General features: G+C 32.3%; 8 protein-coding genes across 12 annotated transcripts; 6 read left to right on the top strand and 2 right to left on the bottom strand.

Annotated features, from left to right (window-relative positions):
- The first annotated feature begins 23,051 nt into the window (after positions 1-23,051).
- LOC134722151 (carbohydrate sulfotransferase 1-like) lies at positions 23,052-28,525 on the top strand. Of its 2 annotated transcripts, none has more exons than XM_063585715.1 (4): positions 23,052-23,202; positions 23,955-24,014; positions 25,416-25,599; positions 26,843-28,525. In XM_063585715.1, exons 1-4 carry the CDS (start codon positions 23,127-23,129, stop codon positions 27,663-27,665), a joined length of 1,143 nt encoding a protein of 380 aa, XP_063441785.1. In that variant the 5' UTR covers positions 23,052-23,126; the 3' UTR covers positions 27,666-28,525. The 2 variants fall into 2 exon arrangements, with proteins under 2 accessions (XP_063441785.1, XP_063441784.1); XM_063585714.1 differs by having other exon boundaries at positions 23,952-24,014.
- Positions 28,526-30,407: 1,882 nt separating this feature from the next.
- LOC134722150 (mesenchyme-specific cell surface glycoprotein-like) lies at positions 30,408-47,842 on the bottom strand. The gene is made up of 11 exons (XM_063585713.1): positions 47,545-47,842; positions 39,997-40,215; positions 39,485-39,668; positions 38,291-38,420; positions 37,799-37,910; positions 37,188-37,361; positions 36,578-36,649; positions 35,487-35,725; positions 34,222-34,442; positions 31,810-31,910; positions 30,408-30,909 (listed from the first exon to the last, which is right to left on the bottom strand). The coding sequence occupies exons 1-11, from the start codon at positions 47,753-47,755 to the stop codon at positions 30,902-30,904; spliced, it is 1,671 nt and encodes a 556-aa protein (XP_063441783.1). The 5' UTR covers positions 47,756-47,842; the 3' UTR covers positions 30,408-30,901.
- A 4,822-nt stretch (positions 47,843-52,664) lies between these two features.
- On the bottom strand, positions 52,665-69,421 carry LOC134722149 (mesenchyme-specific cell surface glycoprotein-like). Of its 2 annotated transcripts, none has more exons than XM_063585711.1 (12): positions 69,111-69,421; positions 66,705-66,923; positions 65,903-66,086; positions 65,437-65,566; positions 59,985-60,096; positions 59,061-59,237; positions 58,477-58,548; positions 57,902-58,140; positions 56,631-56,851; positions 55,993-56,093; positions 55,510-55,560; positions 52,665-53,034 (listed from the first exon to the last, which is right to left on the bottom strand). In XM_063585711.1, the coding sequence occupies exons 1-12, from the start codon at positions 69,319-69,321 to the stop codon at positions 52,970-52,972; spliced, it is 1,782 nt and encodes a 593-aa protein (XP_063441781.1). In that variant the 5' UTR covers positions 69,322-69,421; the 3' UTR covers positions 52,665-52,969. The 2 variants fall into 2 exon arrangements, with proteins under 2 accessions (XP_063441781.1, XP_063441782.1); XM_063585712.1 differs by having other exon boundaries at positions 59,061-59,234.
- An 8,274-nt stretch (positions 69,422-77,695) lies between these two features.
- LOC134723102 (ectin-like) lies at positions 77,696-81,717 on the top strand. Its single transcript, XM_063586742.1, has 3 exons — positions 77,696-77,853; positions 80,749-80,960; positions 81,383-81,717. The coding sequence occupies exons 1-3, from the start codon at positions 77,696-77,698 to the stop codon at positions 81,550-81,552; spliced, it is 540 nt and encodes a 179-aa protein (XP_063442812.1). The 3' UTR covers positions 81,553-81,717.
- On the top strand, positions 81,668-83,044 carry LOC134723101 (perlucin-like). The gene is made up of 3 exons (XM_063586741.1): positions 81,668-81,689; positions 82,019-82,198; positions 82,818-83,044. The coding sequence occupies exons 1-3, from the start codon at positions 81,668-81,670 to the stop codon at positions 83,042-83,044; spliced, it is 429 nt and encodes a 142-aa protein (XP_063442811.1).
- A 5,569-nt stretch (positions 83,045-88,613) lies between these two features.
- Positions 88,614-99,159, top strand: LOC134723100 (adhesion G-protein coupled receptor D1-like). The gene is made up of 11 exons (XM_063586740.1): positions 88,614-88,665; positions 89,217-89,263; positions 89,741-89,844; positions 90,668-90,767; positions 91,143-91,235; positions 92,342-92,466; positions 92,821-92,887; positions 93,953-94,038; positions 95,449-95,575; positions 95,925-96,112; positions 98,952-99,159. The coding sequence occupies exons 2-11, from the start codon at positions 89,222-89,224 to the stop codon at positions 99,097-99,099; spliced, it is 1,080 nt and encodes a 359-aa protein (XP_063442810.1). The 5' UTR covers positions 88,614-88,665; positions 89,217-89,221; the 3' UTR covers positions 99,100-99,159.
- Positions 99,160-106,650: 7,491 nt separating this feature from the next.
- On the top strand, positions 106,651-120,538 carry LOC134722147 (dehydrogenase/reductase SDR family member 1-like). The gene is made up of 10 exons (XM_063585709.1): positions 106,651-106,725; positions 108,573-108,690; positions 111,533-111,597; positions 113,001-113,144; positions 114,966-115,045; positions 116,805-116,937; positions 117,800-117,949; positions 118,523-118,607; positions 118,937-119,017; positions 120,139-120,538. The coding sequence occupies exons 2-10, from the start codon at positions 108,579-108,581 to the stop codon at positions 120,273-120,275; spliced, it is 987 nt and encodes a 328-aa protein (XP_063441779.1). The 5' UTR covers positions 106,651-106,725; positions 108,573-108,578; the 3' UTR covers positions 120,276-120,538.
- Positions 120,539-128,523: 7,985 nt separating this feature from the next.
- On the top strand, positions 128,524-138,042 carry LOC134723853 (dehydrogenase/reductase SDR family member 1-like). 3 transcript variants are annotated; one of them, XM_063587394.1, is made up of 10 exons: positions 128,524-128,604; positions 129,864-129,984; positions 131,702-131,766; positions 132,469-132,612; positions 133,155-133,234; positions 133,612-133,744; positions 135,513-135,668; positions 136,163-136,247; positions 136,889-136,969; positions 137,660-138,041. In XM_063587394.1, exons 2-10 carry the CDS (start codon positions 129,873-129,875, stop codon positions 137,794-137,796), a joined length of 993 nt encoding a protein of 330 aa, XP_063443464.1. In that variant the 5' UTR covers positions 128,524-128,604; positions 129,864-129,872; the 3' UTR covers positions 137,797-138,041. The 3 variants fall into 3 exon arrangements, with proteins under 3 accessions (XP_063443464.1, XP_063443466.1, XP_063443463.1); XM_063587396.1 differs by lacking the exon at positions 128,524-128,604 and adding an exon at positions 128,627-128,711 and having other exon boundaries at positions 137,660-138,042; XM_063587393.1 differs by lacking the exon at positions 128,524-128,604 and adding an exon at positions 128,860-129,065 and having other exon boundaries at positions 137,660-138,042.
- The last annotated feature ends 1,998 nt before the right edge of the window (positions 138,043-140,040 follow it).

Raw genomic sequence — 140,040 nt, 5'->3', positions numbered from 1 at the left:
TCACTCCTAGCTGTAGTTCTTTCTCAATGGTCTCACTCCTAGCTGTTCTTCTTCTCGATGGTCTCATTCCTAGCTGTTCTTTCTCAATGGTCTAACTCCTAGCTAGTGTTCTTTCTCAATGGTCGAACTCCTAGCTGTTGTTCTTTCTCAATGGTCTCACTCCTAGCTGTTGATCTTTCTCAATGGTCTCACTCCTAGCTGTTGATTTTTTTAAATGGTCGAACTCCTAGCTGTTGTTCTTTCTCAATGGTCTCACTCCTAGCTGTTGATCTTTCTCAATGGTCTCACTCCTAGCTGTTGATTTTTTTAAATGGTCTCACTCCTAGCTGTTGTTCTTTCTCAATGGTCTCACTCCTAGCTGTTGTTCTTTCTCAATGGTCTCACTCCTAGCTGTTGATCTTTCTCAATGGTCTCACTCCTAGCTGTAGTTCTTTCTCAATGGTCTCACTCCTAGCTAATGTTCTTTCTCAATGGTCTCACTCCTAGCTGTAGTTCTTTCTCAATGGTCTCACTCCTAGCTGTTGTTCATTCTCAATGGTCTCACTCCTAGATGTTGATCATTCTCAATGGTCTCACTCCTAGCTGTTGATCTTTCTCAATGGTCGCACTCCTAGCTGTTGATCTTTCTCAATGGTCTCACTCCTAGCTGTTGATCTTTCTCAATGGTCTCACTCCTAGATGTTGTTCTTTCTCAATGGTCTCACTCCTAGCTGTTGTTCTTTCTCAATGGTCTCACTCCTAGCTGTTGATCATTCTCAATGGTCTCACTCCTAACTGTTGTTCTTTCTCAATGGTCTCACTCCTAGCTGTTGATCTTTCTCAATGGTCTCACTCCTAGATGTTGTTCTTTCTCAATGGTCTCACTCCTAGCTGTTGATCTTTCTCAATGGTCTCACTCCTAGCTGTTGATCTTTCTCAATGGTCTCACTCCTAACTGTTGTTCTTTCTCAATGGTCTCACTCCTAGATGTTGTTCTTTCTCAATGGTCTCACTCCTAGCTGTTGATCTTTCTTATCGACCGTACTCCTAGCTGTTGATCTTTCTTATCGACCGTACTCCTAGATGTTGTTATTTTTTATCGACCGTACTCCTAGATGTTGTTATTTATTAATGAACGTACTCCTAGATGTTCTTTCTCATCGATCGAACTCCTATCTGTTGTTCTTTCTCAATGATCGCACTCTTAGTCGTTTTTTCCCAATCTCGTACTCCTAGCTGTTGTTCTCCTAGCTGTTATTCTTTCTCAATGATTGCACTCCTAGCTGTTGTTCTTTCTCTCAATGAGCGTACTCCTAGCTGTTGTTATTTCTCAATTGGTCATACTTCTAGTCTTGGTTCTAGGTTGTCTATTCATTCAGATTTAGCTCACTTGGCGCCCGTCCTCTGTCGTCGTGACCCCGCCAATCAACCAATATGGCTGCCATGGCTTAACATAGACCATCGGGGGTAAAATATAGATTTTGACTTAAACCAAAGCATTTAGAGAAAATATGACAAGGATACAATTGTTTATCACACAAAGATCTACTAGTATCTTTCCAGATGAATCGGACAATCCGTTGTTAGGTTATGGTAGTTTTAAGGAAATTTTGCCGTTTTTGGTTATCTTGAATATTATTGTCGAGCCTTCGACTTTAGTCGAAAAAGCGAGACTAAGCGATCCTACATTCCGTCGTCGGCGTCGCCGTCGGCGGCGTCCACAAATATTCACTTTGTGGTTAAAGTTTTTGAAATTTTAATAGCTTTCTTAAACTATGCTGTATTTCTACCAAACTTGGACAGAAGCTTGTTTATGATCATGAGATAGTATCCAGAAGGAAATTTTGTAAAAATAAAATTCCATTTTTTCCGTATTTTACTTATAAATGGACTTAGTTTTTTCTGCGGGGAAACATAACATTCACTCTGTGGTTAAAGTTTTTAGAATTTTAATAACTTTCTTAGACTATCCTGGGTTTGTACCATAATTGGACAGAAGCTTGTTTATGATCCTAAGATAGTATCCAGAAGTAAATTTTGTAAAAAAATAAATCCTTTTTTTCCGTATTTTACTTTTAAATGGACTTAGTTTTTTCTGCGGAATGACATTACATTCACTCTGTGGTTAAAGTTTTTAAAATTTTAATAACTTTCTTAAACTATCCTGGGTTTGAACCAAACTTGGACAGAACCTTGTTTATGATTATAAGATAGTATCCAGAAGTAAATTTTGTAAAAATATATATCCATTTTTTCCGTATTTTACTTTTAAATGGACTTAGTTTTTCTGCGGGGTAACATTACATTCACTCTGTGGTTAAAGTTTTTTAAATTTTAATAACTTTCTTAAACTATCCTGGGTTTGTACCAATCTTTGACAGAAGCTTATTTATAATCATTAGATAGTATCCAGAAGTAAATTTTGTAAAAACATAACTCCATTTTTTCTGTATTTTACTTTTAAATGGACTTCTATTTTCTTCCATTTAACATTACATACAGTCTGCAGTTAAAGTTTTCAAAACATTTATTATATTCATTTAAATATCATAGATTTTTACCAAACTTGGACAGAAGCTTCTTACAATCATAAGATAGTATCAAGAGGAATATTTTAATTGATTTTTTCCTCATTTTTGTTAAGCCTGCGATTTACAGCAAAAGTAGGCGAAACACTGGGTTCCGCGGAACCCTTACAAATTTTTATAGATATAGACAAACTGTAAACATTATAATGGTAAGAAAAGTTAGATCTACAAACAAGTCAACATGATCAAAATGGTCAGTTGACCACTTAAGGAATTATTGCCCTTTATAGTCATTTTTTCGTAAATTTTTGTTATCTTTTACAAAAATCTTCTCCTGAAACTACTAAGACAAATTTAACCAAACTTGTCAACATTTATCATTAGGGTATCTTTTTTAAAATTGTGTCTGATGACCCCGTTTGCGAAACAAGATGGCCGACGTGTCTAAAAATAGTACATAAGGTTAAATGCAGGTTTTGGCTCATATCTCTTATAACCAAAGCATTTAGGGCAAATATTACAGATATTTTGTTTAGTTAGGTCAATATCGATTTTACTAATAATTTTCAGACCATTCAGGCAACCTGTTGTTGGATTGCTGCCCTTGAATTGGTAATTTTAAGAAAATTTTGCAGATTTTAGTTATCTTGAATAATATTACAGATACATATAGACTGCTATAAACAACAATAATGTACAGCAAATTAAGACCTAAAAATAAGTCAACATAACCAAAATGATCAATTGACACCTTAAGGAACCCTTTATAGTAAATTTTTAACAATTGTCATAAAGTTTTTAGATTTTTACAAAATATTTTCCACTGTACTACTGGACCGAGTTCATTATAGAATGAGATAATTGTAAGCAGCAAGAATGTTCAGTAAAGTAAGATCTATAATTACATCACCATCACCAAAACAGCATTATTTTGTTTAAATGGTTATTGTATTTCGATAATATAATAATAATAATTTTTATTTTATCATATAATTGTGTCGCATACTTATCTTGTACATATTATATTCTTTAAAACAATCAATACTTTGCGAATTAAACAAATGAATGAATAGACAACCTGTAACAAAGAGACGGTATTACTCATGTGAGTCCCAGATGCGACTAATTGTCATTAAATAAATTAACTGTAAACTTGCTTTCCGACTACTGAAAAGTATTATAAAGATAATTTATTTTGAGTGCAACCTGGTATACTATAACATTTTTACATACATTAATACAAAGTCAATCAGCCAGCCTTCAAAGGCTTACGAAGCACTGTCAACTAATATCAATAATTAGCGCTAATATTAAAATATGAAATTTATACTTTAAGAACATTTTTAAACAAGATTATTTAGAAGTTTGAAATATTGAATACAAGTATATAGTTTGACACTAGTGTGCAGTCAGTAGTTAGCAATTTAATGAGTATTTCGTCATCAGAAAGAACGGAAAGGTCTATTTTGTTATGTTGCTGAAAGTTAGCAAAGACACTGTTTCTTTCACACAACTATAAAGGACATTGAAATAGAAAATGTCTTTCGTCCTTAACGGATACATTGTCATTACAAACTTTACAAAAAGCGTCTGTTTGACGGGATACTTCGATAACGCCCGAGTTCCAGTTCCAATAGAAAAGTTCCACAACGCATTCCGGCTAGAGTCGATCTCTGTTGTCGTGTCATATTTGTGGTTATGTACTGCTGTGTTTCAAAGTTTGTTTCTAGAAATTTAAAAGTTCGTAATTTTGGCATGTTCACAATATCCAGTTTTAATTTTTCGTTTAGCTTTTGATGGAGCAAACGTTCTGAGTAGTTGGCGATAAATTCTACGCTTCGTCCATTTGTTGTACCATGTTTTCTTATATTTTTCTGATAGCTTGAATCTCATTGGAAAATACGATTTAGAATTCGACCTACGTGCATACTTGTTATTCTATACCAAAATCTCATCATGTTACACTGGCGACGGATATATGCAGGGGTTCAACCCATATCACCACAAATAGCTGGAATCGGACTACATTTCCCAACTCCCATAAATGTCCAGATTGCTCTGTATTGGAGTCTTTCTATATTATCGTAAGGCTTGTAACCCCAGACACCTGATGCAGTCCATGAGTGGAATAACTGACTTACAAATAATTTTGTGTATGTTTCGTAATCAAAACCATCCACCAGAAAATATTTTGATGATAAGGCACCAAGTGCTCTACTACTAGCTGTGATGAGTTCGTTCACGCACTCGTTGTATTCTTGAGTTTCAGATATTGTAAGTCCTAGGTATCGATATCTTGGTGTGTATTCGATAGTTTTGTTCCCCAAAAATACTCTGTCTGACCACGGAGATGACTTTGTGTAATGTGCGTAACTTTCGTTTTATCACAGTATTATAGATTTGAAGAACATGTTTTCGGAAAAAGAACAGCCATATATATTCGACCATCAATTAAGTTAAGATATTAACTAAATTGGAAATTAACTCCTAAAACGATGCATATCCTTAATAAGACCTTAAATAATGATTTTTCTCTCTTTGTACGCTTTTATGCCCCACCTAGGAGTATATGTTTTTCATGTTCATCCGTACTTTTCCGCTTCATGTAAAAGTTTTAAGTTGAGGTAGTTTTGATGTAAAAGTTTTAAGTTGAAGTAGTTTTGATGAAGTTAAAGTCCAATGAACTTGAAACTTAGTACACCAGTTACCTTTGATATGATCGTTCTAATTTTAATGCCGAATTAGAGTTTTGATCCCCAAATTTCACGGTTTTCCGAACATAAAAAATGATAGTGCGAGTTATGCATCCGAGTACTATGGACACATCCATGTTCGTTTTATAATATTTTACGAGCTATGCAAGTGTGGACTCATATCAATATTGTTGGTATATTTGACAGTGTTTTCTGAAAAGAGTTCTGTTTTTCCCATGGGATTCTATGTTAAGCTGTGTTGCATAGTGACGTGTTTAAGACTGCCATGGAGTGGACACTTATTCATTGCATGGATAACCAATTATTCTGATTAAATATGTTCCACAACTTTAATTTAGAATAGCAGCAAAATTCAAATTTAGGATTTCGATTGAACGATACAAATATTTTGGCAGGTTCATCCGATACCGCATTAAACTCAATCAGTCAATGGTTAAGTCTACAGATGGCAGATGAGTGGTCAAAGAGGATAGGACCACAGGAAAAGAAAACTTTCCCATTAACCGAATACAACAAAACGGCATCACGTAAAGTAAAACAACAACAGCGAATACTTGTATCACGTGACTTGTATATTGCGAATATATTATGTAAGCACACTGAATTATTCAAGAAATTGATGCGAGGCCATATAAACTGCATACAAGATGCATTTATATCAGCACATATCAGTTTGATGGTTATTTCAAGAGACTATCAATCATTTATCATTTTTTGTATTGCTTTTCCGGCGATAAAGTCGTCGTAGGCGTCAGAATTTTTTTAAAGTTTTCTGCTTGAGTTAGTTTGATAAGAAGAACTTGTAAAGATCAATGATATATTGTACGAAGTTGTATTACTGTCAATTCATATTAGTTGAAGACACTGTCGCCTAGGTCATAGTCGCAACTATTATTCTCCAGCCGAACGTCCTTATTTACGCGACTTGTGAAAAAAAAAAAGAAAAAAAAATCTCGAAATTCATGTCCTTTTTAAACTTGAAAAGCCCAAGTTAAACTAATAATTCCTCATCATGGATTAAATGGGCTGTAAATACTATTCTAATATATATATACTATAAAATGTCCCGTTTTATTGATTAAACCATAAATTAAATAATAATTTCAAAAGTGACATTTCATGAAGCCTTGGCATACGAAATATAACACATACCTATATTTATATTACAGTATTTATGAAGCAGTAAATTAGACATAATTATGTATTCACCATATTGTTATATATATTCAGTCTTCAGTCTATAAGCTGCATCCCTGTTAAGAAACCAGTATTTGTGTTTAGTTGTTTATATATTAACTGGCTTAAACACATCTGTTGCTACAAAGCGCAATAATGTTAAATACTGTATAAAGTCAAATCAATCTGTCAATATATAGTTGACTACAGGATGAAAATGATGGAAATTTGATTTATGTAACTATATAGGAACAATTCACTTACTAGAAATGGTAGGTTATTTTACGCTATCTTGTTAAGGCTGTTGGTAATTTCAGTATGTGTCCGCTGACTATAAGGTTTGTACGTTATTCTTAATAAACGGTATATTGCCGTTTTTTGTACTTTAGTTAGTCTAGATTAGACGTTTTTATTGTGTGTAGATCCATTTTCAGTTTATATAAAGTGCGAATCCAGTTTGTTCATTTTCACTGTTGAATGCGAGTATGTCTATTGTAGAATAAAGGATGATGGGGAAAACTTAGTTTACCTATAATTGATTTCGATGTATTTTTTAACACAATTTCATTAAACTATAACTTTCTAATGTATACTTACAGGATTATATATATAATCATATATACAATAATGGCATGTCATAGGAAAGGATACATTAAATCCAACTTGTAGATCTGGGTCAGAACAAATTATCAGAGAAAATAGAATTGACAATATTAACAATAAATGCCATTTTTACGGAATTAATTGATACATTACCTCCGACTTTCACTCTCTTAGTATGCATATACAATCAATCCTTCTGACTTCATAATTTTTGTCGAGCCTTCGACTTTAGTCGAAAAAGCGGGACATAGCGATCCTACATTCCGTCGGCGTCGGCGTCGTCGGCGGCGTCCACAAATATTCACTCTGTGGTTAAAGTTTTTGAAATTTTAATAACTTTCTTGAACTATCCTGGATTTCTGCCAAACTTGGACAGAAGCTTGTTTATGTTCATAAGATAGTATCCAGAAGTTAATTTTGTAAAAAATAAAATTCCTTTTTCCATATTTTACTTATAAATGGACTTAGTTTTTCTGCCAAACCACATTACATTCACTTTGTGGTTAAAGTTTTTAAAATTTTGATAACTTTCTTAAACTATCCTGGATTTGTACCAAACTTGGACAGAAGCATGTTCTAATCATAAGATAGTATCCAGAAGTAAATTTTGTATAAAAAATTCCCATTTTTCCTGTATTTTACTTACAAATGGACTTAGTTTTTCTTTCAGATAACATTACATAAAATCTGCAGTTAAAGTTTTTAAAACATTTTTAAGATCCTTAAACTATCCTGAATTTTTACCAAACTTGGACAGATGCTTCTGACAATCATAAGAAAGTATCGAGAGAAACATTTTTATTGATTTCTTTCATCATTTTTTTTGAGTGTGTGATTAACAGCAAAAGCAGGCGAGACACTGGGTTCCGCGGAACCCTTACAAAGTTTTGTTAAAGAGTCGGATAAATAACGACTTTATATGATGAAAATTAATTAATATCCTTTTTTAATCAATCATGTTAAAATGTACATTTTTCTGCAAATGAAACTTTAATAATAACTGCTCCTTTTAAATCTCTTGCACGTTTTGTTCGTGAACTAAGCTTAATATTTATCTATTGTATCAATTTTAAATCTGGATGGCTGTAGGCGCGATTAGAACCCGTCCGCATCTAATACCTTTATCATGAATTTATAAAAACAGTACATATTGTATATTGTTTCTTATTTTATTAAAAAAAATCATGAATTTGTCGTCTGTTTATTTATCATTCTACATAAGAAATTCATCACGGAAACAGTGAAAATGACATTTCAGGATTCGCACATAACATACACTGCATTTTTGTTAAGCCTGCGATAAAAGTCGCAAACGCGGATATAGCGATCCCGGGTCCTACATTCCGTCGTTGGGATGAAGGACCCGGGATCGCGTCGTCGTCGGCAGCGTCGGCATTCACAAATATTAAAGTTTGAAGTTTTGAAATATCTTTCTTAAAAAAAACCTGGAAATATTAAATAAAAAATATAGTTTATCATAAAACGATCTAGTCAAAATTAGTATTAAAATACAAATTAATATCCTACACTGAAATACAATAGTATTCAGATGAATGAAGAAGTCCTCTTTCGGGCTAGCATAAATGGTATTGATTGCCATTACAAACCGGAGTCTTTATGGACATATACTAAAGGGACACAACATGGAATAGGAAAAAAATTACTTAAAACTAAGCACAAATTTACAGAGAGACAATCTCTTAAAACTGAGTACAAGTTTACAGAAATACAAATTTTAAACTGAGTACAAGTTTACAGAGAGACAGACTCTTAAGACTACATACAAATGAACAGGGTAACAGACTCTTAAAAACTGAGAACAAGTTTACCATGTTTACAGAGAGACAGATTCTATAAACTGAGTACACATTTACAGAAAGACAGACTCTTAAAACTGAGTACAAGTTTAATAAAACATAGAATATCAACAAAAATATAATAAAGTTGAAGTTTTGAAATAAACGCATTGTGCAAATTTTAAATGTAGTATTAATTTATTGTGTTATACATGTATAATGAATATTTAAATTTAAATTCTCCCTCGTCCTACTCGTCCGAATTTAAAGCATTTAATCTCTAAATTCAAAAGGCTATATAAACAAGACAAACACAGATATAGGATTAGTTGCTCGCAGGGACATCTTATTTTCTCTTGAGGTACAATATTTTATTTTACTTCATTGTACATATTTCTTCGATTGAAACAATATATAAATCAGGAATCTGATGTACAGTAGTTGTCGTTTGTTTATGTTTTTTATATATGTTTTTTATATAGATAGACCGTTGGTTTTCCCGTTTGAATGGTTTTACACTAGTAAGTTTGGGGTCCTTTATAAAGCTTTATGTTTGGTGTGAGCCAAGGCTCCGTGTTGAAGGCCGTACATGGACCTATAATGTTTACTTTTTTAAATTGTTATTTAGATGGAGAGTTGTCTCATTGGCACTCACACCAAATCTTCCTATATTTATGACATATATACACATTGTTCCTCTTTCGCATCGTTTCTTTTTCCTCGGTCTATACCTCCAACGCCTGTTCGTACAATAAACATAGGAGCAACTACATATATACCTATGTGACCAACTTCAATTCGACGTAACTGCGAGCACCTTCGATACTAATACATTTAAATGCCAAACTTTATATAGTACCTTTAAACCCCACCCGTAAAAACTGCAAAAACTTTCCTCGTGCCTTATGCGCTTAACATCAAATTTATAGATAATACATGATACTGTTACAAAACCAATATCCGAACTAGTTATACTAGTTCCCATCTATAAATCATTACTACAAATAGCAAACGGGTAAAAAACTGTTTCAAACGAAATAAAATACACATACACACATGAAAGAGAGACGAAAGATACCAAAGGGACATCCAAACTCGTAAATCGAAAATAAACTGACAACGCCTTGGCTAAACAGACCAACAGAAAAGCAACAAAACACAACATTGAAACTAAAGCCAGAGCTTCACGAACCCCATCAAAAACTGGGGGGGGGGGGGGGGGGGGGGGGGTCTTGGGAGCCTAGATTTCGATACCGACGCACATATACAATATGAACATATGATTGAAAGTCCAAATGAAAATGAACAAGTATACCATCTCTTCCGATTTTTTTCACATTTTTTTATGTTGATGCAATTATTCTTTGGTCACTGGTAGATACTTGTATCATGGCAATCATATCCATATCTTCTTATGTTTATAGGCATCAAGATGCAAGAGTCAAAAAGGACATGTGTGTGTTAATTTGTTTCCATTTACTGATATATTTGTATGGAACTTGACAAAAGCAAGGGTACTGTTGCAGCCTTCGGTGCAACATAAAGATGCGGTCCATAATCATGAAAAATAGGGGTACTGGTTCAGCCATTAGTACAACATAAAGATGCTTGTATATTAAGTCCTTTTAAAAGGCCCAATAGGAGTTCCGTTGCAGCCTTCTGTAGTACAACATATAGATAAATATATTTTTAGTCCATATGCAGGGCCTTTGATAATTAAAAAAATAGGCTTACTGTTGCAGCCTCCAGTACTAAAGATATCTTTAGTCCAATCATTTAAAGGGCTCATAATGAGGAGTAATATTTGTCTTCCTAATAGAGAAATAATTTTGACAATCATATATAATTATGGATACATTAAATCATATTATTTTATGATCTTAAGCCACAACCAGATCACAGCCATTATCATACAGTCGGAAACCCGGTTGAAATAGAACAAAAAAACCGAAGCTCTTTGTTAGAGAAGGCGATAAATGCGTACTGTAATGTTTACTATATAGAACCAAAATTTTAAAAAGTTAATAGAAACAAACAAAATTACAATTTCCTTCTCAATTACGAAGTGTTTCATCTAAAAAACACCATTTGCATAAGTTTTCAATTTATCTAGTACATAGTTAAAAAGAACGTTTAGATATCAAGTCGGCGACATGGGTATCTTTCAAGTTGGATGTAGAAAATGCATAACCTCCATTTTTTTTTAAATACCACGGACGGAAAACATATTAGTTCCGTAATTTTCGTGTCTGACCTTCCATTATGTGACTGAAGAAAATAATAAAAAAAAATGGGTAACAATAGTATCGAAAAGAGAAAATCGAGTGCACCTTTTTATGTTAGGGCGTGTTTGAGTTGAATATGGTGTCTTGATATCGTACAAAGCAATACTATTTCATACATCTTCTCGCTTCAGAATCTATATTTTTTATATATCAAAGCTACAGGTTGACTTTATAACATAAAAAAAAATCACAATAGTAAAAGATGAAATATATGGGTCAAGTGAAATACCTATCAAATGAATCACAAAAACAGAGTAGGTTTGTTCGAAAAGCTATTTTTTTACTGAAAGAACTTGACGACAGTCTTTCAAGTTGGATGATGAAAATGCATCTCTTGGAAAATTTATAACTTTTTGTGTGTGAAAACTAGGGTTTATAGTCTCCAATCACTAAACAAATCTAGTCTGCCCTTCCACGAAATATTTAATTATAATTTTTTTTAATGTTTATGAATTTTCGAAAATTCCACCTGACAACCGATCAGACAAAAGTTTTAAGTTGAATCAATGCAGACAATCTCATTAACTGATGCTCATTCGCTAGTTGATACATTTGTCTTTTTAAATACAACTGACATATAAGGATCGTAATGGTGCAATGTGGATAAATTTATCGGTTTCTAAGACCAAACTGGTAGCGCGTCATCCCTACAACGGCTTCCATTTCTACGATTGTGAAAATGAACTGGCGCAATGGGGAGATAATTTTGACGAAGTAGAATCCTGACTGCATATGTGTAAAAAGGCATTATTGTATGAAAATGATGATTATCTCCCCCCCCCCTTTTTTTTTTTAAATGAAACAGTTTTGAGAAAATTTGGTAAATGTAGATAATATTTTTAGAAATAATTATATCTTGTAAATACTGTTCTACAGAACAACACAGGATAGTGTAAAAAAAATCAATTTCGTGTATAATAAAAGTGTGACTCGTGTCATAACCATGAAAACGGAATCGCAGGGAAAAAATGATTTACCTAAAACTGTCAGCGAACATAAAACTGATCAACCGATATTTTGTGGGGAGGGGGACCTGCATTGCATCAACTTACAATAAAAAAAAATCTACAAAGCAGTTTTGCAACGAAGATATGTCACGGAAAGAAACATATGTGAATTGAATAGTCATGCAACATGATTTAAAAAAATAATAAGTTTTCTTTGATGATCTGATTTGTAACAAGTTTTTTTTATTTTATGTCATGACAATCTGTTGCACACTCCTTCATTTTTATAATGTCATTAATGAATAGACTAAAAGATAATAAAAAAAATAAGAACCATCATTTTCATCATGTGTTCATAAAACAAATAGACCATTTTATCATAATTGCTTTGAATTTTAACGTCTTTCATGTGTTTATAAAAAGAATGAAAACCCTACTTAACTTGAACAGAAGTTTGGGTCGTTAATAATAATATATATATATAAACCAATCCATAACATCAGTCTGTTGACAATTATGATAAAATGGTCATTTCACGAGCAGGTCGTGCAGGTGCTTTATAACTAACAGGTAAGATGTTGTTGCAGTTAAAACTATTCATTTTAATACAATTAATAAAGTTGTATAACGTAGAATATGTTTTGTCATTCAGTTTCTTCATATTTAACTAAATTCTACTATGATGATTTCGTAATGCTAGTCATGTTTACTGTCGAATACATTATGATACTATTCTTTCATTTTCACTGTGGAGCGAATCATTAGTATTGTATATGCGGTGCATTTTCACTGTATAATTATTTTTTTTTATCTATTACAGCTCATTTCTTTAAGCATGTAGAGCAAGACTATAGTTGACTTGCTTGCTTTTCTTTTATTGGATAATCATTATGATAACACCCAATTTAATTCAAATATTAAACATACAGGTTAAACTTTGCCTATTCATATTGTTTAAAAATATCAATCTTATTTACAAAGATTGTATAAACAATTAAACAAACAAAGCAAGCAAGCCAACCAAAGTTTTGCTTTACATGCATTAGGAAATTAGCTGTAAAGCCTTAATTTAGCCGACTTGCTCAAACAATAGATAAAGTAAGAGAAAGATTTGATAAAATTTAACTTACGGAGGAAAGTTTGGTTTTAAAACACTCTAATAAATTCAATAGAAATAACATTTATTTCAAATGTATTCCATTTAGTTTCTTATAAAGCGTATATGAATCTTTATCCTTATTTTTTTTTTATCCATTTCCATGACACTTCACCACTTATTACGTACATCTTGATATAGATTGAACCTCTGTTTTCCTGTTTAAAAGGTTTTACACTGAAGCCGTTTGTAACTTGCTGTTCGGTGTGAGCCAAGATCCATGTTAAAGACCGTATTTTGACGTATAGTGGTCTACTTTTATTAATTGTGACTCGGATGGAGAGTTGTCTCATTGTCAAATACATGTACGACATCTATATATGTCTCAAAAACGAAACGAGCCGGGATAAAGACGGGATAAAAAATCCACGCTACTTTTTAAATATATTTATAATAGGCTTAATATGAGTCAGAATAGAGTAAAATAGTGGATCGCATTTGGGTATAAGCGTGACGCCGGATTGCCGATTTTTTGCAAGCGTGACAGGTGAAAGTCAAATGATTGTGTCGTGAAAAACGAGAAATGAAGTCTAGCGGGACACGGATAATTACAAAAAATGAGAACAGCATAGTATAAGCGGGATACGGGAATCTGACAAAACAATAAGCGGAATACGGGAATCTGCCAAAACAGTAAGCTGGATCCAGGATCAGAACCCCCCAATGATACCCCAGAATAAGATATTTTTGTATATTCATCCTATTGTTACAGTCATGCCTTCAATAACAAATGTATCCGATGCATGCATTTTTTTTATATTTTTAGTCCCTTTTTCAATTTTGTGGGGTCCAAATTTATAGACAAAAGTCCTTTAATATAGATATTTGGGATTCGTTGACATGCTGAATCTAACCGTGTATCTAGTTTGGGGATTTTTTGCCTAGTTTCTTAAATAGCCCACATAGAGTTCCAAAGGGTCTAAAATCAACAAAAATGAATTGTAGCATGCATTTCGTGTACAATAACTCAAATGTGTATGGTTTTACCTCGGTAGTATTCATTCGCGGATCTACAATTTTTCATTTTGAGAATCGCTTTTGTTACAAGTTTGAAAAGCTATATATTTGATGAAGAATGAATGAGGAGTTTGTATTTCAATTTGAAAATACATGTATCATAAATCCTAAAGTCATCAACTAAGTTTTTTCATTTGTTGCAAGTGCATTTATCACATAATTCTACAAGAAAAATTCCTCGCATCTTTGAAAATTCTACATTAATAATGACTGCACTAACAGTGATAATTCATCGCATCTATAGTTTAAATGGATCGCCCTTCAATAATCGATATGCTATATTATGATGCTTTTATAAAACTTATTTGAACTTTAATGCTATGTTTGTATATTGTAAAGACATATCACAATGAAAATATGTTAAAACTTTCCTTCAAATCACTTAACTTGATATTTTCAAAACGTAAACAAATACAGTTTTCCCATGATCCTTTATTCTACAATAGACATACCCGCATATAACAGTAAAAATGAACTTAGTAGCTGGATTCGCACTTTATATACACTGGGAGAGAGGTTACAAAAGTCAGGAGGACAAACACAAGTATTGATATATTTAATAAATGAACAAAGGTTCTTTGGGCCTACTTTTCGTGGACTCGACGTGACGTTTTATAAAATACCTATAATGGAACTATAAAGCTTTATGTAAATCCTTTTATACCAGCCACGATCATCCCAAATGTTTCTCAAAATTTACGTTTTTATGAACAATCTGTTTTGCCATCTATACATTTTTTTTTAATTTCAATTGTTGTCAAAATTTCCCTAAAACCAAAAGTTATCTTACTTTGATAAGTCTTAAAACTGTACAAAAAGTAAACCGATGATAATAGCTACATCTCGTATGGTGACTTTAACACATGAAGTAAACGGCATAATCCTGGTTTAGCCCCACGTGGGACGAAACTTTTTTAAAGATTCAACAAGTACATAAAAAGTGAATAATTTATTTTTAAATATTTTATAAGTAAACAATAGGTTTATATTTCAATTGAAGGTAAAATGTACAGGTCCGTAAAATATTTGTTCTACGTGTCAGGTATAACGAATCTGACATTCTCTAGAATACTTCAGTCACAAACATGTCATACAGAATAAATCCCTGTAAAATATTTATTCAGGATAGAAATTGATGTCATAATTGTTATCTCTAATTATTCCCTTGTTATCTCGAATTCTTATTCCCTTGTTATTTCGAATTCTTATTCCCTTGTTATCCCCAATCCCTATGCCCGTGTTATCACTTATCCGTATGCACTTGTTATCTTCTAATCGCGAATCCCTGTATCCCTTTTCTGGATTTTCACAGAAAATGCCAAAATTAACTAAGTTTGGGGAAATGTTTGAGATGTTCCCTATGTAGATAATTGAAGTGAGTTGTATTGATTAACTGGAGAATAAACAGACAAACGACATCTGCACGACAATGTGTGAATTTAACTGTGTAAATGAGTGGACCATATTAAATGAAAATCAGGTTTTATTTTTATATCATCTTCTCCGGGCAAAAAAAAAACGAATATAAAACAGTAAAATTCCAGGTAAGTGATTATTTTTTTGAAACATAAAAGCATTTAAGTTTTATTTACCTATTTCATGTCACGCCTTAAAAACCCTTTCTATGTGCTCGTGTTTGTCTGTACTCGAAGTAAATTTTGTGGTGTAAACATTACATGGTCATATTTTTTATACCATTTTAATGCATTTATTGGTAATTTCTGTTAACTTTACAATGTCTATTGCTTTTGATTAAATAACGTTAACGGCACCAATATTAAACCAATTTGGCCTCAATCATTATCAGGATATCTGTTAGTATTGTAATCTATTTATGCATAATTTTTAAAACGGAAGTATTAAGATCAGGTGAGCGAGGCTCTAGCCTCTAGTCCTTTTTTCTTTAATTTTTGTTTGTAAAGATTTGTCTAAGTGTACATAGAACACAAGTTCTCGGAAGTTTTACACTCCTATCTAGTATTCTACTCCCGTATTAGGAAGAAAATATCCCACTTGCTTGTCCATGTTGTGTTACTGTTAGCATAATCCAAAAACTCGTCGTATCGAGTCATTAAAATCGAACACACCTATTGAAGATGTGCTTGATTATGTCGATATTTTTATTTGTTTCATCTTAAGTCTTTATTTGAAAACTTGCTTAAGGAAAATCATTGATAGCACGGCATGCAGTTATCCCCAAGTACTCAAATGTCAAATATATCAGTACAAGGGAAGGCTGTGGAGTTTCTATAAAACTGCCATATGTTTTGTACCAAACCGATGAAAAGGGGACACCAGTGACCTGATAGAGTCCTTGTAAAAACAGCCCTAACACTGAACAGATAAAGTTTTTATACTTAGAATGGTGGTAGTATTTGGACACTAGATTATCTTTGAGACCAAGACTGAGGTATATTTATATAACTTCAATATAAGACATTACTAAAAAAAAATCTTAACAGTTCAATAGATCATCCAACTACCCTCTCAGAGTCTCTTGGATAGATGTACCAACAACAATAAACAACAACTACCAATAAAAGGTCAATATGCACGTCTGAATTAATAAGCCCAACCATTTGGTGGCGTTGAACATTTTTATGCACCATTTATGGGCATTATGTTTTCTGGTATGTGTGTCCATCCGTTCGTTTGTCTGTCCCGCTTTAGGTTAAAGTTTTGGTTAAAGTTTTTGGTCGAGATAGCTTTTGTTGAAGTTGGAAGTCCGATCAACTTGAAACTTAGTAAAAATGTTCCCTATGCTATGATCTTTCTAACTGTAATGCCAAATTAGAGATCCCCTTCCCCCCATTTCCACCGTCCACTGAACATAGAAAATGATTGTGCGGATGGGGCATCCGTGTACTTGGGACACATTCTTGTTATGTATTTATCACAAGTTGAAAGTATTTGACTAGCATGACATTATTAAAGATAAAATAAACAATCTCACTTTCAAAAGTATAATTACACTCAATTATATATAATAATTAGATTTTTTTTGTATTGCTATTTGACCTTTAAACATAGTACATATTAACACATATACATGTGTATGCAAATTTAGAAAACTGTTTGGGAATTACCAACATACCACATGTAGATGAATGCGTGCGTGTCTGACAGGGTAAGACGACCAAACACGATATATTCTATAATCATTGATTTTAAGGCATCAAAGAGTAAAGGAACAGCAATTTTGTCATTTCAGATGCAAATATTCATTTTTTTTTTGTAATAAGCAAATTTCCATTTGAGACACTTCAAGTACAAATATTTTACATGTACATGTATTTGAATAATCGCCATTTTTAACATCAAACTTTATCCATCACAATTTATAGAGCAAGCAGACATTTTTTTGTCAATACTATCATGTTTCAAGTCATTTGCTTAAAGAAATATAACAAATTTCTCTTCCTAGAGCACGTTGGTACAGCCCGTAACAGAGAAGTGATCGAATTGGTGTTTCTTTACCGTCAAAATTAGCTACGTTATCGACAAACTTAATTGAGTAGTGACCGAACTATTGGTACTATAACGTTAAAAAGATTGACAATGCTGACAAACTTTCATGTGTCGATAATCAAGTTTAATACTGATAATATTGAAAATAATTCTTATAATATGAAACAAAATATGTCCATGCACCATTTCGATTGGGCGAAAAGAAGTCATTTCTTCAAAGTCAGAACAGAAAAAAAAGTTTATGGAAGGACGTCTTGATAGTATTATTTCCTTTACAATTTTACCCAAAACTAAAAGAAATATACTGGTAAACAATTAAAAGATGTTTGATAGGAATGAAGTCCCTTATTTTTTCGGACCACAATGTAAACCGTATGTGTGATGGATTTGAATTCAATCAATAACTTTATAATGTTTTCTCATATGTATACACACAAGGGAGGTCTGGTATTTATACTTCTGTTAGAATATGTCTTCGTCCGTTTCACATGCTAAACTTTTTTCTAGTACAGTTTAAACGGTTTTAGCAGTGTACAAATAAAAATCGTCCGGAAAACTGTGCTTGCTGTCATTTTGATGGATCATGCAACATTTCACCTCTTACCCATAAACAACATAGTTCTCAATTACTAATAAAATTTCTAAAAGATAGTTTCAATTATCAAAGGTACCAGGATTATAATTTAGTACGCCAGACGCAAATCAGAGTAAACATATTATTTATGTAAACCAATACCAGTTATTTATAAGACATGTATTACCAAAATAAGACTTAGTAGTCATGATTTAGCTATAGAATGTGGTCGCTATTCTGCAATTCCAAGAAGTAATAGAATATGTAGTTTTTGTAAAAACGACATTGAAGATGAGATGCATTTTATTTTAAAATGTCCTACTTATCAAGGTCTTAGATCTTATTTTATAAAACCATATTATTGGAGAAAACCTTCTATGTATAAATATATACAATTAATGAGTTCTAATAATCTTAAAGAATTATGTAATTTGGGTAAATTTATATTTCGTGCACAAAAATTAAGATCTAACATGATGTAATATGTTAAACACATTACCTTCTGCTATCTATGTATACTTGTGTAGTTTATATGTTGTATGCCTATAGTTGTTATGACTTTGGTAAATAAAGATATATAATATTAATGTCTAATAATCCGTATTTCTGATATTTTGTTCGATAACGTAAATTAAACGACTTTTTTTTATGACTACGTGAATTTGTGACATTTATTTTTTCTGGTCTTTAGGAAGACAATTTACAATTGTGCAGTGAACGGAGGCACTTATACATAACCTTATAATTCTGTTTGGAAACAAAAATAAATTCCCAATATATAAATATACATGTATTATATGTCGTGTACATGGTTGGATTTTGTAGATATAACTACCGCACAGAAAAAGTATCATGGATTTCGAGGCTTTCATATTCAAGGTTTTGAATTTTACCCTTGTTGAAAACCTGATGAGTTCTCTACAGTTCCTTAAAACATCAAATATTTTTTTTTGGTAAATTAAGTGCCGTCTCCCTGAACATGCTAACACTTAAGTCATATCTTTTCATTTTCCTATTTTTCCCCCTGTTTGTCTCTGTTGTCTTGATTGTTGGAACGATTAGTGGTATCTAACAATATTTAGGAAAACTTTCTGAGAATTATGAATATTTCTTCTCTGTCAGATATGGAGCATTTACCAATGATAAAATGAAATGCCGTACATCGCATCTTATAGCGCTTAAAATTTCAAATATTCGTCAATAACTTAAGATAAAGAGCAATTTTGTCTTTAACATTTCAAATGTTAAAGGGTACATTTGTATTTTTTGCTTCGATTTGAAAGAAATTTATTTCAGTTTTTTTCTGTGACAAAGTACAAGCATAACCATACGGTAACCTATAGTTACCTGTTTGTGTCATTTTAGGTCTTTTTGTGGATAGTCGTCTCATTGGCAACAATACCACATCTTCTTTTTTATATGTCGGTATTGCAACAATGTATGATTGACATAATCCCGGGGACATAATAAACAGATAGGTATGGAAAAGAAAAGATATGGGGTATTCTGTATCAGACGAAAGAAAAACTTTAATACAGTGTTGAATCCCATAAATATTCACAGTACAAGCAGTGTATAATAAATAATCGGTGATTTCTAAAATTAAATATATTTGCCTTTTCATGGAAACGAAAGTATAGAGATTATATACGATATAAAGAATATACTGTGTTAAAAAAACTTCGGCTTAAACAATGAAAACTTACACATCGGACATGAAATATTTTGTCGATGAAGAAAATTAAATTATGTCACTTCTGAAATAAGTTTGTCGATAACGTAACTTATTCTGACGGTAAAGAAACGCGAATTCGATCACTACTCTGTTACGGGCTGTAAGTTGACCAGTAAAAGTTTTTGTTCTTGTGGTTTGGTCCTGACCGGTGCTGGTGATCGTTGAAAATATGTACACAACGATTATTTTTGACGTTTTCTCTATTAAAACAGAAAAGATATGATGTAAATGTTTAACTTTGATTCTAAATGGTTCAAAAGCAAGCAATTAATAACGACTTGCATACACTATCCTGTTTCAATAAGCGTATTAAAGACAAACGTACTCATTTTAAAATTACCTAGGACAGAAAACTGAATAAAAAGGTGTTATTCGAGTCCGCTTTTTTTACACAAAACTCTGCATGATATATTTTGGTGTGAAAAAAACGAAACTATTCATCAAAATGTGCATTTGCATACTTTAGACATGTCCTGATTTTTTGTTGGTGAGTCCTGATTCTGTGATGGTGGGTCTTGATACGGTGTTGGTGAGTCCTGATACGATGCACGTGGGTCCTGATACGGGGCTGGTGGGTCCTGATACGGTGCTGGTAGGTCCTGATTCTGTGCTGGTAGAACCTGCTTACGGTGCTGGTAGGTCCTGATACGGTGCTGATGATTTATGACAAGACGTTAGAAATATTTGAACCAAACGTTTGAACATCAATTAAAACTGTGGAAACAGTTGTAATCAATCTGTATTTTTGAGTTGTCAAGTAATCATACTATGTATTTAAAATGTTAATGTCCTCAGTGAGGGTGAAAATATTGCAAAGTCTAGTCACATGACCTATTGATATTATATGTCATCTGCTGTTATGGTCGTCGTCCTAATCTTTTTTTTAAAACTCGTTCATTAAAACTACAGGATCAAATGCTACCAAACGATTTTTTTTAATGGAAATTAAATAAAGATGAATATAAAGAATAAAATGTTCAGAGAACAGTTGAACCTCGCGTTTTAAATTGATAATTATCCTATTATAATGTCTTTTAATCATGCGAAAAAGGCGGCTCCAATAGGTGATTCGTATTTTGAAAAAGGCAAACCGTAACAAAAAAAATCAAGCGGTACACACACAAAATAAATCTACAAAAAAGCAAACGATAAATTTATATACTACCTCGGAAATCTGAAGTGTAATAAAAGCAAAGTAACAACTTTTTTGTTTCATTTCTTCAAATGAAATAGAAACGATACATGTTTCTAATATTTATCAATTTTAACGAGGATTACAATCAGCGCTATAAGGTCATGCGCAAGATATGGAGTCGAGAAGGAAAAAAACAAACAAATATCAACATCTTCATAATAACAACTTGAAAAACAAAAAGAAGGAAAATACACATATATTTCGTTTGTCTTAAACAAATCGAGGAGAAAAAATCATTAATATACGATTGATTTACTTTCCGTATTGATAGAACACTGAAGTCTAGGGATATTTCTTGGTGATGCACTGTTAAGGATTGCTAAGGCAGAATAAAAACTGACGAACATTCAACAGTCATTCGTAATGGTAACTGTGAACATAAACACGAGTCCTATGCTAGAAATTCATGAGGCAGATTATCCGCGTAGTGGTAAAGAAAAAAGCAACAGAAGACATAACTGCCGGACCCGTTGCTCGAAATCCAACTTCAACCTCCTCGTTGGTGAGCAGGGGACTTAGACTAACGGAAGGGGTTCCTATACTTGTAAATAATTGAACGAATTGATAAATAAATAAGTGTTATTGTCTGTATTTTACCTGAGTTTACCTGTCAAAAAAATGCGCGCAAATGTAATCAAAAGCTGCGCGCAATCGTAATGATTTTTGCGAGCAAATGTAATGGTAATGCGCGCAAACGTAATGCACCGATAGCCGCATATATTAGGCACTGAACGTCTTATTCCTTGTTTAAATCAATATTGAATGTGGCTATTCCTGGTTTGGGACATAATTGAATGATGCTAATTGTAGTTTTGGACACAATTGGATAATTCGTATCGTGGTTTTGGACATAATTGATGTGGCTATTCGTGTTTTTAGACATAAATGAATGTGGCTATTCATGGTTCCAGACATAAATTAATGTGGCCGTTTCTGGTTTTTGGCATAGTTGAACTTGGCCATTCGTGGTTTCGAACATAATTGAATGTTGTTCGTGGTTTCGAACATAATGGAATGCTATCCGTGCCTGTTTTCGGACATAATTGAAGGTGTCAGGGTCGATACTTTTTTCTACTGATATTCAATTCTTGTTAGGGGCTTATGAAAAATCAATACAATAAACCTTAAATGACACTAGTCCAATTTAAACATAAGAAGATTTATAAGATTTCTAGAAGACACTTGTAAAATTGCAGGCATGTGAATCGGATTACAGTTCATGTTCAAAAACCGCATTGTTAACCGATGAAGTATTTTATTTTTCAGCGGAATTCATGCTTTTGTACACATTTTCACATACCATTACCTATTATTTTGTGATAATTTGTTAAAAGTGTATATATATAGCTCGAAACTCCATATTTAAGTATAAAGACGTATAGAAGACAAAATTATGAACCTGCATTAAGCTTTTAAAGTCCATAGAAATATTTCAAATTGAAATTGACCATTTTTACCTTTCATATCTTTAGTTTAATTTCAACTAGATAACAGCCTGATCTGATAACTAGCAACTCTCTAGATATTATTTAAGCTAAATATATAGCAAATTGGAAAATAAAAAGTAAATGTCCACATTTACTGATCACATGATAAGTATAACTTAGAAAACAATATACCTGTCTTTAATCAAATGTATTTCTTCCAGTGATCAAAATTATTATTACCGATTTTGCACCATTTTTTAATTTCGCCTCAGTTCCCTCAGAAGTCAACACTAATAATGAACCAAATCTGATATTTTATATGCATTTTTCTTACAAATATAAATCGGATTTAAATTAGTATCGTACATCTGCTGTTTACTAAACTCATAAGCTGAACGTATTATTATCCTTAAAATGACATTATATATAATCCCTCTTTTATTTTGTTTCAGTGTCATCCGGGTTCTTAAATATAACTAGAAATGAGAGTAAAGAAAAATGAATGAATATCTACTAGAGCGCAATAATGAGAAGGACAAAGAGTGTTATAGTCCTTGGAATGATAGCTTGTCTACTGGTGTTTAAATCTTATTTTAATAACGGTAAGATTCTTCAACTGTTACTTTACTCAGGCAAGACTGATAGCTTTTCTTCTGGTGTTTAAATCTCACTTTGATACCGTTAAGGTCGCCAAACTGCCACTTAAAGCAGGCACACTGTTACTGTTTTTCTCTACATAGCAGTTGAAACTGGAAGTATTTCGTACTCAGAATGGATGGCACATTCTTAGCTTTATGAGCGTGCAAAAAACGTATGAAGCGATCTGAGTAAAATCTTGAATCTTTTTCAAATGATTTTAAAGCAGGAATCGAAAAGATTTTAAGCAATACTATTGCACTTATACTTTAATGTGTTTTTGTATTTTATTTCAAATGCTTGTTAAGGAGAGGCGAAAATATACCAGATGGACATCATAACTGAATAATAAATTGACAACGCCATGGCAAAAAATTAGGAAAAAACAATGAGACCAATTTTTAAGACAAAAAACAGTGTACGAAAACAACATAGAAAACGTAAACTGAGCAACACGGACCCCATCAAAACTCTGGGGTGATCATAGTTAAACTACACTCAACAGCAAATAATATTAATCTGATACAAAACTACTTTTAACATCAAATAACATTTATCGGAAAAAAAATATTTCGCAAAATCGTTGTTTGTTTGAATTACATATACATGTATTACTGCACTATATATTTTATGATTCTGATTCTTTGTGTTTATGAAAACAAAAAGATATGTTTACATTAGCGTTATAAGTTTTGATTGCCATTGTATTTTATAGCAGTTTTGTTTATGACTGACCAATCTAGTAAGAAGGAGAGTATACGGGTAAAAGAACTAACAGGTAAAGAGCATAGATTAACGTTAAAAATGGTATAAAATCAGTGACGTAGGTACCAGGAGACAAAAGGTGGGCCGGCTAATTTATGTTTGACCACTTTTTTTTAAACACAAACAAACCCAGTTGAAGGCCGTACTTTAACCTATAATGGTTTAATTTTTAAATTGTTATTTGGATGGAGAGTTGTCTCATTGGCACTCACACCACATCTTCCTATATCTACGCATATATTATTGAAAATATAAAACAATGAAAACGGGAAAGGACACTGACTTAGTAAATTTTCCTGTTTCTGAATCCTAAATGTCTATTTCAATTGTATCATATCGTTATTTGATGATTTATCTGAATAAATATTGTGTAAAACAAGAACCGTTAATCTTAACAAGTTTCGCAAAAGCATAACACAGAGCAACTATGCATTCACCCTTATATCTGCATTTGAGGTACGTCTTGCAGTTGCGAAAAGTGTTGGTGTGCATGTATTCGTGAATTTTTCCTTCAGGACTTCATAGCCGCATTCTATGCATATAATACATGTGTTTGTGAGTTAGTGATGGAGTTTAAGGTAAAGTGATAGTATATTGACATCTTGGATTGTACTATCGTAGTACACAATCAGTCAAGTCATTTGCCCAAATACGCAAATTTATAGACAAATGTGCAATTTTATTGGTAAGATCGTTTTTTTATATGAGGTAAGCTTGCTGATTTATTTCATTATCCAAAATATGCAAACAAATACCAACATTTCCCCCAGCTAAGTCATTTAAGGGGAGATAACAGTTACTCTTTAATACAAAAATTAGACTGGACTAATAGGGAAATTTTTAATTCTTTTAGCAAGAAAACAAGTTCGGTGACACCATTTTTTATTTTTGTTTTCTTAAAACATATTATAAACCCTAACTTCTCATAGATATGTTTTTTATGCTCATAAAAAGCATCCACTTCAACAAAATTCCTGTATTTGTTAAACAATTCGAGCTGATAAAACGAACAAACAATTTTCATCATTTAGATAAAAATTATTATAAATGAATTGCTTTCCTGTCTATTAACTTTTATGTTTCATTTAAGATATTTACCGAATGTTGCCATACTATAATACAATACAAGATGACGGAAGACACCAAATCTATCTTTATTTAATCAAACAATTAAAAGGAATACTAAATATGTTTTTGAGAAACATTTACTAAAGAACAATGTATTCTGGTGCAACATACTGAAGGTAGCATTTTATTTTTTGTTATTGTGCTTATGATAAAACCGTTATACTTTAAAACATTGTTTTGTGAATTTTTTGTGTTATATGTAATATATCTATTATATAGAAATGTGGAATAATTGAATAAAGATAAAAAAAAAAAATTAAAAAAAAATCCTATCCATATATTTCAGACACTGACAATCATGTCCATCCAACACCTATTGTGATATTAACCTATATGAGAAGTGGTTCCTCTCTTGTCGGAGATATATTACAGCAGAGTAAAGATGTATTTTATTTGTTTGAACCACTCAGACTTCCACAGTTTCGACTAAGGAAGAAACAGCCCTACTATAGCCTTGATGGGAATGAAAGGTAAGAACATGCGACAAACAGAAACAAAAAGTAAATAAAAAAACATTAAAGGAAGAAATAGTCCTACTAAAGCCTTTATGGAAACGAAAGGTAAGACCGTGCTATAACCAGATATAATACATAAAAAAAATACACACTACCAACTCACCCTAGATCAGAAAAATCAGTCATCATAATAGACACCCTTTTTCTCAATAAAATGTTTATAAATAATAACAATGACATAAGCTCACTCTTTTGGCTTATGGCGTTTCCCAACCGAAAATTGTTCAAAAATATATATGGAGGTGTTTTAAAAATGCACAAAAAAAGTTAAATCTGGTCAAATGATAAACGTATCTGTTTCAAGTAAGAACAATCGTATATGATTGTTGTTGTGTATATCTTTGTATAAGTGAACATTGAAATTTCCCTTTTTAAGTATTTAAAAATACATAAGTAATAATGACAAAGTTTGGAAGAGCTGATGAAGTTCAGAAGTTATGACGCACATGGCTATTTAGATATTTAGATTTAGATCAAATAATATTAAAACTTGACAATTCAATTTATAGACTAGAGAAGAATGGACAATACTGGAGAAAATAGGCTTGAAGAAAACCCCAAAAATAGGAGAAAAAAAACCTACAGACTAAAGAATCCAATTTCTCCTGTATATAAAAAAGAAGATGCGGTATGATTCCCAATGAGAAAACTATCCACGAAATACCAAAATGACACAAACATGTACCGATTATCAGGTTATCTACATGTTGATATCGTAAAATATCAGCTGCGAGACATAATATGAAGCTTTTTGTCGAGTGAGCGTAGCGAACGAGATCAAAAAGCCTTCATATAATGTCAAGCAGCTGATATTTTACAATATCAATATGCAGATAATCTGATAATCGATTTATCGGGCTGTATTTGCGTGTTTCAGAAGCGTTTTCTTTGTTTCACCAGCACACAAAAGATGACTTGATAAGTTCGGGTCAAAGTTATTAACGTCGGTTCAAACATTATGACGTCGCTGATATGTCCGGGTCAAAGTTATTAAGGCCGGGTCAACGTATTTGACGTCACAAAGACATGATACGGAATAATATTAAGAGCTGAACAGAGTGATATAGACAGTGGGACGACCGATAATAACAATTATAGGTCACTGTACGGCCTTTAATAATGAGCAAAGCCCATACCGCATATAGTCAGCATGTATGTTTTCTTATTCTTTTTCTGATATATTTTCTTTTTCTATCAGGTTATATAGCAGTTTCCTTGACGCTGGCAGAGATATAATAAGAAACTGGACAACATGTAATTTATTTGGACTCCCGAACATTACCTGGAGCGATGGGTTTCTTTCTAAAAGCAAAAAAGCAAAACTATATAATGCTTGCAAACTGTTTGAATCCAACATGCTACCTGAAAACGAAACGATATATAGTTGTGTCAACATGCTAAAACAAGTATGCTTACAGGCTAATTATGTCGTACTTAAAATAATCCGACTTCCCGTCGATCAGTTGGAACCACTAATGCTGGAATTCCCGCGTATGAAAATTGTTCATCTTATTAGGGACCCGCGGGCAACAGTTTTATCACAAATGAAATTTGGAGTGATAACAGTAAAATCGTTCGTGACAAATGTCATAGATTTTTGTTCTAGAATATACAGGGATCTCGTAACTATTGATATATTATCAAAAAAGTATCCGCAACGAGTTTTAACATTTTTCTATGAAGATCTTGCCAAAGATCCTATAGAAATGTCAAAACAATTGTACAAATTTACAGGCTTAAGTTACACGCCGGAAGTGGAAAAGTATGTTTTCAATATTACCATGGCGGGAAAATCCGTCAAATGTGGGAATTTATGTACAGTAAAATCGAATTCATCAAAAGCAGCAGAGGCTTGGCGGTCAAAGTTAAATATGCAAAAAGCTCGAATAATTGATAGGTCATGTAGACCTGTGTATCAACGGTTAGGATTCAAGGAAATAAAGAGTGAGGAAATGTTAAAAGATGACGAAATCCCTTTGAGAGTAGAACGTGAAAATCTAAATGACTATCGTTATGCATGACCAAGCGAACTTGGGTAACACAGTTTATTGTTCGTGATTAGTATATTTTTAAACATGTTGCTGCGGAAAGGATTTTGTTTTACTAAATGTAAATTTGTTTGTGTCATGTCGTGTCATGTCGTGTATTGATTTTGTCTACAAGAAGTATTTGCGCCTTTCCTTAAGGATGTACTTAGGTGAAATTTGATTCTATAAGTCAAGAGAGCATGAGTTACAAAACAAATACACTAAATATATTAATAGGATCAGATTTCCTTTTAAGTTTAATAAAAATGGCGAGAAAGGCTGACTCGGACTATTACCTTTTATTTGCATTTTTATTATCGGGGTTTCAAATCGATAGAAAAGAAATCTGCTTAAATTTTGGAAAACAACATTTTATGAGCTATTGAAGCTTTATTTGAAAAAAGGGTAATATGGGGCACACTATTTAACTCTGTATCATAGGGGGGAATGAGTCTGAAAATCAGACAAAAATTCCCAAACCTACTAAGGACATCCTAAAGTTATTCTAATATATCATTAAAAATCAAAATGCAATTCCCCAAATTTCTCAAAATTGATACAATATTATCAAACTAAATGTCCTTAAGAATATATCTGTTTACCATCTGTAACTAGGATTCGATATTCCTAACAATATGTTGAAACAAGAAATCCTTATTTTAAAGATATAAATGAGACTTTTAATCAGAATCACAAGTAACAAAAAAATCAATTTATTTGAATTAGAGAAAAAATAATGGTTTAAAAGTTTATTTGTTTTTCACCTTTTCTAAGGATAGAGCATTTATCATAAGTATGTTATTGAATTTCCGGCAAGTGAGTGGGAAAAATAAAATAGTTTTGTAAGTGATTTAGCCAGTGTTATTTATTTATGTATTGTCATACAAATGAGAGGTTTAGCGCTATAAACCAGTTTCAATCCACCATTGTCTACATTGGAAAATGCGTGTATCAAGACAGGAATATGACAGTTGTTATTTAATGTTTTCTATCATTTAAATTTGCCATTTGATTAGGGACTCTCCGGTTTTGAATTTTCCTTTGAATTTTCCTCGAAGTTTAGTATTTTTGTGATTTTCGTTTTTTTTGTATTTATTGTATCATTGAACGATGGTTGTATTTTAAGTTTTATTTCCCCTTCTCCGAAAGACAGAAATATTTGTTTACCACCGTCCTTGTATCAGTCCGTTATATGTTTGAATCAACTTCATTTGAACTTTGGTGGATAGTTGTCTCGTTGGCAATCATAACACATCACCTTTAAATTTCAATTGGTTGCATTTAATTCAGGTATTACAAATGAAAGCCCCCTGAGTTTGGAATAAAGATTAACATGAGCGTGCTATACCGTGTAAACTGTAATACCCTCTCATTTACTTCCTGTTAACCGATTAAATATCCATTCTTATACATAATGGACATGGAATTTTAATCACACTTTTTCTACAGATCAGGAGTGTCCTAAAATTTGGTATTAAGTGTCTTCCTATTGACACCCGTCTTGTAAAATACCTATCAAAGGTACTAGTTTTATAAATTAAGACGCGCATTTCGTCCACATAAGACTCATCAGTGAAGCTCATATCAATGAACTCACCAAAACAGTTAAAAAGCCATCAGTACGAAGTTGACCTAAAATTTCAAAAGGTTGTGCCAAATACGGCTTAGGTAATCTAACTCATGGTAAGTATACACACTCAGTGATAGGAGTCATTAGATGATCGGGGTTATGATTACAGCAATCAGCGAATTAACATTGGTTATCTATGACAGATATATTCCACTGCGGTTAACAAACATGACAAACATGATGGCGTCCATAACACTGTCGAATGAACGAGTTTCAAATAAATGGTTGGAATCATTCGTTTAATAGCTTGCTTGTTAGTAGGTAACGTTAGTAAAGAATATATCATGACACGTAAGCTCCTGAATATCGTATGATATGAAAGTGCAAAAAGAGGAGACCAAGTGGAAAATAGAATTCCGGATTTGCTGTCTAATGATATAAGAAGATGTAGTCCGTATTAATAAACAATTATAGGTCAAAGTACGGTTTTCATCACGGAGCATTGGCTCACACCGAACAACAAGATATAAAGGGTCCCAACATTACTAGTGTAAATTCATTCCAACGGGAAAACTAACTGTCTGATCTATATAAAAAGCGAGAGACACTTATGAACTACATCAACAAAAGACAACTACTGAAAATCAGATTCATAACTTAGGACAGGTTAAAAAAGGCAGCGGGGTTAAATATTTTAATAGATACAAGCCTTCACCCTTATCTGAAACAATAATGTAACATTACAACATAGAAAGACGCACTATAAAATATCAATTGAAATAGCTTAACTCAATCATAAGACATATCAACACTAGTGAACATACACCAAACGAATAAATTCAATGAATTAAAGTAAATACAAAATCAATAGTACAAGGGTAAATAAATAAAGGCAACAGTTGTATACCATTTTGAGATATTAAACAATTAAAATAACCAATAACTTGAACAAAAAGCCGCAATATACAATGATATACATCTTATTAGCATTTATAATGGTAATATTTAAATAAAAGTTTAAACAGAACAATTACTCATCAGTTTATGCTGCAAGTTGTTATTGATATATTCGTTTTCTTTGTTTTTTAATGCTTTTCCTGATGTTCTGGAAATATAGTGTGGTGGGTGTAAAATCAGGTACATAATAAAATAAGTCTATTGTGTGCTTACACATTCAATTCTTTATTAACCTGTGTTTAACAAAATAAAGTTATGATTAGTAAATTTGTTATATTAAAATTTTGCCTTTGACAAAATTTAATATTACAAACACTTATTTCAGATATTAAAGATATCGACAACACAGACATAATTTGCAAATATGATCCCAAATAGCAAAAAAAATGAAATACACTCCAACGGGTTATCTAATCAAAAACAGCCGTTTATAAGCTTCATTGACTTGAAATTAAATCTTCCGACCAACGCCTTAAATATTAGTTTTTCTGAATAATTATAAACGTTTATAAGCAGATGATTGACGACAATAGAATGGTTTATCAACCATTCACACTGATTTGAATATAATTGAAATAATGAAATAAACTTCATTTCTCCATCACGTCATCAATATACAATGTACAAGTTACAGACTTTCTAGTAATATTTGAGTTCCTGTTCCATTGATGTGTCGTTATTTTCTTCCCTGTTTAATCTTCTTCTACGACCCTTTTAAGACATAAAATAAGAAAGGTGAGCAAGTTGATTTTGTTATAATTTGCAAATATTTATGTAATTTGTATTCAGATTACCAAGGCTACCTGTTAAAAGGTCGTACTTTGACCTATCATTGTTAATTTTTCATACATTGTTATTTTGATAAAGAGTTGTCTCACTGGTACTCATACCCGAGCTCATACCACATCTTTATATAGTTTACAAAATTAATTAAAAGTTGTTCTAAAATTTTGTCATATAAAATATGACATGACATACGCTATACGTTAAGCACTGTTGCTACCAAATTATGTCGACAAATTGAAAGGATTGTGATAAAAGCCAATGCAACACCAATCCAACGTCAAAATATGTCTTAAACAATAGACGGATGTAAAGCTCTTAATCGATCCTACTCTAGTAACGATTTGAATTTTGAATACACACTGACAAAGTTCATAATTTTTGTATAAAACACGACTATTTTATGTGGTGGTGGATGACTATCTTTTTAAATCCAAACCTTTTTATCACGATAATCAAATACTATGGGTTCTACTATTATCATTGAAAATTACACTATATAAACATTGTTTTTAGAGTTTGACTTTATGTACACACACCTGTAATTTAGGGTTTGACATAATCTACACTCACTTGTAGTTTAGGGTTGGACATGATGTACACATATTTGTAATTTAGGGTTAGACATAATGTTCACATATTCGTTTCCAGGGTTAGACATAATGTACACATATTCGTTTTAAGGGTTTGATATAATGTACACATATTTGTTTTTATGGTTTGACATACCGCACACTTACTTGTCTATCGTTAAATTCTTTGAAGTTTTGTGTCACTGGATTCGTAGTATTTCCTATATATCAATTGAATATCCACAATGTTACTAACCTTTAATGCCATTAATTTTAAACATGGAAAAGGTTCCACTAACAGATCCGGCAACTGCTAATATGTGTTCTTTATTTGGACTTTTATCTGCGGGAATGTATCTGAAAAAACAAAAAAACGCACATACATATACGATGGAAGCAACAGAGCACGGAGTTTCTGCTATTTCCGGTATTTTTTAAAAGTGCTATTTCTCTGATATAACTCTCTTTATAGGTTTAGCTCTCTTTAAAACCAAGTTTAGTCCATCATTTTCTACATAAGAAAATGTCTGTACCAAGTCAGGAATATGACAGTTGTTATCTATTCGTTTGATGTGTTTGAGCTTTTGATTTTGCCATTTGATTAGGGACTTTCATTTTGAATTTTGCTCAGAGTTCAGTATTTTTGTGATTTAACCTTTTGGCCAGCGGTATGTAGCACTGACTTTCTTTCATTCAGTTATTGACACATAATTTACTGACTATACATGTGAGTTAAACAAATTGTATGTCCCTTAAATCCATGTAGCAATGAGAACCTAACTTATAATGTTGTAGCTGTATAAGGGAAAAAGGATCGATCTAAAACAAATAAGGAAACAATCATTAGAATCGAATGTACTTAAGGTGGTAGACCTTGGTTAAGGGAAATAACTCTTAAAATCATCAGTACGTTTGTGTCAGCCATTTTCATAAATACGTTCTAAGCTTCTAGGATACATAGATTATTTTCAATCTGTTTCAGGTAAATGCTTAAAATACATTAATAAAACTTGACTTTTACAAACGCATCACTGAATTAAAGAGTTATCTCCCTTGACCAAGGTCTAACCCCTTAAGTAGTCGATTTTTTTTTTATCTCAATGAGCAATCCAGAGAGATAGATACACCAGGGGGAGTTACAAATCATTTTCAGTCTAAATTAAGACTAGCGAAATTCACAAAATGTCATGTTTTGCAAAACCATAACCAAAGTAGTAGTTCATTATAATGAACATTTTACTTCCTGTATCTGATTTCTGACTGATATGACTGGGTTACTGTGAGCAAGATTACCTCTAATTAAAAAAAATCTAAATGGGTTTCAGGAAAGTTGAAATTAAATATATACAATTTGCAATATCAATTCTCTATAAAGAAGAAATCTAGAATTTGTTTCTGCATTTGATCTGCGAAATCACATTGTTTGTAAAACGACACAATTAGTTGATAGTAGACATAAACTCTGGGTAAACAGTTAAGGTAAAACAAAAAGAATTAGTTGCGTGTTATTTGTAACTTTAAATGAAACATTTACCTCAATTAAATTGATTTTTTTCATACAAACCTTATACCTTTAGCGTCTATTTCACTTAACATCTCTCCATACAAACCTTATACCTTCATAGTCTATTTCACTTAACACCTCTCTATATAAACCTTATATTATAAGGGTCTATTTCATTAAATATCTCTCTATACAAACCTTACATCATCAGGGTCTATTTCACTTAACATCTCTCCATACAAACCTTATATCATCAGGGTACATTTCACTTAACACCTCTCTATACAAACCTTATATCATCAGTGTCTATTTCACTTAACATCTCTCCATACAAACCTTATACATTCAGGGTCTATTTCATTTAACACCTCTCTATACAAACCTTATATCATCAGGGTCTATTTCACTTAACACCTCTCTATACAAACCTTATATCATCAGGGTCTATTTCACTTAACACCTCTCTATGCAAACCTTATATCATTAGTGTCTATTTCATTTAATATCTCTCTATACAAACCTTATATCTTCAGGGTATATTTCACTTAACACCTCTCTATGCAAACCTTATATCATCAGTGTCTATTTCATTTAATATCTCTCTATACAAACCTTATATCTTCAGGTTCTATTTCACTTAACACCTCTCTATACAAAACTTATATCATCAGGGTCTATTTCACTTAACACCTCTCTATACAAAACTTATATCATCAGGGTCTATTTCACTTAACACCTCTCTATACAAACCTTATATCTTCAGGGTCTATTTCACTTAACACCTCTCTATACAAAACTTATATCATCAGGGTCTATTTCATTTAATATCTCTCTATACAAACCTTATATCTTCAGAGTCTATTTCACTTAACACCTCTCTATACAAACCTTATATCATCAGGGTATATTTCACTTAACACCTCTCTATACAAACCTTATATCATCAGGGTCTATTTCATTTAATATCTCTCTATACAAACCTTATATCTTCAGGGTCTATTTCACTTAACACCTCTCTATACAAACCTTATATCATCAGGGTCTATTTCACCTTACATCTCTCCATACAAACCTTATACCTTCAGGGTCTATTTCACATAACACTTCTCTATACAAACATTATATCTTCAAGGTCTATTTCACTTAACATCTCTCTATACAAACCTTATATCTTCAGGGTCTATTTCACTTAACATCTCTCGGTCATAAAGTTCTTCCCATGTCCCATCCGTTTCTTCAACTCCGTTCCATATACTTTGAAATTCTGGTTTAGAAGCATCGTCGGTTATCTTATAAATAAATATAGTTCCAGGACGTTCGTTTCCCACGAAGATCAGAAGTTCACTACCAATATGAGCAACTGCTAGACTTTCACTCTCAGGACCCTTCAAAATTGAGTTAAAAATGTATCACAACTAAAAAAAGCATACCACAGTCAATTTTATAGAAACATACGTTGGATTTAAATATTTAGAATCGAATGAATTCCAAACGAACAAGTTCAGACTTAGTAAATTATGTCCTCCGTCACAAGCTACTCACGTCGAAATTTCTTCTAAACATTAATCAATTCATTATTTCGGATAATTTTGATGTTCTAGTTTCTTAAAAAATGTATTGTCAGAATTCAAATGAAGTCTTTAAAATAGCTCTAACAAAGACCGATACAATTTCTAAAGATCTGGACATGTCAGAATCTAAAGAACTGGACATGTCAGAATCTAAAGAACTGGACATGTCAGAATCTAAAGAACTGGACATGTCAGAATCTAAAGAACTGGACATGTCAGAATCTAAAGAACTGGACATGTCAGAATCTAAAGAAATATGACAATTTCATAGTTCGTATCCCAAAATAAAAATAACGTCTCGTCATTTGTCTAATTTCCATTGTAAAAGACGTTTATAAACCAAGAGTTCCAAATGGTGAATTTGAAATCATCCCTTCGTAAATTTTACGGACGCCATCACGAGTTGGTTGACCGTTATGGAATAACCGTTTCACAAATGATATCGGATATGTTCCTTACGTCGTAACTACAATCCCCTTCCCTTTCATGAATTTGACCTACCGAATTAGACTATTTACCGGATTTGTTATCACATAAGCAACACGACGGGTGCCGCATGTGGAGCAGGATCTGCTTACCCTTCCGGAGCACCTGAGATCACCCCTAGTTTTTGGTGGGGTTCGTGTTGTTTATTCTTTAGTTTTCTATGTTGTGTCATGTGTACTATTGTTTTTCTGTTTGTCTTTTTCATTTTTAGCCATGGCGTTGTCAGTTTGTTTTTAGATTTACGAGTTTGACTGTCCCTTTGGTATCTTTCGTCCCTCTTTTTATAACCAATCATGACGTTTTGGTGTTCACTAATGAAAACTATTATATAAAATGCATTGTATTTGAAACGAAGATTTATGTATACGATACCTTGTCATCTGACCTAGCATCTATTGTCTGGTTGACAGTTTTGTCCCTCTTCCGGCAGTTATTGTTAAATAATTGAGGAATGTATTGTTGCTGAAGCTTTTCAAACTGGTCTCCACTATCGAACACGAGCTCCATTGTTTCTAATTTTCTAATGGAGAAACCTCTTCCTCCATACGCATATAGTTCGTCATATGTACCATTTTCATTTTTACCATTCAAATTGGTTATTTTTAACCGACCTAAAAATTATGATTATGGTTGAGTAATACGTAACAAAATATGTAAAAAAGGGAAGGCCCAAATCTTTAAAATAAAAAGGTAAAAACACACTAATAGTGAGCAAAAACCCAGAGAACACAGGGAGCTTGTGTCTTGAATCAAGTATATGGAATGTAGTTCGTTTATAGTTATTCACCTTAAGACAACCAATATGTAAAAACAAGTTACGTCATGGCTTTAACCGAACTTCGATCATTCGTTAAACCCCAGTCATGGTATCTGCAGAACATATGCAAAGGATGTTAACATTTCAAATATAAACTTCATACGGTAACATATAGTCGCCAATTTCTGTATCATTTTTTCCATTGTGAAGAATTGTCTCATTTGCAATTATACAATTATTTCTGTATTCATGCAAAATGGTCTTGATCCCCGGAATCATCCGTCAAGCGATTCGATATCAAATACATATCTAGTTGTCAGCACCAAGTCCCTGACAAATCTGTTAATTCTATCAGATATAATATAGGAGACAAGTTGGATATATGATGAGGCCAATTTATCTAGCAGTAGAGAAGATGTTACGATCAACCAATACAAATATTCACCCATATTAAAAGAAATCAATCTGCAATTTTTCAGATAATAAGAGAGATAAATGTATCATTTTTTTCGATTTTCAGTTGTAGTTCAACGAGCCAAGGTTGTATGCAAATTTTTAGCAAAATCTGCGACATAACCCATTTACTGTTCCTTGACCTTGAGATGTTCTTCTAAATAAACTTGGTGTTTGAATTTGAATTGACAGTATACTTCTGTTAGAGTTTAAAGTACTTTGGTCTTGGATTATAGCATTAAACATATCTTACCTAACATGTTATCGTCTTGGATTGTCGACGAAATGTTTTGACCAGCAGCCCATTTCATAATTGGAGAATCTTCTGTAAAATTCAACACCAAAAGCTTATTTATTATTCCTTATAAAATATGAAAAATCCTTTTTTAGTATGTGCGCAAAATATAAAATAGCTTGTTTTTCACTACATTGTAGTTCATCTAATTGATCTTTAACTAACGATTACATTTACATAAAAAGTACCTAATGAACCATGAACGTCGTTTGAATATTTTCCTTAACCTTTGATACCAATATCTAAAAATCCCAAAGGCGACTGTGTTACAGAACTATGGTCACTTTAGTCTTCTTCCGATCGGTAATTAATCCTTTACAAAAAGGAGCGTCTAAATGACTCTGCAGGATGCATGAATTTCGCAATTAAATCCGGTTAGAATCGGGACTTTAAATCCAAAGCCTCCTTTTGTCGAAGAGCCACGCTATGTACATGTAAAAGAAATTTGAACGATACGTAGGTGGGATGTTGCAAAGCTAAATTTCTCATTCCTTATTCAAAATACACTCAAGACAGTTTTTACTAATTACGTTGTATATACGATATTATTTACAACAAAATTTTATACCTGATAAAACGATATCTCGAACACGTTCTTCTTCGTTAAATCCTCCCCAGTCTGAGTAATCCTTAGAGTCACCTTCATTAGATGTCACTAGGTAACCTTTTCCCGCTACATATATCACATGGATTGCATCAGGCTGATACATGCTATAAATTGGCCACGATCTCATATTTATACCTTCAAAGTAGAGAAACACATTTAGTGTATATTTCATGTTGTAAGCAAAATTATTATCAGTCGCTAGAATGATCAGTCATATCTAAATCATCAAGGTAAAGTCAACGCTCAATAATAAGCCTGCTTTTTTTAAGATTTGTCCGCCTTTAAATTTGTCTATTTTCCAAAATCTCAAAATTCTGGAGGTTTCCATGACGACTTCTGTTCAGAAACAGCTTTTACGATTGAGGTAAGAGTTGAAACGTGAAGAAAGTGAAAATTATCTAAATACTGGTTTGAGAACAATTAACAAATGATATTTTACATATTATAAAAAGCCATCTTGATTAAATCAGCCTCATTGACTTATAATGTTTTACTTTTTTTTAAATTGTTATTTGGATGTAGAGATGTCTCATTGGCACTCACACCACATCTTCCTATATCTATAAACATACCATCTTTGTCACTTGGGTCTATCATAAGTTTTTCCCATGACTTGTAACCTAATGGTAATATATCTTCTATGGTTTCTGTAGCAATGTCCACGACAGCTATTGCATTATTCTCCTGCATAAAACAAATGGAACAATTACGTATCTAAACAAGATATATAATGACAAAATATCAATGTAACAACTGAAATTATGCCAGTTTTCATTTATTTATGAACATAACTTAACACCTTATGAAATATGTATCTGAAGGAACTCTGACTCATATGGAAATAAGAAAAGTTCGATATAGAGATACGCACAGTTGGTAAGAATCGAAATCTTTAAAATTCCAATTTCATAAAAAAAGATATTATCATAATATCCTCTGATAGCTCATGTTTGTTATGTTAAAATTCATTTGACTAAAACCCTTCAAATAAAGCTGACTTTATGGAACTAAAATTAGATATGAAGTTATATATCTATTAAAACTCAATCAATTAAAATAAATACCTGCAGACAAATGTAAGCTTTGGAATAGTCTTTGTTATATGCTATATATTCAGGTTCTACATCGTTGGAAAAGTTGTTGTTGTTTGCTCTATGTATAAAACGTAATCCCTTGGATTCCAAATCTGACCATCTGTCAAAAATTAAAAAAAATCGTCATTATTAAAGATGAAACCACTTTTCTGGATTTACCTTCAGCACGATTGCTCAGAACAGAATATTTGAATTTCTAGCATGTATGAAATCCGGAACTGTTTTAGAGCTATATTACCAAAGAGAACAAAAACTGATAGTCAAGTCCATCTGAGTAAACTTTTTCGGATTGAGTCCAACCCTTATTGTTTTTAATAAAATACACTGTTTGTCAGTGCCAACAGGTAAGCCGTCCCTTGCTATGCATAGAACTGTGCCGTAAACTTCATTCACAATATCTAATTTATTTATGTAATTTATACGTGTTTCTCGATTCTGTTTTTTTTTTATATAAATAAGAATGTTGGTTTTAACGTTTGAATGGTTTTACACTAGTAATTTTGGGGCCCTTTATAGCTTGTTGTTCGGTGTGAGTCATGGCTCCGTGTTGAAGGCCGTACATTGACTTATAATGGTTTTTTTTTTAAATTTTATTTGGATGGAGAGTTGTCTCATTGACACTCACACTACATCTTCGTGTATCTACTTCTAGTTTCGAAATTATCCTTAATATAAGTTCATTAGGAACCATTTACTGAAATTTCAGTAATTGAGTGACAGGACATCATCTATATATCTGAAATTATTATAACAAAATTTTGATTTACGGTTGGTTTGGGAGGGAGTAATCGTTGAGAACGGTTTGTACTATTCGTGCTCCATAAGAGTGTTAAAAAGTCGGTCCATAGTAGAACACATTTTTTTTACCTATTGATACATCGATTGTTAGTCAAACACCAGTCCACGCATCAGAAATGCAGTCCAGTAAATTTAATTACATATTGGAAAAGTGTGGTGTTTATGATAACATACAGCTAAATCTTTAACCTACAAACGTCTAATATCTAAGTAATCGTGTTTCTTTATTCCCATACCGTTTTTATCAGTTAATTGAAAATGTAAAACAAAATCATACTATTTGATTGATTATCATTATTTCTTTGAAAATAGAAACAATATCGAGCGGCAACACCGAATCATCTAATCCACACAAAACATATTTACTTTGAGTTGAATTCTTTGAAATCCAGCATTTTATACGTTGCTTTATCATTTTCAATTTTGATGATCCCAACTCCGCCCTCAGGGTCTATAATTGTATTATTAATGTGATATGCCTGAGCCTCCACAGCTACTAATATCGTCTTGCAGTCTTTTGTAGGGCTGAGCATATCTGGGGTTGGTCCAACTAGAAAGAAAAAAACATTATATGGTGTTAATTAAAAGTATGCATAAAATAAAACTGAAAAAATTAAACCCGACACGGAGTAACAAAAGTTAGATATTATAATATATATTTACGTATGTACTGAAACTCCATGCAAAAAATGGAAGTCAAACTAGGTGAGAAGAAGATAGTATCAGAAATAGAACACCAACATTTATTATGGGTAAAAAACCGATTTGTTTGCTTCTGCTTTTTATTTTCTCTTTTTAAAAGAAAGTTTTTAATTTTGTGAAACAGGATTCAGTTAAGAATATTGTCTATGTAATACACTGAACATCATTAGCTTTACCTGTAATGTTATATTTTTCTACCATTAGATCTGCTTTTGAGTAATTGGTGAAAACAACAACACGCCCCTTGTCTTTAAATGCATCATTATCCATGGAGACGAAAACGTATCCACCACAATATTCAACGTCTGTGACATCCACATCTTCAAATTCCATATGGTGAATGATCTCCGGAGATGTGACATTTTCAACATCAATAACATGCAAAATATGTCCCCCTGAAAAATAACACAAAATGTTACAAATACGTTTGACGTGAAACAGCATTAAAAACGAAAAGATAGCAAAAAACAACTAAAGCAATCTATGTGGCATACCCTCGGAAACGAAACAAAAATAATGAAAGTCAATTCGGAAAGTCCATAATCACATGGCAATATCAAATAACAAAACGTATCATAAACAAATGGACAAGCACTGTCATATTCCTGACTTGGTACAGGCATTTTCAAATGTAGAAAATGGTGGATTAAACCTGGTTTTATAGCGCTTACCCTCTCACTGTGATGACAGTCTGATCAAATTCCGTTATATTTACATTGATGCGTTAACTAAACAGACACAATAAATAAAATAGTCAAAATATGGGTACATCAGTCATCATCGTATAACAATTTTAAAAGCTACATTACTGTATAAAACAATTGCTTTTCTCTGTACGGATGTAACGCATTGGATGTATGGTAATATTATTCATGATATATGCAATGCTACAATATAATAATCAATACGATGAAGGAACATACGTGTTCATGAATGAATCGCTCGCTATACAATGTTTGTGCCAATAAAGACAAAATTCAAGGATCCAACTTCAGTGATCAATTGGAAAATGAATTTGTTCAAATGATTAATAAGTTTACAGTGTCGAATTTACATTTTTGGGCTCTATTGACGATATCATGAAAACAATTAGGATGTGATTTTTCGTTTAAATACGTTTTCTACATGCTCAGCCAAACTCTCAAACGAAATCGTTGTATTTTTGAAATAATTAAGTGATTGATGGTGACAAAATCCCTGACTTGTATGCAAATTACATGAACTGCATGCATATCAAAGAAGAAGATGAGATCCATTTTTACTTTTTGTACTAATTTTAAAGAACTACCTAATGATAAGAGATATTTCTGGTTGTTCACAAATGAGCACATACATTAACTCTCATGTGCCTAGGAGATTACATTATTAAGGTTTATGTACCCTTCTGTAGCCATTTTTGTACGACCTTTTTAAACTTCAATTGTATCAAAACTACAGATATAATGAATAATAGAGATAGGCCATTGTGTACATATTCCAAGGGGAAACTTGATGCAAAGCATTATTTTTTACTGTTTCATTGCATTTAATAGAAAATGAGGACTTTGTGGCAAATAAATCAAGATTTTAATAGAAAATCCACAGCCTTTATCCTTGTACTCTCATATTTGGCAATTTGATGACTGATAGATATAGGATTATTGCATGCAGTGCTAGCATTGATTTCCTTAAAACAAGTTTATAAATGTAGTTATTGGTTTAAACAAATATAAATATGGCCAAAATCAAGTACACCTTTTAGGGTGCGCTCGACTTTAGTGACTCCGCAAGAGGTGTTTTGGAATTTACAGGTTGCTAGAACTTTTTGTAAAAAATAAACACTAGCACATCATAGAAAATCAAGTGAGTAATTTATGTTTCAAATTTTATAACAAAAATCACTGTATTAAAGGCTGTGGATTTTCTATAAAAATCTTGATTTATTTGCCACAAAGTCCTCTTTTTCTATCAAATGCAATGAAACAGTAAAAAATAATGCTTTGCATCAAGTTTCCCCTTGGAATATGTACTAAATGGCCTATCTCTATTATTCATTATATCTGTAGTTTTGATACAATTGAGGTTTGAAAAATTCGTACAAAAATGGCTACAGAAGGGTACATAAACCTTAAAGGTTTAGAAATAAGATCCAGATGTAAACAAAATAGATGAAGTAATATAATATTTTATTGTTATAAGATTTAATATAATAGTTATATTAAACACATGTTGTGTTAGGCTCTGATCCTGTCCATAACGTTATAGTATGGTATTAGTTTTCTGTTTCGCTTTTCCAATCATATTGTGTTGTAAAATGATGCCCTTTATGGGTTCTTGATTAGATTAATAAAATTCTTATCTTATCTCTTATCTTATCAAATATCGGTCACCTTTTACACTTATCATATCTTTTTGATATTCTTAATGCCAACCTTTGTCAGGTCAAGCTGTACCGTAGAACACTTTTTAAGAATTTTATTTACACTTTGCTTGCACAACCATGCATTTCCTTTCATCATTTAGAATGATATATGTATTACGATTAACTTTATAAAAACAGGATGGAAAGAGTTTTTTTTTTAAATTAATCATTTAGATATGTTACCATTAAGGCGTTAATATATTATACCACTTTGTCATTTGTGGTAAGTGTTTGTTTCAAGATGATAATATAGGTCAAATATTTTAGTATCCCCTCACACAAACGTGTACAAGAGGCCAATTCACATAACTCACTTAAAAAGACAGTAATGTTTAATATACAACAGCACGTGTTGTTATGACAATGATATTTATTGTTAGTTTATTAATGAAGAATAACATAGACTTTTAATTAATATTATAACACAATTAAGTGTTTTCAACCAATGGAATGCAACCCTCGTCATCGTGTTAAGGGTGATGCACCTTTCTGTAGTCATATGTATTACGAAGTTGATATGAAAACAGCAAAATACAGAATAAAAGAGGGACGAAAGATACCAAAGGGACAGTCAAAGTCATAAAAGTGACGTTTGATTTTGAACATGTACCAAAGAGAAACGTTGTTCAAAGCAATACTGTTAGATATGCTATTGCATTAAATAGGAAAGAGGATTTGATAGCAAACAATGCCAAGAGTTTTGCCAAAACACCCACTGACTTTTAAACTGGGATTTCTGTTATAAAATCCAAAATACTTATTTAAGTGTCTGTGCATGATATGCTAACAATTATCGTCTACAACAAGTCCTACACAGACTTTGCATTAAAAAAACCTCGAGCTGAGTCTTTTAAGTCCAGCGCACCCTAGAATGTATAATTGAACAAGTCAATTTATATGCTTGTTAAAACACATATATGTATTGATATACTAGGGAAATCATCGACATACTTTAATACAATGATTTTGATTGTTAAATTGTAAAACATAGATAAATCACTTATTTTTTCATAATGTGCCAGCGGTTTTGTTTAAAAAAAGTTTAAAACAACTTACATAACTATGAACATTGCATAGTGATTAAATCTTCATATTTGATTAATTACAAAGATGCTACGGCGTTGCACGTTGATATACTCAGACTTTATTCTAACATATATTAATTACTTATGATGTGAAAAAAATAGACGCTTGGTATATTACACTGAGTCATCAACACTACGGTGAAACTAGTCATAAGATTATATACATGATATAGGACAACTCACATCTTCAACAATAAACAGGTGTCTATTTAACACGTCTATTCAATACATAAAAATCACTAGCTTAATTTAGTCATCACAGAACTTTTACAGGTCTGAAACCAAATATCAACCACCCTAAAACCCAGATAAATCCTGAAATTAGAGAACCAGGTATCATTACTATCGATATCTCCTAGCTAATACTATATTCCAGGGCTTGTATTATCTATCATAATTTCCTGGATAGAGGGTTGCATATAACAAGGAAGCTATTATCCCAAGAGTTCTAAATTGTGAGGTATACATAATCCCTGCGTACATTTAAAAACGCCATCACGAATTGTTGACCGTTGTGAAACATGTTTCACAGATGAGGCTGATATGTTGCGATTTTCGTAACTATAATTCTGTCCAGTTTCGATGAGACCTACCGAATAAGAGATTTTGTGTCTGTTGTTTGTCTATTTGTCTTTTCCTCTTTTACCATGGTGTTGTCTGTTTATCTTCGATAGATAAGTTTGAATATCCCTTTATTATAATTCGCCTTACTTTTGGAACACGCACAAGAAATAAAAAAAAACCAGTAGTTTAACGATGTTATAATTGTGTTACTCGATTAGGAACAGACATTTAAATACAATAAAAAAAAATCACGAATAGAATCGCATGAAATATGTTAGGAGCAACACCGATATGGGCTTGAGATTTTATGCAACCATAACCTTTTAAGCTAAAGCTTGATCGTTTGAATAAAGAAGACAACATGAAAGAACAATAACAAAAATAAGTAAAAAGAGAGCAAGATTTCCTATAGCATAGCCTTTTGCAAAAATGCATTGTATCTTTATTGGAATATATAGCAAGTTTATGATACCCTATAAGACTCGGAATACTTAAATTGCATATGCCATCAGAATAATTTAGATTTTTTCCCGAATAACTTTAAATCAATTGTCCTTAATTAAACCTTTACATTCTTTGCCATAAACCAGCTCTCCAAGCTGTAGCAAATAATTTTTTTTGGTTAATGAAAAAGCAAATGAAACTTTTCGAATTTAGGAATTTTTTTTTTTACATTGCTCTCATCGACGCCCTTTAGTTCCTTGGTGATAAGTATCTGTCATGCAATGTATCACTACTTTATGTTAAGTTACTGAGTGCAACATTCTTATTTAAAGGGGCACTAGCTACCAGATATAAACATACAAAAAAATATTATTTTTGTTTGTTCAATCATTAGTGAACGACTTATGAAATAATAGTTTGCCTTTAGAAGCCATTTTTGGTAAATTTGGTAAAAAAAAAACCACGAGAAGAAACATCGCTGATGAATTGTTCAATTGCAAGTGAGTTCTTCTACCTCATTGAATGCATATTCATGTGAACTTTAATTCAACCCTCAGCTAGAAATGGGTAATGGATGAATAAGCCGTGTTCAGTTATAAGATGGAAACAGAATGTCAACATTGCAATTGAACAAGGGTAGATCATTTGATTTACTGATTCTATCCACAAAAAAACTTCTTGTTCAGGTTAAACGATGAGTAATTTTTGTTTACCTATAACACGAAATAAGACAGACATAGACAATCCAATTGCACGAGTTCGTTATCTATTTATAACTATGTTTATGTTGTGTATCGGGTTAAATGACCGTTGGCGGTCTCCTGTGGTTACCGCGATGGTTAATTAGATAGTATCTAGACGATAATAAACAAAATGTTGGCACATATAATCGAGTCTATGCATCGTTAATGGCTTATTTCAGACTTTTTATACATTGGATATACGTTCAGGTATGTGATAAATCAATAGTAGGTCAAATCGTTAAGGGTAAATTGAAAGCTAGTGTCCCTTTAAATGGAGATCTCTTTTGTTGTTGAAAGTAGAACCGACATTGCAATTATAATTGTGACTTCTAATTACGCGCGTCTTATTGTCCATTGGAAGTGAGAAGTATAAAATATATCTTTGGAAACTCTATAATAATGATAATTTTATATTCAAATATAACATTCTTCTTTTGTTTTGTAAATCAAACCCGTGTTCTTATTTCAATGCAACATAATTGCATGTAATTGAAGACAAAATCACAATGGCAACGTCAATTGTATTTGAGAAATAGTGAAAATGGACGTTTATGGTGTTGTTTTCTAGAAGTTCAAATAACATTTAATTAGAATCGTTATAAAACAAGAAATAGTGTCCCATTTTTACCTAATTTATGACAAGAATATAATTCATGTTTCAGCGAAACACAAAACATATTTATTTTGGGATTTCCAGTTATCAATGTTCTTTGACTTTATAATGTATGAATTTCTTTGTAACCGTTTTGGTTCGAGCGACGATAGTCAGTGTTTTTGTTTTTCTTCTTCACCAAAATACTTAATATTCAAACAAAATTAATACAAAAATACCGAACTCTTAGGAATAATCAAAACCAAAATCCCTTAACAAATGCATAAATCGAAAGCTTAATAGAGGTAACAGTAGTATATCGCTGTTCAAAACTCGTAAATCTACTGACCAAAAAAATCAAAAAATCGGGGTAACAAACTAAAACTGAGAGAAATGCATTAAATAAAAGAGGCCAACAACGACACAACATTAAAATGTAACACACACAGAAACGGATTGAGCATTAGACAAAATCCGATGAGAATAACACATACTAGAACACACCCGTGATATCGCGGGTCTGTGAATGAATTAAAGTATATAACTATGCGCAAGCCTTATTTTAGTATTAGTATTGTCATCTGATAAAGTCATGCCGATTATAAGATACACATGTTTCTCTGCTTTCAAATCTTTCTGTTTGAACCCGTCGAACTGGAACTTATCAATTATTGGTAATATTAATTATTTGGAAAACTATATAACTATGCGCACGCCTTATTTTAGTATTAGTATTGTCATCTGATAAAGTCATGACGATTATAAGATACACAGTTTTTTCTGCTTTCAAATCTTTCTGTTTGAACCCGTCGGACTGGACCTTATCAATTATTGGTAATATTAATTATTTGGAAAATAAAAGGTCTTGGAATGGAGTATTTTTTAATCAACAGCATTTAATATATTAGTTATGAATAAAGTTGAATTCTTTGATTCGCTGTTTTATGTCATGCATGCCGCAACAAACAAATTGAAAACTGTACCTACACGCCTTATTTTAGTCCAGATTTGTCTTACTGATTAAAATACTACAATAGGTAACAATTTGACAATTTAGTAGTGTCAACCCTGTGATTATGACCCGTGTATATAGCATATTAATCCTGAATACACCGTTTGGTGGTGCGCCTGTCAGATGCGGAACGTACAGACGAGGTAATATGTAACAGGTGAATATACTATTAGTATCGGTATCGGACTCGACCCGGAACTTCTTAATTATTGAGAATATTAATTACGTGGAAAACAAAAGGGCCTGGAGTGGTGTAATTTTTAATCTACACCTTTGTACTATATTAGTTAAATATAAAGTTGAATTCTTTGATTCGTCGTTTTTACGTGATGACGGCTGACAAATTGGTCCTCGTAATTTTAGTATTATAGATAACTTAATACATCAAAGAACAGCAAACAACTGTCGTATTAATGACTAGATACAGTCATTTCCTTGTGTAGAAAAAAAAACCAGTTTTCGCATTATTCTTTTATGGTTGACGAGTGCCCTTGGGTTGAACAGAATTGGTTTGATCAGCCCTTCAACACTTGTATTTTAGATTTCAAATTTTTTGGTCCCGGACATCATTCAAGAGCCATTTTATTGTTGAAATCAGCATCTTAGGCAGTCATTTGGTACCGTAAATGAATTACCAACATGTCAGTTTACATACAAAAAAAAAGTATTGTGCTAATACAACAGTTTAAGCTTTTCTGTGATACACATTTGACAACCATATTTGAATTTCAAAAATTTGGGAAAACGAACCTCTCGAAAGTTTACAGTAAATTTGTCAATGAAAGTTTTGGAAATATAAGAATTATATAGTCAATAAAGTTTAGAAAATTAATAACGATTAGTAAATAAACAAAAACATGATTAAATACGTTTGTATACCTACCTACAGCATACACTAATTTATTATCAGGATCATACGATGTTTGTTCTATGGCTCCACTAGAATACTTGTATAACGGAGTTCCATCTTTGTCATAACTGTCAGGCAAATATAATGTAGATAATTTTTCCAAAGTAACTTTATCCTTAAATACCGGTACGGAAAATACACACAAACAAACAGTGAAGGTATAAAGAATTTGAAGCTGTAACATCTTTTACATAAAATTAATTGCCTTGGTTTATGTCAACCAAGTGCCGGATTTCTTCGAAGTGATGACTATTTTAAACTTGCGGATTTTTATATGTACTAATGGCTTGAAATTATGTTACTACAAGTTGATTATGATTAATTATGTTGTTAGTTATATAATTCTAGAACCACGTACGAAAGATATCTAACGGTAAAATAAGCTTAATCGTAGTCTGAAATCCCTCCAGAAAGGTTGACCTGCCTTTGTTTTTGACTTTTTATTTATATTTTTAATGTTCTCAAACTTTCTAAAAAGTAAAATCACAAAAATACCGAACTCAGAGGAAAATCAATTTCGAAAGTCCATAATCACATGGCAAAATCAAAAAACAAAACGCATCCAAAACGAATGGACAAGAACTGTCATATTCCTGACTTGGTACAGGCATTTTCAAATGTAGAAAATGGTGGATTAAACCTGGTTCTATAGCGCTAACCCTCTCACTTTAATAACAGTCTCATCAAATTCCGCTACATTTAAATGCTTGGTTTTCGATAAATTTGGTCACCTTCGTATCTGATGATAATAGTTATTCGTAAACACACACATTTGACATCCGGTATTTATATCATATGTGTTTTCATTTGTGTTAAGACATATGAAAAAAATGGTAAAATCACAGAAACTTCAAGGAAATTCAAAACAGAAAGTTCCTAAACAAAAGGCAAAATCAAAAGATAAAACATATCAAACAAATGGAAACGAGTTTCTTGAAATTTTAAATGTTACCGAAATTATTGAACAAATGCATGCATATATACTGAAATAAGTCTTGCATGCAAGTTTTTTTTAAATTTATTACACAGCTAATACGTATTAACGACAAATAATATTTCATTTCGAGTTTGTTGCCGAAATTTACCGAATCACGTGACATTGATTAACAATAATAACAGAGAACATGGAAAGCGTGACAGATAAGAGAATTGAAAGAGCCATGTCATTTGTATTTAGATTTTCCATGTATTCCTATAGACATCAAGTAATGTTAAAACCACATTGCCTAATGGCACAACCACATTGCCTAATGGCACAACCACATTGTCTAACGACATAATCACATTAAATAATGTTGAAAACATATAAAGTAATGACGAAACCATAACAAGTTATTACTTAACCGTATCATGTAATATCAAAATATCATCAAGTAATGACGTTACCATATTGAGCAGTATCAAAACATCATTAAGTAATGTCAAAACCATATTACGTAATAACACAACATCATCAAGTAATGATCAAACCACATCACGTAATGTCAGAGCACCACATAAGACAGCTGTGGCGTTCCATAGTCTGGTATCCATTCTTTTTATTATATTTTTGGAAAAAATCATTATAAAAACTTTTTGATAAATTATTAAATAAATCTATGGATTTTCATTAAGACACCCCAGTTACCTTAAGGTCACTGCATATCACAAAATATCTCAGAATTGGTGTCTTGGAAATCTATAATTCCATCTGCACATTTATGAATATTTGTATAATAAAAAGAATTTTCTTTTATAAAAAAAAAATAACGTTCAATTCTGTAAGAGTAAAAGTTTTAAATTTGATGTTTTATTTTACTTTTTATTTATAATATTTAAACGGAAATACTTCGTAAAAAGATACCGAGGCAAAGTAGTATTCTGTTATACATTGTTTATGAATAAATGCTTGAATTTTAAACTGTTTTATTTCGAATCCTTCTGTATGAAGGATGCTTGTTTTGTTAGGAAATTAATATTGTCAGGTCAGTGACTTAATAGTTTACATGTGACCTTTGCTAGATGACATCAGGTCGACGACAATGATGGCTATAACGACGTAAAACAAGGTAAACAATTATGAATTATTACAAAATTAGATGCAAAAGATAATAAAAAAAATAACAAGGTGAGATGAGGCATTAAACAAATACGAATTTTTACTGCTTCAAAACACGTACTATTAATCCTAAGTCCCTGATAGGACATTTGTTGTCCATTCGTTTAATGTGTTTCACATTTTAATTTTGCCATTTGAATTGGGACTTTCCTTTTTGAATTTTCCTCGGAGTTCAAATTTTTTGTGATTTTACTTTTTTTCTATGGAACGTTGTAAGCAGACGGATAATCGATTCTAGATGCAGTGTCGTCGTATATCTATTCGTGAACGAAATATTAATTGGGTGTTTAAAGTGAATGATACTCTCCACACAAAAGTCATCTGTTACTTTCCACCACCATTTTTTTTCGTAGTATAAAACGGGTACCACTTGAACGATACAACGCATATCTGTCAATCTCGGTTGCGATGTAATGCGCTATTGGTACTGATCCCAACTCGCATCTACCCTTTCATCAGAAAAAAACCTACTGGTATCCCGTGTCACAGTGTGGTATCAGAAACTAATAGACATTTTTTTTTATATAAGTTGGACTGCGATTAAAGTTGTTTGTTGTTTTCCGTTTATTATTGAACTTTTAAAATGTTTATTATAAATCTGAAATTTTCAAAATTCTTCTAATTATTCGAAAGATCGTCCTTCTTCGAATATGACCTGCTTTTTTCATTGAAGATGTTGTACCAATCATAAAAAAATGTCCAAGTAGTAGGGACAGTTTTAACGAAACAGTGAATCTTTTTTTGTCAGCTCTGAAATAATTTTAATCCGCTGTTTTCTACATAAGAAAATTTCTGTACCAAGTCAAGAATAGAACAGTTGTTATCCATTCAGTTGATGTGTTTGAGCTTTTGATTTTGCCATTTGTACATTAACAAAACATATCTAATTTTAGATTTATACTAATATATCACATTAGGATGGAAAAATGTAATGCTGAATCCTATGTCTTGTCTTCTATGTTGAAACAACCATAAAGTTTAGATCAGATCATTGAATGTCAGACTCAGAAATATTAAAGATGTTAATACACAATTAACCTATGGACAGGCGGCAGGAAAGAAATGTAAACTTATACATCCTGTCATTATGTTATTGTACAATAGTAAATTCGTGTATTCTTGACTTTATGTTTTGCTAATACATATGCTTGGTCTATGCGCCATTCTGTGCTTCTTTGATACATATTTGTAGGATTTTTTCAGTGATTAAGATTATAACACTATTTTGACTGCTGTATTTTTTACATTTTTATTATTATGTCCGTTTGTTTTGTTCATGCATCGGTATCAATATAATGAAATATAATGTCATACAAGTGGGAGGTTTAATTAACTATAAAATCAAGTGCAATCCATCATTTTCTACCTGAGAAAATGCCTGTACCAAGTCAGGAATATGATAGGTGTTATCCATTCGTCTGATGTGTTTGTGCTTTTGATTTTGTCATTTAATTAGGGACTTTTTGTTTTCCATTTTTTGAGTTCAGTATTTTTGTGATTATACTTTTTTTTATTTCCGATGCAAACTTTAATAAACGAGACTATTTTGATTTTGAACTATTAAACTAACTTCACCAGCATATGGGATACACATTTCCCTTCTCATTTGGTATTCAAGAGCTTGCATCTGCAATTATACTTTGTAAAACGTCACCATTGTTTGAGCAGACAATTGATGAACCAGGGTGTGTCTGGGTGCTGACGTTGTTATTCATCTTAATTATGAATAGTATTCTTTTATTGGTCTTTGTAAATTATTACTTTTACTGTTTAGTCTATTTTTGGCAATATCCATTTGACGTGGCTCGGTACTTATACATCCCGTAATTGTATATGTATGATATGGTGAAGTTTTGTGCGAGGTTTGGCATGCCACAAAACAAGGTTCAACCAACAATTGTTTCCTTTAAAAATGCCCTGTACCAAGTCAGGAATATGGCCATTGTTATATTATAGTTCGTTTCTGTCTGTATTACATTTTAACGTTGTGTCGTTTGTTTTCTCTTATTTTTGAGTGTAAATTCACATTGCTTGCAAAAAGACGTGTCACGGTACTTGTCTATCCCGAATTCGTGTTTTTGGTTTTGATGTTTCTGTGTGTGTTACATTTTAGTGTTGTGTCGTTATTCTACTCTTATATTTTATGCGTTTCCCTCGGTTTTAGTTTGTTACCCCGATTTTGTTTTTTGTCCATGGATTTATGAGTTTTTAAACACCGGTATACTACTGTTGCCTTCATTTGTATTCTTGTCTTCCTTTTTGCTTATGTGCTGTGTCTATAAGCCTTTTTGTTCATCTTTGTTGACCTATTTGTTGGTTTTTTTTATTGATTAAGATCATAAGACAATGTTGATTGCTGTATCCCTATTTTTGACATTTAATTCGGTTTGATTTATTCACACATTGTTGTAAACATAATGGAATTGTATGCGACTGTATACTTTTTGGGGTTCGTGTTGTTTATTCTTTGGTGTTCTATGCTGTGTCATGTGTACTTTTGTTTGTCTGTTCGTCTTTTTCATTGTTAGCCATGGCGTTGTCAGTTTGTTTTAGATTTATGAGTTTGACTGTCCCTTTGGTATCTTTCGTTCCTCTTTTATTCAAGTTAGAGACTTAGTTTGTTAAAAAAAAACCAGGTAAAATCCATCATTTTCAACAAAAGAAAATGTCTGTACCAAGTCAAAAATATGACAGTTGTTATCAATTCTTTTAATGTATTTGAGCTTTTGATTTAGTCATTTGATTATGTACTTTCCGTTTCAATTTTTCTTTACAGTTTGGTAATTTGTTATTTCACTTTGCACTTTGATAATTATGTCTAACATCAAACCATAGATAACTCCTTTGAGTCTGTTCAAACACAGCTTACTTTCGAAGAAAGCAACATTTATCCATGAACTAATGACAACAAGATGTAATACTTGATTCCGATAGCGGTTTTGAAATTATCATAAAATAAAACTATAACTATCATTGAAGAGGCACATACAAATATGGTGGCATTAATCAAGTCTCTCGAGATCTCAACTCGATCATTTACTTAGCTTAATTTACATAAAAGAACATACATTTGTACAATAACTTTATTGCATAATGAGAAAGGAGTTTTAGTCCCTGCAATTGGTGGTCGTTTTACCAATAACATAACTGTGTATATTCACTGGCAATGAGTATATTGTCTTGTCAGGAGAACATGAGTTTGTTGTAAGCATGCAATTACTCTATGCCGATCGTTTAGCCCAATGCCATGCTGTAAATAATCTATGACGTTCCATACACAGATATACGTTTTATCTGTGGTTATAAATTGCTGCATCTCAGAAGAATGTAAGTACTAAGCACTGCTATTATCACACTAGGAAAACCTACAACACACATATTGTTAACATCTATATAGGGAAAAAATCAAATAACAAAAATACTAAACTCCAAGAAAAATGTTTAAATATATATTGTCAAATGTTAAAATTATTGAGGTTTTCAACTATGCCAATTGCTCATGATTCTACTTTTGCATTATGGAAATGCAGTTTTGAATCAAATATTGTATTTGATAACTTTATCATCATGAAATATGTTTACACTTAAATTATTATGTTAGACCTGAATTAATGTTGTTCATGAATAAAACGATTGTCTTATCTCCAAGATGGAACATTCCACATAAGCTAAGCCTCTTATCAACGTGAATATTATATAAAAAAAAAAGAAAATGACATGTGTGACTAAGTCAAGGTTCACTTTGTGAAATTCGTCCACCTACACAGGGGTAAATTTAATGACCGCAACTGCATTCACGGTCATCCTAAGATATCGGATGAAAAATTAGGTCAATATCTGTATTTTCTGTTAAAGTGTTTCTATATAATTTATTTTTTCTTTACAAAACTTACATTAGTACGATGTAAATTTATAAAGATTCACACGGAAATCACGATTTCAAGTATCTTGACAACATATTTGTTACGTTCGGAGGACGTGTTTTTCAACAGACTGTCGGCATCCCAATGGGAACAAACTGTGCCCCTCTACTTGCTGACTTGTTTCTTTATTATTATGAGGCTGACTTCATGCAGGAACTTCTTAGGAAGAAAGATAAGAAGTTAGCAATATCCTTTAACTCTACTTTCCGCTATATAGATGACGTTCTTTCACTAAACAATTCAAAATTTGGTGACTATGTGGAACGCATCTATCCCATCGAATTGGAGATAAAGGATACTACAGATACAGTTAAGTCAGCTTCATATCTTGACTTACATCTAGAAATTGACAATGAGGGTCGGTTGAAGACAAAACTTTACGACAAAAGAGATGATGTCAGCTTTCCAATTGTGAATTTTCCATTTCTAAGTAGCAACATTCCAGCAGCACCTGCATACGGGGTATATGTCTCTCAATTGATACGATACACCCGTGCTTGCATTTCCTATCATGATTTTCTTGATAGAGGGTTACTGCTCACAAGGAAGCTATTAAATCAAGAGTTCCAAATGGTGAAGTTGAAATCATCCCTTCGTAAATTTTACGGACGCTATCACGAGTTGGTTGACCGTTATGGAATAACCATTTCACAAATGATATCGGATATGTTCCTTACGTCGTAACTACAATCACCTTCCCTTTCATGAATTTGACCTACCGAATTAGACTATTTACCGGATTTGTAATCACATAAGCAACACGACGGGTGCCGCATGTGGAGCAGGATCTGCTTACCCTTCCGGAGCACCTGAGATCACCCCTAGTTTTTGATGGGGTTCGTGTTGTTTATTCTTTAGTTTTCTATGTTGTGTCATGTGTACTATTGTTTTTCTGTTTGTCTTTTTCATTTTTAGCACTGGCGTTGTCAGTTTGTTTTAGATTTATGAGTTTGACTGTCCCTTTGGTATCTTTCGTCCCTCTTGTGTTATACTGACATATAGACCCATTGGAGGCCTTCGGCTGTTGTCTGCTCTATGGTCGGGTTGTTGTCGCTTTGGCACATTCATAATTTCCGTTCTCAATTGTATTTACAATTCTTCATATTTCTAGACTATTTTTTTTTATATTCGAATCAAACAATTATGTTAGGTCCCTGTACCAGGTCAAAAATATTGCATTTGTTATCAAATACTTCGTCTCTATGTATTTTGTTGGCGTTTGTTTTGTTGTACTTCAGTGTTTGTGTTGTTCTGTTGTTTATTCTTTTGGTTGATGTGTTGCATTCGGTTCTAGTTTGTAACCCGGGTTTGCTTTCTATCAATCGATTTATGGTTTTAGAACAGCGGTGTACTACTGTTGCCTTTATTGTGTAAAACATAATAATTAATCAATCTGTTTTGTCATAGATATTACCGCTTCACATTGTGTTAAACTATCCATTTTCCAAAATTTCAACTGTGTCAAACAGCATTTGGTCAATGTTTTGTCACTACCAATCGTGTGTTCTATTTTGAAATAATATTGGACACAGTTTTTACAAAATATAAGCTTCATAAACTTATCAGAACATGATCATCTAATGCAGTTTGCAAAGTATTTAAGTTCTTGTCCATTTGTTTTTGATGCGTTTTGTTATTTGATTTTGGCATGTGATTATGGACTTTCCGAATAGATTTTCCTCTAAGTTCAGCATTTTTGTGATTTTACTTTTTAAACAATTATTAATAAAGCTTAATGTTAGATTTTGTCGGCTTTTATGGACTTCCCTCTTTAATTTTGAATTTACATTGGAGTTCGTTATTTTTGTTCAATATTTTTCTCTCCACCTCTTATACAAATATGATATTACATAAAGATTTATAGGTTTACATGCCAAAGCTGCAAATTGAATATTTTTTCAAAAACGGCAAACCTACCTATATTTAAGCTGCCTGCCTTATCCGTGGGCGCCACTCCCGAATTGTGTTCTACAAACAATAAATATCCATATAATTAATTTATCTATTATCAAATGTAGAGGATACGTGTTTGAATTGAGTTTGATACTAGTAATTAATATATCTTCTATGCTCTTGTATGTTTTGACGCTGGAATAGTTGAAAACATAAATACAGATGAACTATCATCCTGTCTTTTTCAACAAAAAATAAAGAATTAGATCAGGTGGGCTAATTAGCCATTCATATCTATGAAAGATATTTACTCATTGGTTATCTTCAGTACTTCTTCGACAATTTTAAAATTAAAATCGGGAAATGATCGACATATTTAAAGTACACTCTTTTCGAGTGTTGGTGACTGTGTGTTGATGTCTTACGTATTTTTTGTGTCGTTTGATTGCTATCTGTCTATTTAACCTTAAATTTCATGTGATATACGTAGTCTTTATAAATACTCACCATTAATACCTTTTATTGTAAACATGGAAAAGGTTCCACTAACAGTGCCAGCAGCTGTTAATATATGCTGCTTATTTGGACTTTGTTCAGCGGGAATGTATCTGAAATAGTATCATTATTCATTTAGAACAATATTATAACCTAAACATAGAATGTGTAAATTCCCGAACACGGGAGGAGCTGTATGACCAGAATAGACCATCGAAAGCATAGCCGAATTACCCTAATGTCTACCTTTTGTCTGGAGGAGTTGTAATCTTTGTTTCCAAACAATTATCTAAAATTAACGAATAAATTAAAAAACAAAACGTTTTCATGCTACAGAATGAATTCGAAACTATATTCCGAAACTTTAAAAAAAAAAAAAAACTTCTGTAAGATGAAAGACATCCAGACCAAGGGGATAGATTGGATAGTGAAAATTCTTTTCTTTAAGTTGTTTTTAAATAGTTTTATAAGAAATTTATGAATTCTAGTGGGCTTTTTAGTGGAGAACGACCGTTCTACTAAGTAAATCAAGAACGCTTTTTGGAGCCAATTTTCTACAAGAATTAGTTTGGTTCATTTCTAAAACAAAACAGTAGCTCGCTTTACTAGTTTTTTTGTTGTTGCTATATCAGTCTCGTTTTAATACCAACCTTAAGTCCTCGGGATCTATTCCACTTAACATCCTTCTCTCATAAAGCTCTTCCCATTTGTTATCGGTTTCTCCAACACCGTTCCATATACTTTGAAATTCTGGCCTAGAGGCATCTCCTGTTATCTTATAAATACATATAGTACCAGGTCGTTCGTTTCCAATGAATAATAAAACTGTATTCCCAATATGAGCAACTGCTAGACTTTCACTCTCGAGACCCTTCAAAATAATGTCAGTAAAGTATATCATATATAAAACAAGTAAATTTTTTTTCGTTGTCAGATGAAATTGGTACAGGTATTTTGAGACGAACGTTGCAATATATAAGAATCGCTTGAATCGATAACGCTAAGCGTGTATAAGTACTCGAGGAGTTAAGACCAAAGCGTTACTTGTATTATAAATGATTTTTTTTTTAAATTATTTGGAAATAGATACGTTCGGAGGTCCATTGTAGTTGATATCTGCTTTTATTTCACTAAAGTATCTGAAATATATCAATACTAATCATGTTCATTGTTTACAGCACTAAGTCGATACCGCCGCTGGTGGTCTATCAATGGTATCGTAAGCTCAGTAGTTAGTGCTTCAAAACAGACATTTTCAAAATTGTCCGTCTATGAATACAAAAAGAGGGACGAAAGATACCAAAGGGACAGTCAAACTCGTAAATCTAAAACAAACTGACAACGCCATGGCTAAAAATGAAAAAGACAAACAGAAAAACAATAGTACACATGACACAACATAGAAAACTAAAGAATAAACAACACGAACCCCATCAAAAATACAAATTTGTTTTAAATGTTTCAACATCCTAAGAAAAAGTTGACTTTTGATGGATTTTGCTAATATTTTTGGTCCCTTTTGATAATATAAGGGTTTGCATAATCCTTTGCTTTTACTTTGAGAAAAGCACGTTGGACGCTTGAGGTGGTGTTTTAATATTTTATAATGCGTTGTTAAAATGTTTTTCATCTTAGCGATTTCCATCAAACGGGAGACATTCTGATTTGGACCACGTAACATATTGCCCATGCCCGAATACCTTATGAATAAAACGTCCGATAACTATGAATCATGTGTAAAATTGTTGTAAGACCGAACATCTGGGTGGTGGCTTATGGTAAAAGTAGCTTCTATAAAATTGTTAAAACAAATGTCTTTCATGATATCTACGGAATACACAGCCTCGCTTTCTGCCAGTTTCTTAGCCTTGTACAAATAACATTTATATTGCGAGAAAATGAAAGGTTATTCTATATATACCTTATCGTCTGACCTAGTGTCAAATGTCTGTTTGACTGTTTTACTTTCCTTCCCGCCATTATTGTTAAACAACAGAGGTATGTATTGTTGGTGAAGCTTTTCAAACTGGTCTCCACTATCGAACACGAGCTCCATTGTTTCTAGTTTGCGTATGGAGAAACCTCTTCCCCCAAACGCATATAGTTCGTCATATGTTCCATTTTTATTTCTACCATTCATATTGGTTATTTTTAACCGACCTAAAATTAAAAAAAAACCTTTAAATCTCCCGATCGATACGATATTTCAGATTACACCTCCTATCATGATTTCTCTGAACATTTATTACTGTCAACACAGAGCTCGAGGCTTCTCAACCAAGGGAAATATATTGCAAAGTTATTTCTAAATTTTGACCAATGCCATCATGAACAAACGTACGTGTCATAGACTACAACAGATATGTAACACTCGTCACAGCCACTTTCCAGTTCTCTTTTCCACGATTGGAGCATAAGCGAACGTGACTTGTCACAAGCTAATGTATGTTTCATGCAAACCATTCCTTTATTCCTTTATAAGTTAAAACATTTTACCAAGCATGTTATCATCTTGGATAGTCGTAGAAAGGTTGTTGTCAGCAGCCCATTTGACAATTGAAGAATTTTCTGAAAAAAGATAGAACAATTAAATAGTTAATATTCATGGCCCTTAAACAAAGCATGTTAAGAACATTAACATAGATACATTCAAAACCGAGGTTATGTCAATTTACCAAAATTATAAAGACTTAATTTAAATACACATATGAGATACTATGTGCCATAATAATATTATATCTCGGTAGGCAATTTAAAACTATCAGAGTTTTTATAAAAACTTCTTAAACAAATTGGGTTATCTCGCTTGGAAATGTCCAATATTCTTGAACATGATATAAAATAAAACCACTAACTCCTCATAATTTCTTATTAACTAAATTCTAATCATCAGTGTTTATAATAATAATCGGTACGGTAAAGTTGATCATGTGTGTCCTTTTTGTTCTGATAACCCTTCAACTGTTTTGATTCTTGAAGTCCCTTTGCATTTAATTGTTCGACTTCGAATGTTTCTGATAGAGGTATCTCCGGGATAGGCTTCAAACGCATGATAAAGTGATTTTTTAATTGTTTAATACCTGATAAGATGACATCTCGAACACGTTCTTCTTCATTAAATCCTCCCAAGTCTGAGTAATCCTTAAAATCACCTTCATTAGAGGTCACTAGGTAACCTTTTCCCGCAACATATATCACGTGGATAGTATCAGGTTGGTACATGCCATAGATTGGCCAGGATCTCATATTTATACCTCCTAAAGAATACAAAAATCTTTACTAAGTTTCGTTTCAAATTTAAAAATCGAAGATTTGACATGTTTTATCAAAACTTGAAGACGTTTTACAAGAATGAAGAGATTAGAAATCCGTGTAAAATTAATCATTGAGAAAAAAATCCGCATGAAGAATACCGATAATTGAATCTTTAAGTTCGGAACTAGATTTCAAAATTCACAAAGTGTATGATACATTATTTGATAATTTGACTGCCTTTTATTTGTTTGTATGTTCTACAAAATGTAAAATCACAAAAATACTAACTCCAAAGAAAATTCAAAGTGGAAATTCCCTAATCAAATGGCAAAATCAAATAATACAACTCATCAAATGATGAATGGACAACAACTGACAAATTCCTGACTTGGAACAGACATTTCAAACGTAAAAAATGATGAATTGAACCTGTTTTTTTTAGCGCAAAACCTCTCACTTGAACGACAGTCGCATCAAATTCCATTATATTGACAACAATGCGTGAACAAAATGTCATAAATAGGGGAACAATTACAACAAGAACCCTTACCAAAACCGGGAGTGATTTCATGTGATCCGGAAGGGTAAGCAGATCCTTTATCTTGTCGTTAGAAAATATATTTCACAAAACTGAGTACTAACTTACTCGTGCATAAAGATTCGAAAATGTGTGCAAGATACATTTTAAAAAAAATTAAACAGCTTTACAGTTTTTACGAAAAGAGCCTCACGAAATTTCAATAACATACCATCTTTGTCACTTGGGTCTATCATAAGTTTTTCCCATGACTTGTAACCTAATGGTAATATATCTTCTATGGTTTCTGTAGCAATGTCCACGACAGCTATTGCATTATTCTCCTGCATAAAACAAACGTTACAAATCTTTATTGAAGCAATGGAAAGCTCAAGCCTTAAAACAGATCGCATAAATCCTGACTCACAAACTGTGTTATTTTCAGACACCAATCAATTGCTGATAAATACAATAAATTCAATATTCAGTTGCTTTTCAAAAATTGCTCACTTCAATGGATAAAAATTAGGTCAAGTGTAAAGCCGATATGACTGATAAAAGTTTCTGTGTTTGGTTTTTAATTCCTGTGCGTTGTTCCTTTTTATGGTTTTTATCTGGTTTTTCTATTGAGTAATACAAGGACGGTTGAACAGTTTTATATTTTTTAACGGGACTGTCTGAAGCAATACATGTTGTCAGTGTTTTTCTCTGTCTGTTTATGTCTTTGTTTGTATCCGGCATTGAATTCCATGTTTTATAACCACGTTCAGTATTAGACCAACATTGAACACATGTCTTGGACCAACATTTAACGCATGTCTTGGACCAACATTGAACACATGTCTTGGACCAACATTGAACACATGTCTTGGACCAACATTGAACACATGTCTTGGACCAACATTGAACACACATGTCTTGGACCAACATTGAACGCATGTCTTGGACCAACAGTGAACGCATGTCTTGGACCAACATTGAACGCATGTCTTGGACCAACATTGAACGCATGTCTTGGATCAACATTGAACGCATGTCTTGGACCATGTTCGATGTTTTCTCTTCGATGTTGATGTCGTAGTTTGATGACGACACGATGCCCTTTTTTATTCTAGATCCCACATTTTTAAAGGAATCAAAATGGGCAAACATTCTTTTTTCATTCTGGGATGTAAATATAAGACTAGTATAATATAAAATCAATTAAAATAATAACCTGAAAACAAATGTAAGCTTTGGAATAATCTTTGTTATATGCTATATATTCTGGTTACCTGAAGACAAATGTTAGCTTTGGAATAATTTTTATTATATGCTATATCTTCTGGTTACCTGAATACACACATTAGCTTTGGAATAATCTTTGTTATATGCTATATATTCTGGTTACCTGAAGACACACATTAGCTTTGGAATAATCTTTGTTATATGCTATATATTTTGGTTACCTGAAGACAGATGTAAGCTTTAGAATAATCTTTGTTATATGCTATATATTCTGGTTACCTGAAGACAGATGTAAGCTATGGAATAATCTTTGTTATATGCTATATATTCTGGTTACCTGAAGACACATGTAAGCTATGGAATAATCTTTGTTATGTGCTATATATTCTGGTTACCTGAAGACAGATGTAAGCTATGGAATAATCTTTGTCATATGCTATATATTCTGGTTACCTGAAGACAGATGTAAGCTTTGGAATAATCTTTGTTTGATGCTATATATTCTGGTTACCTGAAGACAGATGTAAGCTATGGAATAATCTTTGTCATATGCTATATATTCTGGTTACCTGAAGACAGATGTAAGCTTTGGAATAATCTTTGTTTGATGCTATATATTCTGGTTACCTGAAGACAGATGTAAGCTATGGAATAATCTTTGTCATATGCTATATATTCTGGTTACCTGAAGACAGATGTAAGCTTTGGAATAATCTTTGTTTGATGCTATATATTCTGGTTACCTGAAGACAGATGTAAGCTTTGGAATAATCTTTGTTTGATGCTATATATTCTGGTTACCTGAAGACACATGTAAGCTATGGAATAATCTTTGTTTGATGCTATATATTCTGGTTACCTGAAGACAGATGTAAGCTATGGAATAATTTTTGTTATATGCTATATATTCTGGTTACCTGAAGACAGATGTAAGCTATGGAATAATCTTTGTTTGATGCTATATATTCTGGTTACCTGAAGACAGATGTAAGCTATGGAATAATTTTTATTATATGCTATATCTTCTGGTTACCTGAATACACACATTAGCTATGGAATAATCTTTGTTTGATGCTATATATTTTGGTTACCTGAAGACAGATGTAAGCTTTAGAATAATCTTTGTTATATGCTATATATTCTGGTTACCTGAAGACAGATGTAAGCTATGGAATAATCTTTGTTATATGCTATATATTCTGGTTACCTGAAGACACATGTAAGCTATGGAATAATCTTTGTTATGTGCTATATATTCTGGTTACCTGAAGACAGATGTAAGCTATGGAATAATCTTTGTCATATGCTATATATTCTGGTTACCTGAAGACAGATGTAAGCTTTGGAATAATCTTTGTTTGATGCTATATATTCTGGTTACCTGAAGACAGATGTAAGCTATGGAATAATCTTTGTCATATGCTATATATTCTGGTTACCTGAAGACAGATGTAAGCTTTGGAATAATCTTTGTTTGATGCTATATATTCTGGTTACCTGAAGACAGATGTAAGCTTTGGAATAATCTTTGTTTGATGCTATATATTCTGGTTACCTGAAGACACATGTAAGCTATGGAATAATCTTTGTTTGATGCTATATATTCTGGTTACCTGAAGACAGATGTAAGCTATGGAATAATTTTTGTTATATGCTATATATTCTGGTTACCTGAAGACAGATGTAAGCTATGGAATAATCTTTGTTTGATGCTATATATTCTGGTTACCTGAAGACAGATGTAAGCTTTGGAATATTCTTTGTTTGATGCTATATATTCTGGTTTCCTGAAGACAGATGTAAGCTATGGAATAATCTTTGTTATATGCTATATATTCTGGTTACCTGAAGACAGATGTAAGCTATGGAATAATCTTTGTCATATGCTATATATTCTGGTTACCTGAAGACAGATGTAAGCTTTGGAATAATCTTTGTTATATGCTATATATTCTGGTTACCTGAAGACAGATGTAAGCTATGGAATAATCTTTGTTTGATGCTATATATTCTGGTTACCTGAAGACAGATGTAAGCTATGGAATAATCTTTGTTATGTGCTATATATTCTGGTTACCTGAAGACAGATGTAAGCTTTGGAATAATCTTTGTTATATGCTATATATTCTGGTTACCTGAAGACAGATGTAAGCTATGGAATAATCTTTGTTTGATGCTATATATTCTGGTTACCTGAAGACAGATGTAAGCTATGGAATAATCTTTGTTATGTGCTATATATTCTGGTTACCTGAAGACAGATGTAAGCTTTAGAATAATCTTTGTTTGATGCTATATATTCTGGTTACCTGAAGACAGATGTAAGCTATGGAATAATCTTTGTTATGTGCTATATATTCTGGTTACCTGAAGACACACATTAGCTATGGAATAATTTTTGTTATATGCTATATATTCTGGTTACCTGAAGACACATGTAAGCTATGGAATAATCTTTGTTTGATGCTATATATTCTGGTTACCTGAAGACAGATGTAAGCTATGGAATAATCTTTGTTATATGCTATATATTCTGGTTACCTGAAGACAGATGTAAGCTTTGGAATAATCTTTGTTATGTGCTATATATTCTGGTTACCTGAAGACACACATTAGCTATGGAATAATTTTTGTTATATGCTATATATTCTGGTTACCTGAAGACACATGTAAGCTATGGAATAATCTTTGTTTGATGCTATATATTCTGGTTACCTGAAGACAGATGTAAGCTATGGAATAATCTTTGTTATATGCTATATATTCTGGTTACCTGAAGACAGATGTAAGCTATGGAATAATCTTTGTTATGTGCTATATATTCTGGTTACCTGAAGACACACATTAGCTATGGAATAATTTTTGTTATATGCTATATATTCTGGTTACCTGAAGACACATGTAAGCTATGGAATAATCTTTGTTTGATGCTATATATTCTGGTTACCTGAAGACAGATGTAAGCTATGGAATAATCTTTGTTATATGCTATATATTCTGGTTACCTGAAGACAGATGTAAGCTTTGGAATAATCTTTGTTATGTGCTATATATTCTGGTTACCTGAAAACACATGTAAGCTTTGGAATAATCTTTGTTTGATGCTATATATTCTGGTTACCTGAAGACAGATGTAAGCTTTGGAATAATCTTTGTTATATGCTATATATTCTGGTTACCTGAAGACACATGTAAGCTTTGGAATAATCTTTGTTTGATGCTATATATTCTGGTTACCTGAAGACAGATGTAAGCTTTAGAATAATCTTTGTTATATGCTATATATTCTGGTTACCTGAAGACAGATGTAAGCTATGGAATAATCTTTGTTATATGCTATATATTCTGGTTACCTGAAGACACATGTAAGCTATGGAATAATCTTTGTTATATGCTAAATATTCTGGTTACCTGAAGACAGATGTAAGCTATGGAATAATCTTTGTTATATGCTATATATTCTGGTTACCTGAAGACACATGTAAGCTATGGTATAATCTTTGTTATATGCTATATATTCTGGTTACCTGAAGACAGATGTAAGCTTTGGAATAATCTTTGTTATATGCTATATATTCTGGTTACCTGAAAACACATGTAAGCTTTGGAATAATCTTTGTTATATGCTATATATTCTGGTTACCTGAAGACACATGTAAGCTTTGGAATAATCTTTGTTATATGCTATATATTCTGGTTACCTGAAGACAGATGTAAGCTATGGAATAATCTTTGTTTGATGCTATATATTCTGGTTTCCTGAAGACAGATGTAAGCTATGGAATAATCTTTGTTATATGCTATATATTCTGGTTACCTGAAGACACATGTAAGCTATGGAATAATCTTTGTTATATGCTATATATTCTGGTTACCTGAAGACAGATGTAAGCTTTGGAATAATCTTTGTTTGATGCTATATATTCTGGTTACCTGAAGTTAGATGTAAGCTTTGGAATAATCTTTGTTATATGCTATATATTCTGGTTTCCTGAAGACAGATGTAAGCTATGGAATAATCTTTGTTATATGCTATATATTCTGGTTACCTGAAGACACATGTAAGCTATGGAATAATCTTTGTTTGATGCTATATATTCTGGTTACCTGAAGACAGATGTAAGCTTTGGAATAATCTTTGTTTGATGCTATATATTCTGGTTACCTGAAGACAGATGTAAGCTATGGAATAATCTTTGTTATGTGCTATATATTCTGGTTACCTGAAGCCAGATGTAAGCTTTGGAATATTCTTTGTTATAATCTATATATTCTGGTTTTCTGAAGACACATGTTAGCTTTTGAAATATTTTTTGTTATATGCTTTATATTCTGGTTACATGAAGACAAACGTAAGCTTTGGAATTGTCTTTGTTATATGCTATATATTTTGGTTACCTGAAGACAAATGTAAGTTTTTGGTATAATCTTTGTTATATGCTAAATATTCTGTTTACCTGAAGACAAACGTAAGCTTTGGAATAATCTTTGTTATATGCTATATATTCTGGTTCCACATCATTGGAGAAGTTGTTGTTATTAACTCTATGTATAAAACGTAATCCCTTGGATTCTAAATCTGACCATCTGTAAAACAGTCATCATATATTAACATCAAAGACATGCTATTTTTGCCGAGATTTTTTCTTAAATTTAGAATAATTTTAGTTTAATTGAGTTTTATCTTGTATTCACACTAAATATAGGTTTTCCCCATTCTTTGATACAGGGAATATCGTCCTAAATATGCATGAATTATTTGCAAATGGTCGTAAAGCAATTAACGATAAATCAATTTATAATTATCTTGAATAAACACTCAATTTAAATTTATTTCCACCAATTATTGTTTAAGGATGTATTATCTAGCACTAATAATAATAATAGAATGCACACAAATAGAAAATTACTTTGCATAATTACTTTGAATTGAATTCTTTGAAGTCCAACTTTTTATACGTTGCTTTGTCATTTTTAATTTTGATTATCCCGACTCCACCTTCTGGATCTACAATTCTACCATTATCTTGATAGGCCTCCGCCTCTACAGCAACCAGTATTGTTTTGCAGTCTTTTGAAGGGTAGACCATATCGGGTAAAGACCCAACTAAAACGTAAATAAACAAGCAAAAATATAGTGTGCGTTAAAAATAATGTACGTTTATCATAGTTCAGCCTAGAATATGAAAATGTTTCTAACTTACACAGGCAAATTTCACACACATTTGGTACAGACTTGACTTATTTAGAAATGGTGGATTAATCCTGTTTTACAACTAGCTAAGCCTCCCACTTGAATGATTGTCACATACAATTCCATATTTTTTTATGTTGTTTAATTTCAAATAAAAGGATTTTAAAAATTCTCATTTTTACAGACTTTGTATTATAAATGACTTCTGAAACGTTGTTACAACATTTTGAATAATTTCAATCTTTTTCAAAAATGATATGCAATTGAATTTGTTTCCAAAGAAATTATAAGAGCTGCACGGTGCGTTTCTATTGTTGCTGAGTATACACATTTGTAAACAATAATGCATCGAAATAGAAGGAAGAAACAAAACACGTGTGCGTTTGCTTTAAAAAAAAATGTCTGGTCTTTTTTAAAGTTATAATGTTAATTCAAACTAATTTTCTGATATTATTGCTGTGCCATACTTACCACAAGTACATATATTTTAATCGTTAAAACAAACAAATAACACGATTGAACAATATTTACCTGTTATGTTATATTTTTCGACCATAAGCTCTGATGTGGAGAAATTTCTGTATACAACAACACGCCCCTCCTCTTTAAACAAAATATTATCCATTGAAACGAAAATGTATCCACCACAATATTCAATGTCTGTTAGATCAACATGATCAATCTCCATATGATGAAGGATCTTCGGAGATGTGACGTTTTTTACATCAATAACATGCAGAATATTTCCACCTAAAAGAATTACATATATATGTTATTTTCATTTTGGGAATAAATACATTTTGTCACCTTTAAGTAATCTTCAAATCTGTAAATCCTGAAATCTGATAAATAAGAGTGGATGTAATTCTATATAAAAATAGATATGAAAGGTCAATTTTGTGCAAAAAAAGGATTATTTTTTTTCAGATTAAACGGTTCTTTTCCCCCTCTGAATCACAACTGAAATTGTTCTGACTGAATTCTGTAAACTTCCGAGACTAATACTAATACAATATTTGTGTTTATCAAGATTGTCATATTAAAGTGGTACCTACCAACCCAATTCTCAGTTTCTTTCCTTTTTAGATACGGATTTAATAAAATTAAAGGAAAAAGGGAATTTTAAAATTTTCCATGTATCATAGCTAACAGCATCGATTGGTTAAGGGGTGTAAAGAAGAACGGACACTTAGGCCCAATTTTGGCATATATAGTTTACAGAAATCAAAACATTCCTTACATGGTGCCGTTTACCTTTCATATTTCTATCATCATCAATAAAGTAATGTAGAATTACTTATTTGGCTACAAGTATGATGTATGATGGAAAAAACATCTTCTCACAATATTATTTACATATCTTGTAATACAATCAGTGCACCGACATGTTATGTAACCTGAGTTCAAATTAACCATAAATGACAAATCATCATTGAACATTTGAATATTTATTTATTTTTCATAAGTATTTTTTAAATCATTATCTGTTAATATGATTTGCTTTCAACAGCATCATTTTGATGTGGAAGTAAAGCAACGCCCTGTTTTCCCGGTTTATTTTAAAAAAAAATCGTTGTGTATTTTAAACTCTGAACCAATAACCCATTTTGTAAACGATGAAAATTTGGTTTAAATATTTTTAAGAACTGTATTGTATGTAAATACAGATTGATTTCAGGTAGTACGATACAGGACAAAACATGGATAAAATAGGGCTTTAAATTGACAAAACACCATGTAACACGTTTATAACAATTCAGCGTCTTCAAATAATGTATGAAATCGATGTAGAGTGTCATTTTCAAACAAATGAAGGATCATTATTCAAGTGACAATCCTCTGTTTTATAACGAGAAAACAAAATGTGAAAATTGTGTAAAGATAAAAAAAAGAAAAAAAAAAGAAGACTTTGGACCAAGCGACCTAAAAATATGGATCGGAATCGACGCGAAGCATATTTATCAAATCAATAAAGGGCCCATACTATTGTTCCTACACGACAAGAGCGAAACTCGTTATTATCGAACCTGACCTCTTTTATTTTCTAAATCAAACTCTCAGTATACAAAACACTCTCGAGGGTATCACCACCCCAGTAGCCAGTACTTCGGTACTGGCATGAAAAATACGGATTTTTTTGTGTTATTAAAATTTGCTGTTACAAAATATTATAAATTATTATAAATTAAGGAATGTATCTCCCTCATGCAAAGCTCCGATTCCTTTCACGGATTTGGCTATACTTTTTTGACCTTTTGGATTATAGCTCTTCATCTTTTATATAAGCTTTGGATTTTCAAATATTTTGGCCACGAGCATCACTGAAGAGACATGTATTGTCGAAATGCGCATCTGGTGCAAGAAAATTGGTACCGTTAATTTAAATTCATAGAATACTAAAGACTGAATAAAACGAAACCACCAAAAACTATGGGTGATTTCATGTTCTCCAAATTGGGAAGCAAATCCTGCTCCAACGTGTGGCATCCGTCGTGTTACTGGTGTTATTATAAACCCGGTAACAAGTAATTTGGAAGCTCACTGTCGAGAAAAGGGTACAGGTTGTAGTTTCGACATTAGAAAAATATCTGTGATCTTCTGTACATACAAGAACAAGTTCGGATGTTTTTCGGAGCAGATTTTGGGTGACAAATCAAAAACTTGTAACCATGTCGGCAACAAAAGAGTTAATTAACAGGAAAATATAATAAATCGTGGGTTCATCGTGTCTTTCAATAAGATTAATTCCCTGTTGTTTTGCTATATTTGTAACTACTGTATACAATCCGTATGTGTTCTCGAAATGCTACCCTAAAATCATTAAATGTCGTCATAGTAAAACTATTTTTCCTTTTTTGATATTAAAAGGAATTTAGTTAATAAACGAATAGATAAAAAGATAAATAAAAACAATCTTGAAAACGCATTTATACTTACCTACAGCATATACTATATAATTTTCAGGATCATATGTTGTTTGTTCAATGGCTCCACTAGAATACTTGTATAACGGAGTTCCATCTGTGTCATAACTATACGGCAAATATAATGTAGATAACTTTTCCAAAGTAACTTTATCCTTAAATATCGGTGAGGAAAATACACACAAACAAGTAGTGAAAGTGTAAATAATTATGAATTGTAACATTTTGTAATTTTGTTTAGTAGCTGTCACCAAGAACCGGACTTCCTCAAAATGAAAGACTATATTAAATCAGTAAGATCTATATATACATGACTGTGTACAATAATTGACTTTGTAGTAAAACAAGATTTAAACACCATTCGTTCTTATTTGTACATTCATGCATGCCTAGAGTTACAGTGTACACGAGGATGGTGATTTATATGTCTGTCAATTATGTACTAAAAAGTGATGTGGTCAAAAAGTTCTTAAACCTCGTCAAGGTTTATATTGTAGTTGAGAGGTCATAACAAGTTCAAAACAATTGTGTTACTATAGTGTATTGATTCGTTGAAGTCCATAGAATAAAGTTTGTGTAAAAAGAATTTTGATGGTGTTTATCATGTCGGTTGACCAATTTTTTTGTATATCATATATGCATATTTCTAAAAAAATATATTGCCCGTTTGACTTTCGTATTTCAGTTGTTACATACGTCTGGTGTTTTAAATTATTATCCTTGTACCTTTGTTAACTATTTAAACCACTTGGTCGACGCCACTGCTGGTGGACGCTTCGTTTCCGAGGATATCACCAGCCCTGTAGTCAGCACTTCGGTGTTGACATGAATATAAATTATATGGTCATTTTTATAAATTTCCTGTTATAAAACGTTAAGTTTTCGAAAAACTAAGGATTTTCTTATCCCAGGAATAGATTACCTTAGATATATTTGGAACAACTTTTTGAAATTTTTGGTTCTCAATGCTCTTTAACGTTGTACTTGTTTGGCTTTATAACTATTTTGATATGAGCGTCACTGATGAGTCTTATGTAGACGTAACGCGCGTCTGGCGTATTAAATTATAATCCTGGTACCTTTGATAATTTTTTACAACTTTTCAATATATATACATTGCCTTCCGATATACGCCAATAAAACTCGTGAATAACAGGGAAAATGCACTAACATGGGATCGATTGTACATCAGTCATATACAACATTTATACAATGAACACAGAAATCCGGAGTATACACACTGACCATAAAATTGATGATATAAAATGAAAATTAGATTCAATGAATTACAATCGGGCTCAAAAAGAGAACGCATTTTTAATGCTGCCGCTTGGAACTCTAAGTCCAATAGCTTCAAGTAAGCAACAACTTTCTATAAAGAAAATCATGATTGGAAATCTAAGCTCTGGGATATTGTATCAACGAAGAGCTTTATACTTAATATGAAGATGGCGCTGAAATATTGCTAAATAGAAATGGAAATTTCTCAATGTTTTCTCAATGTAATCTTTTCAATGCCCGTATGTTATTATTAGTCTGTGGTACTGCAGATTTCATGATCCAGTACTCTTTCTGGTGTTAATGGAGACGATTTTAATTATAGTTAATATAGATGTTTCCTTCCCAACTGATCGTTCTCATGTTCTAAGGACTATTAATAAACAAATATTAAAACTAAGGTGATAATAATGTGTATGCAATGTTTCAAAAAGACAAAATTGAGAAATTCCTTTAACAGTAAATAGTTCAGGATCCGGGTGACACATAACAAGATGTGTGAACATTGACTTCCTGGTTTAAGTTGTTATTCATAAAGTTTTTCCAAAATGAATCATAAATGATGTGTTATAATATTTGTAGTGATGTTTAGTTTCAATGGAAAATCCAGACGCGTAAAATAATAATATGAATATATATGAATACGAAACGCCACACAAATTAAAAGAATACTAGAATTTATCTTTTAGAAAAGTATTAAAAATTTATAACAGAATATAAACTGAGAAAAGTATCAAAAATTTATAAAAGAATTATAAATTCAGAAAAGTTATATTATTTTGTGAAAGTATAAATTCAGAAAGGTATTATAAATTTATAAAAGTATTATAATTAATAAAAGTAGAAAATCAGAAAAGTATAAATTCAGAGAAGTTATATCAATTTTGAAAATATAAATTCAGAAAAGTATTAAAAAATTATATTATAAATTATTAAATATTATAAATTATTATTATAAATAAAGAAAAGAATCAATTCAGAAAAGTATATGGTAAACCATGGCATTCCAAAAGCACATGCACCTGAACTGATGATACCTTAGCAACAAAAAATGAAAATAGAGGTGTCTTCTCATTTATCCAACTTTTTAAAATAAGGTATTATCATTTAGCCAACTTTTATTTTTGTTAATTATTGGGTTGTTTGTTTGGGAACAATAAGGTGTCTTTTTAAAATTTGACAGTAAATTTGTTCCTGTATGTTTGTATATTATCTACAAAATATGATATAAAAATAGGCGATAGTAAACTTGTTACATTTTATTTTAAAACAAAATTCAGTATATATCGAATAATGTCAATAATGAATAAATGTTTCATCAATTATACAGAAGAAACCCACAAATCAGTAATATGTTTATATCAACATTTAAATAAATGAATCTACCGAACATTCATTTAGTCACGGTGTGCTATTGATATTTCTGTGCCAGTATTTTATTACTAATGTGCTTAAATTGCTATTGATTTTGTTTGTATATTTACATATATGTATTAGAACACACCCGTGAAATCGTTTAAAACTCCGAAAATAAAGTGTATTTGCTTTTTACTATCAATTCTTACATGTAGTTCTCTAATCAATTTCAAGCCCTGCTCCTGCTTTCCCCCCAAAAAATCTTATTTTTTTTCTATTAATTTCAAAAATGTAAGCGTTTATCTGTATATTATGAACATTCATTACAATAAATAAAACTTATAATGTAGAAAGTCTGATAACAACAACACTTTAGATACTGCTGCAGAAATTTTATTGACCTCTGGCGAAGGGAAGCTAGCAAAATGGTTTGGAAATGTTTGTAATTTATAATTAAACTTGTTATTTTATATCCGGACGCCTTCATTTTCGTTTTTCTCCCAAAATAACACAAATGGAATAATCATAAGAGTACAAAATTTATACTGGACTAATAGGGAATTTTTTTATTTTTACTTGTAGCAAGAAAACAAGTTCGCTGACACCATGTTTCTTCTTATTTTCACAAAACATATTATGAAACCTTTCTTCTCACAATTTATTTCAAAATTCTATCTCATAGATTTTTTTTTATGTACACTAATGTGTTTTTTCATGAACAAACTAACCAAATTTTGGCAATTTTCAATGACTCATTGCTTGAAAAATAGCACGGTGACCCATACTTTTTATTTAAACTTTTGAAAAGAGCTTAGTCAAATCTTCATTTTGGCAAATTATAAAAAAAATCTGTCTCAAAAAATATATACTTGTGATCTACCTTAAACGTATTCAACTTATATTTTGTCCAATTTGGATCATTTGGTCAGAAGAACAGAAAAAAAAAACGAATGAAGAGAATCTATTACACAAACCAGCTCCATCTCATTGACAATTTTCTATCCAGTTCACGTTTGAATTAACGGTTAAAAAACTTTAAAATACTTTAAATGATTAAAATTACATCTATTCAACTTAATGTCAGTTGCACATTTTAACATGCTATGCTAAATAATACTACAGAAAATTTAATCCGGGTAGCCTAATTTTCAGTCTTATTTTTCACCTGTCAAAAAAAAAACTTTGTTCTTGATTACCTTTGATCTCATCTATCTAACTTTTTTTTTACCTTTACTACCTTAAATTTTAAAAAGTTGGATAAATGCGAATGAACCTAAACTAGAAGATTTTAATTCATTTCGCCCGCAGCATTTTGCTGAATTAGTCTTTATAAGCTAGTTCCCAACCCATCAAAAGATTGAGAAATTTTCCCACAACTTGTTCTAAATAAGAAAGTTTTAAAAACGAATTACTATCTTCCGGTTTTTCTTTCTAACATTCACATTATTTCTTGTGTGTACTATAGTCATGTTATTGTCTGTTTGACACTACCCGTTCCCATTCATTTCTTAATTTGATTTTATTTGAGGTTCCAACAGTATTATGGCTCATATTTAAAGATACGCTCAAATTATAAAAGCCTAGATCAAAAACAGACAGATTCAAAACATTTACCAAAAATTATGTTGAAAATTAATCTAAGATTACCGAAACGTGTGAAAGCAATTATGTTTCAAAAAAGCTTCAACAGTCCAGTTGAATTCTACTTCGATGTTTTTGAAAATCTCTATAAGCTCTATGTTATTCAAATACCAAAAGGAAAGGTAATATTTTGCCTTTTGAATGACACAAATTGAGAAGAAATTGATCTCATCTCTTTGGAAGCTAAGTATGAATACTTTGATACCCAGGTAGCTTAGAACAAGAGTGATCTGATGTGAATAGTATAATTCATCTAAGGTCATCTATGCTTAATCATTTATTAAAAACACTCAAGGTAGTGACGCCGTTATAACAAACACGAAAACACGAAAACACGAAAACACGAAAACACATTAACCTATAATGGTTTACTTTTTAAATAATTTGGATGGAGAGTTGTCTCATTGGCACTCACACAACATCTTCCTATATCTACGAACATATAAAGCTTTAGGTTCAAAAACCCAAATCACAGAATATTAATAATATTTAAAGAAAAAAATTGGCGGCGACGACTTTGAATGTTCTTCGAAATAAATACCTACAATAGCTGGTTTATAAAAAGGTTCTTAAAATCTTCAAAATCAATATCCAATAAAAATATGTGTTTATTTATTCATTTAATTTAAAAAAAAAAAAAAGATAATGTTCAGAATCGCGTTATGATGTTCCTTATAGCACCTTGTTAAACTATATCTCATGAAATATAATTACATATCTCATAAAATTTAATTACATATCTCATAAAATATAATTACATAAGCACCATACAGTATTTGAATCACAACTTTATTTTATTTTGTACACCTAGATGATTATGTTTATGTTGAATCTGAATCGTTCTCATGATCTTTGGGCTGATCAATACATTTAAAGAAGACCTTAAAAGGTCCAAAACAGTGTCTTAAATCTGCATACATTTAGATTATAACGATAACTAAGCTCCATTTGTCAGGAGCTATTCATGTTCAGAGATGACATCTAAGAAAGTCGCTCCTCATCACACCATCCAAGTTATAACTAAACCACCGCAGAACAGATTTTGTTCATGTTTTGCCTTTTTCAGCGGGTTATCTATTGGAGGTTTAACGGTGTGCGTAGTGGCCTATGCTTATTTGGTACCAAGAGCAGAAGACAGTTGTATTCCTCCAGGTTTGTACATATATCGCAAGTTGAAATTGCTTCTCCAATTTCATATGTTTTATTGTTGAACAAACGTCACATTCCTTGTAGAAAATTCGTAGATTTGAAAAAAAGTTCAATATTTCTCCGGAATTTGTATGAATTGCATCGTCACAGAAATGACGATTTTCAGTAAGTAAACGCTGAGTTATATAGTTTTTAACATAGTATAAATATGCAAAATAGAGATATCTTAGGTCGGGAAATACTAATGCACTTAAAGCACGTGCGATATAGTCTCTCGTTGGATATCATTTGTTAATACCAGTTTATTTAACCCATACTTTATAATTTCAATAATATTTTGATAATTTATATAAAAAAAGGCAAAAGATACCAAAGGAACATTCAAACGCATGAGTCGAAAATGACCTAACAACTCCATGGCTTAAAAGGAAAAAGACAAACCTACGAACAACAATACACAAAACAAAAGACAACATAGAAAACTAAAGTCTGGGCAATACTCTATCAAAAGCTGAGGGTGATCTCAGATGCTCCCGAAGGATAACCAGATCGTGATGGCGTCTGTAAAATTTACAAAGCGATGATTTCAATTTCACCACTTTAAAATCTTAGTTTAATAGCTTTCTTGTGAGCAGCAATCCTCTATCAAGGAAATAATGATAAAAAGCAAAATCTGTGGAGTATCGTATTAACTAGGATTATATACCCGTAACACATGGAAAATTTACATAAATTTTGATAATTGTTTGGATGTTACGAAATATTTTAAGCTTTTCCAAAAAACTTGCTTGTTTCTTAATATTATACCTGTTTGCTTAATATAAAACTTCGATGTGTTTTCCCTAAATAAAAGATGCTCATAAAGTATGAATATTTTATGTGACGTATACAATTTTCTGACGTCAGACACTCAAATCAATGAATGTGTTTGTAGATAGTAGATATTTTTGTTTTCTGTTAAATTGCTCCTTTTAAAATTGTTACAAGATAATGACTTATATACTCTTATTTTGACTATTATATTTATTGTGTCTGTTTAGTTAACGCATCAATGTAAATAAAACGGAATTTGTTGAGACTGTGATTAAAGTGAGAGGGTGAGCGCTATAAAACCAGATTTAATCCACCATTTCCTACATTTTAAAATGCCTGTACCAAGTCAGGAATATGACAGTTCTTGTCCATTCGTTGTTGATGCGTTTTGTTATTTAATTTTGTCATGTGACTATGGACTTTTCGAATTGATTTTCCTCTAATTTCAGTATTTTTTTTTTTTTTACTTTTTACGCCTTAATTATAGATTTTGATTAATAAAACTTCGTGTTAATCTGGTATCTTAATAACTATACAAGAATGAGAAGAATATCAAACTTGAAGCAAGAAACGTGTACAAAATGAACGAAAACAGACGAAGCGAACTCGATATTTTGCGGCAAACTAAAAAATGACGATATGAACCTCGTTATGTATACTTACATACAGTGATTAGCTATGACAAACATTTATGATATCTTTTGTTTTTAGTTGATGGTGAATGGTCTCAATGGGGAAGTTGGGGAAACTGCACACAAACATGTGAAACCACTAACCAGTTTGAGACCAGATTCCGGACATGCGCTAATCCTCCTCCGTCAGGTGTCGGGGCTAAATGTATTGGAAAGAAAGAAGAATATCAAATATGTACAGAAGCTAAATTGTGTTCGGGTAATTATTTCTTCATACACTACTAATAGATCTTAGGACACCTTCAGATATATGATGACATACTACTGGAAGCTACTTGTCATACTTGTTTCTATAGCTTGTATCTTTTACTTGTCATTTTATGGAACAGTGACTATCCCTATGTTTTTAAGTTAGTTCGGTCTTTATCGTATACTTGCGTAATTTTTATATGATTTAGATCGATAAATCGAAGAACATTACGAAATGAGTCACAATATTAAACCTTTTGACTTTTTTTTAGATATTATGGAAATAATTGTGCACATCGTGATACAAGCCTAAAATTAGGTATAAAGGTAATTAAAAAACATCAGCTGCTGGCCATTAAAAATTTCCATTTTTTTAAGATGGCCACCGCTCATTTTGCATATGGTGTTATATCCAATTGGCAACATTTCGCAAATCCTTGAATTATATGTTATAGGTATGGTATAATGTAAGTTTTGATGAAGCGTAAATAACAGCTCCTAAACTACAACAAAACAATACATAAATGACGAAAAATATGGTTACTTCCGGTACCAAAATGGCGGCAAAACGTTGAAAATGTAATTGTGTCATAATTTCCATCAACTTGACAAGCGATATAACTTTCTTTGTTAAGTTTGAATGTCTAGTTTGGTTAGAAATACAGGTTGCTTATCTTATAATTATCTGACAGTTTTAAATACAAGAGACCGTGCAAGGCAGGCCAGAGCGGTATCATTTACAGTTACCAACACAGCTGAATTTCTTGCCTTCTCATTTAAAACGTTCATTACACGAGGGTGCAAGGCAGCCAAAGAAGTCCATTTTGGTTTTCAACAGTCATTGATTTTTCCTTTATCCAACCCCGTCCAATACATGAATCAGGCTTAGCCCAAACATGTCCTCCTTGATATGCTTCTCTTTTGATGAGCTTCGGAAAAGAACCTTTACATCATAATGCCACTGCTTTATGACAAACCATTTAGATCGCGCCTCGTTAACAGCACATGTTGATGTTGCTCTGTCAAACATGTTGCAAACAAATGCTTTTATGCTGTCCATGTCTTTCTTCATTCTTAAGCAAAATAAAACTTCTGTTACATCTGGAAATACCTCCTATGTCAACCAAGCTGACCTCTTCCCTTTTCCACGAAAATTCGACAAAGTGTCACAGCCAATGAATGCATAGAAGAAAAGAAGAGCAGCAACTTTAGGACCAAACGCATTTGATATGTCACGTATAGGAGGCCATCAACAGTCTTTACTCCTTCCATATCTTATCCACAATTTGTTCCATCTAATTTTGCAAGTTCTGCAATTGTTAATACTACTACATCAGTGTCAGTACTACCTCAAATTACGTTTTACAACAATTTTCATAATCATGCTGAACATGGACAAACATTCATGTATCTGCTTCTTCGTGGTTATAAGGGATAGCCGAGAAGTATTCTTATTGATATTGCAAAGAATATTTTCACCATGAGTAACATACACATTTTATTAGTCTCTAAAGAAGCTATTCTGTCGGCAAGAAACTTGAAAAACCAAAACCTTGGTGTTCTACCAGAACCAACACCTTTCCGTTTAGCACAAGCACCTTGCCTTTGTCTTGTCACAGCCTATAAATTATTCATTTAGTAAACATCAAATACAGGGTCTACTCTTGAATACGTATCGATGCAAGATTTTATGTAAGGCATTATGACACCATTTGCATGATCATCAAACATTTTTGCCAAACTTGGTGGCCTGGAATTAAACATTGCTGTCCAACCAACGATACATGCTTCAGAATTTCGATCAGCAAATCGCAGAATGATTCAATTATACCCATTTGCAGCAATTTAATATAACTGACGTCCTCAGACAAAGACGGAGGAGCAGTTTGGTTGTTATGAATAAAGGAATATCCCAAGTTAAACTGTCTACCGTGACAAGAAATGAAAAGTCTAGCAAATATATCGCAATCACTGTTAAGGTTCTCTAGCTTTGGTTTTGACAAAACATTTCCAGTTTCATTTTACGGCCATAATAGGAAGTTGTTCTTTTAGATCTAGTGATAAAAAGAAAGTTCTCCTTCGTTTTGCATTTGCTTCAAAAGATCTTCGTATTGTTTGGACCAATATCTTGGAGTGTATATAAAAATCTTACATGCTTCCCAATCAACAATTTCTTTTATACAGTAATTCATTTTTACAAATCTGACGACTCATCTAGAAATTGATTTCCTAACCCGTTCATCGCTTTACAATGCCTTTGAAGATTTTTTAAAGAAATCCTTATGTGTTTTCGTAGAGTCTTTGTTATCTGATGTAGAATGACTCAAACCAATAAGTCTTTCCAATTCATCTTTTAGTCTACTGACTTCGTGTTCAGCTAACATCCATTTGTCTGAAGGGGATCTTCGGTTTCACCTATGATATCAACATCGCCCTTCACAATTGCATTTTTCTCTTTTTGTGCCTGATCAATTGTGCTATAAGAAAAAAATGATGGTCCTACGTTCAATGAAATTTTCATTTTCAAATTCCATTGTCACCTGTGGGTGATGTTCGGGAAGGGACGCCATATATCGGCGATAGATCGTTAAAGATCTAGCATAATTTACACGATAAAGACCTTCAAAAATACGATATCATGCTTTAAATGGACTGTTTGTAAAGTACGAAATATGACTAATGAAATGAGCATACTAACAAAAGCACAAGAAGTTCATAATCTATAATTGAATGCCATGAATTAAACTGTGGTTGAGATGAGTCTATTTCCTTACACTAGTCTATCAAATCATTGAACTTCACAGTTATGAAAAAATTCAAGTAAAACACATGCAGTTATCCTATGCGCGTGTCTAGTAATATGTTCTTTGGAGCATACACGAAAACAATCTGCCGTTCTAAAAGAGGGACCAAAGATACCAAAGGGACAGTCAAACTCGTAAATCTAAAACAAACTGACAACGCCATGGCTAAAAATGATAAAGACAAACAGAAAAACAATAGTACACATGACACAACATAGAAAACTAAAGAATAAACAACACGAACCCCACCTAAGTGTTGCAATATCGGCTTCAGTGAGGGCACATGTTCATCCACTATTAGGCAATATATCACCCAGAGTGTTATAATAAATCATTTCAATGTGAAATCCACCAAATATGACGATAAACTTATCTTCTCAGTACAAATTAGGCCATTTCCACTGAATTTGCTTAGCCATTACCAAAAGTGGCTGAACTGTGGTTGCAATTGATGTTTCTCCGGGATTAACCACTTTTTTTCGCCTTATCCATCGAATACCTGATCATTGCAACTGAATGGGCGTGTTTTAAAACAGTGGAATCATATAGAAGTTACACTCACTTGTACAGCTCTAGAATGGCCTCGATTTTTACGAGTAATGAGATAAACTACGATTTATACCAGTGTGCCCTGGTATTGCATGCAGATTGCTCTTAATGTCTATGAATAGTATGCGTATCGCAGCGTAAAATTGTTAAACGCACGTATATCATAACCTTTAAAAATGTTATGAAACCTCTTCATAAAATCATTAAAAATCCAAAACCACTAAATAATATTAAATAGTTCAAATGGTTTTGATTGATTATTTACATTGTCGCACATGCGGAAACCCTTGTCAAATATTCATTTTAGTATATATGTCACTAGTGAGGAAGGTAGTCACCAAACCTGATAATTGTTTTTATACTAAATAAACTCAATCATAGATACCAGGACTAAATTTTTTATATACGCCAGATGCACGTTTCGTCTACACAAGACTCTTCAGTGACGCTCGAATCAAAAAGGTTTAAAAAAAAAGTCAAATAAAGTACGAAATTGAAGAGCATTGAGATCCAAAATTCCTAAAAGTGTTGCCAAATTCAGCTAAGGTAATCTATAAAAGCCGGAGTATTTGAAAAAAATCAATATTTTGTAAACAGTTAATTTATAAATCTAACAATATCAATGATAATTCATGTCAGCACAAATAGCACAAATAGTTCTGACTACTGGGCCTGTGATACCCTCGGGGAAATAAATCTCCGCCAGCAGTGGCATCGACAGAAAGAACGTCAAAGAAAAGTTTCCAGAAAAATCAACATTTTTCAACTGAAAAACACTCAGCCATTTTAGAAAATGGCCGTGGCTATTTTGAAAATATTATCCAGCAGTTTTTCTTAAACAGTATATAATAATGATGCTTTGAGCTAATTTTCATGCTTGTATTATCATTTGCACAATGCCCTTGATTTCGCTTGCTAATATCGTCCACTATTTGTTCTTCAGTTTATAAAAATTAATCGTACAATTTAATTGAAAAAAATATGAAAGTATATAAAAAAATTAAATTTATAAAATCTTGAAATTAAATTAAATCTCGAGATAAATACAAGTGTCAATGTATCAATAGAAACACGTTGTCATGCACATATCATTATTATATTATAAACAATGTACATAGTTGATAATGCAGTCGAAGACAAACAATAGGCTAAGCTCTTAATTCAATACTTCAATTTTAAGTTTTGAAAATACCTGTTTATATACATTCCAATTATTTCCAGATGGTGATGGATGGACAGTTTGGACAGAATGGAGTGACTGTAGTGCCGACTGTGGAAAGACCGGCAACTCATCAAGGAGAAGAACGTGTATAGAACCTATTCCACATCAAGGTGGTGCTGACTGTGAACGTTGGAGCCAAGAAGACGTACCTTGCCAAGGAAGTTGTCATGGTTTGTTTTTTAATTGCTTAAGGGTTTTCCTATTTTAATTATTGTGATTTTATTAGTTTGATATATCCATATGGATTTAGTGATTTAGTTCTAATGACTTTAAAACTCGAATGCATTCTTAAAAGGATTATGCAAGACAAAGGAAAATAGGAGACAGACACTATGAGTTGCTGCTTTTAAACAAAGAATTGGATCAATGGTTCGTATGGTAATGTGGAAATTTTACAGTGGGTCAAGTTTCATTGAACTGTATGTGATATTACCCTCCTTTACATGGTGATGACATAAGGAATTTGGCGTACCAGCTTAATTTCACTTGCCAATAACGCCGTTATGGGTGACATGTGGAATCATTATTTACTTTTTGTGAAGTACAAAATAAAACTGCTTAACGATACATTTAATTGAACTATTTTTTTCAGGAGTAAGCGGTAACTGGAGCGAGTGGACAATTTGGTCTCAGTGCAGCGTCCAATGTGGACAAGGGAATCAAACTAGAACACGGAATTGTACAAACTCGACCGGAAGTGACTGTCAAGGAGAGAGCATGGAACAACAAACATGCACATTGGACGAATGTCAAGGTATCTAAAATTAATAAAATCTAATAATATTTATCGTTTAAATATCTTAATGGAGTAAACGTATAGGACTATTATCGAGTTATTTAAGATTTTGCTATGTAGGTTTTGATTTCCGAATCGATCATGACTATGATACAAGATTATAGTATTATACAAGAATTGTTTTGTCAAATTTTGCATCCATATTGCAAACAATAAATCCAAAAGACATTTGGTTCAATATATATATAATAGTTTATGTTTTTTTTTCTTTATTCACAAAAACATTAACTTACAAAAAAAAAGATAAGATCAAAGACGTGTTTATAGTTAATTTTGAATTTTCCTCGAAGTTCAGTATTTTTGTGTTTTTACTTTTTATATATTTATTAAAGCTGTGTGATGCTAATGCTTTTTTTTCAGAGAAGACATTATTTTTGAAAAAGGAATGGTGGTGATATAAAACAAACTGATATTATTTCATTTTCATTTCAGTAAATTGTCCCCGGGGTTTCACATCGGCATCCGGAAAGTGCTTCAAATACTACCGTGTCGGAAACAGCTGGCAAAATGCACTGGATACATGTAAAACTGATGGTCATATATTGATTCTGATTGACAGTGACTTGACATCAAATGCTCTTAAGACAATTATAAATGAAACCACTGATACAGGTAATCATATGATTAATAAAGATACATAATAAGTAGATATCAGCAAATGTTGTATAAGTGCCAATGAGACAACAGTTACTCTCAATTGAAGACACAATTTGTAAAAGTAAACCATTATAGCATGTATAGGTCAAAGTACGGTCTTCAACGCGGAGTCTTGTCTCACACCGAACAGTAAGCTATAAATATCTCCCAAAACGAGTAGTGTAAAACCATTCAAATGTTAAAAACCAACGGTATAATCTATAAAAAAAATATAAGAAACAAGAAACATTTATGAACCACATCAACAAACGACAACCACTGGTTCAGGTTCCTTACATGTAAAATGATTATGTATCAATGTGTACTTAAAAAGATACCGTATTAACATTATTTATATAAACTAATATCTGTTTAAAGGGTAAAAGATACACTTTTCACAATGTAAGATTTATTTAAGATTGCATATTAGAATGACAACATACAAACTTTTATAGTAGTCATCTGTTTAACTTGTAGATTTATCTACAGATATGTTTTTTTCTCTCAATCGATTTATGAGTTTCGAACAGCGGTATACTACTGTTGTCTTGATGTGCAATAAACATTTAATTTTCTTTGTCATTTGTGATCCCAGCTCCTTTTTGGATGGATGGTATAGATCTGGGACACAATGGAACATTTACTACAAGCGTAGGAGCATCTCTCATATGGACTAACTGGTCTCCCAGAGAGCCTTCAAATGTAGTGCAGTATCAGAACTGTATTAAAGTAGTACCAGATCAAAGCTATCAATGGGATGATGACGATTGCAATGTGGAAGCCCCATTTATATGTGAAGCCGACACAGTAACACTTTCATAATTAATTGAGGAATACCAATTAATAGTTAACAGATTGATCTTTTGTTTGAAAAAAAATCATTTTAACGTATGAAAATTGAGTAACTGTCTTAAACATATGTTCTTTTTAGACTGATTTGGAGATTTTTTAAATGCTATATCATCACTTCAATTTGAATTGAAATGAATTAAATTGTTGAAATAAGATCTTTGAGTATCGTTTGCATGGGTATACACATCTATTATGTCATCGACAAATTGAAAACATAATTGAATTTGCATTCTTTTCGAATGATTTTAGGGATGTACACTGTATAAGGACACATCCCCGTTTATTTTCCTTTTAGAGATTGCTTTATCTGTATATAATACACATTTATCATAAGGTTAGATTTTTTTCTCTGATTCATGATTTTTTGTTGTTATTTTTTTTTTTTAATTTTTAAGAAACAATGAGTACTCTTAAATTGTACTTTCATGTTAATTTGACCAGTTGATACAATTTTTATTGCATTACTGTAACTCAATCTGTATTTGTTTTGTGTTATTTCTCGTCTCACTATTTTTAATGTACCACCTTTGATATGTATTTTATAAATTAGTATGACGATAAATTTTCACCACTTTACTCGTACTATGAACAACAAATTTATCAATTTTGTAAAACATGTTTAATTTCGTGCTTCCAACTACAAAATTAAAATATTCAAATTTACCTGTGATTGATGTTTTATTAACGTAATCTTGTTTAGGGTTGGCACTGTTCATTTCAGGAATATGACATTTGTTGTCCATTCGTTTTATGTGTTTGAGCTTTTGATTTTGCCGTTTGAATTTTTGCTGTTCGGTAGGAGCCAAGGTTGCGTGTTGAAAAGTTAAAGTTTGACCTATAATTATAAACTTTTTACAAATAATTCATGAATCAAGCAGACCTAGAAAATAAATTCCAATTACACGTGGTCGCTATCTATTTATATTTTTGATTTAATCGGCTTATATGACTATCGAAGGTAATCTTGATGCTGAACTATCTGACGTCCAGACAAAAATATACACGAAATGAATGTATTTATTATAGAGCAAATAGGTATCAAAAGATGTGGTATGAGTGCCAATGAGATAACTCTACATCCCAGTCACAATTGCAAAAGTAAGAACAAATTCACCACGGAGTCATTGCTCACTCCGAACAGCAAGCTATTACGGGCCTAACGGGCCCAAAAATGACTAGTGTAAAATCATACAAACAGAAAAAACAACTGAGCTATTTATCTCAAAAACACTTATGAATCAAATCAACAAACGACAACCATTGAACATCAGGTTCCTGAGAAACGACATCTGCAACCATATGCAACTGGTTTAAACGTTTTAAAACCAGGTTCAACCCACCATTTTTTGCTTTAAAAATGCCCTGTACCCAGTCAGGAATATGACCATTGCTATATTATTGTTCGTTTCTGTGTGTATTACATTTTAAAGTTGTGTCGTTTGTTTTCTCTTTTTTTTTTAATGTGTAAATTCACATTGCGATAAGACGTGTCACGGTACTTGTCTATCCCAAATTGATGTATTTGGTTTTGATGTTATATTTGTTATATCTCGTGGGAATTTGTCTGATGCTCGGTCCGTTTCTTTGTGTGTTACATTTTAGTGTTATGTCTTTGTTCTCCTCTTATATTTAATGCGTTTCCCTCGGTTTTAGTTTGTAACCCCGATTTTGTTTTTTGTCCATGGTTTTATGAGTTTTGAACATCGGTATACTATTGTTGCCTTTATTTAATAGGCGCCAAACTTCCTTCTTACCTGAAACAATAGTGTAACTAGTGAACATACAGTGAATGAATAAATTTGATCTATGAATCAGCTATTTTTTTTAAAAGGAGGTGAGATGTAAAACATTATCAGAAAGATAACCATTACATAGCCTTGGATAGATTGAGCTCATGCTTTGTTATTTATTTAATTTAGACTTTTTCGCGAAAATTTGATGACATTAATAAATTTTTACCAATGAAAAACTGAACCTAAGCGATAACAAAACATGTTATTAAACCCAGGAAAAGCACATTTATAAAATACTGGTCTAACAAGATATTGACACATGTCACATAAGTAATACCTTTCAAAATTATTAAAAGCTATATAATACATATTGATCAATGAAACCCTCAAAAGATTTAACATCATAAATTAACTTTCAGTCTGATCTATCAGGAATCAATACTCTATGTACACAACACGAGTCAATTATCCGTATTTAAATTAATCAGGGATATTTACAAATTGCATTACGTTTCAAAGAAAAAGAGTAGATAACGGAAAAGGTTAAACATGATATACTATACGAATACGTATAATAAAACCTCCCACAACTGTTAATCGTCGGGGAAACTATGGGGAGGGGGAGATGATGTAGTGTTTGGTGAAATGTCCCAGTAACCATATATGTTAAAGGCATATAGTAAGAGGTCACCATATCGTCACAAACAATAAAGATATTTGGTTCATCGCTCAGATATTATACATAAAATAAGAAGATGGGGTATAATTTTCAACGAGACAACTCTTTATAAGAGACAAAAATGACAGGGAAATTATCATCTATCGGTCGCCGTTCGGCCTTCCAAATTCGTGTATTTAGTTTTGATGTTATATTTCTTATTCTCATCGGATTTTGTCTAATGCTTAGTCCGTTTCTATGTGTGCTACATTTTAATGTTGTGTCGTTGTTCTCCTCTTATATTTGATGCGTTTCCCTCAGTTTCAGTTTGTATACCCCGATTTTCTTTTTTGTCCCTAGATTTACGAGTTTTGAACAGCCGTATACTACTGTTGCCTTTATTCTTCCAACTGAGCACAACTCATAACTGATATGCAGCTATAAATGGACTCCCCCATGGGCACTAAGTGTGCCCCTTTAATAGCAGACTTGTTTTTGTACTGTTACGAATCACAGTTTATGACTAAACTCAGTAAAGACCCGTCAAAATTGCATTTAATTGATAAATTCAACAACACTTACCGTTATCTTGATGATATTTTTCGTTAAATAATCAAGAATTTTCTCAACATACTGCTGAAATTTGTCTCAAGGAACTTATACTTTAAATAAATCAAATGTATTCAGTAATAACTGTCCTTTCCTGGATTTAGATATTTCGGTTTTAAAGGGAAACTACACACTAAAATTTACGAGAAAAGAGACGATTTTTCGTTCCCTATTGTTAATTTTCCATTTTTAGATGGTCATGTTCCATCTTACGGTGTTTGTATTTCACAACTTGTTCGCTATGGCCGTGTCTGTTGTGACGTTTTTGATTTTAACGAACGCAACCTATGTATTACTGGTAAATTATTAAACCAGGAATATCGTTACCATAAATTACTTAAAACCTTTACTAAATTTATCCATAGATATAAAGATTTGGTTTTGAAGTTTGGTTGTACCTGTAGAAAACTTATTTCAAACGGGATAGCACATCCTCATTTTTACGGAAATGTTGTTAACCGTGCCCGGAAATTTAGAAATTATCAATGTAAACTTGTTGCTTCTTTAATTAAACGTATTCTAAAAGGTTACCTATTCAACACTGTAATAAGATCATTAAATATTGTTTTTATTGGTAAAAATATTGATTTTGTTGTTAGTAGATTAAAAGCTAACTAAATATTACTAGTATGTTATATACATATACATTTTCATGGATCTACAATCTGTCGATACCTGTTACTTGGCATTGTACAAGGTCATGTTTTTCTCCGGCTGTTTATGACGTCTTTACACTAAATCCATTGTATGTTGGATGTGTACGGATTGAGTTTGTAGTCTTAGAGGCATGACTTTTTTTATTAGTTGTTAGTGGCTTTGAACTAGCTGTTAGATAACTGCGAGTACTCTCAGATCTGCTCATTGTGTCTTTTTGTGTCGGGGTGTATAAGTACCCGGCCACGTCCACTTGTATTTTTTGTCTATCTAATGAGTTAAGCCTTTTTCAACTGATTTTTATAGTTCGTTCTTATGTTGTACTGTTATACCACTGTCCCAGGTTAGGGGGAGGGTTGGGATTCCGCTAACATGTTTAACCCCGCCACATTATTTATGTATGTGCCTGTCCCAAGTCAGGAGTCTGTAATTCAGTGGTTGTCGTTTGTTTATGTGTTACATATTTGTTTTTCGTTCATTTTTTTTACATAAATAAGGCCTTAGTTTTCTCGTTTGAATTTTTTTACATTGTCTTATCGGGGCCTTTTATAGCTGACTATGCGGTATGGGCTTTGCTCATTGTTGAAGGCCGTACGGTGACCTATAAATGTTAATGTTTGTGTCGTTTTGGTCTTTTGTGGATAGTTGTCTCATTGGCAATCAAAGTTGGTCCTCAGGTACAAAAAGCGTCAATTTTGACGTTTTTTCGTTCTTTTTCTCGACCTGTAAGTCCGAGAGATGCTAAAAGATGCATCCATCTGTAGTTTACATGTAGAATGGACACCAGTGAACACTTTTATCAGAACAGTTGTTAGGTCGGAGTGAAACTGATCTGGGTTTATCAGTGTAAAGAAGGTCATTTGCACCAAAATTCACAAAATTCGGGATTTTTCCAATTTTGAACTTTAACTGGACTTGCAACCGGAAGTAGTCGTTTCCTCGGCGTATTTTGATAATAAACACGACCAGTCGTTATTTGCCTTTATGTTAACGGTATTTGTCAAGGTTTCAGTCCTCTGAACTCTATGCCGTGATTAAGACCTTGAAGGTAAGCCCACCCCTAAAAAAAAAAAACAATTTTGTCCGATATCAAATTTTGAAGTTCGTATTTAAGCTCAAACTGAATATTTAAAGTGAGAAACATGACATGAATAGTTTCAGATTGAGGAAACGTGCATACACTACGGATCACTACGAATTAAATGGTATTACGATGACCTCTACATGTATGGAGCGCCATTGATGCCAAAATAACGGTATTCTGGGTACAGCCGTAATATTACGGCCCCCGCACGACAAGGGTTAAGATTAAAAGAGATGTATGCCTATATTAACTTTTTTTAAGTTTACATAATGAAAGGATGGGTGAACCATTCTAAATTTTTTTTCTCTCTTTTCTTCACTATAGATTATGTGCTTCGATTTAAGCTGGTAGGTGCATATCATGAATACATCGCTTCCTAAAAGCTTTTTTTTAACCATAGAGACTTCCTTCATAGAGCAAAACTATCTAAGAGGATTTTCATTTTGCTCTGCAGGCTGTTCAAATAAGAATCCATGTTGTTATCTTTGAAATATAGTAGGAAAGTAAGAAGCTTTGATATGACTGCAATGAAAACAAAATTCCACGATTTGAAAATTGGACAAGGAAGAAAACAACACCAGATCAACGTACTACGGCAGTACACAATCAAAAAGTCATACTGAGCTTCTTTTGCAATAGATACCTCGCATGTCAAATATTAATTAAAATTTCTTTACGATTTAATACATATCTGTTGGTAATTACTTAGAAATAATACGATTTAATAGAGAATTTTCCGCACCCAAGTAATAGGATAAAAAATAATGCGTTTTACTTCTTTTCCATCATACTCATGTTTTCCTGGATGGCAGTTCGTATTTGCATCTAAAACGAACAGGAGAAGTAAAAGAAGGTATGTGGATTTTTTCATATTGCGACATAAAAAAAGTTTTATCAGTTTTTATTCATTTACTCGTTTATTGTATTTTTTAGAAACATTGAGCTTTTATATTATTAGCGGACTTATTTACTATTATGTTTCTCTTTCATTTAATTCGAAAACAAATAGCATGCCAAAAAAGATGAATCAAAATATAAGTATATAACATTTGGGAGTTAAATATGATAAAGTAATGGTTTACCATTCTGGAGCACCTGAGTTGACGCTGGTTTTTGTTGGGGTTCGTGTTGCTCAAGCATTGTTTTTCTGTGAAGTGTTTTGTTATCGTTGTTTGTCTTCTTGTCGTTTTTCTATTGGCCACGGTGATGTCTGTTTTATTTAGACTTAATGTCGATTGTGTACCTTAAATGGTTTTGTATTCCTTTCTTTTTTAAATATTTTCTCTTTCTTTGTGTTTTCTGTTTCTTAGCAAGTTTAAAGTTTGATGTTTATCTTCTTTCCATTATTGAATATGATTTTCTGTTTATTCAAAATTTCAAATGACATTTTTCTCTTTTCATTAGCAAAGATGGCAAACTACTTATTTTTGATGGAACTGGGGAATAAAACAGTGAGTATATAATTCAATTCAAGTTTGTTTTAAATAACTCCGACTGAGAATAATCTCTGCCTGTTTCCAGACTTTGCTTTTGCCTTTTATTGCATATAACATTTCACTCACTTTATTATACCTAAAAATGTGTAAAAATGTGTAAAATAATTTGTATACATTGACCTATAATGATTTACTTTTTTTTTGAAATTGTTATTTGGATGGAGCGTTGTCTCATTGGCACTCACACCACATCTTCCTATATCTAAATAATAACAGAAAAGTATAACAAAAAATCCACAGGGTGAATATGCACCGACTAGTTTCTATCAATATAATTGTGTTTGTACAAATAACGTATCTTTCTTGTAAATCTGATCTATGTTCAGTCAAAGACTTAGCCAAAATTATTTTTGAAGCATTTTTGTCAGTAAAAGTATTGTATTTCCATTATTATCAAAAAACAAAGTAATTAAATGTTTGTAATCCATCTAGGTGACTGATGGTGACAATGCTAATCTAATAAAGTTAACAGTAACCGGGTGTGGATTTTCATTCGTTGGTACTATGCTGTCGTTATGCTTGATATGCTTTCTTCCGTAAGTAGTTAGAAATTCAAATTCAATTGAAGTTCATTCAAAGTGTTACTCCAGGTTGCATGCTTAAAGTTATGAATTACAAGTTGATTACATAATCATTCTTGAATGGGTACAAAATATCCAGTACTTCCACGGAAAACAGACGTTGAAAACTAAAACTATGAAACATTAGGAAGAGAAATGATAACAGTTGTTTTCGTGACAAAAAACTCTTATTGTCAAAAGACATAAAAATATAATAATAATTCAGTTTCCAAACACATTCGATTTCATAAGTAGTAAATGTTTTCCAAAGTATGTTTCCTACGAAAAAACTTTGAAAATCAATTCTAAGTGAGACATAAACATAATGCATCAAATGGTCAAAGTAAAACACTAGAAAAAACAGATATTTTTGCTGTATACCAACTTATAATCCGGGTAGTTTTAATCATTTTTTACTTTCTAGTCTGCAACGATTTATTATCACGATTTTCTGAGTCTCACGTTGATGATATTTCTTTCAAGAAACGACCAGTTTGTGCAAAACACAAACAGCAGTACAAAAAAACACAAACAAACTTATAGACTGGGCAACACAAACTCGGCTTTTTATATTCACGTTATTTTTCTACTCGTAATGCTTGCGAAAAATATTTGGGTTAAGTTATCTTATCGCAAATATGATGACAACGAAAAGCATGTTGAGAAATAATTTTAGACATCAACCTTTTATATGTACCTTTGATAACTGTTGTATGCATTAGCAGTAGCAATGTTTTTATTGCTGTTTACAATCTTAAAGTCAAATTGAGGCCTTGATAATCTGTGTTTATAATTGTAGTGTAGGAAATGACAGCACGTTCATATTAACAAATCTTTGCATCAGTTTGGTGACATCACAACTGGCGTTCATAGCAGCAGAAAATGCATATCCCGAAAAGGTAAAATGTTAACAAAATATGTAAATGTCTGTCTTTCTCATATTTTGTAACGTTAATATTGAAATCTGAGTTTTATAAATGTTATTCGATTGCAATATATTTTACAATAAAAGTTAGGTTTATAAAAAAATATATGATTTAAAGCAAAGTGTTATTAAAATTGAGAATGGCAATTCGGATGTGTAAAAGAGACAACAATCAAACCAAAGAGCAGAAAACAGCAGAAACCCACCGATATGTTTTCAACATAACGAGAATATTACGCAGAGGCGGGCTTCAGCTGGCTCCCGTTTACTAGATAAGCGTTTTGTGTTGTTGCTTTAGTTTGCTTATATATGATTTATCAAATTGACATTTTATATTTTCTATTTTTAGGGGATGTGTACATCCGCCACAGTTGTTATACAGTATTTGTTTCTTGTTGTCCACTTCTGTTCTTTCTCATATGGGATTCATCTATGCTCTAAGGTAATACAATTATAAACTTCCATGAAAATAGATAAACAATAGATATATGAAGATGTGACATGAGTGCCAATGAGACAACGCTCCATCCAAGTAACAATTTCTAAAAGTAAACCATTTTAGGTCAAGGACCGGCCTTCAACACAAAGCCTTGTCTTACACCGAACAGCAAGCTATAAAGGCCCCCAAACATACTTATTGTAAAACCATTCAAACGGGAAAACCAACGGTTTTATCTATATGAAAATGCATAGATTTTGAAGTGAAGAGCTAAACGTATCAATAATATAGGGTTATTGCATGAATATTGGGGAATATTGTCCCGAGTAGAATTTTATATTGCACGAGCTTGTGAGTGCAATATATGTTCTACGAGGGACAATATTCCCCAATATTCATGCAATAACCCTTTTATTGTATAGCAAAATGCTATTTGAAAGCAAAAATTGGTTTAAACTAAGATTTTAACGTTGATGACGTCATGAATTTTGAAGATTTATTGCACTAGGGCAATATTATAATTTATTGCATGCTAATTTTTGGTTACGTTCTGTGGGAAATATTATATTGCTATACAATAAAATAATATATTCAAATAATTCACCACTGCCGAATCGTCAGTATATCAATTATTTACTCGTAATCACGATTTTTACTATTGGCAGTTTTGAGTACTTTACCTTGAAAACGATGATAGATAGATCGAAACTTTTAAAACAAGCAAAGCTAATCATTAGAAATAATATCAGCATAACATTCAAAACCAAGCTACTACTTCTATTTCCAACATATTGCTGATTTATCCAATGACAGATAACACTGAAACATTGGAGTTTTGTAATCATATAGATATAGGAAGATGTGGTGTGAGTGCCAATGAGACAACTCTCCATCCAAAGAACAATTTATAAAAGTAAATTATTATAGGTCAATGTACGGCCTTAAACACGGAGCCTTGGCTCACACCGAACAGCAAGTTATAAAGAGCCCAAAAATTACTAGTGTAAAACCATTCAAACGGAAAAACCAACGGTCTAATCTATATAAAAAAACAAGTAAAAAGTTTGTTTTCAACCTACATTCATATACTTACAAATTATTGTTTTCAGTTGAAAAATTTTGGAGATATCAAGAAGAAACGCCCAGTGATTGTTTTTATGTGCTGGGGAGCGCCATTAATAATATCTTTATTGACAGTCTCGCTGCGAGGAGGAGACTTTGGAAAAGGTTCTTTGTAAGTTAATTTTTGTTTATACTTCATAGTATAATTGCATTAATCTATTGGCTAATAAACTATCACATGGTGTGAATTAATTCGGATATGTTTGTCCAAATAGGCTGGGCCTGTGAATAACCTCGACAACCGGTGTATTATCAAAAGTACCCGGACTTTTGCTTTGAATCAAGTGATGATTAGAAAAAAGGTAACATTTTAAATTTTTTAGTGTACTTCAGATGTTCAGTTATCCTTTAACTTACACCTTGATTTAAGTTAATCATAATACAGTTCTTCCGGGTTATCATTTGTTTTAATTCTATAAATTATAGATAAGTTTTATATTTAACAGTATGTTTCGGTTGTTTGTAGATGCTGGTTACCTACGGAGCACGGAACCAGATGGGCTTTTCTTGGTCCGGTGATGATGATACAAATTGTAAGTACTAAATCTTTTATTATAAAACAAAATATATACAGTCACAATTACATAGAATTACACAGGTCATTTACACAACACACAAATAATATGAAAAACTAAAAAATTAAGTGGATTCACCTCCACTGGGAATGATCCAACCTTCAAAATTTGAAAGACTAGGATGTATGAGACCTGTAAACGTGAGGAGTATTATTACTAAAAAGAAACCTAAATAATGCCCAACTCGTCTTAGGTCGTCATTTACTGAGGGAGATGGAACTTAAGTTTGTTAAATAATTCAACAATTTACCAACAGAGAATTTACTGGAAAGAACATGTTATGAATCATGCCAGAACTGTACTGACAATAGACCACTTTCGAGTTCCTCCGTACATCAGTACAATTTATGAGGCCTTTTTCGTTCAAAACACTTGCATGTTATATTCAAGAGAGGCATCGAATCCTATTTAGGGGCATAACCGGCAAGTCTCCTCTAAATCCTTAGTAAATTTGCTTGATTGGCAGAGAAGTAGTAGAATATTAATATATGGAGTAACCAGTCAATTACATTCTAAGCTTTTGGAATCTATTCACTAATTCAATCATACGTTGACAATAACGGACGTTAAAAAACTATGGTATATAAATGATGTAAATGTTAGTGTCCCAGTGGGGGATCCAGGGGTGTTGGTTCCGGGGGTAGGAACGCTCCTTTTTATGTTAGAATGTGGGCAAATGGTTGGAACCCCTTTATGACTGGGTCAGGCCAATGTGAATAGCTGGGTTAAACATTTTAAAAGTAAAATGAAAAGTAAAACTTTAAACGTAGATGACAACATTTTAATTTTGACAAAATATTTTAGATTATGAATAAAATGTAAAATATAATGCTCTGTATGTACTGAAAATTTCGTCATAGGTGCTTGTGAATTCAATAAAGTTAACTAAAAAGCATTTCTTTTTTGCCACTAGTATTTTTGTATAGACTCTTTAACGTAAAAAAAAAGATCTCAGATTAATATACAATGTATTCTACATAACTTATTCAACTATTTAATTGTAATTCTTCTTTTTACATTTAGATCAATTGGTGTGTTTTTCTGCTAATGATGGCTACACGTTTCTCACTTGACATTAAACGGGGAGAAAGTCTCCCTAATATAATAAAGTGAGTATGAGTGAAATATCTATTTAACATTCATAACAAATGCGCTTCGTTTCTTATATAGTAAGGTTTATTTCCGCTGGTGAAGTTGAGATAAATATGCCAAAGCTATTTCTTATACATAGTTCAGATATTCCGTGCTCGGTCTATATGCCATTTTGTGCTTCTTTGTTACATATTCGTTTTGTTTTGTCAGTGATTAAGATTAAAACATAATGTTGGCTGCTGTAGTTTGGACATTTTTGCCTAGTATGTCTTGTTTTGTTCATGCATCTATGTCCATATAATAAAAACCAGGTTCAATCCAATATTTTTTACATAAGAAAATGGCTGTACCAAGTTATGAATATGACAGTTGATGTCCATTCGTTTGACATGATTGAGCTTTTAATTTTGCCATTTGATTAGGGAATTTCCGTTTTGAATTTTCTTCGGAGTTTTTCTGTGATTTTACTATTTATAGACCTGAGATTAATATGTCCTAGCTGTTTTTTGTTAAACAGAGATTTCCTGTTTATAGACCTGATATAAGAGTGTTGAAAGTGGCATTTAACACCAATCAGTCTATTAATCAATTCAATGGCATAAACACGACGAAAACGCAAACAACCAAAACAAAATATTGCGCACAATAAATGAACCTCATTAAAAACCTGGGTAAATTGTGGAACTGTTCAACTTCGCTTCAACTTTGTACTTATTTGGCTTCATAACTATTTTGATATGAGCGTCACTAATGAGTATTGTGTAGACTAAAAGCGGGTATGGCATACTAAATCATAATCCTGGTACCTTTGATAACTAACTACTATCAACAATATTGCTCAGCAGGTACAAATTCGGTGATACATTACATTTTGAAATGTCACATTCGGCGAAAATAGATGGGATTTGGTAACTTTACAAGTAGAACATATATGTTGACATCTGCATGTAACACTGATGTTCTATAATAGTCAACTAAATCATGGTGGCGTATGCATATTTTTTAAAAGGAGGATAACTTTATTGGAATTATTGATGCTATAGCTGCGTTAAAGACAGTGTCTATCAATAGAATTTAATTAAGGATTGTGGTTTTGTTTATCACATATTTCTTATATGCAAAACAAAAGAAGAATTGAATGGGTTGTAAAGATCTGTGTAATGATTCCCTTAACGAATAGTCAGAAAAGTGAAAATCTAAATTAAATAGTGTTAATGTTACTAGCTAACAACTTAAGTTGCGTATATTTTAAACAAAAATCTCTGAATCAATTATATCAATGAATTGTATATTTTAATATATTATTGATTACACTAATATACTGATATAAAGAGATTTATGAGTTTGACTGTCCCTTTGGTATCTTTCGTCCCTCTTTTTGTACATGTGTATCTTTTGGAGATAATGAGTGTGTATATTATTCATAGGCAGCAGTGTTTAACTGGAGTGTCGTTGTTGAGTGTTTTAGGACTAACATGGACTCTTGGTTTCATCGTGACCTTTGGTTCTCCTAAGGTCATGGCCTATGTATTCGTATTCCTGGCATCAACACAGGTAGGAATATATTTCATGTCTGACATATCTTTATATAAGATGACTTCTAGATAGATTTATAAAAATGATCCTTCATTTAAGAAACATTTCAACTATATGTATCTATAGTTCCATCCTGTTAGATGGTTTTGAAGTCTATGTCACCTTTATTATAGATTGCTTTAGAATATTTATAACTAGCACTTTTATTCGCAGATTTGGAGAAACAATTGAAATGAATTTAATAATTTCGACGAAATGTTTTATATAGAAATTCTCACAAAGTTTTGATTGAAATTGTACTGTGTTGTCTTCTGAAATTTATTAATATGGCGGTAATTTTTATTTTTCTTATGAATCTTCCTTACAGGGAATGCTACTTTTCTTCTGTCATGTTCTTACTAACAATCAAGTAAGGAAAGTTCTATGCGTGAAGATGAAACCGCGTGACCCTGACGCATCCGTGTCTGTAGATTACAGCGAGGATTACACAAGGACATCTAATGTATTTGAACACAGTGAAAGAAACCATTCACGACTAGACCATCCATCCTCCGGGTAGGTATGTAGTGTTAGTATAGATTAGTTGGCTGTATCTTTTTTTTTTGGGGGGGGAATATATTTCTATAAAAAAAAAATATCTTAATATCGTATTCTATTTCTATACAAGATTTTCCTGGTACATGTTTAGATCTTCATAATCAAAAGTTAAAAGAATATCAGATAGTTTGGGAAAAAAGTACAAAATTACCGAACTCCAGGGAAACTTCAAAACAGAATGAAATAAAGCGAGGGAGTTATGATTCATTTATTTTTACACTATTAGTGTTTAAGCTTTTAAAGGCAAAATTCTAACAATTGTTTTCGGCTACCTAAAATCAATCTGAACACGCCAACTAATTCAGTATTCAATAGCTTGTAGCTGCTACTCAGAAACTCAGGTTTACTTTTTAAATTGTTATTTGGATGGAGAGTTGTATCATTGGCACTCACACCACATCTTCCTATATCTATTATAAAGCGTCATCAAGTAGTGTCTGAGTAAAAATTTGATGTACCAGGGTTATAACAAAGAACATCTCCTCCTCTTTCTAAAAATAAAAGTTCATCGGAAGATACCAAGACCTTATTGATACTTCAACTTCAGAAATAATGCACAATTGTCTTGAAGTATGGATTATGGGTACTGACGTTGTTTATCTTCTCAATTACGTGTTGTAGTATTCATTTATTGGTGTTTTTGAATTATTAATTTTACTGTTTAGTCTTTTGTTTCTGTAATATCCATTTGATGTTGCTCGGTACATTCACATCCAGTCATTGCGTTATTGTGGTAAGGTAAATTTTGTCTTTTTGTCTTTCGGTTTTGCTTGTGTGCTTTTTTCTATATGTTTTTTAATTCGTTGTTGTCATATTTTTGTGTTTTTATAGTGATTAAGTTTATATCATTATCAAAAGAAAAATGATGTTCTCCATATTCTTGATATTTTTACCCTTTATATCTGTTTGCTTTGCTCACACTTTGTTTTCAATATAATGGAATGTAATGAGACTTTCATGCATGTGATAGGTTTAGCTTGCTGTAAAACCAGGTTTAATCACTCATTTTATACATCAAAAAGTGTCTGTAACAAGTCAGGAATATGACAGTTGATATGTTTGAGCTTTTGATTTTCAACTTACTCGCACATTGCTTTGCTTTTCACTTGACATTCTATCGTAAACTCACATATTGCTTAACCCTTTTTATTCATCTTCTTTATTTAACATTCTTACTTTATATATATCTTATTGAGTCAATGTTCCCTTAATCGTTTTTTAAGTTATTTTATGTTTATGCCCCTCCTATGATGGTAGAGGGGCATTATCTTTTCTGGTCTGTGCCTCCGTTCGTCCGTTCGTTCGTTCGTTCTTTCGTTCGTCCATCTGTCCGCCCGTTCGTTCTTCTGTGCGTCCGTTCGCCCCACTTCAGGTTAAAGTTTTTAGTCAAGGTAGTTTTTGATGAAGCTGAAGTCCAATCAACTTAAAACTTAGTACACTTGTTGTTCTTGAGTATGAATTCGTTTATAATCCACTTCACAATCCCTTTTCTTAAAGCGACAGTCCATGTGTGCCTTCATGGCCACCCTCATCAAATCATCGTTTAATATTTTTAGAGACTATTTTTTTTCTTTTAAAGACAAATTCCATTCACATTGGTACTTACCTTAATTAAAATTTGACAAACAACCCTCAATGTCACAATGCAGAAAAACAAAATTCAAATGGAAAAAGCAATGTATACTTACGCGTTTTGACCACTGATGAATTACAATGTATTTTAAATAAGTGTCACTGAACACTTAATCCTAAATTTATGACAGTGTAATATGATATTGAATTGAGGTACTTAATACACAAATTATTCATTAGATATCATAATATCTACACATCTGTTTTTCAAAGGTGTGATCAATTTATTTAATAAAAACCCTTTACTGCAACCAAACCATATCTATTTCAGCCCGGTCTTTGTATGCAAAGTGGTTCATTTTTCGGATGGAGTCATTGGGTAATTACACAGACCAGAATTACGTTTCCTGTTGGAGCATTTATTGCATTTGAGTCCCTGCCAACTTTCGTCATAATGAGACACTATACATTGCTACCTCCATTCACCTTTGTTTTTCTGCATTTTAACATTACGCATTCATTATACACGTTTAATCTCATCATAAAAGTAATATGCTTAAAACGAACTGCTCAAAAGGAGGGAAAGACTGAATTAAATAAACGAATGGAAGACTCAATACGACTGTGAACTAATTCTTAGACGAGGCATTTAAAATTATACATCTGAAAAATGTCCACCAAAATGTGACGAAGAGCGAACAGTCCGCAATACACATTATACCGAAACATATTACTGAGAAACCCAAACCCTCTTGTTACACGTGAACTCACTTGGAGCAGTTCCTGATCCACTAGAAGATTCAAACATTCATCTAAAATAGAGTGATGTGCGGTATTTAATAATTAATATAGAGATATCGTGCTCACTCATGACTCCAAGTTGAAGTATAGTTTAAAAAACTCAAAGATTTAGCAGGCTTGTAATTGTATATACCAGAAGCGCGTTTCTTCTTAAAAAGACTCATTAGTGATGCTCAAATCAGAGTTAAAAATATAGAATGAAGCTAAGAGCATTGGGGAACCAACATTCGGAAAGTATTTTTACGAATTCAGCAAGATGATAGTCATAAACGAGGAAAGGCAATATATCAAATGTCCAACAAGATATGGGAACTATCCTCCTGCTGATTCAGGTTTATTTTCACAAGGGATTTTTGAGTATGTGCCAACTGGTCAAGATCAAACGAATAAGACCAACTTATATTGATCTTTTGTTTTCTTTCAGACATTCAGACAACGGAGTAAAGATGAATCGTCGCAGATCTGAAGTCGTGACCAAAACTGAGAAGTTTGGACATCAACTTGAGGTTCAGCAAAATCAATTACAGCATAGAAGAAGACGTTCATCCGGCCGAAAAATGAGTGACAACTGAATACTTCAACACCGGTCAGCACCAACAAAACAAATAACTAAAAACATATCACGATGTATACTTGCTTTTGATAATTCTTCCAGAAAAGAATTGACATTATCTCAGTTTTGTAGTTAGAAAACAATAAATAATTTATTGGTACGATTGCCAATGAGATACAATGTATACGTATACATTACATATGCATTACATATATACATCGATTGTTGTGACTTGTATTGAAAACTAAATATTGTAAACTCTATACTACTCGTATATGAATGTTTTGATTTATTTGCAGAGCACATGCATGTGTTTGGTTTTTTTTTGTTTTTTTTTTATTTGTAATGTGCATGTCATATCAATTAAATATATATATAATTTCTTTCGTTTGAACGTAGTGAATAAGAGTGAAATTATTTTCTCTTGTTTGTTCATGATGTATGTAGGTGTCGTGCTTATCGCACGGTCATTTTTCCCGCCAAAACGGGGGTTTTGGTCATTCAGCACGACAGCGCCGAACCGTCAACACACATTTATCTAAAGTTTAATTCTTAAGTAAGTTGGTAAATTTTTTGTAATGTCGGACCCTGAAGAGAGGGAAACCCCAGAACAGAAGGTGTCTCTTAGAGACGTTATGAAAGCTGTTAAAACCCAGGGTGATTTTAACGAAAAACTTAGGAAAGACATTTCCGAATTAAGACACGAAGTTCACGGGTCTACTGTTGCAGTTGCTTCCCAGGTTAAAAAGTTAAAAACTGAATCTCAATATATTTGGAAATATGAGGGAAATAAGGTTCAATTTCTACTAAATACTGAATTTTCAGAAGACCTGACACAAGCTATTTGGGCCATTGATAATTCAAAGACCGACTACGCACGGGAAACTATTACTGAAGTAATTGACAAGATTAAAAGACGAAATAAACTTGTTAAGATTGCCGATAGTAGTGTAGGGGGTTGGGAGACTGTTAGGCAATATGAAAGTAATCCAGTGGCCAGTAACTCCGACGATGAGAACAAAATTAATAAAGCTGAGAGTAGGGCGATACGTAAACGTAATGCAAAAGGAAAAAAGTCTGCTTCTAAGAAGGCTAATTATTCTGCTCCTAGTACTCCTTCTCAATTTGTTGATACTTTCCACACAAAATATCAGCCCTTTCGTGAACCCCAGTCATGGTACAATGGTCAAGCCTTGTATCAAAATCAACCCAGCACGAGCGGATTTCAACGACAAAATAGACAAGGTGCATGTTATGGTTGTGGATCGTTCCAGCACTGGAGAAGCCAGTGTCCCTTCAATCCCAGACCTATCCAGCCAAAATCGAAATAGTACAGACTTTATAAAAGATGAGTATAATTGTAGCATAGATTATTTAATTGAAAATAATACAACTAAAGTATCTTCGATAAGTGACTCGGATAATCTCACTAATGATTACTACGAGTATAAACAGGGACAGGCACATATTATTGTGAAGGACAGGCTTCAAAGTCACTATTCTTTTTGGAAAAATATTGGTTGTTATGATTATATTTTAGATACTATTTTGAATGGTTACAAAATTCCTTTTTACAGTACCCCTCCTTCTATATGCTTAAAAAACAATCGATCGGCAATCATCCATAGCGAGTTTGTTACCGAAGCTATACATGATCTTCTTATAAGGGGTTTGATTGAGGAATGTGAATTTCAACCTCGTGTTGTAAATCCTCTTACAGTTTCAGCGTCGGACGGTAGGAAAAAACGCCTTATTTTAGACCTCCGTCATGTTAACAAACATCTTTGGAAATCAAGTGTAAAATTTGAAGATGTTCGATATAGCCATGCAGTTTATCACAAACAATTCTTTTTGTTTCCAGTTTGATATTGTGTCGGCATATCACCATGTTAATATTTTTATGCCACATACAGAATTTTTAGGATTTTCCTGGAGGCATGAAAACACCGAAAAATGGTATAAGTTTTTGGTTCTCCCTTTTGGACTTTCGTCAGCATGTTATATATTTACTAAGATCACAAGACCACTTATAAAAAAGTGGAGGGGTGAAGGTAAACAAGTTTTAATGTACCTAGATGATGGTTTAGGCACTCATACGGACGAAGAAACTTGCAAAACTATGTCCAATCAAGTGAGACCAGATTTAATTCAGAGTGGATTTGTTCCTAAAAATGAAAAATCTAAATGGTCACCTATGAAACTTTTGGTATTTTTGGGTTATTCAATTGACACAAACCGTGGCACTATAACCATTCCGAACGAAAGAGTTCAAAAGGTTTTAAAAACTATTGCTGACGTTGAATATTATGTATCTAAACATGGCAAAGTCCATGCACGATTGGTTGCCTCTTTAGTGGGACAAATAGTGTCCATGTCATACGTCATTGGTAACGTTGCTTATATCATGTCTAAACATCGTGGAATAGTTGTATTGTTTTATCAACAGAAAGCTTGATACAAATTAAATTTTGGAGAGAAAATTTAGAACACGTAAATGTTAAAAAGTTTTCTTCAGATGTGTCATGTCAATCTGTAGTTTATAGTGATGCAAGCAATACAGGATATGGTGGCTATGTTGTAGAAACACCTTTTAAAATAGCACATGGTATGTGGTCCGAATGTGAGGCTTCAAAGAGTTCTACGTGGAAAGAGCTAAATGCTGTTAGAAATATTCTATTATCTATGATCAATGTATTAAAAGATAAACGAATTTAATGTTTCAGTGATAACCAGAATGTAGTAACTATTGTGGAAAAAGGTAGTATGAAACCTGAGTTACAGGATATTACTATGTGCATTTTTGAGAATTGTTTGATACATAATATATCTATCGATGTAGTTTGGGTTCCTAGAACCTTGAATGAGAAAGCGGACTTCATCAGTCGTATTATTGATTATGACGATTGGGGTATTGACGAACAGTTATTTATGTATGTAGATTCCCTATGGGGACCTCATGAGATAGACTGGTTTGCAAATGATGACAATCATAAGTTAACGGTATTTTATTCCCGTTATTGGACGGTGAACTCGATTGGTATCGATGCATTCACTATTAACTGACAAGGTGCCAATGGTTGGTTTGTACCACCTGTATGTTTAGTGTCTAAAGTAATAAGTTACATGAGGCAATGTTTTGCTCATGGGACACTTGTTTTACCTTTATGGAAGTCGGGAAGGGTTCATTAAAGAGGTGAAAGGCTGTATAGATGTACCTACTAACAAGAAATTCTATACTTCTGGTAAAGGGAATATATCAGTATTTGGAAATATTGATTTACCCTTCAGGGTGTTGGCTTTGAGACTTGATTTTGAACCTTTTTAACAACTGATATAACAGTTCTTGAGTTGGTGGCGGTAATGTTACAGTAGGCCTGAGGGGCTGTGGTGGTGGTTTAATCTTAAGTGAAATGCGAGACGAGTTATGTGAACATTAGATTGTGAAATTGTTTATATACAAATTGTATGTGCTTTGTACATTATGTTTTAATGTGATTTTTATTTTTACATATGTTTTTGCGGGCTTTCCAAAGCGATCTGTTGGAATTACCTGATACTTTGATTGAGAAAACCCATTTACTTCCTGATCTGTTAACCGAAAGTAAATCTAACAACACCGTTCAAAATTATTATTATGTTTTTTTGAGATGGAAAAAATGGGCTTTATCTAATGGAATATCTAGTGAATTTATTTTACCGGCCAAACCAATACATGTGGCTATATATTTAGCATGTTTAGTGCAACAAAATCGTACGCCCAGTCCTATCAATCAAGCGTTTTATAGTATTAGATGGGCACATAAAATTATTAGCGTTATTTCTCCTACAGATTCTGATTTAGTGAAAAATATTCTTGAAGGAGCTAAGAGACGTCTATCTGTTCCGATTAAAAAGAAAGAACCGATCACTCCAGATATGCTTTCACAGATGTTCGACAGGTTATATTGTGAAAATAACCTTTACAACCAGCGTACTATTTCTGCTTGTTTGTTATCTTATTCTGTTTTTTTACGTGTTTCTGAATTGCTGAATTTGAAAACCTGTGATATTCAATTTTTTCTAAGTCACATGTCAGTATTCATACAGAAAAGTAAAACGGATATTTACAGAGATGGTGATCGAATAATCATTGCGAGAACCGGGAATAAATTATGTCCTGTGAAGAACTTGGAGAGTTTTTTAGAATGGAGCAATAATCCACTTGATACTGATGTTTTCGTATTTCAGAATTTGACAAAAACCAAGGAAAATTATGTGTTCCGAAAAGAAAACAAACCTCTTTCTTACACAAGAATGCGAGAGCTATTTATAGAAACATTTTTTCCGATTGTGCCAAATATAAAATCTTTTGGCCTTCACAGTCTAAGGTCTAGTGGAGCTTCTGCAGCTTGTAATTTTGGTATTTCTGATAGACTTTTTCAAAAGGCATGGAAGTTGGAGGTCGGAGACAGCAAAAGACGGTTACGTTAAGGACTCGTTTTCGGACAGAATGTTAGTTTCACAAAATTTGGGTCTTTAGTATATTTTTTCAAAAATTAAATTATTACTCCTTTTTTACATATTGTCCCTTTCTTTGGTTCAGCAGCGGCGTTGTCGTGTGGCTTTGCACTTTATTTATGAGTGTATTGTTTTCTTCATACTGTTTAGCAGTATATGTCATTTACAATTTCATCAATACGAAGTATTTGTGGTATATGGTATATGAGACCAATACGAAGTATTTGTGGTATATGGTATATGAGACGGCATTGAGTAGTAATTCTGTTTTTTGAATACAGAATGAAGTTTGTTACAAGAGAAATAATTGAATAAAAATTGATGATTCAGAAAAAAATAATCTGTAATAGAAATAGATATAGTGTTTCAATAGGAGTTTGGGTCATTCCACCGTGACGATGCATTTGTCTTTTATGTCTAGTGTTATTCTGTGAACAAAGTTGGCAAATGCTTAATATTGCCTATGCTTCTGTATGAATTAAAATCACAAAAATACTGAACTCGAAGGAAAATTCAAAACGAAAGTAAGTAATCAAATGGCAAAATCAAAAGCCCAAACACATCAAACAAATGGATAACAACTGTCACATACATGACTTGGTACAGGCATAAAAAAAATTAGCTAAATCTCTCACTTGTATGAAAGTCGCATAAAATTCAATTATTTTGACAACGTTGTGTGAAAAAAAACAAAGAGACATGTAAACAATAGGTAAAAATAACAACAATAAGGATACAGCAGTCAATAATTGTGTAATCATCTCAATCACTCTAGAAGCAAACAACTATATCATCAAACATTATCCATGGCAAGATAATACAATGGCGGTATGTATAAGTACAGAGCCACGTCATATGTAACAAAGAATCGCAAAAGGCATATAATAGTAGACAAAGCATACCAGCAAACATGAACAACAAGATCATAAAAACAATCATAGAACAATAACACAATAACAGTGATGAATAAATACAGAGCCACGCCAAATGGATACCACTAAAAGCAAACTTAAAAGTTATATTTATATTCATAATGACAAATAATAGAATACTATAACATTTATCAAGGTTATAAACAACGTCAGTATCCAGAATCTATACTTCAGATATCACATATCAATTTTATTAGTTCATAGTGTGTTAATTTACGTTTTCTGATTGAGTTAAGCCTGCCAATTGATATTTTATCGTGTGTTTTTCTTTGTTGTAATGTTGTGCTATTGTCTCGGAAAAAGGGAGAAGGTTTGGTAACATTAAAACGTTTAATCCCGCTGCAAATGTTTGCACTTGTCCTAAGTCAGGAATCTGATGTACAGTAGTTGTCGGTTATTTTTGTGTAATTTATACGTGTTTCTCGTTTCTAGTTTTTTATATATAGATTAGACCGTTGGTTTTCCCGTTTGAATGGTTTTACACTAGTGATTTTGGGGCCCTTTATAGCTTGTTGTTCGGTGTGAGCCAAGGCTCCGTGTTGAAGGCCATACGTTGACCTATAATGGATTACTTTTATAAATTGTTATTTGAATGGAGATTTGTCTCATTGGCACTCACACCACATCTTCATATATCTATAAGTTTGCACTTGATTGATTGGACTTCAGTTTCATCAAATACTACCTTGACCAAAAACGTTAACCTGAAGCTCTCCCTTTCATTTTATATGTTCAGTGGACCGTGATCAAAATTGAGATCAAAATAAAATGATTTGGCTTTAAAATTAGAAAGATCATATCATAAGCAACAAGTGTACTTAGTTTAAATTCGATTAGACTTCACATTCATCAAAAACTACCTTGACCAAAAACTTTAACCTGAAGCGGGACGATACGAGGCACGGACGAACGGACGATCGAACGAACGGAGCCACAGACCAGAAAACATAATGCCCCTGTATTTTCAAAGGTGGGGCATAAAAACACCATTGCCATATGATTAAAAAAAATTCCATATATGAAAGTAAGCAATAAAGTCTGGAGGCTATAGGAGTTCTATGTAAATCATGTTTGAAATCTTTTTTGTAAGGATACGTTCCTTACGTACCAACTTCAATTCATTGTAGAAACTGGATGTTTCTCGGGATGCAAACGTTGATATAATATGACAATGTCCCGTATATATCAGCAACTAGTCAAGGATGGTTTGACTAAAATTATCAGCAAAATCGATTGATTTGCAGCCATGTGATATACCTGACTTAGGTTTGGGGGACTAAAGACGAAGTATATATATTGCAAATAAAAAGAAGAACTTTCATATTATGATCCTTTACTTTGGATTCAAACGCCAAAAGAGCTGATACATCTAATCATCACAACAATCATGGTTAAGACAATACAACGTTTCCGGAAAGTACGGATTCAACATACAGATATATAACAGCCAACATAATATAAAAAAGAAGATGTGGTATGATTGCCAATGAGACAACTATCCACAAAAGACCAAAATGACACAAACATTAACAATTATAGGTCACCGTACGGCCATAAACATTTTTTACTTCAAGTTACTATGAAAATTCAAGCAGTCCACACTTTGGTTTGACTAAAACATTAAATATGAAAACGTCAAGAAAATTAATTTACACTCACTCAGTCACAATATACTGAATTTCCCGTAACGACGCCGATGATGTACTCGAAAACTATAATAAAGATTTCGGGAAACTGTACCATGCTTTTAAAGGGTTACGTAAATACTGAAAATTGAAACTAGTATGCAGAAATAGTTTTAGTTATTGTATGTGATACGAACTGATGAAAAAAAATTACAAATCCTTGATTGTTAAAAATGTTAAAAACAACTCCGACAAAGATATAAGATCATATAAGCAAAATATAAAAAAAAAAGATGAACATTTCTAAAATAAAACAACTTCAAGATATTTTTTATATCGTTTGTTGTTTCAAAACTTGAACATTTTTACCGACGTAATATAAAACAAACATTTGATTTTGTAACAACAAGAACCTATTAAAGAAGGGTGACTTTTCTGTTGTTATATTAAACAAACCTACCTAATTTAACGGGGGAAACAAATAAATACATTTCCGTCGGCATTCGATTTGTATTTAGAAAAGTTTGTATAAAAATAGACACATGTCATAATTCAGGACGTGTGTGTCTTTTATCTCTCAACTTTGATCAGGTTGGTTGTTTATTAACCACAACTGTGTTTTTATTTATATTTAGTCATTTAAAATGTACTTTTGTACATAACATTGATGCAAATAATAGAGTGACTGGTGTTTCATTAGTACTCTCACACTGTATAATTTATAAAAAAAACAATCTGTATCTAAATAAATATTTTGGTTCGTGTGGACCCTTCAAATGGCGAAATGGCTGTGTTTACATCTCAACATTTACTCTGAGTATAGACAACTCTGTGCATGTGGCAAAGTTTTAAGGCATAGCTTACCCTTGTTCCTAGATATATAAATTCAAATACACTGTATAAATATTGTTAGCAAAGTATTTCCATCTATTGTCCGTGTCACTTCAATTATTACCTGTGGGGAACTTCTCATACCTCTTTCCCAACTAAGTTCATTTTGGAAACTTCTCAGTGGAGGAATGAGTAAAATTGACTCAACATCTACATATGAAAAATACATAGACGGTCCCATATTGTCTTAAAAATATCTTTCAACTAATCTACCATATAGTACATCACTGAGCTTCGTTCCATTCCCCAAAAAAGGAATTGCGAGGACATACACTTAAAAAGTGAAATTGAATTATCTTTATTTAATACTTTGCGGTTGCAAACGGCTAAGAGAATAAATATATGAGAGATTTGCATGCCCTGCAAAGTTAACTATTTTTGTTCTATATCTAAGATTCTTGTCTCATTAGCAGGATGCTCACCAAAATTTGAAATTATTTGCTATCATGTATCTTTCCTACAATTACAGAAATGTAAAAGCTAATTACCAAACGAATATCATATTTTCTTCACGTGTGTAACTATTATATGGTATATTTTTGTCCAAAACATGCATGAACTATTTGTCACTGAACGTTAATCAATCAATCAATCAGAAAATGTTCAGTAACTTCGATTACACATCAGATGTGCGTGTAATAACCGTAATCATTCAAATGCCTAATCAGGTACGCATTTTGCAGTACATGATCTAAAGAAATGCATTTTTTTTAAATTTCGTTCGATAATATGGCAGAATAGAACTTCTGCATGAGGCATCAATTGTGTGTGTTGATGTGTTTGTGTAGCCAGGGGACAGTGCAGGTTTTTTTAAATGTAGGATCAGCAAGACAGCAGTTTTGAGTTAGCAAAAGACCGGATGAGCAACTTGGCAAAAAAAAAGAGACAGGATGACTATATATGAAAAAAGACAGGATAAACTAATAAAAAAAACAGGATTAAATAGAGTCAAAAATGATAGTCAGAACAGAGAATACAACTTAGAAAATAGCCCCCCCCCCCCCCCCCTTAAAATCAAATGGTAGCTCACTTGAAAGAAGACACGATTTTATACAGATCATTCAAAACCAGACAAAGTTCAAATTGTCATTCCATACACAATCTTTGTTTTGTACTTCATTTTCAAATGATCTCAACAGATAAATCCGTAAAACAATGACACATTGAGTAAACAGATAACATTCTCAGGAAAGTTCCTTCTCCTCTAAAACATATCCTATTATTATAATGTATCTTTCACATTAGTACCTCCCTGTAAGAGCATAACACAGACATTTATAACCCTCTTTCGGTTTTTTTTCCCCACTAAGTGTTGCAACTCACATTCTTTTAAAAGTGCCTTTCCCAAGTCGGGATCATATAATTCATTGTTTTGCTCATTTTTGAAGTCCTTACGGTGACCGACATTTTTAAACAAAATCTTCAACCTTTGGTCTTTGTTGGAAAAGTTGTCTCATTGCAAATTTGGCAATCATAACAAATCTTTTTATTTTTTAAAATGAATAAGAAAACCGGCTTAATATCATTAACTTGACTATTTGTTGTAGACAGTCATGACTAGATCTATGTCTGGTAAAGTGTGTATTGTTACCGGGGCCACCCGAGGAATCGGTAAAGGTATAGCATTACAGCTTGGCCAAGCTGGAGCAACTGTCTACATAACAGGTTTGTAAAATACAATACTATGATACAAGAAAGATCCATTCATAAAAAAATCGAACGAATTTACCGGAAGTACAAGAGTTCGGAAGAAAAAAAATCGCACGAAAATATGTTATCAGATTAAAAAATCTTTAAATGCTATTTTTAAACAAATTGTACGGTACTACCTAAGACATTTTCACCAAATTACTTCGCTAGCTCTGATGTGTTCATCTAAACATGTGTAACGTGTAACCGGGCGATCAATGGAACCGTATCTGAATAAATCAGGATTTCAAGTGTTCAACTCTATTTTTCACCACAACCAGTTGTCCTATTCAAAACAATTAACACACCTTTAAATGAATTCACAATGTCAATAGATATAGGAAGATGTGGTGTGAGTGCCAATGAGACAACTCTCCATCCAAATAACAATTTAAAAAGTAAACCATTAAGGTTAAAGTACGGCCTTCAACACGGAGCCTTGGCTCACACCGAACAACAAGCTATAAAGGGCCCCAAAATTACTAGTGTAAAACCATACAAACGGGAAAACCAACGGTCTAATCTATATAAACAAAACGAGAAACGAGAAACACGTATATATTACATAAACAAACGACAACTACTGTACATCAGATTCCTGACTTAGGACAGGTGCAAACATTTGCAGCGGGATTAAACGTTTTAATGGATCCAAACCTTCTCCCTTTTTCTGAAACAATAGCATAACATCACAACATAGAAAAACATACGATAAAATATCAATTGGCAGACTTAACTCAATCAAAAAACGTATGCTTACACAATGAACGAATAAATTTGATCTGCGATATCTGAATACAAATGCACAGTTAATTAAATATTAGAGACAAACATTCATGACCAAAAAGCTAACAAACAAATTCAAACACACTGAGAAATATTTAACCAATCAATGTTCACTTTAGAACAAAACCGTTTTTTTATAATCTTGAAGTTTATACAAATGTTGTAAGAATAAGTGAAAAATTAAAGATATTACAAATAATCAAAGCTGGTGTACAGACAAGATCCATATAAATAAAAACAAAAAAGTATTATAAACAGTATCAACAGGTCGAATTAACAAGAAAATACGATTTGAGAGTACTCGCAGTTACTGACAGCTAGTTAAAAGCCAAAACCAATTAATAGTAAAAAATCATGCATCAGAGACTAAAATCGACTAAAACACATCACAGGGATTTAGTATTTTAACGTCATTAATAGTCAAAGAAGACATGACTTGTCCAATGCCAAAAATAAATGTATCGACAGGTAGTAGTATAGTGAAGAGCGACTTTTATAGAAATAAAAGTTAACGTGTCTGTGTCTCTATACATCTCGCCTCAAAAGATAATGAAATTTAGTTATGTTTTAATTTGCTAATGACAAAATCAATAGTAGTGCCAATGTGAACTATATTCAAAGATCTAATTACAATATTGGTACGATAACCCTTACTTATAAGTTTGTTTAAAGGTTCGATGAGTTTACAAGGATCACATAAAAATGCCATGATTACTATTACAAATATATAAGCTACACAATGCACATATAAAATTAAATCACAAGGTGAAGTTCCTCATTCACTATGTATAAGCACAATGCCTTATAACAGAATATATATACACAATGTCACTATGCAATCACTATGCAACATGTATCAGACCGATTTATTCACAATGTCACTAACAGATTATTATGCAACATGCATACGCCCCTTTATTACACCATGTTACCAACAAATTACTATGCAACATGCATCAAGTAAGTATCATACAAAACGTATGAACACAAAATCATATATATACAACTTCTATTTACAACGTCCAACGATATGAAGTATCACCTTGTTAGTCTGCAACTAACCACAATAACACAATGACACAATTACACTTGCACAAGGTTTCAATTCACAAGGAATATATAATCATATGAACACAGCTGAACTCACGCACTAACGATCCTTTTGAGTTCCCTCACAATGAATATTATCCAACTGGTAAGGTTTAACACAGTGCACTTTCACTAATACACTTCCACAATATTACAACTTGCAACACCCACAATTTCACCATGTATTCTCACTAATACACGTCCACAATATATATCAGATTCACTTTATACATTGTATCACAATCACTATTGCATTATCCACATATAAATCCGAACACTATTTATATATCCTTTGGAATCACTTAATTCACTCTACTTACCAGTTGGAATATTTAATCCTGATGTTAGCACTTCAACGGTCCATATAAAACTGACAAAGTTTATATATATGGAAGTGTTTAACGACCTTGACTGGCTTTTCAGCCCTCGCACGGTCGGCTCGGTGCCCGAAGACGATTGGTGAGCATTTAAATATTTTGTGCCGTGGGTCAGGAACGGGTAGCAAAGGACGCCGAATGGAGGCCGCCATCTTGGTTTTGGTGAGTTGTTTTTGGTTTGTTGACTATTTTGGATTTTACTTCTTCACAACGGCTGCTTGACAAAGTTTCTCTGTCCTCAGCTGCCTTATATACTACGATATGGAACGGTCCATTATACGTGAAGGGGTGAAAAACAAGACTTTACCAAAATTAGGGGTGTTTTAAGTAATGCATGGTGCTCCAACTATGGAGAAACTTATAAACATATTGAAACACAATTAATAGGGAAAGACAACTGGTGTTTCACATCAAAATGAATAAACTAGGACCGATTTTCGTTACACTTGGAAGTAGAAGAAAAAGATAATAATCATAAAACATCGTTCCTGTAGCCGAAACTATTCGGATTCGGACTAGTGCTGCCTTATTGGTGTGATCATTATTTTTATATATTTAACCCACAGGACGAACACTGACAGCCCCTAAAGGCGACCCGGTCGGAGGTTCGTTAACTGATACGGCTAACGAGGTAAGTTTTTTTTTCTGTAGCTTATGGTGAAAAAGTCTGTTATGGTCAGTATGGTCGGATATATATGTTAATAAATCCTAGCTCACATCATAATAATATATTTCAAATAGCAATCATGAAAACAAAATCGATATTACATACAGTGACACATTTATTACAATATATAGAAATTAATTAAATCAGTTTGAATTCAAATCTAATAGAGATGTCAAAATTGGGGAAATATTTTGTTTTTAAAGCTAACAAATAAACACTCCAACAAAATAAATTTGATAAATTAAACACTGTAATATAAGTATGACAGACCGTACTGGTTATGGGAACTTTTGATATGTGCCGGAGTCGGACCATATGAGTATTTGGACCATATGCGTATACTCATATAGTCCGACCATACGCGTACGGTCCGACCATATGAGTATAATACTCGTTTGGTTATAAACGGGCCGGACCATATGAGTATTTAGACCATATAGTTTTTTTCTTTTAAATTACATTATTTAAGTTTCAATAATACAAAAACTGTATCTAAAAACAATGATGGTTAAATGACAATGTATTATTCTATAGTTCAAATAATACGTAAAAATTAACTATTGATGCCATAGTTAGTTTTCATCGCTAATTACATTCTTGCATGTAGGTTTGAGATGATATTTCCTTCCACACGGTATCATAGCTAATTTTGCATTTGCAAGTCTTGGTTGTGCACGATCCTTTTCAGTTACACCTTTTGTTTGCGAGTGAAAAGCTAGCCTTTTTGTAGCTGTGTACAGTGATATAGAGGTAATAACAAATCGATCGGTAATGACCATACGTTTAAAAATGTGTTTATTAAAGTTTTGTCAAATTGACAAGTAAGTAAAATTTACTTTGTGAAACTTATAACTTTTATTTAGCTGATCTTTTTTATTATAATAAAACAGCAAAATTACCTTTATGATAGCGTCTTTTTAATGAACGGTCATACCATATAAAGAGTTTAGAAGTATTTTAAGTAAACTGTAACAGAGTGTTAATTACCCCTACCATATGATTATATACCCATATGGTCATGACGATACGCGTATGGTCCAAATACTCATATGATCCAGAACAGATAAACCAAACCAAGTAATAACTTCATATATGCCAATCAATTTAGATATTTTTCTCGGATTTCCCATTACTCACACGAGTTAATATGGGTCTGAAATTTAATCAGATAGCACATATATCTGTGAAACAGGCAATTTATGTAAGCCCTCAGTTTACAATTCAGTCAAAACTATCAGTCAATTTGTGGTCTACACGGTTAAGACTAAACGCGTTAATTATTCCTTAACTCTCTGTATGTGTTTTTAGCTGTGCATGTTTTGCGTCATGAATGAATTACCCATATTCTTGGTTTTTCTATTTTTAAGATTGAGAGCAGAGGAGGGAAATGTATTCCAGTCCAATGTGATCATTCCAAAGACAGTGACATAGAGGAACTGTTTAACCGCGTGTCTAAAGAACAAAATGGTCAATTAGATGTTCTAGTCAATAATGCATATGCTGCTGTAAAAGTACGTTCACATATTGTTTTAGCTTCTTATTTAATTTTTGCTTGCATGAACTTTTTAAGTTTGAATACGGTATTGATGACGCCTTTAAGGCAATACACATGGCGACCGCTACTACATAGTTTGGTTCCGGTATGGGCACTGCAAATAACTTGTGATTTGTCTTTCATTTTAACTCTGTAAGACAAGAGGTAATATTATTTTATGTGTTTTTATTTTTATTATGTAACTGATACGTTCTGTATCCTTAAATTAAGAGCATAACGTAAATAAGCTGCCATGTGGCATGTATATTTAATGCTATTAGAACTCAAAAATAAAAACACGGTGGCTGCATAAACATTTGGTTTTGTTTTTTGGTGTTTAACGCCACTTTTGGGCTATTTCGTGGCTGCCAGTTTTTATTGGTAGAGGAAGCCGGAGTGCCCGGAGAAAACCACAGACCTTTGATAGGATAACTGACAATCAGTGATATTGTTTGCCTTAAATTACTGGAGAATAAAGGCTTTTCCCCTAGATAAAATCCCAATTTGAAAAAATAGCTCAAAATTATTCCCAAAGAGACAATTCCCCCCCCCCCCCAAACAGTGTAGTCTCACTAGTGATTGTGCATGAATACAAACTGAAAAACACTCATTTAAACATTTGTCATGCCTAAAATGACTATATTTGCACACTTGAGGGTCTATTTATGTATTATCACTGACAATAAGGGGTCTTATTCCAAATGAGGGTTTACCTCTTGAAAGAGGATCTGCAAATTGAAGTTCCAGTCAATTTCATAGTTTATTATAAATTTCCAAATTTGATAAAAATGGCGCATATTTCTAATCAAAAAGGGTAGATAGAGGTAGTTTTGAAGAAAGCCAACAATATCACTGACAATCCTAGTCAATTAAAAAGTAAAATCACAAAAATACTTAAGCTGTTTAAACATAAAACCATTAAGAAGTTATGTTAAATGTGTTATTGTTTTGTTATAGAGGTAATACATATACATTTTGTTTATCACAAAACAATGGGTTGTCTTGGTTTGTTATACTTTATATTTTGTGTTGGTATTAATTGAGTATTTGTATTTATTATATTAATTTTTCACCCATATCAATCAAAAGAAAGAAAAATACTGTATTAGAGTCTCGCCTTATTGAAACATTTGATATAAAACACTGTATATTGATATTAAACAAATCAAACTATAAAAAAGCCACTCCAAAAAGAGCGATATGATGGACTGAAAAACTCGCATTAAAGAAACGATTAATTACGTATATAATATAATATCTATCAATATAAATAAAGGCAACAGTAGTATACCGCTGTTCAAAACTCATAAATCCATGGACAAAAAACGAAATTGAGGTAACAAACTTAAACCGAGGGAAACGCATTAGATATAAGAGAAGAACAAAGACACAACACTGAAATGTAACACACACAGAAACGGACCAAGCATCAGACAAAATCCCACGAGAATAAAAAATATAACATCAAAACCAAATACATGTATTTGGGATAGACAAGTACCGTGACACGTCTTATTGCAATGTGAATGTACACTCAAAAATAAGAGAAAACAAACGACGCAACGTTAAAAAAACTCCATTTTATTAAAAAGCAATAAAATGGTAATCATAATCTAAGACAAAAAACAAAACACAAAATACAGTACATATAACCTCAATAATTATTAAGCTTTTGGATAATGTTTTTTTTCTGTAAAATTTGAGTAGGTTGCTATGGTCTATGGACAAATAAAACATGTGTGACTGCTAATTTAATCTCATTATTATGTATTTTCATCAATTTAATTTATTTTTCTAGGCAATCTCTGATAACTATGGTAAGCCATTCTGGCAACAGCCTATCACAACGTGGGATACTGTTAATAATGTAGGACTAAGGTGGGTAAAGTCTATGCAATTTCTGTTTAACTATGGTAAGCCATTCTGGTAACAGCCTATCACAACGTGGGATACTGTTAATAATGCAGGACTAAGGTGGGTAAAGTCTATGCAATTTCTGTTAACTATGGTAAGTCATTCTGGTAACAGCCAATCACAACGTGGGATACTTTTAACAATGTAGGACTAAGGTTTGTAAAGTCTAGGTAATCTCTGATAACTATGGTAAGCCTTTCTGGCAACAGCCTATTACAACGTGGGATACTGTTAATAATGTAGGATTAAGATGGGTAAATTCAATCTGTTTATAACAGCCTATCACAATGTGGGATACTGTAAATAATGTAGGACTAAGGTGTGTAAAGTCTATGCAATTTCTGTTAACTATGGTAAGCCATTCTGGCAACAGCCTATCACAACGTGGGATACTGTTAACAATGTAGGACTAAGGTGTGTAAAGTCTAGGTAATCTCTGATAACTATGGTAAGCCATTCTAGCAACATAAAATTGAGAATGGAAACGGGGAATGTGTCAAAGAGACAACAACCCGACCAAAATAAAAAACACAACAGCAGAAGGTCACCAACAGGTCTTCAATGTAGCGAGAAATTCCCGCACCCGGAGGCGTCCTTCAGCTGGCCCCTAAACAAATATATACTAGTTCAGTGATAATGAACGCCATACTAATTTCCAAATTGTACACAAGAAACTAAAATTTAAATAATACAAGACTAACAAAGGCCAGAGGCTCCTGACTTGGGACAGGCGCAAAAATGCGGCGGGGTTAAACATGTTTGTGAGATTTCAACCCTCCCCCTATACCTCTAACCAGTGTAGAAAAGTAAAAGCATAACAATACGCACATTAAAATTCAGTTCAAGAGAAGTCCGAGTCTGATGTCAGAAGATGTAACCAAAGAAAATAAACAAAATGACAATAATACATAAATAACAACAGACTACTAGCAGTTAACTGACATGCCAGCTCCAGACTTCAATTAAACTGACTGAAAGATTATGATTTCATCATATGAACATCAGGCACAATCCTTCCCGTAAGGGGTTTAGTATCATACCATCATAACATATATGAGAAGAACATAACCCGTGTCATGCCAACAACTGTTTTTAGAATAAATGTGTTTAGTTCCGACGCAAAGACCTTATCAGTGACTCAATATTAACGCCAAAATATGCAATCTTTAATGACTTGACAACAGTATCGTAATTATATCCCTTCTTAATAAGTCTATTCAAAGGTTTTGTAAGTTTATGAGGTGAATACTGACACCTTTGTGCTTTATAAAGAATATTTCCATAACAGCCTATCACAACGTGGATATATACTGTTTAAAATGTAGGACTAAGGTGGGTAAACTCAATCTATTTATATGAAGGAACAGTTCGGCATTTGATACCTTAACAGTAGTGCAATATAGGTGTGTACGGATAGATAAAAAAAACATCAATCAAATATGTAATCGTGTCATCAATGTTGTACAACATATTGCATCTCAGCTGTTTTATAAGTCTTAACATGTTCAATTCCATATCTGATCTTCTGTAAATTGTCATAGAATGATTTGAATAAATTGTCAATATTTTTTCTGTATTTCATGTCTTATTTGATTAAAATAGGACCATATAAGGATTTATTACAATAAAGATGTTTGCTACCATTTTTTACAAGCAAGATTTATATATAACGAGCAATTTTGTATTACTAACAATAAACGTTAACAATTATTTTTTTCTGTAGAAACCATTATCTGTGTTCTGTGCACGCAGCAAAATTGATGACAGCAAGGAAAACTGGTTTAATTGTTAATGTATCGTCAGTTGGTGGTCTTAGGTACCTGTTTAATGTACCTTACGGCGTTGGTAAAGAAGCAGTAAGTCAATAATTAAACAGCAAAATCAATGTTGTTATAGATTAGTTGTCTGGTCTATGGTCGGGTTGTTGTCGCTTTGACACATTCCCTATTTCCTTTCTCAATTTTAGTTTCAAATCAATCGAATGTTTTAATGCGCTCTTCGTCACAATTATATATGCAAGATGTTCAATATTTCGAAAAGCTATTGTTCTGTCATTCCATAAGCCCGACCCGTCAGTGTTTAGACAATTGTTCCTACATGATATAAATCAGCAATTGGATTAAAAGACAATTCTGATCAAAGTCTGAAACTATAATATGTAATTCAAAACTGGACATTGTCACTCTGCTAAATAATAAATAACCAATCTACGAAATTTCAAGATAGTAAGTCCCTTATCAAATGGCAAAATCAAAAGCTCAAACATATCAAACGAATGAAAACAACTATCAAATTCCTGACTTGTACAAGGATTTACTTGTGAAGAAAATGGTGGATTAAGCCTAGATTAATATGTAGCTAAGCCTCTTATTTGTAGTATGTAGTCACATAAAATTCCATAATATTGACATCAGTGTGTCAACACAATAAACACTAATAATGCATTGAAACGCTGAAACTTAAGATTGTTTGTGACTTCTCTGTATTAACTATGGTTTTATTTTTATTTTTATTAACTGCAAAATGACAAAGGAAATTTAGTCATTTTTAAACTCCCATACCAGGAGAAAAGGGAGGTTTGAACTATAAGTCCTCATTCAAATGCATTGCTCGTCCAAAAAAGAGAGTTTCAACCCCCGTAGCCTCCCCTGTATCCGTCACTGAGTGATAAGATTGTTTGTGACTACTATGTATTAACTATAGTTTTATTTACTTCAGTGTGATAGAATGGCAGCAGACTGCGCTGTAGAGTTGAGAAAAATGAATGTAGCTTTTGTCAGTTTATGGCCAGGACCTGTCATGACAGAAAACGTAAAGGATTTATTAAAAGATGGTGGTTTTGGTAAAAATAAACCGGCACCAGGCAATGTAAGAAACATATCAGTTTTACCAAAATAAGTTTATACTTTGTTGTTTATTTTGCGTATTTTTTATTTGATACGAAAGTGTTAAAAAATTAGCAAAATCAGAAATGATAAGTATGTAAATTAAAAACCCAAAATGAATGAAGATAAAACTTTAAATGCAGATTAAAACATGCAAATGACATCCTTTTTTCATGCATTGAAACTAATAATAACATATAAGTTGTGAACGAAGGGAAGGAATGTGAAAATTAATTGAAAAAAAAAACATTTAATAGATCCAAATTCAGGAACTTAATTAAGAATTGACTGCTTCTTTAAGTAAATTCATTGGGTCGAAAAAGCATTGACCAAAGTACATTTTGTATAATGTGCGGAAACACTTCATTCTAAAAATGTATGCACAGTCAAAGTTTGAACTCGTGCAAGATGAAGTGGTAATGCAATGTAAAATAAGACTTTGACAAACTATGATGGAGTAATAATAGATACGTGGCATCATTGTTTTAAATAATGCTCATTTCATAACTGACTTAGAAAATGATGTAATTCTTTTGGTTTTTATTTTAATTTTAAGATGCCGAAAGTTGATGCTGCTAAGATATTTGAAAATGGAGAGACAACGGAGTATGCTGGAAAAGCAATTGTAGCCTTAGCAACAGGTTTGTATTATCAGGCATCTATATTTACTGCTTTGTTTTTGGTCGTGGTGTTGTATACCAACAGTTTTTCTCGGTCCGTTTGTGTGTGTGTTACATTTAAGTGTTATCTCGTTGTTCTCCTCTTATATTTAATGCGTTTCCCTCGGTTTTAGTTTGTTACCCGGATTTTGTTTTTTGTCGATGGATTTATGAGTTTTGAACAGCGGTATACTACTGTTGCGTTTATTTTCTTCAGGAAAGTTGTTTCATTTCAATGTATTTGATTTATAAATGTCAGGTCAGGGACAGATTTTTGTATATTATTTTATTATTATTTGTGGATATTTCAGATCCAAACGTTATGAAGAAGTCTGGTAAAATTTTGTTGACAGCAGATCTCGGATACGAGTATGGATTCAAGGATATCAATGGTATCTATATATTATATCTTAAGACAATGCACTTTTTTAAATTATAATCCTGGTACTTTTGATAACTAATTATGCCTACGCATTTTGAAATTGAAAATGAAGCCACAAATATATAATTGTATATAATTAAAGAGAAATCTAGAGATCGATATACGAACAACACTAAACAAAAGCAACAAGATAGTAGAATATACAATTACTAAACTCATTTTTGTCGAGCCTTCGACTTTAGTCGAAAAAGCGAGACTAAGCGATCCTACATTCCGTCGTCGTCGGCGTCGTCGTCGGCGGCGTCCACAAATATTCACTCTGTGGTTAAAGTTTTTGAAAATTTAATAACTTTCTTAAACTATGCTGGATTTCTACCAAACTTGGACAGAAGCCTGTTTATGATCATAAGATAGTATCCAGATGTAAATTTTTCAAAAATAAAATTCCATTTTTTCTGTTTTGTACTTATAAGTCGACTTAGTTTTTCTGCGGGGAAACATTACATTCACTCTGTGGTTAAAGTTTTTAAAATTTGAATATCTTTCTTAAACTATACTGGATTTCTACCAAACTTTGACAGAAGCGTGTTTATGATCATAAGATAGTATCCAGAAGTAAAGTTTGCAAAAATAAAATTCCTTTTTTTCTGTTTTTTGCTTATAAATGGACTTAGTTTTTTTCTGCAGGGAAACATTACATTCACTCTGTGGTTAAAGTTTTTAAAATTTTAATAACTTTTTTTTAACTATCATGGGTTTGTACCAAACTTGGACAGAAGCTTGTTTATGATCATAAGATAGTATCCAGAAGTAAATTTTGTAAAAAATAAATCCAGTTAACATAAAATACAGTCTGCACTTTAAGTTTTTAAAACATTTATTCGATGCATAAACTATCCTGAAATGTACACTGTATACAAACTTGGACAGAAGCATCTTACAATCAAATGATAGTATCAGTAGGAATATTTTTATTGATTGTTTTCCTCATTTTTGTTGAGCCTGGGAGTTACAGCAAAAGTAGGCGAGACACTGGGTTCCGCGGAACCCTTACAAATTTTTAATATTGATTTATACATTCACCGTAAATGCAAAACATAACTTTTTTTTATTTCATACATTTTGTTTCAGGAAAAGATGCATTAAATATGAGACAAGTGAACACAATCCTTAAAATGAACCCGAAGACAGAATGGATTGCTAACCTTGTTCCAAATTTTGTATACCTTCCGAAATGGATGTTGGCTTTAGCTGGAAATAAATTTTGATTACAACATGTATGTCGGGAAATGTTTAATATATTGTCGTACCTCCTGATACGCAGTGAAAAAATGACTTTCGAACTCTATATGGATTTTTGTTTAGAATAATATTATTTTGATGAGTGTTTGTAAACAAGGTTGTACTGTATATTACATGATATGGATAGTTAATAATATGCATAGTTTGCTATATTAATCATTTTAAGGAAATTTAAGCAAATAATGTAATTCTTCAAACAATGTTAATCAAATTAGATGCATTTACGAGTTACGTGACCTAATTTTGATTGAGATGGTTTAAGGAAATGACGTTACCTTCAAAAGAAGGTTCGATCAGTACTCAGTTTGGCCCATAGCTCTAATGCCATACTCAGATAGTAGATTATTGATTAAGGGTTAATCTCATTAACTAGCACTGGGTTGATGCCACTTCTGGTGGACTGCTAGTACCAGAGGGTATCACCTGCTCAGTAGTACGTGTATCGGTTCTGACATGATTTATCATATTCTTTTATGAAATTCCCCGTTATTTAAAAAGTAGTAGAAGACAGTCGAAAACAAACTGGTCGTACTGTTGCCTATCTGATATAATTGCTTATACCAACTTCATTTGAATTTTGGTGATAGTTGTCTCATTGGAAATCACACTACATCTCCTTACTTTGATACGAAATGATTAAACCAACAAAGGGCCATTACACAAACAACAGTTTACAAAATACGGGATAAAGAACTAGACTGAGAAACACGAACCTCGTCAAAAGTCGGGATGATTTAAGTAAGTGCTTTGGAAGGGTAATCAGAACCTGTTCTACACGATGTTACCATCATATTGCTCACGAAATTAAACATTTGGAGATACATTGTATGTCTAATTCGGTGATATTGCATTCGAGCTAAAGAAGACGTGGTCGTTGTAATGTCAATAAGAATATATCAGTTGGCACATGGGATACATACATATATTCTATAAAGGAAAAGAAAAATCGTGATGGCTTACACAATCTTTTAGAAGGAAAAGTTCAACTTCACTGGAACCCTTAATTAAATGTGACACCCGTCGTATTGCTTATGTTATTATAAACCCGGTAAATAGTCTAATTTGATAGGTCACATTCGTGAAAAAGGAAGAGGATTGTAGTTTCGAACATATACGATTTCATCTGTGAAACAGTTATTTTATAACGGTCAACCAACTCGTGAAATTAACGAAGGGATGATTTCAACTTCACCATTTGGAAAACTCTATCAAGGAAATTATGATAGGGAATACCGTACCAATTTGGAAATATATGCTCCATATGCAGGCGCTGCTGAAATGTTGCTTCTTAGAAATGGAAAGTTCAGAATTGGGACGCTGATATCATCTCTTTTGTCGTAAAGTTTTGTTTTCAATCGCCTCTCATTGTCAATATCTAGATGTAAGTCAAGATATGAGGCAAACTTAATTGTATCTGTTGTACCCTTTATCTAGTTCAATGAGATAGAACCGTTCAACATAGTCACCAAATTTTGAAAGTAAGTCGAGACATGAGGCAGTCTTATATGTTTCTGTTTTATCCTCATGTCAGCCTAGTGTAATAATAATAATGATAAATTCTTTATTTAACGAATGTAACTCATTTAACATACAATTGTTAATCTCACACAAGGCCTTCACACATTAAAATGAATAATTATATAACAATGCATAAAGAACAATAACAAATAAATATGTACACAATTACAATATATATATATATATATATACACAAGCATGAAAACAGACTGTAGAACTAGCATGGCAAGAATGTCCTAAAAAAGTTTGTCTACTCATTTTGTTTTATGATAAAGAGATTAGCACATTTCATCTTAAAGCTTTCTAAATGTCTTATATCCTTTTTATCATTTGGCAAATTATTCCAAGTGATTAGACCAGAATATTGAAAAGGCTTTTTGAAGTATTCAGACTTTGACCTTGGTACATGAAGATGTCCAGATGTTGTTGACCTAAGAGAATAACTATATAGATCACTGCACGCAGTAAATTTACTTGTAAGATAATCAGGCGCTAGTCCATTCATACATTTAAACATTAAAATGGCTTGAAAATCTTTTATCCGGGTATACATGGTCATCCAATTAAGTTCTTTAAACATAGATATTGATGGATAATCAAAAGGCTTATTCAAAATTAATCTTGCTGTGCGCTTTAATAGTATATAAATCCGCTTAATGTTACAATTTGCGGTAAAACCCCATATGGTGCAAAAATAATCAATTATTGGTAACATATAACTATTATAAAAAAAGGATTAGACCTTTGCGAGGTAAATATCGTTTTAGTCTTTTTAGCAGGTATAATCATAGTGTGAATAAGGGAACAAGTCGACAAGAAGAGGGGCACAGTTGGTTTCCATAATAATGCCGATTATTTGTTGGAAAACACGCCTTCAAAACGTAAAAAGTAAGATGCCACTCAAGTATATTTAAAATATTGATTGTAGAGAACATTTTTGTTTGAATCAGCGTGTTTTATTTATAATTACACCTTATGTAAGAATCCTGGTTTTTGATTGGTTGATAGCCAGTGTATTTTTCGCCAATCCATTGTTATCAAATGAATATCGTTATTTTTTTTAACGCCGCCGGGGTATTTGCCAAAAGGATATGCCTTTTTTACCCTCTCTGCCGTGGTATTTGCCAAAAAAAAACTCTATCCGACTGGACGCTTGTAACGTCACGATCATCAATGCAATTTTGAACATTAACATTCGGTGTAATTAAACAGATATATCATGTTCTTGAGGGGTATTTGCGAAAAATACCAGTCTTGAAAATGAAATTCCCTCGCCTTACGGCTCGTGAAATTTAACATTCTCTCGACTGGTGTTTTTCGCAAATACCCCTCCTTAACATGATATATCTGTTTAAAGTACGTTTTATCATTACGACAAACGCGATGATTTCACTTTTCCCAATTTAAACTTTCAATTACTTTGTTGCAAAGAACCTGCAATGCAAGCTTGGGCAATTTATTTCCCCCAGTTTATACGATATTCCAATATCACAGAGCTGGAGTTTCATTTCATGTTTTCTGTTAAAAAAAAGGGGGGGGGGGACTGCTGCTTAATTGTAAGTTGTTATCTAAGGGTTTAAATAAGTTAAGTTTTTGTCGTACATTTCATATGTTTTATGGTCAATGATGACATCACCGATTCAACTTGTCATTTGAATTTTTACTTACAATGATTAAATGCTAGTTTCTCTAGCACGTACTTAGTCAATATATAAAAGTTTAGAAGTATCTGTATATTTTATGTAAACAAATAGATGAACTTAATACTCTTTAGTCAATGATACTCTATTATTTCCGTTATATCGGTGTCCGCTCTCGATTATGGGAGTATAATCTGAATTTTCTCCAAATTAGCGTTATCTGTAAACCTCATTTTTTTCACTAACAATAAAGATAATGAATAAGATCCACTCAGTTATTTGTCTTTCACATACTGTAAATTTTTTTCTGTTTTTAAAAGTTTATTTTGTTGTTCAGTGTCAATTTTTCGTAAAAAATAAGCGAAAGAAAGAACAGAAAGTTCTTCTTTAAGCCATTGCGTTGTCAATTTATTTTCGATATATGAGTTTGAATGACCCTCTCGAATCTTTTGCCCCTCTTTCTTTTAAGGCTAGTGGACTCGTATAACGTCACAGATGAGACTTTCATAATTTGAATATCAAACGTTAACAGTAAGAGTGATGAGTTGACATTTTTAACATCATCATAATTTTTTGTAGTAGAATTCAATATGAATAAAGGCAACAGAAGTTTAACGCTGTTTAAAAGTTTGTTTAATCGATTGAGAAAAACATATCCGGGTAGCAAAGTAAAACCGGGGGAAACACATTGACTAAAAGAGGACAAACGGAACAACATAAACACTGAAGTCACTCGGAAACATAAACAATCGCCAACATGCATTGAAACGGAAAATTAGATAACAACTACCATATTCCTGATATTGTACAGGACAGTTGACTGTGTATATTAAATGCTATTAAATGACAAACTGGATTGTTCTGTTGACTTCCTTGTTTGTCTATTCGATTCACTAATGTCAATAAAGGCAACAGTAGTATACCGCTGTTCAAAATACATAAATCTATAGAGAACAAAACCAAATCCGGGTTTCAAACTAAAACTGAGGGAAACGTATCAAATACATTTATAAGAGAACTACGGCACAACAGAGAAATAACACAGAAACGTAACACACACAGAAACGAACTATAACGTAACAATAGACAATAATCAAAGTTTGTAAAATAGAATTTCTGATGTCAACAATCCTGGTTTGTCGATTTACTAACATCAATCATCATAATTTTTTATAATCGATATACTAATGTCAATAATCCTAGTTTTTAGTCCGTCGTCGTCTTTCGTTGTAAACTATTCAAAAAATATTCTCCTTTGAAACTACAGGTCAAAATTCCTTAAAAGCTTCTTATGGTGTCTTGTTTATAAATAGTATTCAAAATTTTGATCTGTCAACAAACTTGGCCGTCATTGCTAAAAAAGAACATAGGGGGAAATGCAGTTTTTGGCTTATGTCATTAAAGCATTAAGAGCAAATCTGACTCGCGTAAAAATGTTAAACATGTCAAGATCTACCAGCCCTGAAATTTTCAGACAAATCAAACAAATCATTGTCGGGTTACTGCCACTTAAGTAATCTGCCATCCGTCGGCGTTAACTGTTTAAAAAATCTTCTCTTCTCAAACTTTTAGGCCAAATACCTTCAAATTTTTAAAGAATGTTCTTTAGGGTATTTAGTTTATGAATTGTATCCAAAGTTTTGATCCATCACCAAACATGGCCGCCACGACCAAAACTAAAATACAGGGGTAAAATGCAGTGTTTTGCTAACATCCTAAAAGCTAAAGCATTAAGAGCAAATCTGACACAAGTTAAAATGTTAAACAGGTCAATTTCTACCAGTCATGAAATTTTCTCACAAATCAAACAAACCATTGTTTGGTTGCTGCCCCTTAATTGGTAGTTAGGAAAACTTTGCAGTTGTTTTGTTATTATGTTAAATGTTATTAGAGATAGTGATAGAAACTGTAGACAGCAATAATGTTAAGCAAAAATAAACTCATCATAGATACCTGGACTAAATTTAGTATATACGCCAGGACGCGCGTTACGTCTACAAAAGACTTATCAGTGACGCTCAAATCCCAAAAAGTTAAAAAGGCCAAATAAAGTACGAAGTTGAAGAGCATTGAGGACCAAAATTCCTAAAAGTTTTGCCAAATACAACTACGGTAATCTATGCCTGAGGTAGAAAAGCCTTAGTATTTCAAAAAATTCAAAAATTTGTAAACAGTAAATTGATAAATATAACCATATCAATGACAATTCAAAGTGAGATCTACAAATAATTCGACATGACAAAAATTGTTCATTGACCCCTTGAGGAATTTTTACCCTTTATAAACAATTTTACTAAATTTGTAAATAAAGTTTGCTTCCATTTAAAAATCTTCTCCTCTGAAACTATTTTACCTTATGATTTTATTAACCATTAACTAATTTTCCTGTAGGAATCTTGTTTATGAATTATATTGAATTTTTGATCAATTGACAAAAAAGGCCGCCATGGTAAAAAATAGAACCTACAGGTCAAATGCATATTTTGGCTTATATCTCATAAACTAAAACTGTTAGAGCAATCTGGAATGGGGTAAAAATGTTTAAAAGGTCAGCCCTGAAATTATAAGACAAACCAAAGAACTCATTGTTATGTTGCCGCTACAAAATTGGTTATCTTATGAAAAAAAATCAGTACTCGGTTATAATCTTGAATAATATTTAAGATAAAGATAAACTATAAACTATGGAACACCATGACTGCCTTATGTTAATGATCAGCATTATATGCAGTGCTCACACCATTATATGCAGTGCTCACACCATTATATGCAGTGCTCACATTATATTAAGTGCTCACAACATTATATTAAGTGCTCACAACATAATATAAAGTGCTCACAACATTATACGCAGTGGTCTAAACATTATATGTAGTGGTCACAACATTATATGAAGTGGTCACAACATTATATGAAGTGGTCAAAACATTATATGAAGTGCTCACAACATTATACGTTTTTTGTTGTAAATGAGATTGATGTATGATGAGATCATTCGGTAAACTTCGTTTTTTTGCGGAAATCACCGAATCAATAATTGGTAAATTACGGTAATGCCCAGCAAACAAATTTAAAAAGTTATTAAAGTCATTTTATCATAAGTCAGTATACAATATTTAAAACTGGTTGAAATAAGTAAGGAAAAGATGAAACTAAGAGGTGAATGATTGAAGTAGTTCTTTTCGTCGTAAGAAATACGAATGGCAAAATGTAAGTTAAATAATAAAAAGTTTATTTAATGAAATATCGAAGGAAAATTAGGTCATAACATATTTTAATTACAATGCCGAGTAATCTGAATATATTCATTATTCAGAAATGCAAATTATATGTGAATAAATCTACATGTTTAATACGACTGCAAAAAAAAAATATCACATCGTCGTCGGCAGCCGAAGACAGATGTTTTCTGGATAATAACTTTTGTATGAGTAAATAGAAATCAATTAAATTTTAACACAAGGTTTATAACCAATAAAGAAAGGTTGGAATTGATTTGGGGGGTGGGGGTTAATGGTCCTAACTGTTTAGGAATTAGGGGCCAAAAAGGGGGTCGAAATAAACATTTTTGTAGTTTCCAGTCATTAAGTGTATGAGTCAGGCTCTCTGAAATTATACCACAAGTTTCCAAACTACAACAGAGATGATTATTATTTATGTTGCTCTGAGGGGTAGGTGGGGGAGGTGGGGGAGGTGTTATGGCTTAAACCGTTTAGGAATTAGAGGCAAAAAAGAGGGAAAAACAAGGGTTTCTTGGTTAATGGTCAATTAAGACAATTTGAAACCAGTGTAAGGAAGGTAATCCAAATATATTGAGGTAATCCAGACATGTTTGATTACCTTCCTTACACTGCTTTAAAATTATGTGTAAAGATTTTTTTTCCAAAATCAGATTTCAGAAATTAAAAAGAAAAAAAGTGGGGGATATATTTTCCTTTTCTTGAGGTTGGGTCAGTATTCAACAGCATAGTACATTGCACAAAACAACAAAAAAGGAGGGTATTTTTTTAATTTTTGGAGGGGGTGGGACAATTCGCAACAGCGTTGTGCAAAAGCAAAATATTAAGTATAAATTTAAATTATATAACCAATTTTTAGTTCTTTGACTACAGTTATTCTGTGTCAGAAACCTATTATGTGTCAAATATTTAATTACATTCAAAATTCAGACCTGAATCAACCGTGAATAGTGTGTCCATTTTTGTCCGAACGGTTCAGGGTTGGACCTCTGCGGTCGTATCCAACTGCGTTCGGCGAAGCAATTTAATAAACATTTAAATATATACATATTAAGTTGTGAATATGGTGAAACTGATCCTCAAAATAAGTTTTAAATGTCCTGGTGTGGAATAATTTTTTGTTAAATTGATCATACTTCTTAATTTACTTATTTCAATCAGTTTTAAATATTGTATACTTAATAATAACAGATATAATAATAACTGTTTAAATTTGTTTGCTGGGCATTAATTTACCGTAATTTACCAATTATTGATTCGGTAATTTCCGCAAAAAAAACGATGTTTACCGAATGATCTCATCATACATCAATCTCATCATACAACAAAAACGTATAATGTTGTGAGCACTTCATGTAATGTTGTGAGCACTTCATATAATGTTGTTAGCACTTCATATACTGTTGTGACCACTTCATATAATGTTGTGACCACTGCATATAATGTTTGGACCACTGCATATAATGTTTGGACCACTGCGTATGATGTTGTGAGCACTTAATATAATGTTGTGAGCACTTAATATAATGTTGTGAGCACTTAATATAATGTTGTTTGCACTTAACATAATGTTGTGAGCACTGCAGATAATGGTTAGAGCACTGCATATAGTGTTGTGAGCACTGCATATAATGGTGTGAGCACTGCATTTAATGTTGTGAGCACTTAATATAATGTTGTGAGCACTTAATATAATGTTGTGAGCACTTAACATAATGTTGTGAGCACTTTATATAATGATCTGAGCACTGCATATAATGTTTTGAGCACTGAATATAATGCTGATCATTAACATGAGGCAGTCATGGCGTTCCATAATAAACAGCAGTAGACTGTAGACGATAGGACGTACATACTTGATTATACATATGTCAATTATCTAAAATTCTCACATAGTGGTAAGTAAATAATACACTTAATATATCATGATTATCAATATACACAACAGTTAAAATGAATGGCTACCTTTTCGAATTTCTGCTAACAATACATTAACGAGGGTCAGGTAGGGATAACTATTGCTTCCACAACTGCAACGAAATTTTAATATTTAAAGTACGGGGCTTGCCGAGATTTTTCAATAATTAAATTTAACTGTTGAGAGTGGAGAAATATCGTTATACACGAGTTACAGTGATGAAATCTGTTTCTCTAATGATTTTTATCTTTCCTTGTCAAAGAATTGAGGAAATTTATGGACTTTTTATGTGACGTTATCAGGCATGGTCGCCTTTTTTATGACGTCACTGTAAGAAAATTTCAGAAGGAAATAGGAAAATATAACGTCACAATTAAATTTCGACCAATCATTTGACGAGAACGGATTGTTTACTAGTGAGGAGAAACTTTTCTCACACCGGTAAGGAAATGTGAAAATAGCACAAAAATTACAGAATATCATCCCTATATTCTTTAATTGTATTATGCCAATTTTTTATATGGTGTATTTTCGAATTTTCTATTTTTAAGCACCAAATTATTTCTACAATTTTAAATGTTTTGCCCATTTTTGTTTGTTCTGTAAACCCCATCCAGAACATCATCATCATGTACCTTTTGACTGTTTCATTCACCATGATCACGTGGTTTGAGTTTATATCAAATATTTAATACTCCACAGACAAAAAAACACAAATAAAAACATCACTCTGCAAATGAAATATTTTTCATGCCTTTTTATGTCTTTCTTTGATACATGTATGACGTGGCTATGTGATTGAATATCTCGTAATTGTGTTATTGTGCTATGGTTAATTTCTTGTCTTTGAATTTTGCTTATATGATGGTCTTTATGCCGTGTTGTGCCTCTTTGCTACATATATTTTTGTTTTTAAGTGATTAAGAATATAATACAATGTTAACTGCTGTACCTCTATTTTTAACATACTTGTCAGTTATTTTATGTTTAATTTGTTCAAACATCGCTGTGAAAAGCAATTTTATGATACTGTCATACAAGCAAGGGGTTTAGCTAGCTTTAAAAACAGATTAAATCCACCATTTTCTTAAAAAGAGAACGACTGTACCAGGTCTGAAATATGACATTTGTTATGTGTTTGAGCTTTTGATTTTGCCATTTGATAAGGGACTTTCCTTTTTGAATTTAACGCGGACTTTTTTTTTCTTGTGATTTGACTTTTTTATATTTCATTTCCAGTGAAAGAAAATGTCAAAATCTTTGTCTGGAAAAGTGTGTTTAGTTACAGGAGCAACAAGAGGTATTGGTAAAGGGATAGCTCTTCAACTAGGACAAGCTGGTGCAACAGCCTACATAACTGGTGAGTACATTGTAAATTGACAGGAGTAACACGGGGAATCGGTAAAGGTATAGCGTAACAGCTAGGACAAGCTGGTGCAACAGTCTACATAACTGGTGAGTACAATGTATTGTAAAAAGAGCAACACGTGGAATCGGTAAAGGTATAGGACTACAGCTAGGACAAGCTGATGTTATTGTATACATAACAGGTAAGTTTGGTGCTATGCAAAACCATTATATCTGCATGCAGGAGATTACATAAAGTCTTGCAATAAAAGAAAGTTCGAATAGTTATCAAAAGTACCAGGATTATAAATGAGAAAGCCAGACGCGCGTTTCGTATACATAAGACTCATCAGTGACGCTCATATTAAAAAAGTTATAAAGCCAAACAAGTACAAAGTTGAAAAATTCAAAACAGTTGTGCCAAAAACGGCTAAGGTAATCTAGTCCTGGGATAAGAAAATCCTTAGTGTTTCGAAACGTTTTGTAACAGGAAATATTAAACCTTCAAAAGAAGGTTCGATCAGTGCTCAATTTGGCCCCAAGCACTATTCCTGAGACAAGAAAATCCTTAGTTTTCCAGCCCATCATTCATATAATGTATTTAAATAAGAATTGTAGACAAAACGCTTGTATATCAATATATCCATGAAGGACAGATGTGGAATGATTGCCATTGAGACAACTCTACACGAGAGATCAGACCAGACGACACAGAAATAGCAGCTATAGGTCAACGTAGAGCATTCAACAATAAGCAAAGCCTAAACCGCATAGTCAGATATAAAAGGCCCCTAACTCACAAGTGTAAAACAATTCAAACGAAAGAAATGATAACCGAATGTTTCGAAAAAAATGAACGAAAAACAAACGGAACCCACTGAATAACAGATTCCTTACTTGGGACAGGCACATACATAGATATGATGCGCTGGTGTTACACATGTTAGTAGTATCCCAACTCTTTCCTAAACTGGGACATTGTTGGAACAATACAACATAAGAACGAACTATAAAAATCAGTTGGAAAAAGCTTAACTCATCAGATGGATACAAATAGAAATATATGTAACGAAATCACGTGAACGTGATCGGGTACTTGTACATCCCAACAACAAAAAGACATCAAGTTCAGCTCTGAGAGTACTTGCAGGTATTGGCAGCTTATTCAAAACTAAAATCAACAAACAAAAAAAAATCATGCATCAAAATAATCAATCAGTACGCATCCAAGATCCAATGAATTTAGTGTAAAGACGTCATAAACGGCTAGAAAAAGCAGAGGTTAATACCTTCAGAAACGAAAGGTAATGAATTCTTTCGAAGAATCAAACCGGACAATACCAATCTAGGCCATTATCTACCTCGATTAATTGCAAACTACCGTTACCAATCGATATACAAATTATCCTGTACGCCTCTGTAAAGTAATATGCACCCTTTTTCTTAAAAGTAGTTGTTGCCTGATGAATTTTTGTTTGCATGATGCTTCATAATGACGTTATCACTGATTTTATTCTTAGTGTTAATATTTCTACAAAACTCTTTTGAGTAATATATTCCTCAAACTAAAATAAAAAGTTGTTATAACCAACTTCATATCATCTAATATATAGTTCTAAAACACTTGTTGCAGTGATGAATTTAAATTTAATCCACCATTTTCAACATGAGAAAATGCTTGAAAGTCGGGAATATGAGAGTTGTTATACAATCGTCTTATTATATTATAGGCAGGACACTGACTGCAGATAAGGATGATCCTATTGGAGGTTCATTGACAGACACTGCAAATGAGTTAAGTAATATATAGGAAGCAACTAGCTAATTGTAATAATTAGTTTATTGATGTTATCTGTTTTTTACATCTAAAAAATATGAATGAGCATATTTGGAATATTGCCAATGAGACCACCAGAAACATAAGGACAATAATGTTACTAGGTATAGGTCATCATCTTGTCTTCGGCAAGGAACAACACATTTACGGTACATGATGGTTTCGGCAACGGCATAACAAAATGAGAAACTTTATGCTTTATTTAAGCTAAAACAAAGAACAAAAAACCAATATAGCAGACAGCAACAGGAACAACCACTGAATCATCAGTATGAATGAAATATTCAAAGATCTTTGTAAAGTTTCAAATTGATAACCTTTTATAATTCATCTTCAAGTTCTCTTATTCAATTTACATGGATCTTGTATAACAACTTGAAAATATGTTATTGAATATTATTGTACCATATTGTACATTCTGAAGTATTAAGAAAGCAGGTTTGTTTGATAAAGTTAACTGAACTCTATTGGTTTTAGATTGTGTCTTAAAGATTGCCCTATAGTACCTCCAGTGTAAAAAGTGTTATTGAATTATTTATTATTTACATGGTCACTAACTTTTATAAGTAAAATATGTTATCTTTTTACCCCGTAAAAGAGTAGTCAAGTGGAATTTAGAAAGTGAGACAATATTAATGTGTTACTTCCTTGAAATTATAGATAGAGAAAAGAGGAGGAACATGTATTCCTGTACAGTGTGATCATTCAAAAGACAGTGACATCGAAGCATTGTTTGGTCGTATATCGAGGGAACAAGATGGCAGGCTAGATGTCCTGGTAAACAATGCATTCAATACTACTGAGGTATGTTCATTTAAGTTACTGCGTGTTGCTTTGTTGCTCTTACTGTGTTGATTATCCGATATTATTATTATTATTAATGCAAACAAGATATTCTCATTAAAAACACGAATTGTGTTGTAGAAGGTGATTTGATGGTAGATTTGCACAAATATGATAAAAGCTCAATGTAGGTCAACATTGATTTTGGCTATCCTATATACTGTACCCTTGTATGAAAGTTCTACAATTCCGTCGTAGCTAAATATTCTATTTAGTCATTGCTGGTTCGAACATTAAAAGAACGTATTGAAAAATTGTGGTTTCCAAACTTTCCATTTACTTTTCATCATCCCTTGGTATAATTGATAAATTGATATAACTTTAAGCAACTTTCGTTCCTTTTTTCTTTTCACTGAATGCATATAGAAATGGAAATGACGGCTTCTTATTTTATGGGTCATGAATACTAACAATATCGTTTAATTCATGAGAAATTTGTATATCCAGTTAAATATTTTGTGTGAAATGAACAAATGAACTCAGCTCGTTATGATATACGACAGGGTTTAAAAGAGAATATGGGGCAGCCATTTTGGGAGCAACCTATAACAATGTGGGATGCTGTTAACAACGTTGGACTCAGGTGAGTTCACCAATAGTAAGTTCACCAATAGTTATACATGCTGCCATATATTCATTCTCATGATAAATTTTATGCATATTTATACTGTCTTCTGAAAATTAAACAACTGTATAGCAATAGTGTTAACTTCAAAATATCTGTGACAGTAAAGGCTTATAATTTGCTTTGTGATACATTTACATTTAGCTTTAAACGTTTTGTTTCCACGTATTCGATATTTCGAGTTGTGATGATTAAATCGAAAGCAGGCACATTTTTATTTAGCAAAAACAGAAAATATGTTTTGAACAATTGAAAAACATAGTTTGCGTTTCTATCGTTACCTTATATTATACTAGGTCTTTTAACAGTTGACAAAAGATTGTGTTTTTGTATAGGAATCACTACATGTGTTCCGTGCATGCAGCGAAACTGATGACAGCAAGGAAGAAGGGGCTGATTGTTAATATATCGTCAATGGGAGGACTTCATTACACCTTTAGTGTTCCATACGGTGTAGGGAAAGAGGCTGTGAGTAAATGTTTCCTTCGTTTTCTAACTTTTTCTGACAACGAACCCATTTCAGCATTATGATCAGGGTTTCCGCTGGCGGTCATTGGCGAAAGAATTTGGCGAAAGAAATATATATAACGATTTATTTTCAGCCATCTTGTTTGTTTACTTTTTTCGGGTTTCTCTGACTTTACCGATCAGACAATACTCGGAATTCACCTTGAACTCGTTAAGATTTCTACAGAAAATCAATAATCAGCTGATTGCATTTATAGCTATTGACATCAAAGGACTAATTAATAAAGGTGTTGATTGTATGATATGACAAAATGATATGGTTAAATGGCTTCTGTCACATGTCTCAAAAGGGATTTATTTACCGCTTTGCGACGCACGTGTTTGAAGCAAAATTTACGCTTCCTCTCCTTCTTTTGAAAAGAAAATTTATGTTATGACGAAAAATGTTCAAAAGCTAGAAAGGTCTCTGATTTTAAACTTTATCATTTAACTTTCATATAGATCATTGATTTGAGTGGGTACTACAAAGTCGTTTCAGTAACACAGGTGTTTCAAGCATATTACTTATTTACGATGGTCTAGAAAAGAAAACTGTCGTTATGAAGAAATCTATTTAAAAGATTGGCATGAGAGTAACCCTTCAATTTAATGACTACACCTTACACGAGGGATCAATTCCAAGTAATAAGATTCTTCGTTTTGTTGTAAAAAAACACTTCTTATTTTTATTTTTATTTTTTTTTGGGGGGGGGGGGGGGGGTTTGGCTGGAAAAAAAGAAAATTTTAAAGGAAAAATATATTTGGCGAAAAAAATAATAAAGTGGCGAAAAATATATTGTTTTGGCGAAAGAGGTGGCGAAAAAAAATAATTGACCCAGGGGAAACGCTGATTATGATTTTATATATCGTCAATCTGTTTGAAACTTTTACAACATGTCCCCAAATAATGTTATTGCACGTCATTCAACTAAAAGCTATGGGTATCTTATGTCAGTACACCAGAAGTATGTATAGCAAGAAAATGTGTTCCTGTCATCCCCTCTAACCCGTCAAATTGAACCTGTTCATGCCAAATTTGAAATTTGACCATGAGTATACAACAGTGACATATCAGACAAGTTAAAATGAGGGTCTCGAAGGGGTTAACATGTAATGTAATTACGAACTAAGAAATAAAAAATTGAGAAAAAAGGGATTCAAATAACGTATAGATCAAAATAAGTGTACAAAATTAAGAAATATAATGTGTCTAGATATACAGAATAGAGAATAAATGCGGAAATGAATAAAAAATGATAAAATAATGAAAAATTAAGGAATACAGAAATAAACTCATCATAGATACCAGGATTTAAACCTTATATTTACGCCAGACGCGCGTTTCGTCTACAAAAGACTCACCAGTGACGCTCGAATCAAAAAATGTTAAAAGGCCAAATAAAGTTAAAAGTTGAAGAGCATTGAGGACCAAACATTCCTAAAGGTTTTGCCAAATACAGCTAAGGCAATCTATTCGTGAGGTAGAAATTACTCTGTTATAGACCCTAATAAATAACCAGACTGCATACAGCTATCAATATACATGTTTCTTTATTGTGTTATAACAAATGGTGTAGAGAGTTGATATAGATAAATAGAAATGTAGATAAAGTCCATTCACATTTCGTTTCTATGTCAATGCATTCTCTTAAAAGGTACCACGACCTGAAAGCTATTATTTTGAGTAGAAGTTGTATCGCTATAGTGACATAATGTGCACCTTTTTTAGTTGGACAGAATGGCTGTGGATTGTGCTATTGAATTGAGAGCTAGTAACGTTGCTTTCGTCAGTTTATGGCCTGGTGCAGTACGGACAGAATTCTTTACACATATGGTTAAAACACAAACAGCTGATGAATTTTTTAATGCGGGACGAGCTGAAAATGTAGGTATAGTATTACAATGTTGGATATCGTGTCGCTCGAAAGGGAAAAACAGTCTCACGACATGTTATATTTGAAGATTTCCACTACCATTATTTCAAATTTTGGTGATACCAATCTATAAAATTTATTTTATAAAACAAATATTCACCAGCATGCATGATAAAAATGTAGGTATCACATTGTCATGATATTTAAAACCAATTGTATATATAATGTTTTGAGGACATGTTCTCAGCTCATCGCATTAAATAATGTACCCTGTATTGGAATTTTTAATTTAAACTTTGTCTCTTTATTTCAGAATAGTCTGCTTCAATTTTTCTTTTACAAAACTTTTTTTGTTGCTGTGCCTTCTGTTAACTTTTATCCAAATCCAATTCCAAAATATGGGCACTATTCCCTTTAATTTTAATTCGTACATGTATTAAAGGCTTAGTTATAATAGCAATGTTTGACTAAAAGTTGTATTACTAGAATTGTTTTCTTTAATTAGGAGCCCAATCTTGACTGTTCTCTAATCTATAGCATAGCACTAAGCACTGAGTATGAAGGAAAAGCAGTTGTAGCTTTAGCTACGGGTAAGTTGAGTGTTTTATAGTCTTTGTTAATATACAATAATAAACTTTTTCACCAAAATACCACTTCAAAATTATTTTTTTCAGAAAAGATAGTCGCATGAACCCTTGAAACATGGTTGATGATTTACCAATTAATTTTTTTTTTTGATTGCTTTATTGTGAACACAAATCTGTCGTTGTATTTTATTTTCAAACGGATTATAAGCAATTTGCGTAGAATGTCGAATCATTTAAAACCTTTTACAAAATATCCTGCTATAGTCTATACCTTCAGTGACCGCCTTTTACTGAATTTTACCTCAAATATTACAGCACAACACATTAGAAATGCGATTGCTTTTTAAAAGACAAAACACGGTGTCTACCGGCATTAAACACCTTCACCCCACAAGCGTGTTTGTTCTCTAGTTCATAATATGTCAGGTTTTTCCCCTTCAAAATATCATACATTTATATGTCAAGAGTACTATGGTATATACTTTCAAATGCAATGATTATTTTGATTAGAATAAAAGGTATATCTACCAAAAATATAAACATGGTTTTTGAACCGCATTGAGCTGTTTCTGGTTATGTACACTTTTAAAAAAAATACATCAAAACTTAGACCTTATTTAACCAAAGTATCAATTTGTTTTCAGATTCAAACATAATGAAAAAATCGGGTAAAATCTTAATGACTGCAGACCTAGGATATGAATATGGATTCAAGGATATAGATGGTAATGGTTATAATATTCATTCACCTGTTTTCAAAATTAAATGTCCTGATCTTTTACGTATTTGTTTCTCTGAAGAACCGTTCATCATTTTTTAAAAAGACTATGAATGGAAATCGAATTAATTTTCTTCTCTTGATAATAGATTGATTGGGAAATGAACCAGCGTTATCTAATGGTAATCACAGAGAGGGACCTGCAAGCAATTTTTAATTGTAGCTGAATCAACGTTAAAACTATATTCCACTATAAACGAATGTTACTTTATACTAATATAAGGACTTCGTTAGCTAAATCTACAAATTTTAATAGATATTATGATTTTTTATTGCAATAGATTAATATGCTAAATAAGGTATTGATTCATTATGACTTATCGACCTATTATTCCTTCTCAACGAGACTCTAAAATAACTGAAGGAACCCAATCTAGAATGATAACACCAAAGTATAGCTTAATAATGTCATGATTTTATTGCGTCTTTTTATAATAAAGTTAAAATAAGAAATTTTTATTTTTGATTCTGAAATTTAAAAAAACAAAAAACCAATGAAGTTCATATTTTATCAAGCTTTTGCCAAAATCTAAATATTACTATGAAAATGCAAGGAGTATCTACATAATGAAAATTCGTATGTCATGTTTTTGTTAAGTATCTCATTGTATTTATGTATATTACTCACTGTTTTTAGGAAGAGAACCGATGAATATCAGACAGCTGAGCACACTTATGCAAATGAACCCAAAGACAAGATGGCTGGCTAATATAGTTCCAAACTTTATCTTTCTTCCAAAATGGATGTTAGCTTTATCTGGAAACAAGTTTTAGTAGGCATCCTGCATTCCTCTCATGCTCGTGCCATGAACGATAAGATATTTTTAATGTTTTGTTATTTACATTCATGTGCTAACCTTATTAGTACATATACCGACAGATATTTTATACAGCAAAGCAAAGTATGCTGTACTGAAGTTTAAAAGATTTTAGCGATGCATATATGCTGCCATATAATGGATTTTCATTTACTCATTGGACAACTGAAAAATCCAGATGAAACGAGTTTTTAACATCATTCAATGAATCTAAAAGTCAGCTGCGATATCATGATTTACTATTTCTATTGAAAAAACATACATGCTCCCAATTTAGACAATACCTTGTTGACATAAATTGTAAATTTTTTTTAGATTGAATGAAGTTTAAAAATAATTTTTATACGGTCATTAATAGTTATCAAAGGTACCAGGATTATAAATCTTATGTCGGTGTAAACACATTCCGTACCTGCTTTGCTCAGTGCTCTGAGCACAAAAGTCATGCCCAAAACATGAAATCCAGCAATTTGATTGGTTGATTTTCGAGTTTGAGTACAAAAATCATGCTCGAAAGTTTTATGACCGTGAGGCCAGTTGTATCAGTACCCGAGTGTCTCATCTATATCTTAGAAATCAATACTTCGGTACTGACATTATTTATTACAAACCGTTCTCCAATTGTCTTTGTAAATTTATAAATTTTTATTTCAACTCCTTCAGGCAAAGCTGACCTTTTATGAAAAATAAAGTAAATTCACAAAAATACTGAGCTCTGAGTAAAATTCTGAATGGAAAGACCTAAATGAAATGGCAAAATTTAAAGCTCAAACACATCAAACAAGTGGATAACAAATGTCATATTCCTGAATTGGTACATGCATTTTCTTATGTAGAAAATGGTGGATTAAACCTGTTTTTATGGCTAGCTAAATCTCTCATTTATTTGCCAGTCGCATGAATTTATATTACATTCAAAACAAACATACATAAGTGGTAAAACAGTCTGAATAGGGGGGCCGTCGTCAACATCGTGTAATAAATTTAAAACAAATAAATATGTAACAAAGAAACACAAAAAGGTATATAGACAAAGCACATAAGCAAACATGAAAGACAAGAATACAAAATTTACCCAGCCATAAAAACCCAATAATGTGATGCATAAGAACCGAGCAACGTCTAAGTGATATCATCAAAAATTCTAAAAGGTAGACGTTATATTCAAAAAGACAAATAAAAGAATACTATATACACGTTATTTTGACGATAAACAATGTCAGTATCCAGAATCTATACTTCAAGACCTCCGATTATTATTTGTGAAGTTGATACGGAATATACATCAACAAGGTCTTGGTAGCTTCTGATGAACTTAAAAAAAAGAAGACGAGACATTCTTTGACATAACCCTGGTTCATCAACCTTCTGCTCAGACACTGCTGACGTGTGCAAAGTCTGCATAGCAGCTGCAAGCTCTTGAATCCCGTATAAATTGGGAAATCTATATCCCATATGCAGGTGAAGAAGATATATTACTACAAAGGTTGGAGATTTTTTTTTTATTTCAAAATCAAAGTCGTCTCATTTGTCGTGTTTTATAATACTGAGATGCCTGTGTATGTCAAATTCGGGGTATAGGTCTGAAGTGAGAGAAAGCCGTGTATGTTGATTCTTTAGTTAGCCAATCAGAATAACGTATTATAATGAAACATACATCTAATGTAATTATTAATGATCATGTCTCCCAAATTCGAAAACGTACAACGCTAAACAAAATCCTATGAATTTTAACACAAAAAAATGAAACGAGCAATGTCTATATGCAATAATCTTGTTACTTTAAAAACTATTATCGATAAGGCTTTTAAATCAAACAAAAGAATATATGCATGTTTTATTGATTTTAAAAAAGCTTTTGACACTATAAATAGAGAGGCTCTGTTGCACAAACTTCCTGAATATAACATAAATGGACCATTCTTTAATATTCTAAAAGATATGTACAAAGAAGTTTTATTTGCAGTTCAAGTCACTGAAGGCATTACTAATATGTTCCCTTCCACAGTTGGAGTAAAACAGGGCTGCATTCTAAGTCCTACCTTATTTTCTTTTTATATAAATGATTTAACCTCAATGTTTGATAACACATGTGATCCTGTAACATTACATGACATAAAATTGTCTAGTCTTTTATATGCTGATGACTTAGTATTAATATCAGAATCCTCAGAAGGTTTACAAAATTGTCTAAACAAGT

The sequence above is a fragment of the Mytilus trossulus genome, chromosome 6 (assembly GCF_036588685.1).
Source record: "Mytilus trossulus isolate FHL-02 chromosome 6, PNRI_Mtr1.1.1.hap1, whole genome shotgun sequence".
Lineage (NCBI taxonomy): Eukaryota > Metazoa > Mollusca > Bivalvia > Mytilida > Mytilidae > Mytilus > Mytilus trossulus.
This window is presented reverse-complemented; position numbering and strand designations above follow the sequence as displayed.

Coding starts and splice junctions, on each gene's coding strand:
- LOC134722151 (XM_063585714.1), top strand. CDS start 23,127: ATGAGAAGGACAAAGAGTGTTATAGTCCTTGGAATGATAGCTTGTCTA. Junction 23,203..23,951: donor TAAATCTTATTTTAATAACG/GTAAGATTCTTC, acceptor TGTATTTTATAG/CAGTTTTGTTTATGACTGAC. Junction 24,015..25,415: donor ACGGGTAAAAGAACTAACAG/GTAAAGAGCATA, acceptor CATATATTTCAG/ACACTGACAATCATGTCCAT.
- LOC134722150 (XM_063585713.1), bottom strand. CDS start 47,755: ATGTTACAGCTTCAAATTCTTTATACCTTCACTGTTTGTTTGTGTGTA. Junction 39,669..39,996: donor AGAAAAATATAACATTACAG/GTAAAGCTAATG, acceptor TTTTCTTTCTAG/TTGGACCAACCCCAGATATG. Junction 37,362..37,798: donor AGACCCAAGTGACAAAGATG/GTATGTTTATAG, acceptor TCTACTTTGAAG/GTATAAATATGAGATCGTGG.
- LOC134722149 (XM_063585711.1), bottom strand. CDS start 69,321: ATGTTACAATTCATAATTATTTACACTTTCACTACTTGTTTGTGTGTA. Junction 65,567..65,902: donor TTCAAAGAATTCAATTCAAA/GTAATTATGCAA, acceptor ACTGTTTTACAG/ATGGTCAGATTTAGAATCCA. Junction 60,097..65,436: donor AAGCTTACGTTTGTCTTCAG/GTAAACAGAATA, acceptor TGTTTTATGCAG/GAGAATAATGCAATAGCTGT.
- LOC134723102 (XM_063586742.1), top strand. CDS start 77,696: ATGAGTAACATACACATTTTATTAGTCTCTAAAGAAGCTATTCTGTCG. Junction 77,854..80,748: donor GCCTATAAATTATTCATTTA/GTAAACATCAAA, acceptor TTCAATTTTAAG/TTTTGAAAATACCTGTTTAT. Junction 80,961..81,382: donor TTGCCAAGGAAGTTGTCATG/GTTTGTTTTTTA, acceptor TATTTTTTTCAG/GAGTAAGCGGTAACTGGAGC.
- LOC134723101 (XM_063586741.1), top strand. CDS start 81,668: ATGACTATGATACAAGATTATA. Junction 81,690..82,018: donor GACTATGATACAAGATTATA/GTATTATACAAG, acceptor TTTTCATTTCAG/TAAATTGTCCCCGGGGTTTC. Junction 82,199..82,817: donor AAATGAAACCACTGATACAG/GTAATCATATGA, acceptor TTGTGATCCCAG/CTCCTTTTTGGATGGATGGT.
- LOC134723100 (XM_063586740.1), top strand. CDS start 89,222: ATGGCAAACTACTTATTTTTGATGGAACTGGGGAATAAAACA. Junction 90,768..91,142: donor AAAATGCATATCCCGAAAAG/GTAAAATGTTAA, acceptor TTCTATTTTTAG/GGGATGTGTACATCCGCCAC. Junction 91,236..92,341: donor GGATTCATCTATGCTCTAAG/GTAATACAATTA, acceptor TATTGTTTTCAG/TTGAAAAATTTTGGAGATAT.
- LOC134722147 (XM_063585709.1), top strand. CDS start 108,579: ATGACTAGATCTATGTCTGGTAAAGTGTGTATTGTTACCGGGGCCACC. Junction 115,046..116,804: donor GTTAATAATGTAGGACTAAG/GTGGGTAAAGTC, acceptor TTTTTTCTGTAG/AAACCATTATCTGTGTTCTG. Junction 117,950..118,522: donor ATAAACCGGCACCAGGCAAT/GTAAGAAACATA, acceptor TTTAATTTTAAG/ATGCCGAAAGTTGATGCTGC.
- LOC134723853 (XM_063587396.1), top strand. CDS start 129,873: ATGTCAAAATCTTTGTCTGGAAAAGTGTGTTTAGTTACAGGAGCAACA. Junction 132,613..133,154: donor ATGCATTCAATACTACTGAG/GTATGTTCATTT, acceptor GATATACGACAG/GGTTTAAAAGAGAATATGGG. Junction 135,669..136,162: donor ATGCGGGACGAGCTGAAAAT/GTAGGTATAGTA, acceptor TTCTTTAATTAG/GAGCCCAATCTTGACTGTTC.